At 61.9% G+C, this 133,883-nt stretch overlaps 11 protein-coding genes and 1 pseudogene across 14 annotated transcripts; 8 read left to right on the top strand and 4 right to left on the bottom strand.

Moving 5' to 3' along the window:
* Positions 1-1,533: 1,533 nt before the first annotated feature.
* Positions 1,534-4,308, bottom strand: FUOM (fucose mutarotase; the record flags this gene model as incomplete). Its single annotated transcript, XM_084245618.1, has 5 exons — positions 1,534-1,611; positions 2,043-2,141; positions 2,279-2,349; positions 3,514-3,582; positions 4,224-4,308. 5 exons carry the CDS (start codon positions 4,306-4,308, stop codon positions 1,534-1,536), a joined length of 402 nt encoding a protein of 133 aa, XP_084101744.1.
* A 2,912-nt stretch (positions 4,309-7,220) lies between these two features.
* On the bottom strand, positions 7,221-12,356 carry ECHS1 (enoyl-CoA hydratase, short chain 1). The gene is made up of 8 exons (XM_084245321.1): positions 12,253-12,356; positions 11,214-11,411; positions 10,621-10,748; positions 9,910-10,009; positions 9,150-9,254; positions 8,741-8,860; positions 8,168-8,235; positions 7,221-7,655 (listed from the first exon to the last, which is right to left on the bottom strand). The coding sequence occupies exons 1-8, from the start codon at positions 12,338-12,340 to the stop codon at positions 7,590-7,592; spliced, it is 873 nt and encodes a 290-aa protein (XP_084101447.1). The 5' UTR covers positions 12,341-12,356; the 3' UTR covers positions 7,221-7,589.
* A 3,518-nt stretch (positions 12,357-15,874) lies between these two features.
* PAOX (polyamine oxidase) lies at positions 15,875-21,963 on the top strand. Of its 2 annotated transcripts, none has more exons than XM_084245077.1 (7): positions 15,875-16,073; positions 16,502-16,988; positions 17,493-17,692; positions 18,741-18,993; positions 19,945-20,057; positions 20,991-21,148; positions 21,660-21,963. In XM_084245077.1, the coding sequence occupies exons 1-7, from the start codon at positions 15,890-15,892 to the stop codon at positions 21,795-21,797; spliced, it is 1,533 nt and encodes a 510-aa protein (XP_084101203.1). In that variant the 5' UTR covers positions 15,875-15,889; the 3' UTR covers positions 21,798-21,963. The 2 variants fall into 2 exon arrangements, with proteins under 2 accessions (XP_084101203.1, XP_084101202.1); XM_084245076.1 differs by having other exon boundaries at positions 21,654-21,963.
* A 1,461-nt stretch (positions 21,964-23,424) lies between these two features.
* MTG1 (mitochondrial ribosome associated GTPase 1) lies at positions 23,425-31,065 on the top strand (the record flags this gene model as incomplete). 2 transcript variants are annotated; one of them, XM_084244966.1, is made up of 11 exons in its annotated part: positions 23,425-23,536; positions 24,522-24,586; positions 25,733-25,837; positions 27,051-27,131; positions 27,533-27,589; positions 27,860-27,950; positions 28,397-28,458; positions 28,945-29,041; positions 29,326-29,407; positions 30,444-30,556; positions 30,732-31,065. In XM_084244966.1, the coding sequence occupies 11 exons, from the start codon at positions 23,425-23,427 to the stop codon at positions 30,845-30,847; spliced, it is 981 nt and encodes a 326-aa protein (XP_084101092.1). In that variant the 3' UTR covers positions 30,848-31,065. The 2 variants fall into 2 exon arrangements, with proteins under 2 accessions (XP_084101092.1, XP_084101093.1); XM_084244967.1 differs by having other exon boundaries at positions 24,522-24,596; positions 25,743-25,837.
* A 2,058-nt stretch (positions 31,066-33,123) lies between these two features.
* Positions 33,124-33,543, bottom strand: SPRN (shadow of prion protein; the record flags this gene model as incomplete). Its single annotated transcript, XM_084244797.1, has 1 exon — positions 33,124-33,543. One exon carries the CDS (start codon positions 33,541-33,543, stop codon positions 33,124-33,126), a length of 420 nt encoding a protein of 139 aa, XP_084100923.1.
* Positions 33,544-54,487: 20,944 nt separating this feature from the next.
* Positions 54,488-55,444, bottom strand: LOC311178465 (olfactory receptor 226-like; the record flags this gene model as incomplete). Its single annotated transcript, XM_084245075.1, has 1 exon — positions 54,488-55,444. One exon carries the CDS (start codon positions 55,442-55,444, stop codon positions 54,488-54,490), a length of 957 nt encoding a protein of 318 aa, XP_084101201.1.
* A 2,605-nt stretch (positions 55,445-58,049) lies between these two features.
* Positions 58,050-68,889, top strand: SCART1 (scavenger receptor family member expressed on T cells 1; the record flags this gene model as incomplete). Its single annotated transcript, XM_084244517.1, is given in 18 exon segments — positions 58,050-58,228; positions 62,417-62,513; positions 62,839-63,013; positions 63,256-63,378; positions 64,111-64,200; positions 64,203-64,415; positions 64,601-64,975; positions 65,076-65,232; positions 65,234-65,345; positions 65,348-65,390; positions 65,445-65,613; positions 65,615-65,644; positions 65,646-65,677; positions 65,680-65,697; positions 65,700-65,726; positions 66,768-66,947; positions 67,208-67,963; positions 68,579-68,889. Coding segments are annotated over 18 exon segments (3,087 nt in total).
* Positions 68,890-73,473: 4,584 nt separating this feature from the next.
* LOC311178140 (olfactory receptor 13A1-like) lies at positions 73,474-74,442 on the top strand (the record flags this gene model as incomplete). The annotated part of the gene is made up of 1 exon (XM_084244516.1): positions 73,474-74,442. The coding sequence occupies one exon, from the start codon at positions 73,474-73,476 to the stop codon at positions 74,440-74,442; it is 969 nt and encodes a 322-aa protein (XP_084100642.1).
* A 10,199-nt stretch (positions 74,443-84,641) lies between these two features.
* Positions 84,642-85,610, top strand: LOC311178139 (olfactory receptor 13A1-like; the record flags this gene model as incomplete). Its single annotated transcript, XM_084244515.1, has 1 exon — positions 84,642-85,610. One exon carries the CDS (start codon positions 84,642-84,644, stop codon positions 85,608-85,610), a length of 969 nt encoding a protein of 322 aa, XP_084100641.1.
* Positions 85,611-90,005: 4,395 nt separating this feature from the next.
* Positions 90,006-101,257, top strand: LOC311178138 (uncharacterized protein; the record flags this gene model as incomplete). Its single annotated transcript, XM_084244514.1, has 2 exons — positions 90,006-90,963; positions 100,308-101,257. 2 exons carry the CDS (start codon positions 90,006-90,008, stop codon positions 101,255-101,257), a joined length of 1,908 nt encoding a protein of 635 aa, XP_084100640.1.
* Positions 101,258-118,682: 17,425 nt separating this feature from the next.
* On the top strand, positions 118,683-119,650 carry LOC311178137 (olfactory receptor 13A1-like; annotated as a pseudogene). The gene has a single exon. The product of its transcript is annotated as an olfactory receptor 13A1-like (transcript).
* An 11,494-nt stretch (positions 119,651-131,144) lies between these two features.
* On the top strand, positions 131,145-132,124 carry LOC311178136 (olfactory receptor 13A1-like; the record flags this gene model as incomplete). The annotated part of the gene is made up of 1 exon (XM_084244513.1): positions 131,145-132,124. Exon 1 carries the CDS (start codon positions 131,156-131,158, stop codon positions 132,122-132,124), a length of 969 nt encoding a protein of 322 aa, XP_084100639.1. The 5' UTR covers positions 131,145-131,155.
* Between the last annotated feature and the right edge of the window lie 1,759 nt (positions 132,125-133,883).

Genomic DNA, 133,883 nt, shown 5'->3' with positions numbered 1-133,883 from the left:
GAGGAAGACCGGGACCACATCTACCACGCGAGCGAGGGCTCCCCGTTCTCCCAGGGGGAGCAATAAACCCTGTTGTGAGGGGCACGCGTGTCCTCAGTGGTGACCGGGTGGGCGCCGTCTGCAGGAGGGGCCCCGGGCACAGCCCTGCCCCCCCCCCCCGGCCAAGGATGCAGAACCTGGGGCGGCAGCGGGTGGGGGGCGGCGCAGAGGGACCTGGAGGAGGCCAGGATCTGGGCAGGAGCACGGGCAGCCTGGTGATGCCCAAGGCTGTGCTGGGACCTGGCTCGAGCTGAGGACAGGGGTGCATGCTGGGGTCATGCAGGGCTTCTTTGCACCCCTGCACCCAACTGGGGACTCTGTCCCCACAGACCCTGGGTCGGGTCAAGGACGCGGTGGGGACAGGCTCCATGACACAGGCAAGTGGTGGCCTGGGCTGCCCCAGGGGTGCTGGGTCCTCTGGCCCCGCAGGACCAGCCCCCAGGGGCAGGGCCACGCGGCCAGCTGCGTGGGCAGTGGCGGGCCTTGGGCTGCTGCCCCGTGTGCAGCCTCCCCAGCAGGGGACGGGAAGCCCAGGCTTGGCTCCCAGAAGTAGGGGAGGCCCAGCTCTCTGGTTCTTTCCCTGCACCCCCAACTCTCGCGGGCATGTTCCCACCCACTTGTGCACATCAACAAGGGCGAGGACCCCCTGGACAGTGGTGGGCTTGGGCGCCCCAGCCGCCAGTCGTGGCTGCGGATGGCTGGGGGTGCTGGGGGGGAGGGCACCACGGCCGGTGCCCCGTGCGGCAGCCCCAGCAGGCACCCTGGTGCACCGCACGCAGAGCTGAGCCCAGATGCTGGCTCGGGGCACGGGACCCTAGCTGGGAGGCTCCCGTCCCGCCTCTTCCTGGGCAGCCCCGCTTTAGAGACCCCTGCTGCTCAGTGCGCCTGGCCCCCGGGGCTGCTGCCCTGCACACGGGGTGCTGAGCCAGCACCCCCGTGACTAGGGACTAGGCCGGCCCCTCCCCCCAGGACCCTCTCCGACCCTCCCAGGGCAGCCAGGCCGGCCAGCCGGCTGCTCTCTGCCTTGGGGCTGAAGCCAAAGTCCCAACCCGCCGAGGGCCACCTGGTAGCCCCACGCCCCCACCCCACCCAGCCAGGGGTCTCCACCTGTGGCGCTCCCCAACAGGGCCCCCCATTGGTGGCCCCCGGCGACAAGTGGGCAGCGTGTGGACAGGCCAAGCTGATGCCGCAGGAACCTCGGGAGCTTTTCCATTGTATTCACGAGCAGGGAGCAGGCCCGCCCTCCACCTGACGGCCCGGGTCTTCGTCAGGCCTAGCACAGGGCGTCGGGGGCCAGCACCCCCTTCTTGAGGATGAGGTTCCCGTAGAGGGCCGTCTCCCTGCACAGAGGGCGGGGGTGAGTGTGGGCAGGGCCCCCGCCCCACCCCCCTGCCGCCCCCCAGTGCCGAGACTCGGCGCCCCTTCCCCTGCAGGACCTCGGAGCGGGGGGCGGCCCATCAGCCCAGCGGGACCCACACTGGGCCTGGCCGGGACTCACCCTGTTGCCACAACAGCAAAGGCCTTCTTGGCCCGTTCGTAAAACGCAAACCTCTCCATCTTGGCCAGCTGGCTCTGGAAGGCAAAACGGCCAGTGGGGCCCCGGCCAGGGACGTGGCGGCCAGTCCCCCCCCCTTCAGGGAGACCCCTCCACGTGTCATTTCTCTGCTTCCCCCGGGGGGCTCCCAGGGCTCAGCCTCTGGCCCCTGAGCAGGGGCCTATGGCCAGGAGCCTGCCGGGCCGAGCCCCAGGACGGAGCCCGTGTGGTCCCCTGGTGGGTGGGGGTGGCGGCAGCCTCGGTCAGACCTCAGGCCACAGCCACACGGGCCGGCACCTCCTGGCTGCACCTGGCCCCCTGGCAGGGAGAGGCCCGGTCCTGGAGCAGGGCTTCTCTGCCAGCGGCCAGCAGGCCCCGCTGGTCTGGCCAGCAGAACCTGAGCCTCAGGGCAGACCGGGGAGCCCCAGCCGGGCCCTCCGCCCCTTCCCAGTGAGGGCCTCCGACTCACCGTACAGCCCGCCTTGCAGAGGATGGACCGGTAGCTCCCCCACACGGGGGTCTGGAGGCCCCTCTCCTGGTCGGTGGGCACCAGCTCCATGACAGCGGCCTGGGGGCAGGGAGCCAGCTCTCTGCCTGTGGTCAGGTCAGGGCCCTCTGGGACACGTGTCCCCTGCCCCGCCCCGAAGCAAGGGAGGCCCGAGGACCAGAGCGAGCGATGGGGGTGGCAGGGCTCTCGGGCCTCACCGGGCTCTCCACGTAGCTGTCCAGGGGCAGCAGCTGCAGCACAGCCTCCAGGAGCTGGGGGATGCCCAGGCCTGTGGGGTGGAGGGCAGTTCAGCTCCCTCCCGCCCCGCCCCTCCTAGCAAAGCCCCCCCAGCCCCGCCCCGCCCCACCCCACCCTGCAGCCCCCATCCCCCCACCCATCCCCGCCCACCCTGCCTTGTCCCCCAAGGCCGGCCCCGCCCTGCCGCACCTGCACACAGCCTGGCAACTGCGGGCGAGGGTGGACTTGGCCCGGGCCCGAGAGGAGCCGCACACACGGAGGACTGCGCAGCCACACTTAGGAAGGTGGACTCAGCGTCCTGCCCTGGCCACGCCCTGCCCCCTCACATGAGGTGTTGGCCCCGAAGTCTGTCCCTTGGCACAGGGAGGGCCTGGCGGCCCTGTGCACCTGCTAGGCTGGGCACAGGTCTGCAGGTGCGCCCCCGGCCATCCCCCTGACCCAGAGGTCCCAGGGGTCTGGACCAGACCACGGGCCCAACCCCCACCGGGCTCGAAGGCCCAGTAAAGCGGGTTCTGAGCATTGAGGCGCCCTGCGGCTGCCTGACCAAGCCAGAGGCGCTGCCTCCCGCCTCCTCTGGGAGCTTGGCCCAGAGTCCCACAGCGGCCGCTCCTCACCTCGGGGCATTCGGGCCCAGCGGGCATGCTGCCCTCCGTGAGGGGGGAGGGGTGGGGGCGCTGGGCCGTATGGGAACGAGGCTGAGTGGCCAGTGGGCAGCTCCATCCAGAGGGGCTGGTCACCCCATGTGGTGCATCCCTGTGCTTCAGGGGTCTACCTCTGCAGGGTCCTGGTCCTTCCTCACGCATCGTGGGGTGGCCTGGGGTGCAGGCACTATCCTGGGCCCAGGGCCAGCCGGGGCAGGATGGGACTGGTCACCACACTGGAGCCCCCCTCCAGGTTCCCAAGCCCCTCACAACAGCTAAGCCCTCCTAGGGCTGCCTCGGAGGTGGGCCCCGGGGGGCTCGGTGAGAGGCGTGGTCTCCCCAGCCAGGAGGGGCCAAGGAGTGGCATTTGGGGGCACCACTGCTCCGTCAAGGGGGTGCTTGCTCCCCCAGGGGCATCTGAGCAGCAGCACAAGGCCCGGTGCTCACGGGGGGCTGGGCCGTGGCAAGGGTCTTGGCGCTGGTTCTGCGGGGTCACTGGTGGGGACCTGGGGGCCGGGGGGCCGGGACCCCGCCGGCCGCGGGAGGCCACTCACCGTCCGCGCGGATCTCCTGGGGGCCGCCCCGGCAGACGGAGGCCGTGGGGAAGTTCGCATCTGCGAGCACTGGGGGGGACACGCTGAGGGCGGGCGCTGGAGGGGCCCCTCCCTCCCGCATCGTCCCGCGGGGGCGCAGACGCCAGGTGGGTCGGGTCGGGCCTTGGGCCACACCGCGGGCTCCGCCCCGGGGGCCAGCGAGGCGCCAGGTAAACCCGGGCGAGCACCGAGTGGCGCCCCGGGGGGGTGGGGGTGGGGGTGGGGGGTGGGGGGCGGGGGAGGCCCCGGGACGCGGCTCAGCCGCGGGGGGCGACCCGGGCGGACACAGCCCCGCCCCGACCGAGGGCCGCCGCGGGCTCCCGCCGGGGCCTGGTCAGCCGCCCGGCCCGGCCTCCTGGAGCGCGGCGGGCGGGGCGCGGGGCGGCGGGCGCGGGGCTGGGGGGCGGCGGGCGCGGGGCTGGGGGGCGGCGGGGCGCTGGGCGGCGGGTGGGGGGGGCGGGTCGGGTCGGGCGGGGTCGGGGGGTTGGGGGTCGGGGGGTCGGGGCAGCGGTGGGGGGCGCGGGGGGGCGGGGGGCCGGGGCCCGGGGGGCGGGGGGCCGGGGGGCGGGGCTTGCCACCGCGCCCCGCGCCCACGCTGAACCCCGCTCTACCTGGGGACGCGGCGCCGCCCGGGCGGGGTCCCCGAGGCCCTGCCCCGCCCGCGCACTCACCGATCTCGTCCCCGTGCCCCATGCGCGCCAGCGCGTAGAGCAGCTCGGGGGACAGCAGCGCGGGGACACCCTTCAGCGCCACCATGGTCGCGGCGGGGCGGGGCGGGCGGGGCCTCGGCGGGGGGCGGGACACGGTGGGCGGGGCCCCGGCGGGCGGGACACGGTGGGCGGGGCCTCGGCGGGGGCGGGACACGGTGGGCGGGGCCCCGGCGGGCGGGACACGGTGGGCGGGGCCCCGGCGGGCGGGACACGGTGGGCGGGGCCTCGGCGGGGGCGGGACACGGTGGGCGGGACCTCGGCGGGCGGGCGGGACGCGGTGGGCGGGGCCTCGGCGGGCGGGCGGGGCCTCGGCGGGGGGGAGGGACACGGTGGGCGGGGCCCGGGCGGGTGGGCGGGGCCCGGGCGGGTGGGCGGGGCCCGGGCGGGTGGGCGGGGCTTTGGCGGGGCGGGGCCCCTCCGGCGGGAAGCGGCGGCGGGGTCCGGAGTTGCGGACCCCGGGCCTCCTCCCTGCGCCGAGGGCCGGGGCGCCTCGGGGACCGCCGGCCTCGCAGCCCTACCCAGGTCCAAGAGCGGATGCGGGGCCTGCCTGTGTTCGCCGTCCCGGGGTCCCCAGCGCCCCCCCGCGGGCGGCGTTGACGCCCCTCCACCTGCGCCGCCCCAGGCCCGGCCGGCAGGTCCCCGCTGGGCCGCCGCGGGGCGCTCGCCTCTCGCCGGGTCTCCCGGGGCTCGGCTGCTGCGGCCACCCAGCGCCTGGCTCGGTCCAGCACCGCCACTCGGGACCGGGACCGCAGTGCTCTGACCTTTGACCCAGGGGCCCCGTTCCTTGCCATCCCCCCACACCCGCTGTTCGCATGTAGATGGGGTGCGGGAGTGCAGTCCCCCTCCTGACTCCCCCGCCTTGCCCGGCCTGCGCCCTGGAGGCCTGGAATCGGAGCGGCTCGGGCTTGGCCCTCAGAGCACCTGCCCCAGGAGTGGGCTCCTCCCGCCCAGCGCACCGCACCGGCCCGCGAGGGCCCCGCATGCACGCCCGGGCAGAGTCCAGGCGGCGGCGCCGGCCAGTCCTGCCCCCTCCTTGGAGCAGGAGAGCCTCATGTGCCTCCAGCAGGCCCCCTGTCCAGCTGGCCTCCTGGGGAGGTCTGAGGCGCTGACTCCCTGACTCTTCTGGCCACTCACTGGCCCTACAGGGGCCCTGGGGATCCTGGAGCACCGGCCACTCTGCTGCCCCTGGCCTTCAGCCCTGCTGCTCTCCCCACTCCTCCTCTCCCACCCAGGCCTGAGGCAGACACGTGACCCCTGAGGCAGAACCCACCACCCAGTCCCATGGCCGGTCCCAGGGGCCCCGCCCTGGCCCTCCGGCCTCACCTTCGGGCAGGGGTGGGGGGGGCAATCCCTGCCAAGTACTTGGCCCACCCAGTGGGAGGTGGCTGACCTGGTCCAGCCCACCCAGGCCCAGCCTCGCCCTTCAGAGCTGAGGCCCAGCACCTGCCTTCCAGCCAGACCCTGGGCCGTGCCCAGAGCTGTCCCCAAAACTTGATGCCCAGAGGCCCACTGGGGGGAGCTCTGGATGTGACAGCCCCAGGCACCCTGTCTTGCCAGTGACCTCGCAGGCCCAAGGGGCCTAGGTCAGGCACCCAACCTGGTGTCCTCAGCACAGTAACAGGGTCTGGACTCAGCAGGACAGTCCTGCCTGTACCCCTATGGCCTTGCAGCCCCTGCCCCCCCCAGGCCCAGCGCTAAGCCTGAAGGTCCTGCCGGGCCCAGGGGGCTGTGGCTGTCAAGCTGTGGAGCCCGACTGGCCATGGAGACGGGCCTTCAGGAGTGTGGATACCCACGTGGCTGTGCTCGGCCTGGCTGGGCACGTCCCGGTCCCAGGTGGCCCCACTGCCCAGGGGCTGCAACGACTGGACCTGCCCCACTTTAAGGCTCTCCCCTTGGCTCTGGACCCTGGCAGGAGCCTCTCACTCCTGCTGCCTCGGACTCCTGCCCTGCCCCAGGTCCTTCAGCTCGGCTGGCCCGAGCCAAGTCCCCTTGCACCTACTTCTTGGCAGGCGCACCCATGCCCAAGGCCTGGGGCTTGCCCAAGGTCACCGTGTCCTGACGGTGGCAGGGTTAGGCTCACACCAGCGGACCCAGCGCCTCTGCTGCCCCACGGGGCCACACTGGCCGGGAGCGGCCGCCAGGACAGGCCAGCCCTTACAGGGCCCCCCCCTTGCTGTGTCACCAAACCTAACCTGATGAGACCTGCAGGTGCACAGCCCACCTGCCCGGCCTCCCAGCCCTGCCCCCAATCCCTTCACCCCAGAAACGGCCCCAGGCCACCTGCCCTGCCCAGCTGCAGGGCGAGGGGGACACACTGGCAAGCAGGGGCGACACTGAGCCACAGGACAGTGGGTGCGGGGTGGTCTCAGCTCACAGCCAGCCTGGCCCCCTAGGCAGTGCTCTGCCCCCTGGTGGGTGGAGCCACCCCCACGGGGCCTTCTCCCCCAAGCCCCGAGCTTGTGGCTTTGTGTGCTCAGAACCAGCAGGCCCTACTGTCCAGGCCCCGACCAGGCCAGCAATGTCCTCTTCCTCGGGAGGCTCCGTGCCCCAGGGGACCCCCTTCTGGACTGCCTGTGGCGCGGGTAGCCGACTCTGGGCTGGTGCGAGGCCAGAACGGGGCAGGGGCGCTTCTTGTGCAGCCACTGCGTCATGGGTGTTCCGCCAGGCTCCCGGCACTGTGCAGAGGACGCGGCCGGCTGTCCTCAGCCCGAGCTGCTGGGGACCTTGGCACCTGTGTTTTGCCTCCCAGGGAGTACCCGCTGCCCATCCATGCCGCCCTGCCCTGGCCCTTGCAGCTGCAGTCTCACAGCAGGACCCCAACGCCATGAGGACTGGGCTCCAGGCTGCAGAGCACCGGAGCAGGAGTGGGGAGACCGAGCCGTGGGACAGGGGCCTGAAGGGGCTGGCCCCACCTGTCCTGATGACCAGGAGCCACACAGGCCCCAACCCCCAAGCCCGGGCCACGGGGGTCGGGGGGGGCCGCCAGCCGCCTCTGTTGGGAAGGCCAGACCACCCAGGCCGTCTCGCCACCGTGCCCGAAGGCGGCAGAAGTGACTCCTCGGTCTCGCTCATTTCACCCCAACAAGAAGGACGCCAGGCGGCAAGGAGGAGATATTTATGGGGCGCCGTGTGTGCAGCCCTTGATACGCCCCACTCCAGGTTTACAAAAGCGGCAGAACGTCCACCCTCGCAGCTGACCAAGGAAGGCAGATGGTGACCTGAGACGGCCCCGGCGCACCGTGGCCCTGGCGGAGCCCACAATGACCCGGCGCTGAGAGACCCCGAAGCCCGAGGGGCGGCGGGTCTTTCCTGGAGAGCGGCCGGGCCCTACTGGTCCTTGAAGTTGGCCTTCCTCTTCTCCACAAATGCGGTCATGCCCTCCTTCCGGTCCGCCTGCAGGAAGGGGAATGGGGCTCACTCGCCGGCGCCGCACCTCCTGCCCTGGGCTCTGCTGGGGGACCTGGCCCGGCCCAGCCCTGGACCCTGCCCTTGGGGCGGGGGGGGTGGGGGTCGGAGGGCGTCTCCGCAGCATCCTCGCAGGGGGTTAGGCAGCTGGTGTGGGGGGACGCGCTGCTCGCCCGCAGTGGTCGACCCCTGTCCTCACGGCCTACCTCTTACAGGACACCTGTGGGCTCTGAGGGCCGGGGCAGTGCCAGGACGGCTTCCGCGCAGATGCCCCAGGAGCCCTGGCCCCGAGGCCTCAGCTTCCCGACTCTATGGAACCTGCGTCCGGCAGCCGGCCCGGGAGCCAGGCTGCGAGCTGACCTGTGGTGTCGGGGCAGCCTGCAGGCCTGAGACTGGCCTGTGCCTGTGGTCAGCCAAGGCCGCGCCTCCAGGCCACACACCAACCAGGGAGGCGCGGGGCAGGGCAGGCCTGGCCAAGGGGCAGGGACTCAGCTACTCACGGTGGCAAAGGTTGAATAGAAGAGCTTCTTCTCCAGCTTATTTCCCTCCGTCAGCGTCATCTCAAAAGCTGAAAAAGAAAACTGGGAGTTTGGCCGGCGCCCAGTGCCCTGGCCCAGCTCCGGCTCCCTCCTCCACACACCAGGCCTGTGTGCATGGCCTCGCGGCTCCACGTCTTGCTGCCGCTGCCTTGGCAGACGCGCCCAACACGAGGGCCTCCAGGCGTCCCGCAGCTAGAGAAACGCGGGCCGCGGGTGGACGCGGTGTCCTGAGGTGCGTGTGCAGCTGGGGGTGTGGCTGGCCAGGGGGCTCCCGGGGCTCACACCGCCTCAGTGCACGCCGCTGAGCATGCACCCTCCAAGCGCGGGAACAAGGCTGCAGCCGATGCCGGCGCCCCAGAGGGTTAGGGTTTGCCTGGTGGAGAAGGGCAGGACCCGCATGACTGCTGACCTCTGGCTGCCGCTGGTCACTGCCTGCCTGGCCCCATGCTGATGCCCTGGGGCTCAGGACACTCTGCCGGGGTCTGCGGGAGCCACTACAGCCATGGCCCTACACAGGGACGCCGCGGGGGTCACCTGCATTCACGGATTCTTTGGCCATCGCTGTGATGATTTTTGAGTTACTGGCGATCTTTTCTGCACACCTGACGGCTTCCTCGACCAGAGTCTCCACTGGGAAGATCCTACTCACAAGACCTGAGGCCAAGACAGAGAACAGCGCGGTGGCCCCCCAGGACGGCAAGGGGCCCTCAGGACAGAGCGGAAGCCCTCCAGGATGGAGCAGGGCCCTGGAGTGCCCCTCCCATGGCCAGCAGGGGTGTGCCTGCTGACTCTGACCAGCGACCGTGCAGCTGCATCCCAGGTTGGCTCTGGTACACCGGCCACCAGTCCCCAGGTCCTCAGGACCCCCAAAGGCGCCCGGACCTGGCACAGCCCCTGTCCACTCAGCTTCCCAGAGCGCGGCCGCAGGTGCCTCGGCTCTTACCTGCCTGCTTGGCGTCCTGGGCTGAGATCCGATCACCAGTGAGGACCATCTCCATGGCCAGCGACTTTCCGACAGCACGGGTCAGCCTCTGAGTGCCCCCTGCGCCTAGAGGGAGGGGGTTAAAGGTCACAGCTGGCTCTGGCAGGTGAGGCAAGAAGGTGCCAGATGTGCTGCCGGTGAGTTCTGAGGGGCTGGAAACGGCTGTGCAGGAAGGGCCAAGGACCCATGGGGCATCTCCAGTCCACTTCCACGTGACCCTCCACCCAGCAGCTGCACCTGGAGCCAGCGCAGTGCCCATAGGCCCGCCCCGCCGTGGGGCTTCCGAGCCCTGGCAGCAGCCCCGCTCAGGTCAGGTCTCACATCCTGACGGGGCCATGGGTGAGGGTGTTCCTCCTAGCCCTCTGTACCCTGAGCCCATGGAGCCCAGCCCCACGCGCCAGCAGCACCGCCACTGGCCCTGAGCGAGCCTGGGCCACAGGGAGCTGTGGGGACAGCCTGGAGATGCCCACGGGCTTGGGCTGACCAGGCCTCCTGCCCACTTGCGCCCCCACTGCCTGCTGCACCTGTCGGGTCAGAAACCCCTGCAGTCCCTGCTCTAGGCGTTGGGCAGACACTCACCCATGGGGCCAGGAGCGGAGGGCCCTCAGCGGGGGGCTGGTGAGGGGGATGGTGGTTGAGGCTGGTCTGCCCTGGGAGTGTGTGGCGTGGGCTAGGGGTGCCGCTGGCAGAGGCCATGGTGGCCAGGGCCCTCTGCCTTTACCTGGGATGGTGCCCAGCAGGATTTCTGGCTGCGCAAACTGGGCTTTCTCTCCGGCGTAGATGATGTCGCACATCATGGCAAGCTCGCAGCCCCCGCCCAGCTGCAGGACGAGAGGGAGCCCCTTGGAAAGTCAGCACAGTGCTAACTGGGCTTCTGCAAACACAAATGTGGCCCAGTAGAGACGACAGCGGGCCAGCTCGGGGAGCATCAGGTCAGCGGCTGCCGCGAGGTCAGAGCTGGCACATCCCTCCTGCGAAGGGCCACATCCCAGCGCAGGGGCCAGTGTCGTGGACCCTCCACCCTGGGTGGGGCTCACCGCGCCAGAAAGCGCCCGGGCGAGCAGGGGCCAGCCTCCGTGCCTCTCAAGCTACCAGCAGCTGGGCCCACAGGACGCCCGCACGCTGACGGCCTGAGGTGCTGCAGGGGCGTGAGAACGGCCAGGAGGGTCGCAGGTGTGGCCTTCGCCCTGTGGTGGTGGGAGAGGAGCCTCCGGGCGGCAGGGCACGGGCACGCTGGGGGCTTTCTTAACAGAGGGCAGAGGGAGGGCAGCTGAATGCCACTGTCAGCAGCTGAGGCGGGAACCCTTCTCTCCAGCTCCCCTCAGTAGGAAAGGCCAGCTGACCCTGAAACCAGACAGCAGGCCCCTCCAAACAAGAACCTTCTCATTTGCAAATAATGCCCGGGGGCCCAAAGGGGCTAGGCTGCACTCACAGCGAAGCCGTTGACGGCGGCCACGATGGGCTTCCTGACGCGGGCCAGGCGGTCCCAGTGGCCCAGGAATGTACCGGAGTAGCAGTCCTGGAAGGTCCGGCTCTGCATTTCCTTGATGTCTGCCCCAGCTGGGGACGGAGCAAGGTTCCGGTCACTAGAGACCCCCCAGCCAACGGGAAGCACGGGACCGCCTGGGCCTGTAGGGACGCTGCACGGGTGCTCTGGGGCCACAGTGCCCGGACACGCAGCTGGGCGGTGACACGGGCCCGCAGACGAGCAGGTGGCTGGCTTGGTCTGTCTCGGGACATGCGTGTCCAACTCAGACTCTCCTGGCCAAGGCAACCCTGCCAGGCCTCGCACCCCAACATGCAAGCAGGACAGAACTTGCCTGTCAGCTCTCAACAAAGTTCCCTGGCTCCTGCGACAGGTCAGTTAGGGGAGGGGCTGGGGACAGATGGTAGGCTGGGCTGCAGGCCCAGCACCAAGCCCCTGTGCCTCCTGCTGTCCTGACTGCCACGGGCTCGGAGAGTCTGTCCTCAGAGCAGACTTGGGGTGCTCCCTGGGGAAGCCTGCGCCACTCAGTGCCCCCGCACCTGCAAATGCCTTTTCCCCGCCCGTGAGGACGATGGCTCCCACGGCTGGGTCCACCTCGAAGGCGTCCAGGGCCTGGTTGAGCTCGGTGATCAGGCCGTCGCAGAGGGCGTTGAGGGACTTGGGGCGGTTCAGCCGGATCAGCCCCACGCTGCCGCCCTTCCCCGTCTTCTCCGAGATGATGTACTCAAAGCCGGCACCTGGGACCAGGAGGCAGACAGGCATTTCCACTGGGGTCGGCATCCAACTAGGGGAGCCGCCCCACCCAGGGACAGACCCCAGCCTTCCCGAGGGGCCCTGGCTGGCCTGCAGGCGGTAGCAGAACTCTCAACCTGAGTGGCCTTTGTGCCACCTGCTCTCCCAGGTTCAAAGACCTGCTTAAGTTGGAGCAACCCTGCTGACAGCAGCTGCCTCGCCTGCCTGGGCGCTCCACAGCCTCCGGGGATGAAGCCGGCCGTCAGCACCTGCTGACCAGGTGGGGGGCTCTGGCCTGGGCTGTGGGCGGCCTCAGGGGAGACACAGGTTCCAGGGACTGCCACTGCCGGGGGATGCTGCTGCCAGGGGACGAGGCGGCCACCCGGAGGTTAGCCTGGGATGCGGCCCGTCCAGCAGGTGTGTGACCCGGGAACACCTGGGCCGGTGGGCCTCCTGGGCAGGCTGGTGAATGTGACTGGGCAGCCAAGGCCGAGGGCAGCTGGGTCTCCCCAGCTGGGAGGGGCAGGGCCCCGGGGCTTGGCGGGAGGGGCCGGGGGAGCCGTGGGCGCGGCAGGCAGGACGGGGGGCCCGGGGCACGCAGGCCCCTCTCCCAGCCCCGCTGCCCGCGCAGCTGCCTCCGGGCGCGGCCCAGGGGGCGCAGAGCTGCGCGGGCGCCGGTGGGGCACACGGACCCCAACCCTGCAGGCCCGGTCACGTGGGGCCCCGGGGGTCGGCCCTGGCAAGAGGGGTCCCGGCGAGGCCGGGGGTCAGGCGCGGGGTCCTGGGAAGCGGGGTGCGGCGAGGTTAGGGGCCCCGCCCGGCCCTCCGCCCTCGGCCCGCCCCTACCCGAGGCGAAGGGGCGCCGCGCAGGGCAGCCGGGGCGCGGGCGCAGCGCGCCGCGGACGGGCAGCAGCAGGGCGCGCAGGGCGGCCATGGCGTCCGGGGACGACTCGCCCCGCCCCGCCCCGCCCCGCCCCGCCCCGCCCCGCCCCGCGGAGCCGCCCCCGGCCGAGCCACTCAGCGCCGGCCCGGCCCCCAGGCGGTCTCGCGAGACCGCGCAGCACCGCGAGACAGCGCGGCGGCGGGGCGGGGCCGGGCCGGGAGGACGAGGAAGGGGCGGGGCCGGGGCGGGAGGGCGAGGAGGGGGCGGGGCCGGGCGGAGGGGGCGGGGCCGGGCCGGGAGGACGAGGAAGGGGCGGGGCCGGGCCGGGAGGGCGAGGAGGGGGCGGGGCCGGCCGGGCGGAACCTGGCCCGGTTCTGGGCGCCGCCGACCCACCTGCACTAGGCGGGAGAGCAGGGCGGAGGGCGAGTAGAGGGGCCTCGAGGGGAAGCTGGGGCTCCAGCGAGGGCTGGGCGCTCCCCGTCGCCCCCTCCGCCCACCCCGCCGGCCGAGCTGCAGGGTCGGCCCGGGAGACCCCTGGGCGGGCCCTCGGCCGCGCCGCTGCTCCCGGGGCCCCGCGCCGAGCCGAGCCGGGGTCTGAGCGCCCGCGGATCGGGCGGGCAGCCGCGGCGCCCCCTCCCCGGCGCGGCGCCGTGGGGCACGAGCGGAGGAGCCCGCAGCCGCGAGCAGGCCGGGGCCGGGGCGCCCGACAGCTCCGCCGAGGCCCGACAGCTCCGCCGAGGCCCGCCCGCGGCGCCTCCGTCTCCGCCGGGCCGGTCGCGGGGCCTTCGGCCCTGCCCGGGTCAGCCGCGAGGCCTGCGCGCGGACAGGCTCCCCCGCTCCCCGGGCCACGGGGCCGCGGCTCCGACTGGGTCCCCGGACCTCGGAGTCCGACTGTCCACGGGGCTGAGGCCAGTGGAGGGAGGCGTGAGCCCTGGGGCCCCGCGCAGCAGGAGCAGGACCCGCCTGACGCCGGAGCGGCCGCCCCGCGCCGCCTCCTGCCTCCTCCGCGGGAGTCGGAGGAAAATCCAAGCAGCCCGGAAAGGAGCCGAGGGGCAGAGGCCTCAGGCGTGGCAGGCCCGCCCGCCCCTTCCTGGGTGAGGCTGCCGCACACCTGCGCGCACACCTGCGCGCACACCTGCGCGCCCCGCCCCCGCGCACGGGCCACTCGCCAGGTGGTGACTCTTGCCCTGGAAAGCTGAGATTTTGCTGCATTTTGGCAACGGGAAGATTAATTAATTTACATGTTAACGTTTTCATTTTTCAGTATCTGGACGCGTATCAGCAGGTCTCCATTTGTGCGCCGGCCCAGCGGTGTGCACATCAGCGCGGAGAAGACTCCACTGAGAAACGCCACTAAACTGGCATTTTCTTTCTTTCTTTTTTTTTTTAAAGATTTATTTATTTATTTTAGGGCCTCCCCGGTGGCGCAGCGGTTGAGCGCTGGGTTGCGAAGCTACCTGCGGCCTCTGCGGCGCCGGTTCGATCCCCGGCTGCTCCCCGGCCACCGGAGGAGGGTCCCGCATGGCGCGCAGACCTCTCCTGCCGCCCGCTGCTCCCCTCAGCAGTGTCCTTCGGTCCTTCTGCCTGCTCTGCTCCCCGCTCTGGCTCTGGTGAATTCTCTCACCCTCCGCGCTTCTGACTGTACCCAGTGCATGTATAAACCAAACAAACAAACAAATAATAAATAAATAAATAAGACATGCCTCTAGAAAATTAAAAAAAAAAAGATTTATTTATTTATTTTAAAGATTTATTTATTTATGCACACGAGAACTGGGGCACAGGTCAGAGGTGCGGAGGTGAGAGAATTCATCAGAGACAGAGTGGGGAGCAGAACAGCGGATCAACTAAAATCCACTGCTGAGGGGGCAGTGGGGAGACAGATGAGGTCTGGGGCACCCTGTGGGTCAGCTCCCTGGTTGGGGATCGAACTCAGGCCGCAGTGGCTGCGGACAGCTTCACAGTGCTGAGACAATCCCTGCACCTCTAAGGAGGCCCTAAACTGGGGTTTTCAAGAAAAAACTTTAAGCCAGAATTGAATAGTCATCAAAATTTTATTTCAAGGCTGACAGTAAAAACATTTTCCTGCACAGAGAAACAGATCGCCAACAACCGCTGGCCTGGGGAGGCCAACTCACCCACCGGGAGAGGCACCCGAATTGGAAATGCCTGAAACAGAAGCTGGCGACTCCAGGGTGGCCGTGACGCCAGGTAGCCGCTGTCCTTCATCATATGATTTTGGAAGAAAAGCACAAGGGACCCTCTCCCCCCATTCACACACACACTGTGCTTCACCAAAATGAAAGGGGTTTGTGTTTGAAAGGACACCATGAACTCAGTGCGAAGCCTCCGCAGAGTGCAGACAGGTGGCGTCTACCCAGCGGGGCTTAGCCTGGCTGCACGGGGAGAGCTGCAGCTCAGGGGCACAGGAGGGCCTCCCTAGTGGTGCAAAGGGTCAAGATGCAACCTATGAAGCTGTCCACAGCCACCATCGCGCTTCCCAGAGCCTCCCTGGTTGCGGGGGACAAGGAGGCCAGCCCAGGCGTGGGGAGAGGTCTGCCGCCTGGAACCTGTGTCCGGCAAAGCACAGCCAAGTGTGAGGGCACAGGAAGCGCCTCCGCTGGCAGTGCCCTCGGAGAGTCCATTGCACAGAGCGACCCCCAGCTTCACAACACTTGGAGTGCATCGGAGGAGAATGGACAGCAGGAAGGCCAGCTTGGGGAGGCCCAGCCACCTGCCCGTGTGAGGGAAAATCCCGGATGGAAAGTGCCTGTCCAGGCGGGAGCAAGCATGTGTGTGGCTGTGGCCTGCAGGGTGGCACCCTCACCCAGAGGGCCAGGTGGCCACAGGAGGCCCACAAAGCGCCCACTCTGGCGGTCTGCTGCGGCTGGGAAGCGAGGGCTGCCTGTGCAGCTGCCCAGAGAAGCCCGATGACCTCTGCACAGCCCCTGTTGTGTGGCGGGGAAGGGCGCTGAGCCTCGGGGCTTCCCAGAAGAGCAGTACAGGTGCTGGCCTGTGAGGGGCAGGGGCTTTCTGCACTGACCCTTTGCCTTGACCCCTGTGCTCTATGTGGCCGGCTGCTGCCTGGGCCAGGTGAGCCCCGCGCACCCCTGCACGCACCACCTGCACACAGGCGGGTGCACAGGCCACACAGGAGGGACCAGTGGGCCCTGGAGTTGCCCTCACAGCCCGCCCTGATGCCTGGTCCAGCTGACCCTCCGCCTGCCGCCCCTGGGGCTGCCCTCCCTGGGCTCCCAAAGGCCACCGGCTTATAGGGGCCAGGAGTGGAGCCTGCACGGGGCCCCTCAGCCTCCCTCTCGCTCGTGGCCTCCCTGCGCGGGGACACGCGTGCTCCCGGCGGCGGCCCTCGGGTGGGGCACATTCGGGCTCCCTGGCCCCGGGTGGCTGCCCTCCTTCCTCAGCCGCTTCCGGGCGCGGACCTGACCCAGGGAGGGCCGAGGCCTCGCCCGGGGCGCGCGGAGCCCGCCCCTCGGCCTCCGGCCGGCCCCGGCCCCGCCCCCGGCCCGCCCGCCCGCCCCGCCCGCCCCGCCCGCCCCGGCTGCCGGCACTTGGGGTGCGCGGCCCGGCCGAGAGCGCGCGATGGAGCCCCGGGGCGGCGGCGCGGAGGGCCCGGCCCGCGGCCCGCGGGTGCTGGTGGTGGGCGGCGGCATCGCGGGGCTGGGCGCGGCTGTGCGGCTGTGCGACTGCCCGGCCCGCCCCAGCCTGCGGGTCCTGGAGGCCACGGCCCGGGCCGGGGGCCGCATCCGCTCGGAGCGCAGCTCGGGTAACCGCCTCTCCCGAAGGGCCTCCCCGAACGCCCTCCCCGCCCGCGCGCCGCCGCGGGCCCCCCGGGCTCCGGGCCTGGGCTGCGCCCCGCAGCGATCCCGGAGCCTCCTCGGCCCCTGAGCCACTCCTGGCCCTGCCGGCTCTCCCAGCCAAAGGTCGCCGGTCCCGGAGGCCCAGCGGCCGGCAGTCAGGGCGGCGCCCCGGGTGCTACACGGCTGCCCCTTGTCCCCGCACGCAGCTGCCCCTCTGGCCCCTGGGTGGCTCCCTGGCCCCTTCAGCCCCCAAGGGCCTTCTCAGGGCCTCCCCAGCATGGCAGGTGCAGGCCAGCGCCCCCTGGCTCCCCGAGCCCAGCTGGGAGGCCCTGCCAGGACCCGGGCTCGGGACCACCCTGGGTGTGGGTCTTAGGCGGCCTCTCCTGTCCCCCAGGCGGTGTGGTGGAGGTGGGCGCCCACTGGATCCACGGCCCCTCGCCGGGCAACCCCGTCTTCCGGCTGGCGGCTGAGTACGGGCTGCTGGGGGAGAGGGAGCTGTCGGAGGAGAACCAGCGGGTGGACACGGGGGGCCACGTGGGGCTGCCCTCGGTGTCCTACACCGGCTCCGGGGGCAGGGTGAGCCTGGAGCTGGTGGCGGAGGTTGCCGGTCTGTTCTACGGCCTCATCGACCAGGCCCGGGAGTTCGTGCACGCGGCGGAGGCCCCCGCAGCCAGCGTCGGGGAGTTCCTCAAGAAGGAGGTCAGCCGGCACATGGCTGGCTGGACAGAGGACCAGGAGACCAAGGAGCTCAAGCTGGCCGTCCTGAAGAGCCTTTTCAACCTGGAGTGCAGTGTGAGCGGCGCGCACAGCATGGACCTGGTGGCCCTCACGCCCTTCGGCGAATACACCGTGCTGCCCGGGCTGGACTGCACCTTCTCTGGGTGAGTGCCCGCTGCGCCCCGCAGTCCGCACCCTGTGTGCACCCCAGCCGCCTCACAGCCCCACTCCCCTCGTCCCGCTGTCTCAGGTGAAGCCCCAGCCTCAGGCTTCACAGACTTTGTCTTGCCCAGTTTAAGGGGAAACACACCTGGACGGTGGGCACAAGCCCCCCCACTGTGGCCGCATTCCCCACGTGCACAGGTGCATGGCAGGCCCAGGCTCAGGTGTGCTTGCGCGCGCGCGTGCACACACACGCATGCACACAGGCCGCCCCGCCCCTCGGTGGCGCCAGCTGGAGCGGGGCGCAGCGGAGGCCCCATGTTCCCCTGGCTGCCCCGCTGGCCTTTCACTCCTCCCCGGGGTCGGCTGCGTCAGCTCTCCTGGGGCTCCAGACTCACCTCCCGCCTGCTGAGGGCCCCATGCGCGGCATGTCGGTCCCAGGGCTGTGGCCGCGGGGTCGTCTGGCACCTCCGCGTGAGGTCTGCACGCCCACCCGTCTCTCCTAGGGGCTACCAGGGGCTCACGGACCGCCTCGCCGCCTCGCTGCCCGCAGACGCGCTGGCCCTTAACAAGCCGGTGAAGACCATCCACTGGCAGGGGGCCTTCCGGGAGCCCGAGTCTCCGGGGGACACCTTCCCGGTGCTGGTGGAGTGCGAGGACGGGGACCGCTTCCTGGCACACCACGTCGTGGTCACCGTGCCCCTGGGTGAGGCGCGGTGACCTCTTGCGAGCTCAGCCCCTCAGATTCTGAAGGGGCTCGTGCCCCTCACCGGGAGGTTGGCCACTCTGGAGGGAGACCTAGAGGACGCGGTGGTCACATGTGACTCCCGAGTCAGCGCAGGCGCTTTAGCCCGAGCCTTGCGGGGCGCAGCGAGAGAACAGGCGTGGGGGGCCAGACTGCCCCCTCTCCCCCCCACCGCCCTGCTCCCTGCCTGTCGCCAAGTGCCTGCTCTGGCAGCCGCCTGCATGGGCGGCACGGGGAGCTGGGCTCGGTGAGGGAGGTGCACCCTCCCCGGGCGCCGGCCCGTCACCCCCACGGAGCCGCGCAGATGCCGCGACCCTGCTCTGTGCTGCCCGAAGTTGCCGCAGGGCTCCTGCCTGTCAGTGGGCGCGTTTCTCTCTGCTCCTCTGTGCGCCCCAGCGACTGCTGATGGCGCTGGCCCCTGGGGGCATGGTGGCTGCTGTGGCGGCCAGTGGCCAGGCCCCTTTGTTCTCAGGGGCCCCTCCTCCCATGGAGGGCCCTCGTTAATGCCACCGGCTCCACAGAAGTCAGGCTGTTTCACACTCCCCCCGCCCCTGCGAGGTTGGAGGGGCGCCTGCCCTCCTGTGGGTGTTTCCTGGGGGAGTCCAGGTGCGAGAAGCAGCAGGTGGTTGGGGGGCCTCTGGCGGCCTGGCTCTCCCTCTTCCCGCCCACCTGGGGTCATCCGTCTTCGGGACACTGGCCGGCGCCGCAGTTTCATCCCCCGCTGTTTGACTATGGGCAGCGCTGTCGCGCCCTGCAGAGCAATGCTTTGGTACCTCTGGGCGAGGCTGGCGGAGGGGCAGAGGCTCAGACCGAAGCTTCCTGGCAGGGTGGGGCGGTGGGCTTGCCGGGTCCGGCCTGCAGGGGTGAGGCTGTGGCCTGGGGGTCTCCATGCCATGCTCCCGCCTGGAGAGTCTCTGGGGGATGCTGCGTGTGGGCCTCCCGGGGGGGTCAGGCGGGGTCCGGTTGGGAAGTGTTTGTGCTGCAAGTCGAGTCCGATTTTGAATTCCAGGCTTTCTCAAGGAGCATCTGGACACCTTCTTCCAGCCCCCGCTGCCCCCCGAGAAGGCAGATGCCATCAGGAGACTTGGCTTCGGGACCAACAACAAGATCTTCCTGGAGTTCGAGGAGCCTTTCTGGGACCCCGGCTGCGAGCACATCCAGGTGGTGTGGGAGGGCTCCTCGCCCCTGCAGGACGCGGCTGCCCCGCTGCAGGACGCCTGGGTCAAGAAGCTCATCGGCTTCCTGGTCCTGCCCTCCTTCGAGTATGTGCTGCCCAGCCGGGGCGGGCGCGGCGGCGAGGGCGGTCATGGCCGTGTCCATGTCTGGTGTTTCTGGCACCTCTGGGTAGCAGTCCCGAGCCCCTGGCGCCTGCAGACCCCGGGGCCCCCGCAGGGACAGAAGCCACCTCCTGTCTGCACCTCAGGCCAAGGGCATGCAGGGGCCGCGCAGGCAGACTGTCTGGAGATTCCTGGGAGCGGGGGCTTGAGGGCAGCAGAAGGGAGTGGGACATGGTGTGTGTGCAGCTGGGGAGATGGCAGAGGCCGAGGCAATAAGCAGACACCTCTCCCAGTGGTGCAGCGGCCCCGGCTCCAGAGCTGGACTGTGGAGCCCAGCGGTGCCAGGGGCAGGAGAGGCGACCAGGCGCTAACTCAGGGAGGACATGGCCTCATGGCAGGGCTGGGGCACTCTTCAGCCCAGAGGACTCAGGAGAAAGAGGTAGTGTGGGCACACTATTCCCAGACACCCACGCGGCCCCAGCCATCCCGTCTGTGCGTCCAGGCTGGGCTGGCCCTTCCAGAGCTCTTCGCATGAGGCAGAACTGACACCAGGGTTTGGGATGAGCCGGGTCAGGTGTGGATGGGACGGGCTGGCAGCCACACCACTGACCAGGCCAGCCTGCGCCAGCATGCGGGGGTGCCCGTCACCCCGTCTCCCTCCACTGCACCCCATCAGGGTAGTACAGCTGGCACCCGTCTCTGCCCTGCAGGGACACCCCGGGGGGTTCAGCATCCTCCTGCAGGCCTGACAACGGGTGAGCTAGGGCCAGGGCTGGCAGGTCCTGCCCCGTGGGCTCTGGCAGGGCGGGAGCAGCCACCTGGCGGGACAGAGGCATGGCCTGGCGACTCAGAGTGCCATCCCCCAGGTGCTGGCTCTGGGCCCCCTGCGCTGCCGAGCGGCTAGTGGCTCTGGCCTCAGGATCCGTTTGCCTACAGGTCTGCCCACGTCCTCTGTGGCTTCATTCCTGGGCTGGAGTCAGAGTTCATGGAGACACTGACCGACGAGGAGGTGCTGCGGGCCCTGACCAACATGCTTCGCAGGGTGACAGGTACCAGCCACGCTCATGTCCCTCCTGCCGGTTCCCCGCAGACCCAGACCCCAAGCCCTTCCGCCCGCAGTGCCCTCGTCTCTGAGGAGCTGCAGGGATGGTTTCTGACGCAAAGGTCGTCTTTCATGGCCTCCCAGCCGTGGAGGCCACCACCCAGGTGGATGGCAAGGCCCTCGCATCAGGGCCCAAGCCCGTCAGTGACCGGCTTTTCAGGCCTCTGAGTGGAGTCCTGTGGGGAGACGGCCTCTTCCTTCAGGTGCAGTGCTGGTACCCCCAGTGCATCTTGCTGGCCCAGCCCCAGCCCAGACTCAGACCTAGACCAGCCCAGACCCAGCCCAGGCCCAGCCCCAGCCCGGCCCCAGGACCAGCCCAATCGTAGCCCCAGCCCAGCCCCAGCCCAGCCTCAGACCCTGCCCAGCCTAGCCCCAGCCCAGCCCAGCCCAGCCCCAGCCCCAGCCCAGACCCAGCCTAGCCCTAGGCCCAGCCCAGCCCCGGCCCAGCCCCAGCCCCGGCCCAGCCCCAGCCCAGCCCAAGCCCAGCCTCGGCCCAGCCCCAGCCCAGCCCCGGCCCAGACCTGGCCCAGACCCGGCCCAGCCCAGCCCCAGCCCAGCCCCAGTCCAGACCCAGACCTGGCCCAGACCCAGCACAGACCCTGCACAGACCCAGACCTAGCCCAGTCCAGACCCAGCCTAGGCCCAACCTAGCCCCGGCCCAGACCTAGCCCAGACTCGGCCCAGACCCAGCCCCGGCCCAGACCTAGCCCAGACCCGGCCCAGATCCAGACTCAGCCCAGACTCAGCCCTGGCCCAGACCCAGACCCGGTCCAGACCCAGCCCAGACCAGACCTGGCCCAGACCTGGCCCAGACCTGGCCCAGACCCAGACCTGGCCCAGACCCGCGCTATGGGCTGGCTGACCCGAGGCCTCTCTGCAGGAAACCCGCAGCTCCCGGCGCCCAGGAGCATTCGGAGGTCCCGCTGGCACAGCGCCCCCTACACCAGGGGCTCCTACAGCTACGTGGCCGTGGGCAGCAGCGGGGATGACATTGACCTGCTGGCTCAGCCCCTCCCCGAGGACGGCGAGGGGCCCCAGGTAGGCGGCAATGGTGGGTGGGCCCCTGGTCCCTGAACCAGCCCAGCTCCCTGGGGGTGCTCTTTGGGGGGCACTCCTGTGGGGGTGCTCTGTGGGGAGTGCTGAGCGCACAGGAAGGCAGGGCCCTTGACTCAGGACTGCCCCGCTCTGCCTTCCTCTAGGTTTAAGGCCTAATCTGAGCACCCGGTCCCTGGGATGGAGGACTGGCCCGGCCTTGTGCCGGGAGCTGCAGAGCCAAGCCAGTCTTCCTCTTCCGTGTGTCCTCTGACCCCTGCCTCCTTGATAGCTCACAGCCCTGCCCACTCCTGGCACAGCTGCCCCGCCCCGCCTCCCCGCTGCTCCCCCTGGGCACGTGCTCAGCAGGGAAATCCACTCGAATTCTCTCGCCTCCCTGTGATTTCCCCTGGGCGTTCTGCTGCTTGGAGTTTGGCCTTCTGGACCGGGCCTCAGCCGTCCCGTCCGCTCCCTTCCCGAGTGCCTGTTCTCACCTGGCCCTTCTCTGTAGCTGCAGGTGCTGTTTGCCGGGGAAGCCACACACCGGACGTTTTACTCCACCACGCACGGGGCGCTGCTGTCCGGCTGGAGGGAGGCTGATCGGCTCATCGCACTGTGGGACTCACGGGCACAGCCGGCAGGGCCGGGGCGCTGAGCCTCCCCACTTGCCATGAGCCAGCTCTGCTCCTCCCAGGGGGCTGGCCCTTCCCTCCTCTGGCCGGGGATGCTCAGCCTGGGTTCAGATTTGGGGGTCTTAATGGCCCCTCCCGCTGGTAACCGAAGGTCAGCTCTCTGCTCTGCCTACCTGTTGCTGGCGTGCAGCCAGGGCCGACCTCAAGCTGAGCAGCGTGTCTGGGGGGTGCTGCTGGCGTGACATAAAGGTGTCTCAGCCCTGAGTCCACTGTCCTGTGTCATTTCACCTCAGGCGAGGGCTTCTGTTCTCTGTTCCTGTGGCCCGAGGCCCAGGCTATTGCAGACCCTGTGTGTGGCTCCTGTCCCTCACTCCTGGGGCTGCGGGCTATGCTGCTCCAGCTGGGGGCTCTGGCCCCCTGGGGCTTGGAGGCGGGCAGGGCCTGTGGGGCTATGCCCCAGGTTTGGTGGCCCTGCAGCCTTGGTGCCCCCGTGGGCAGCCCCGGGCCCTTCAGAGCTGTGCTGGTGTGTTTGACACTGTTGGGGCTGTTGGGGCCATCAGGGCCACGGTGGTGGGTGGTGGTAGTTTTGTGCTGAGAACCTGAGTGCTCCTTGTGGGGTGCACGGGGGAGTGAAGAGCCTTGTGTTAATAAGTTTTGCTTAGTAGGACTGTCACTTTTTGGGAAGCGTTTTTTTTTTTTTTTTTAAGATTTATTTATGCATGCAAGAGCTGGGGTGCAGGCCAGAGGTGCAGGGGGTGAGAGAATCCACCAGAGACAGAGCGGGGAGCAGAACAGGCGGATCCACTGAAACCCACTGCTGAGGGGAGCAGCGGGGAGACAGGAGGGGTCTGCCGCGCCGTGTGGGCAGCTCCTGGCCGGGGATCCAACTCAGGCCGCAGTGGCTGCCAGTAGCTCCGCACAGTGCTGTGTCTTAGTCCCCGCACCACCAGGGGGGTCCTGGAAACGCTTGTTACATTAAAACCTGGAGTAGTTGAAAAAGAAAAGCAATACATCAATAAGCTAAATTAAAAAAAAAATTTTGGGGGGGCTGGTTCGTGGCGCAAGGGGTTCAGACGCAGCGCTATGAAGCAGCCGCAGCCTCCGCAGCGCGAGCTCGGTCCCCGCCGGGAGCTGCCCCAGGCGCGGCAGGCTCTCCGGGCTCCCGCCCCCTCAGCAGAGTCCAGTGACCCGCCTGCTCTGCTCCCCGCTCTGTCTCTGGGGAGTCCCCTCACCCCCGGCCCCCCCCCCCCCCCCGCTGCACCCCGGCTCTCGTTTGCATAAATAAATCTTTAAAAACTTTTTTTGAAAAATTTTAGCCAGGCTTGTGAAAAGGCACCGAACATTGACAGGAGACTGGATGTGGTCACATTTCTCTGCACCCCGGAACGGGGAGTTTTAATTGAACGAACGCTACCGGGCCCGAGAAGCGCCGAGAACCCCCAGAGTCGGGCCCCAGGACTTCCGGCCTTGAGCTCGAGGCCCGGCCCCGCCCCGCCCCGCCCCGCCCCCAGGGCGGCCGGCGCCGAGGCCCTCGTGCGCACGCGCGGCCCGCGCCACGGAACCTTGGGCGCCGGAACCCTCGCGCGGGTCGCGCGCTCGGCGGAGGGGTCCGTTGAGGGGACGGCCCGCCCCCTTCGCGGACGCGGCGCCATGAGGCTGGGCCTGCGCGCGCTGAGCGGGGCCGCCCGGGGCGGCTGGCGCGAGAGCTTCCCCCTGGGCGGCCGCGACGTGGCGCGCTGGTTCCCCGGCCACATGGCCAAGGGTGAGGCCCGGCGGGCGGCGGGCGTGCCTCGGGCCCGGGCGGGGGCGGGGAGCCCTTCCCGGCCGCCGCGAGTGCTGCGGCCGCCGCGCCCGCCGGGCCGCAGCCCGCCCGGCCCGCGCTGGAGCCGGCGCCGCCCCCCGCCGCGCCGTCTGGCCCGGCCGCGCCCGTGCGCCTCCCGGCGGCCGGCCCCGACGGCGAGTCCCGCCCCCGCCCCCGCGCGGCCCCACCCCTCCGACGGCCAGTCCCGCCCCTCCTCCGGCCCCCCCCCCCGCCAGCGAGTGCCCCCCGCGGCGCCCCCCTCCGATGGCCAGTCCCGACCCTCCCCCGGCCCCCACCCCCCCCACCTCACCAGCGAGTGCCCCCCCCCCGTGGCGACCCCTCCGAAGGCCAGTCCCGACCCTCCCCTGGCCGCCCCCCTCCGATGGCGAGTCCCGACCCTCCTCCCTCCCCCCCCCCCCCCCCCGCGCGCCTCCTCCCGCGGCTCCACCCCTCCCAGCCAGCGCGTGCCCCCCCCCACCGCGGCGCCCCCCTCAGACAGCGAATCCCCCCCCTGCGCCGAGCCCTGTTCCAGTGGTCAGCCCAGGACGGGACGGGGGCCAGGTGGCCGGGCGCTGGAGCACCCAGCAGGGTGGGGGCGCCGCGGGCGGGGCCGTGACCGAGCCCGGTGCTGTGCCTGCTGCGGGCGGCCAGTTCAGAGCCGGCTGGGGGCCGAGGCTGGCACTGGGGCGTTACCATCTCCGATCAGTGTTGAGGGGCGAGTAGACGCGCTGGTGTCACTTTATAGCGGAGACGAGGCCCACGGGGGTTAAAGGCCTGCCCAGGGCTGCAGGTCTGGTGTCATAGGACTAGCCCAGAGGAATTCAGAGGCCCAGTGGTCTGACCTCTGACCACCACCCCGCTGACCTCTCGCTCCCACAAACGGAGGGACGCTGGGGTGTCTCTGGAGGGGCCTTTGCCCTTCCCACCACGCTCTCCTGTTTTCCAGGACTGAGGAAGATGCAGAGCAGCCTGCGGCTGGTGGACTGTCTCATCGAGGTTCACGATGCCCGGATATCCTTTGGTGACTGATGCCGTGGCTTGTGATAAATAGGCGTTTGGTTTTCATCCCACTTCTGGCACAGAACTTCTGAAATTCTTGGAATTTCTTGTCAGCAGGACTATCAGGGTATCGTGGACGAGGTGCCTTGGGTGGTGCCAACCAGAAGTTGGAGAGATGGAACTTACAAGCCCTGCCCCATCTGTGTCCAGGACTCCTGGTCCAGTCCTGTATCTGCTCACCCCTCTGCTGGGTTTGTCCACCACCACACAGTTTCAGCAGCCTGACCTGTCCAATTCTTGGCCTTTGAAGTCCTCAACCTTCGTTGCACTGAGTTTCCTGGAAGGCATTTAAGACATGCCCTCTGGACTCCTCCAGCTCAGTGAGTCAGTTTCTGATCCCAGGCCCAGGTCCAGGAGCTCCCTGCTGATAGGAAGGCAGCATTCACTTCAGATGCCCCCTGGCGCCCGGCCTCAGCCCATCCAGGCAGGTTCTCTAGGTGGGGTGAAAACTTCATTGGACGGGCTCTCCTGGAGGCCTGCGGGCGTTGTGCGGGAGCACGTAGGCACAGCTGGGGCCTGCACTGGAGAGTGACCGGGGGTGTCTGGAGGCGCCTGGTGTTCTGAGGTGACCCAGGATTGTGATTTCTGGGAGGCCCCCTGTTGTGTGGGTGGGACACAGCTGCCTTCCCGCCTACCTAGCCTGGGAGGTTCACAGCTTAGCTTGCGGGGGGGGGGGGGGGGGGGGGGGGGGCGGAGCTCCAGGAGGGGCTTGGCGCCCCCCTCTGCTGCTGTTGGGGGGCATAGGCACAGCTGGGTCTGAGCGCCACCGGCCCTGCTCTCGTCTCCTTGGCTGCCAGCAGAGGGTGTGTGAAGCAGACGGGCTTCCCCAGAGGCGCAGACTTTGGGTTCTCAGTGCTTCCGCTGTGATCTGTGCCCCTTGGCCTAAACGCCTGGTACAGAGCCACCTCCTGAGCCTGGGATTGAGGAGAAAACCCGCCCACCTCCTGTCCGCGTGCAGCGGCCACCACCAGGCAGTGGGCAGAATTGTGCCTCCCCAGCCAGCGGCCGCCCCACGCTGTCCCTGCTGGGGGTGCTGCCAGGCCATCCCCAGGTGCGGAGTGAAGCAATCACGGAAGGACTTGCCCTTAACTCTGCCACATCCCGCTCTCCGGCCGCAACCCTCTGTTTCGGGAGACCCTTGGGCTCAAGCCACATGTGCTCGTCCTCAACAAGATGGACCTGGCGGACCTGCGGGGGCAGCAGGTGGGCCTTTGTGGGCCTTCAGCCTGGCTGTGCCCCCAGCCACCTGCCACCAGCCACCCTCTCATGACTTGCCCCTGGCTTAGTTTGTGACCCCAGTGATGCCAGGGTCCCCGGGGCGGCTGGGCTATGCTGCAGAGCTGAGGCCAGGTGGCCGTGCACCCTGAATGTGGCTTCTGCCTGAGGAAGCAGCGTTCACGTTCAAGCTCGCTTTGCTCAGTTTGTGTTCCGGGGGCTGCCCGGGGCTGGAGGCTCCTATGGGGAGTTGCCCCTGGTGTCCACACTGACTGGGTTCCACGGCCTGCCCTCCCCTGTGGTGGCTACCTCTGTGACCTGGAAGCTGGGGGGCAGGGCCACGCTGATGGAGATTGGAGGATACCATCGACGGCCGTGTCCTGTGTGCCCAAGGAAAGAGACAGGTTCTGTGTGCGCACAGGGGTGCCGGGCTGGCCCCGCCCCCGCTCAGGCTGGAGCTCTGCAGGGCCGGTGTCGAGTGGACTCGGCCCCTCTGGGCTTCACGGTGTTTGGGTGCGGTTGTCTGCTGCTCGGTGCCTGGCGTTTGGAGTCCTCAGTTGGCCGACAGCCGTCCCACTGCGGGGTTCCCAGGGAAAGGCAGGTCCCAAGCGCCGCATGAGCATGGCCACCCGTGCTGCAGTCTCGTTGGCCCTGTCCTGTCAGCTCTGCCCTGACGTGCTGGGGCTGCGAGGTGGCTGGAGGGGCCCTTGTTGGCGAGGGCGTGGCAGGACCTCCCGTCCGGAGGCAGCTTCTCGGCTGCCGTCTTTGCGAGTTTTGGGGGAGAACAGGAGAGGAGTGGCCCCGGGTGACCCCGTATCCGCTGCCACGCGTGGCTGTGTGTTGGCGGTCCTTGCACCACCCAGGCTCCGCCTGCCTGTTGGGGAGTGCTGGGGCAGCGCGGGGTTGTCCTACCCGTACGTGAGCTCAGTAGCCGTCGCTTGCTTGGCAGGCCTGGCACTGTCCGGTCAGGCCTCGTTTCGGGCAGCGGCTGGCCTGCCGCAGGGAGATGTGGTGGCCTCCGTAGGACCCAGCAGTGCCATCCAGCGCTGGGCAAGGCCAGGCCTGGCCTTCCACCTGCACTCTGGGCCCCTGTGCTGTCATCCTGCTGCCCACGGCCCCTGCGCCTGCAGCTGGAGGCCGAGCCGGCGAGCACCGTCCTGGCCCCATTTTCACCTGCTCACTAAAGTCTTGTTTCTTTCAGGAAATCACAAGGCGCTTAGAAGCAGAAGGTCTGAGGAACGTTGTTTTTACCGACTGCGTGAAGGACAAGAACATCAGGCAGGTGAGCTGGCCCCAGCGCCAGGGCTTCCGGCCCACCCGTCCGCCCAGCTCTCAGGGAGTGCGGGTTCGTTGTCCTGCGCTGTCAGAAGAAGTGGTTTCCCCATGGCCCGGGGCTCCGGCCTCGCTGATGTGGTCCACTTGGCTACGCTTCCCCCGGGCCCCGAGTCGGGGATCGGACTTGAGAGAGCAGGAGCCAGGCTGGGCACGTGGCCCCGAAGCCGGCAGCTCACTGCTTGCTGGTCTCCCTGGCCAACTCGTGCTGTGGTCCGTGCTGGCTCCTGTCAGAGGGCCCTGGTGGGTCCTGCCTGCCTGGTCCGGGTGGAGGGTGGAGGTGCAGGGCGTGTCTGAGCCCAGGGCGTGAAGGGGGTTCTGTGTGTCTTAGGGCCTCGGGGTCTGTTGCAGATCGTCCCCCTGGTCACGGAGCTCGTTGCCAGCAGCTGCCGCTATCACCGGGCAGAGGTGGGTTAGCCGGCCGTGCCGGCGTGGGACAGTCCCCGTGGCCGGCGAGCCTCTCCCCTTCCAAGGAGGAGGGGGCCTCTGTGGGGACCTGCCTTCTCCCCTGAGCTGGCCAGGGCTAGTGGGTCCTGAGGCCTGGGCCCAGCAGGGTCCTTGGTGAGGGGGATGGCTCGGGGCGGGCGGGGGGGGGGGCTGGGTGGCTTGGGGGTGGCTGAGGGGGCGGGTTTGGGGGGGCCGGCCTGGATGGCAACTGCACTGCCTGTTCTGCCGCAGCATCTGGAACACTGCATCATGGTGATCGGGGTTCCCAACGTGGGCAAGTCCTCGCTCATCAACTCCCTCAGGAGGCAGCACCTCAGGAAAGGTACCAGGGCGGGGGGTGTCCGGGCCTGTTGCTGTCCTGAGGTTGCCGGACTGCTGCTGCCCGCCCGGGGCATGCCTGGCGCCGCCCTCTGCACCCGTCTGTTTGCTCTCTGAGAGCGAATGTCTGACCAGCGCCTGGACGCCTGGCCTTGGGTGCCCACAGCGTGTGGTTAGACGCGGGCCGAGAGGCACGGACACCAGTGTCCTTTTCTCGAGTGGACTTGGCAGGGGGTGCGGGCCTGCCAAGGACACTGAGCAGGATACAGGCAGCATGTGGCCCAGAAGCTCTGTCCAGAGAGGCTGCCTGGGTGGGGCTGGGCTCAGGGGCAGGTTTGGGCCGGACGCTTGAAGGTGGGGCTGCACAAGTGTCTCTGCGTCCAGTGTGGAGTTGGCGGGCAGCCTGGCTCCTGCATTCAGCGTGCATGTGATGGCCTCTTTGTCCCACAGGGAAGGCCACCAGAGTTGGTGGCGAGCCTGGGATCACCAGAGCTGTCATGTCCAGGATTCAGGTAGGGGTCTTGGTTGCTGGCCCCGGCTCTGCCCTTGCAGACGCCGGCATGTCCTGGGCCAGTGAGGTGGGCCGGCCCGACTGTGCCTGCCCCACCTCCTCTGGCAGGTGGCCCGCGCCAGGTCAGCCCACACCACGTCCACAGAGGGCTTGCGTCCCCCTGCTTTACGGAAGGGCAGGCGGGTGTGGGAGGGGGCGTGGCCCGGCCTCTGTGGGGCGGGGTCTCCAGCTGCCGTTTTGGTGTCTTTGACGCCCCTCTTCTCCCTGGGGCGATGCCGGGAGCTGGCGGGCCTGCCGCTGCTCCTCATGCTCCACATCAGGTGGGACCCTGACCCCACGGAAAGCCGAGGGCTTGGCGGAAATGGCACCCGTGGGCAGTTCGGGGCCTCCCCAGGGCCTGGGAACCAGACACCGGCTCGGGGGCCGTGAGCAGAATGCCTGGGAGGAGGGCTTTGGGCTTCCTGAGCAGCTGGCCCCCTGCCCACAGGTGTGTGAGCGGCCACCGATGTTCCTGCTGGACACTCCCGGGGTGCTGGCTCCTCGGATCGAAAGTGTGGAGACAGGCCTGAAACTGGCCCTCTGTGGTGAGCCGGGCCCAGACTGGTGGGGATGCGCCTGTCTTCCCGGGTTGCTGACACATTGTCGGCTGTGCCGAGAGAGGCTGTGTGGGCACCACTGACAGTGCGGTCCTGAGAGGCTGTGCGGGCACAGCTCACAACTCGGGCGCCAGGCTTTGCTGCGATACCACAAACCCGCACGGCCATCCTTGAGGCGTGGGCAGGTCAGGGACGCGTTGACTGGGACTCAGCCCTGTGGGAGGCAGATGGAGGTGGTTTGTGGGGCTCACCCTTGGCTGCCCGTGTGCCAGGGACCGTGCTGGATCACCTGGTGGGGGAGGAGACCCTGGCCGACTACCTGCTCTACACCCTCAACAGACACCAGCTCTTCGGGTGAGTGGGCGGTGGTCCCTGGATAGCCTCGCTGTGCCGTGCCCCTGGCCCTGAGGTTTTGGCCAGGCTGCCCCAGTAATTCTTCAGGCCCTGTGTGCTGTCTCGGGACAGTCACCGGAAGCCAGCGTGAGGGTGCCCCTGGGCCTGGCTCCCTGGCCTGCTGCCCCTGTGCTGAGCCCTTGGGCTCCCCGTCTGCCCTCCGCCTGGATTTGCTCGCCTGCCACCCCTGGCCTGCGGTGTGGCCTGCAGGGCTGGCCGTGGGGCCTTGGGCAGTGTTGTTGTGTGTCCTGGTCCTTTCCTGCTCATGCTGCCTCGGGCGGGCGCTGCCCAGCGCCATCCCCTGCTTTGCAGGGCACGTGTCGCACTCTACTTCGTGCCCCAGGGCGTGGCCCAGTGTGCTGGGCTTAGGTGCTCTGCCCTGCCTCTGGGGAGCGGCCATGGGGGCAGAGGGCATCCGTCTCTGTGTGGTAGCCAGCCCTATGAGCCACCTGTCTGCTGCAGCCCTGCCCACCGTTGGCCTCTGCCTGCGGGAGCCCGGCCCCCAGGTGCTGGTCCCGCTGGTCTCTAGTTTCCTGGCATCTAGAGCTGCTTGTCTGGGGCTGGTTGTGCTTCTGCTGCTCAGCCTCAGGGGTCCCTGCTGGGTACCGGCTCGCCCCCTGTGGGTCCGTGAGAGCCTGGGCTATTCCTGCCTGTGGTGGCTGCATGCTGACCCTTGGGCCTTGGGCCACGCTGTCAGGTGTCCAGCCAACCGGAGAGAGCCATGACCCTGGACCCTCGTTGGCTGCCCCACAGGCCAAGTGTGCCCTCAGCAGCAAGGCGTGTACTGTGGTCTGCGTGCCGACTGGGCCCAGGCCACGGGCCTCTGGGGAGGGGCTGGACACAGCGCCCACCACTGACCACTGCTTTGCTCGGGGCTTGGGGGTGCCACCCTGGGCAGCTGGCCACATCATGCGGGAGGCCGGGGCAGGCCGTGCCTGAGTCCCCACACCTCCAGGGCCGTTGTGGGGGGCCTGACCAGCTGCCTGGCTGTCCACAGGTACGTGCAGCACTATGGGCTGAGCGGGGCCTGTGACGACGTTGCGCGCCTGCTGGAGCGGGTGGCCGTGAGACTGGGGAAGACGCGGAAGGTGAAGGTACTCACGGGCACAGGTGAGGCACTGGCTGGCCCCTGGGCAGTGGGATTAGCCATGGAGGGTGAGGGGGCAGCCCTGTACCTGCGGGGGCCCATACGGCCTCTGCCACTGAGCCTCACAGGTGCTAGAGGCCAGGCCGGGCGAGGCCCCCCCATGGGTGCCGTCCCCAGCACCTCCTGCTTGTCCCCCAGGCGATGTGAACGTCACCCAGCCCAACTACCTCGCGGCTGCCCGGGACTTCCTGCGGACCTTCCGCCTGGGCCTGCTGGGCCCCGTGATGCTGGACAGGGACACGCTGCAGAGCTGAGCCCTGAGAGCCTGGCCCGCTCGGCGTCCCCGTCCTTCACGGGGGGCCTGCAATGTGGGCCCCTCCCAGCCGCCTCACTGCTGCTCCCGGGCCTCCTGCTTGGGCCATGAAGGGGCGCCCCGACTGCTGGGGACGGTCCTGCGGGTGCAGGGCTGCCCACGTGGCTCGGGAGGGCCATGGCCTGTGATTAGAGCATTTCAGTGACGTTCACCCTCTGTCCTCGGCCTGTGTGTGTCACGCGGGCACCTCTTGCACGGGGGCTCGCGTGTCAGATCCTCGCCGCAAGTCCAGGGCCCCCGACAAGGAAGCACCATGACCAGTGGGGCGTTTATTCACAATGCCACGGAGGTGCGCACAGACAGGTTGCAAGAGCCCCGGGACCAGGGATCCCGCCCGGTGTCCTGGGGCCCCGCCCCGTGTCCTGGGAGCGCTGCCCCGCTCCTGCCAGCTGACAGGACAGGCTCTTCCCAGAGGCTCCAGTGCTGCCCCCTGGCCAAGGGCGCAGGGGAGGGGCTGGGCCTGTCCCGCTGGCACCCCTGGGTCTGTGCTGGCTGCTGCCTCCCACACCCTCAGTGCCTGAGCTCCCCAGCCTGAGGCTGCTCCTGCTGAGACTGGCCAGTGGGGGTGGGATGCTGGTATTTGGGGCTGTGTACCCTGACCAGTGTGGGGGCTCCTATTCAGGGCTTCCGGAGGCCCCCACGCACTTAGGGAGCCAGCTGGGGGGCCCCACGTGCTGTTCTCGGTGTGGGGTCTGGGCTGAGTGCAGCCAGGCCTGGCTTGCCCTGGGGGCCCCTCACCCCAGGAGCTGCCCGGCCTGCCTGCCTGTGATGTCAGACTCCAGCGCGCTGCCCTGCCCTTTGCCCTGAGGGCCGGGCCTCCTGCTACTTTGGCAGTCTGAACCTGGTCTGGAATGGACTGAGGCGCATCCGGGCTGCTGTACCCCGAGAATGCTGGCAGTGAGGACGCGGGGTGCTGCGGGAGCTGTGTCCCACAGCTTAGCGCCTGGGTCCTTGTAGAAAAATGCTAGGCCGGGGTCCCACTGACCGCCTGGGGACCCTCACCTGAGCATGGAACTGGGCCAGCTGTGGGGGAGCAGAGGTGACGCGGCACCTCGGCAGTTGCTGGTCAGTTGTCCAGGGAGCAAGGGCAGGCTCTTAGCGGTCGCCTAGCACCCAGCACCAGACAAGGGCGGGATCCGGAGGAGGCAGGCCCAGAAGCGGCCCTGCCGGGAGTGGGCGCCAGTGGAGGAGGCCCCAGCTGCTGGGCCGGGCTGGCCGCGTGGGGACGGCCACGTGGGTGGTGCCAGAGCGCTCGCTCCCCGCGGCCCTGCTGGCTGCTGCTCCCGGCAGGCAGCCGCCGCACCCACCCTTTCCTTGCGGTGAGCAGGGAATGCCCAGATGTGGCCTCCCTCGCTGGGGTCGGGGGTGAGGGGGAACCCAGCCTTCGGCCGGGGCGTGAACCCCGCGGCCTGCCTCTGGGATGGCCGGTGTGTGGCTTCTGCTCCCGGCCCTCGGGGGCTGCGGCGGGAGGTGCTGCTGCGTGCAGGTGTCTGCCCGGTCTGGGGACCTGCGTGGCCGGTGCTGGCTGCCAGGACAGGCCGGGACCCTGAGCCCGGAAGGTGAGCGCGAGTGCCCGGGCGGGTCGCTCTGGACGGCGGTTGCCTGTGCGCGCTCCTCGCCCAGCACGTTTCCAGAGAGCCGGAGGATCTGTTCCAAGTTGGGACAAAGCGACTCCCGCGGCGGCCGGGCAGCAGCTCCCGCGGCCGCCTCCTCGTGGGCGGGCAGGCCCGGCAGCCCTGTGGGCCGCGGCGTCGGCTTTGGGAGGCTTTTCCTGGACCGGTGGTGACGCCACGCAGCTTCCACTGGGCTCGGCCTCGCCCTCCCCCAATTCTTTTTGGTCCATTTTGGCAGGTTCTGGGGGGAAGGCCCCGAGGTCCTCAGGCTGGTCTCTGCTGGGGGGTCAGCACCGTCCACACCCTCAAGTGTCCAGGGTGGGGTCAGGGGAGTGGCAGCTGCCTGAGCAGCTGGGTCTTGGCACCCCCGCTGGGTGGCTCTGGGAAGGGGAGGGCGGCCGGCAAGGGGACAGGGCCACGCGGGGGGCGGGCTTCCTCGGACGGCGGGGCGGCGGGGAGGCGCGGGCCGGCTGGGGCTGGACAGGGGCTGCGGCTCGCTGGCCCGCCATGGCGCCGCAAGCGGAGCCCCGGGGTTTGGACGCTGAGGCTTGTGGGGGGCGCCGGGCGGCCCCTGGCCGGGCTCCGGGGCTCGGACCCGGCCCGGCTAGGGCCGCAGCAGCGCGCGGGCGCCGAGCGCGCCGCCCAGCAGCAGGCCGAGGCCCGGGGCGCCCGCGGACCCGCCGCCCGAGGTCCACGCCCGGTAGCCGTAGCCGCCGCGGCCGGTGCCGTTGCCGCCGGGCGCCGCGTCCTCGTCGTCCTCCAGGGCGCGGCCCCAGCTGGAGCCGGCGGCCAGGCCCGCGGCCGCCCCCGCGGCCGCCCCCGCCGCGGCCACGCGCAGAGACGAGCCCCCGTAGCGGGGCGCCGGCCGCACGCGCCCCCGCGAGGCCCCGCGCGCCCCCCCGCGCAGCGCCCCCCGCGCGCCGCCCCGCGCGCCCCCGCGCCCGCCCTTGGCCAGGGCGCCGTCGCCGAGGAGCGCGGCCGCCAGCAGCAGCAGCAGCCAGCAGGCCGCGGCCGTCCAGTTCATCCTGCGGGCGCCACCTGCGGGAGGGAGGGGCGGCTTCGGTGGGCCGGGCCGGGCCGGGCCGGGCGGCGGGGGCCCCGTGGGTCGCGGCCCGGAGCTGCCGCAGCGCCTGCGGGCGGGGCGTGGGGCCGGGAAAGGCCGGCGCGGGGCGGGGCGCAGCGCCTGGGCCGCCCGGCGCGCGGAGGGGATGGTGAGGGGCGCGGGGGAGGGACCCCCGCCCCGAGGGACCCCCCGGCCGCCAGGGCTGGGGGCGGGGGCAGAGCCGGCGCGAGCCCCTGCCCGGCAGCCTCGGACCCCCGGGGGCGCCTGGTGACCCGCGCCAGCGCCGCCCCCGCGCCCCGCGCGTCCCCCGCCCGCCCCCCGCCCGCCGCGTCCCCCGCGCACCCCGCGCCCCCCGCGCTGGACCGCAGGCCCCGCGCGCTGCCGAGCGGCCCGACCCTCCGACCCTCCTCCCTCCCTCGGAGCCGCCCGCGCCGCGCTCGCTCCGGCCTTACCCGCCGCGCTGGGTCCGGCGCGGGCCGCGGAGCGGGGCGCGGGGCGCGGGGCGCGGGGCGCGGGGACCTCGGCGAGCCGGGCGCGTTCGCAGGGGCCGCCGCCGGGGTGGGGGCGGGCAGACGCGGAGGCTCTTCCCGAGCCGGGAGGGAGGAGATGGAGGCAGCCCCCCCCGCGCCCCTCCGCGCGGCGCCCCACCCTTCCCGCCGCCGCGCCCGCCCTCCCCGCCCTGCTCTCCGGCGCGGGCCCGTCTCCACCGCCCGCCGCCCCACCCGGGGGTGCCGGACGCCCGCCCGCTCTCCAGGGCCCCCCACCCCGCCCCCATCCTCGTCCGCAGGGGACACGGCGACCCCCCGGGCCGCCCCAGGCGCTGGGCTCCGCGGGGCCGCGCCCTCGGCATGCAGGGGACGCAGGTGCCCGCGCCAGGTGGGGCTGGTTTGGGGGGACAGCCCCACACTGGCCCCTTTCTGGCCCATCCGCCCACCCCCCACCCCCCAGGTCCCCGAGGCTGGCCACTGCGGGACTTCCCGACATGGCGCCGCCCTGCCTTCCAGGGTCTGTGCCCCTCTGCACCCCCTTCCAGGAGACTAGGTCCCCCCGCCGCTGCAGGGACCCCGGGCCTCTTGCTGGCTTAGGCCCCTGCTCAGCCTCCCGGCGCCGCCGGGCCCCGCGACCCCCCCCCCCCCGCCTGCACCCCCCCCCCCCCGCCTGCCCCGCCCTGCGCGCGCCCCTGGGTCTGGACGCCCCGGGGCCCCTCCCGGTGCTGGCTGGGGCGCCTGGCCGTGAGTGCAGGGGCTGCTGGGGACCCCTTTCCCGGAGCTGAGGGGCCACGCGGCCGGCGGCGGTGTCTGGGGACGGACACGTGTCCGCCTCCTCCTCGGCTGCGTGAGTCCAGGCAGGGGCGCAGCCCAGGTGGCTCTAGGGTGGGGCTGCCTTGGGGGTCCCGGGAGGGCTGGCCTGGCGCTGGGCCTGGAGAGGGGCAGGCGCTGGCCCCAGAGGCAGGGGCTGGCGGAGCCTGGTGCTCCGGCGAGGAGAGTGGGGAGCCCGGGGGTCTGGCTGGAAGGCGGGCGCCCCCCCCAGCATGTGAGGACACGCGCCGCTGCGACCACGTGTGCACTGACCTTCCTTGGGGGCTTTGGGCCCCGCGGGCAGATGGAGAAAGGGAGGGATGGTTGGCCAGCACAGCCCCGCTGTCCTCTGGAGAAGCCGCAGTGCAGGTCCTCGCGGGCCTGGCTGGGACCCTGGGCAGCTGCGCCTGGGCTTGCACACCCTCTGCACCCCCCAGTGTGGCCTTGGGGTGCCTGGGCCCCGCAGTCAGGGCAGGAGGTGGAGTCAGCGTGCCCTGCTGCTCTCTCCCTCTCCCGCCCGCTAAGCTTTGAACAGTGATGCTAAGCGAGTGGACTCTATGTTCAGAGCAGTTTTAAGTTTAGGAAAAGACGCGCAGGTGGGGCAGCGGGGCCGCCCCGTTCCCTGATCCGGCCTGCGTGTGTTGGGGCTCCGGCGACCTAACCAGGGGTTCTGGCTCCCTGCGCCCCAGGTCTCGGCCTTGGCGGGCCTGGGTGCGCCCAGGGCCACGTGGTCCAGCGGGACGGCTCACCTGACCGCCCTCCCCCTCCTCCTTGAATCTTTGGCAACTTCTGATCTTTCTCACGGTGCAGCTTGGCCTTTCCCAGAACGCAGCGTGGGTGTGGGCTGCGAGTCACCGCAGGCGTCTTCCCCCTTTGTGACCGAGTAATACCCCAGTGCCGGCAGCTACCCGTTTGTCCACTGCCCCGAAGGCCATCTTGGCGACCTCCGGACGTGGCCGTTGTGGGCAGGCTGCTCGGACCATCTGTGCAGGGTTTGTGTGGACGTGAGTTTCCACCTCGTCTGGGTGAGTCCAGAGACAGCGGCTGCTGGCGGGTGTGGCTGTGTCCACCGGTTTGCAGCGCGGGTGCCGACGTGGACCCCACCAGCCCCGTGCCCCCTCCCCCTTCCCACCTCCTGGGTGCGGGGTCGCGGGGCCTGGTGGAGCCGGGAGACAGAGCCTAACCCTAACCTAAGCCAGCAAGAGGCCCGGGGTCCCTGCAGCGGCCGGGGTGACCTAGTCTCCTGGAAGAGGGTGCAGAGGGGGGACAGAGCCTGGAAGGCAGGGTGGCGCCATGTCGGGAAGTCCCCCGGCCCCCCCTGCACTGCTCCTGCCGCTTAACTCCCTGCAGGCTGGGGCTCTGGCCATCCTCATGGGCACCCGCCCCTTTCTCTGACCCCGTCCTGCACCATGTCTTTTCCAAAACGTCCTTCCGTCTGGAGACCTCTGGTGGGTGTCTCTTCAGCTCTCACCCATCTCTAAAGGGGGTTGTTTATGGGCCTCCCCTGGTGGCACGGACGGGTTGAGCGCAGCGCTGTGAAGCTGTCCGCAGCCTCTGCAGCATCGGTTCGATCCTGGCCGGCCGGCGAGGGTCCCACATGGCGCGCACACCCCTCCTGTCTCCCCGCTGCTCCCCTCTGCAGTGGGCTTCGTCAGTCTGCCTGCTCTGCTCCCCGCTCTCTGTCTGGTGAATCCGCTCACCCTCCCGTGCCTCTGGCCTGTCCCCCGGTTCTTGTATGCATGAATAAGTACATCTTTTTTTAAAAAAGAGGGTGGTTTGTTTCCTGTTGCGGAGTCTTAATCGTCCTATGGTAGGAACACCTGCCCAGGCGTGTGCCTGCGTGTCTCGGGTCTGCAGGCCTTTGCGGTCTTTTAGCTGTTCCTTTGCAGTGCAGAATTTTAAGTTCAAATTTTAATGTTGGCCAATCATTTGAGTGACGATGTAATTTGGGGGATGAAAGGTTCGGCGCGGTGAAGAACAGGAGAGCCAGGCTGAATTTCTCTAAGGAAGGGAAAATTTACTGCGCCCAGGGCGGACCTCACGGACCCCAGGGGGGCGTCCGTGAAGCCGCGCACGTCAGGGGGACGCAGGGTTTTCTAGGGTGAGGAGAGGTCAGGTGGGAGACTGGGCTCGGCCGGTGGGAAAAAGTTTGTTGGGGGGGCCGGGATTTTCTTTGTCTGAGAAAGGATTTGGAGGGAGGGGGAGGCTCATTGTCCGAGTCCTCTAGGCGTCCGCATCCTGTTCCCAGGTGGGCTGCCTGGTGGGTTCTGCACTCCGGCCTCCTGCATGGCCCTTTCAGGGACAGCCTTGCAGCCTTGCAGCCTTGCTCCGTACCAGGACGCGGGCCCCAGCCCCCTGGTCACCGGTCTTTTCGGCGTCTGGAATTATTTTTGTTGGGTTTTGCTGGTTTCTTTTCTGGGGTGGTTTATATGCCACAAACACGGCAAACTCCTGGTGGCTCTCGCGTCCTGCCTCATTTCGCTTAAGGCGTCATCTTGGCGCCTCTGCGGATTCCCCAACGCGCTGGTTGGGCTTTTGAAAGGCGAGCCGTGGGCCTGAGTGTCCAGTCCCCACCCCTCTGTCCAGGCGCCTGCGGGCGGCGCCGAGGCTCGGCCGTCCCTTGGTCGTTGCGGGCGGCGTGTGGGACAGGTGGGCACGGATCTGCTTGCTCAGGGCTCAGAGGCCCCCAGTGCCCAGCAGGTGAGGCAGATCTCCTGGGATGTCCACTCCTGTTTTTCCAGGACTCTCCCTGCTCTTTTCCCAGAGGCTGCAAGAGTCGCCCAGCGGCGCTGAGGCCCCTTGCTCCACAGCTCCAACTGCTACGGAGCAGCCCCGATATAAAACGGGTGCCTGGCTGTGGGTCTCACCCGCGCGCTTACAAGGGACTCATGAACACTCCACTGCAGGACACACAACAGGTTCATACAAGGTTTATTTGCAGGGGAAAGGGAATTGAGGAAATGTACACCTCAGGGAGAAAATAGGGAAATAAAGTCTTTCATGCGTCCTGCCCGATCCGCCGACCTGGAAACCCAAAGGCGCTCTCCGAGCTGGCCGGCGCTGCGAGCTGGCGGGGGCCAAGAAGGGGGAACCCCCCAAAGCCCACGTGTCTGAGTTGTACATTTCCTCAATTCCTTTTCCCCTGCAAATAAACCTTGTATGAACCTTTTGTGTGCGCCTGTAGTGAAGTATTCATAAGTCCCTTTTTAAGTGCGCGGGTGAGGACCCACAGCCAGGCACCCCGTTTTACATCGGGGCTGCTCCATAACAGTTTTATACCACACCTGGCTGCTGAACCCCACCCTCAGGTCCCAGCCCCCTTCCCTTGGGTGGGGATGGGATGTGGAGTCCCCAGTGTCTTTGGCTTTGGCCTGGGGTGGGGGAGGCGTCCACAAAGCCTGCATGGGGTTAGCTTCAGGACAGCCTTTTCCCCCCAGCACAAGCTCCTGTGTCTCTGTTCTGGCTGATGGCGGCTGTGCTCATAGGGCGAGGTGGTCCCATTGTGGTTTCTGTTGTTTTCCTCGCAGCAGGTGGGGTTGTTAGGGGGAAAAGGATGTCCCGTGACAGGGTGGGCATGTCTCCCGTGCCGGTGGGCCCCTGCCTGTCTTCCTGAAGAAGCACCTACATATCTCAGTTTTCTGCCCATCCCTAGGTTGGCTCTGCTGCTGCTGGCCGGGTGATGTGCAAGCGTCTCCCCCAGCCTTCTGCTGAGATACGATGGTGTTCTGGTTTGATGTCGTCCCGGTGGTTTATTTTTCTTTTTTTCTTTTCTTTTTCTTTTTTAAAGATTTATTGCACAAGCACTGGGTACAGTCAGATGCGTGGGAGGGTGAGAGGATTCACCAGAGACAGAGCGGGGAACAGAACAGGCAGACTGACGAAGTACGCTGCAGAGGGGAGCAGCGGGCGCTGCAGGAGACCATCCCTATTGGCCAGTGCTGTCCAGCAACCCCGGTGACCGGTGGTGACCATCACTGATGCTGTCTGGGGGAGGCAGCCTCCACGTGTGGGTACAGTAGCTCTTTGTTTCCCTGTGTGTAAAGGAAGCCCCACGGCTGCTCCTGGAGCCCGATGTCTCTTGCAGTTGCACACGTGGGGGAGAGCCACAGACAGTGGCCTGTCCTCTTATTGGGCCCTGTCCTTTGTCAGGCTCTAGCCCATCGGCCCCTGTTGTGTGGCTGATGTATTGTTATGGCTCTCGGTTTTGGTTTTTGGGCTTTTGGCCTTTTGGGGCTTTTTGGTGGCCCTGGTCTCAGCCCAGGCAGGTGGGTGGCCACTCCATCCTTCCATCCGGCCTCCTGCCTCGTTGCCCTTTGGTGGCCCTCTCAGCCCCGGTGTCAGTTGGCGACCCAGAGAGACAGTCCTCTCCATATGTTGCTGGGTCCTGTTCGCCAGGACTCCTTTGAGGATGTTTGCATCTGTGGCCATCGGGGACGGCGGGCTCTGGTTTTCTCTTTGCGCTGTCCTGCGTGGCTGGGATTCAAGGTAGTGTTGGCCTTGTGAGATGCTTTTGGCAGCTCCTTGTAAATGCTCAGAATATGTATTGCATCCTCATTGCAGGCTTGGTAGAACTAACCAGTGAAGGCAGCACTGCCCACCTGTGACTATGCAGGTGCTTCCTTTCACCAACTCTCTGCCTCTGCAGGGCAGCAGCCTCCTGCCTGCCCATGACCTGTGCATGCCGGGGCTTCTCTTCACTGACCTCCCTCAGCAGAGGCCGCTCTCCTCAAGGCCTCCCGCATGCAACCACGCAGGCCTCTCTTAGCAAGCCTGTCCCTTTCGGGGCAGCTCTTTCTGCCCACTGGTGTCTACATAAGTGTCCTTTGTTCTTCTGTTCCTTACCCTAATAAACCTGCTCTTTAAATACATATAAACAAAAACAAAAAACAAAACAAAAAGAATGGATCAGTGAAGCCACTTAGTCCTGGGACTTTCTTTTTAGGGGCTTGTGTGTTCCAGTCCTCTAGTTCATCCTGGCTCAGTCTGGGATTGTTGTATGATTCTAAAAAATTTTCAATTTCTTCTAGATTTTCCAATTTGCTTGCATATAGATGTTCACATTAGTCTTTTATTACTGTTTTCATTTCTGTAGCATGTGCTGTAATGTTACCCCTTTCACTTCTGATTCTTCTTATTTAGGTTTTCTCTCTTCAGGATGAGCCTCGCTAAGGGTTTATCAGTTTTGTTTACCCTGTCAGAGAACCAGCACTTGGTTTCAGTGATCTTCCCTGTAGTCTTTTGTTTTCTATTTTGCTTATTTCTGTTCTAATGCTTGTATTCCCTTTCTTCTATTGATCATTGGTTTCATTTGTTATTCTTTGTTTGGTTCCTTCACTTGTAAAGTTAGATGTTGATTGGAGATTTTTCTTGACTCTGCTGTGGGTCTGTAACGCTATGTGTTTGTCTCTTAATACCACTTCTATGCATCCCATATGATCTGGTAGTGTGTCTCTTCATTTTTGTTAGTCTCCAGATAATTTTTTATTTCTCCTTTGGTATCTTTATTGACCCAGGACTTATTCAAAAGCATTTGTTTAGTCTCCACATGTTTGGGGGTTTTCCAGGTTTCTTTTTGTGGTTGATTTCTAGCTTTATAGTGTGGTGATCAGAGAAGATACTTGATATAATTTCTACCTGAATTTTTTTTAGATTTTTTTTTTGTGTCCCACCAAATGTTCTATCCTTGAGAATGTTCCATGTGCACTTGAGAAGAATGTGTATTCATTTCTTTGGGGAGGGAAATTTTTGTGTGTATTTATTAAATCCATCTGGTTAGTTACTTCATTTAAGGCCATTATTTCCATGTGAATTTTTTTTCCTGGATAATCTGTTTCTATAAGAGATGTGTTGAAATCCCCCACTATTACTGTGTAGCTGTCAGTGTATTGCTTTAGACATTTTAATAGTTATTTTATATGTTTGGGTTCACCTGTGCTGGGTGCATATTGATAACAGCTACACCTTCTCGATGAATTGCTCCCTCAATCATGAGTAGCACCTGCCTTAGACACCGACCACCATTCTTGATGGAAATCTAATCTATCAGATGTGAGAATAGCAGTTCCTGCTTTTTTTGGTGGCTTATTACCTTGAAGCTTCAAGCTTATTAGCTTGAAGTATCTTGCTCCAGCCTTTCACTTTGAGTCTAAACTTTTTAGATATGACGTCAGGTCCTTGTATTTGTAATATGGGTCATGGTTAGTTATCCCATCTGATATCCTGTGCCTTTTAATTGATGAGTTTAGAGGATTCACATTTAGGGTGGTTATTTTTTTTTTTAAGATTTTTTAATTTATTCATACAATGTAGGGTCAGGAGTAGCCACTGTGCAGGTTTTCTGATCCCATGTAGACTGGGTAAAGGAGGAGTCAGAGTCCTCAATGGTTTTGCAGGCTTTTATTGGGATTACCAGGTACAGGGCAGGCAGGGGTGCTGGGGGGCCGGGACGCTGGCAGGCCTCCCAGCCCCCAGCAAGTCTTCACTCTATCTGGGCTCTCCGGCCTTCTCTGCTTCTCTCTCAGCTTCTCTGCTTCTTCTGCTTCTCTTTCGTTCTCGGCTTCTACTGGCGTCCCCGTGACGCCGCCCTTAAAAGCACAGTCTCAGCCCAGGTGAATCCCATCTACCTAGGCCCACCCCCGACTCCAGGTGCCGCCATCAGGCCTGCGTTCAGGACCGCAGGGATCCATCATCTATCCTGATGGCGGGAGGGCAGAAAAGCCTGACATTTTTCCTTACCCTACAAACAAGCACAGTCAGAAGCGCGGGAGGGTGAGAGAACTCACCAGAGCCAGAGCGGGGAGCAGAGCAGGCAGAAGGACCGAAGGACACTGCTGAGGGGAGCAGCGGGCGGCAGGAGAGGTCTGCGCGCCGTGTGGGACCCTCCTCCGGTGGCCGGGGAGCAGCCGGGGATCGAACCAGTGCCGCAGAGGCTTAACCGCTGCGCCACTGGGGAGGCCCCACATTTAGGGTGATTATTGATAGAAGAGGCTATTTACTGCTGTTTTGTCTTTTAAACTTGGATGTTTATCTTCCTGTTGTTTCTTTCCCCATGTGTTCCTATTTGCTTTTCATGTGCATGGCTTTCCCTGATGCTTCTTCATTCTTCTTCCAAATACCTATTCTAGATTTTTGGTTTGTGGAGACCATGAGTGTTATCAAGCTTTCTATATCTAAGACAGTCCTTCTTGTGATGGTGTTAACTCACCATCATTTGTAGAGTTTCAACATCTTCCTCCCTTTTGATGTGTTATTACATTATTCCTGGTTATTCTTCTATATAGGATCATATAATTTTTTTTTCTTTAGCCTTTTGATATGATGTATTACATTAATTATGAGATGTCTTGATATCAGTCTTGCATACCTGGAATAAATCCCAGGTGGTTATGGTATATACTTTTTAAGACATTGTTGGATTTGATTTGTTAATATAATATTGAGGATTTTTGCATCGGTGTTTTCGAAATACAATTATCTGAAGTTTTCCTTTCTTATAATTTCTTTGTATGAGGGTAATGCTGACCTTATAGAATGAATTAGGATGAATTTCCTCTTCTCAATTTCTGGAGAAGTGTGTAGAGAACTGGTACATTTCCTTCTTAATGTTTGGGAGAACCTATCAGTGAGGTTATCTGGGCCTGGGGGTTTCTTTTCTGGGAGGTTATGTCTTCACTCTTAGAAAAATGTGATCATAGTGATACCGGAATTGTCAGGCCTAGTCTCCCAGCCAGGAACGGATCCCAGGGTGCAGGGGCAGCGCTGAGCCCCGGCCACGAGACCCCCACGGGTGGGTGTCTCACGAAGCCACAGCAGGAACTTCGCAGACGCTCAGGCAAGCAAGTGAGAAGAGGCAGGTTTGTTTAGAGAAAGAAAAAGTTTACTGAGGAGAAGAGGAACAGAAATAAAGTGGGACTCCCAGGCCAGGAAACCAGGCCAGGGAGGGGAAGGAAGCCAAAGTGGAGTCGCGTCTCAGGGAATGTAGACCTTCTTTCCCTCACTATTCTACAGCTCCACCCGTCTCCTTGTGATTGGTTAGTTCTGGGCGGTCTCACTTCATCTGCTGCTGAACGGGGGATCTTCACATTCCTTATGTAACAGGTTTGTCTTTCCCCATTTGTTGCATCTTCCCCCTTGTTTGATAGCTTTGTCTTTATGACCCAGTCTCCCAAATGAGCACCCCTGCATTTCAGGGAAGAGAAAGTCAAACATTAGCTATTGAAGAAAAAGACAGGCTGGTGCCCACCGGTCTCCGTGCTGACCCTTCTCAGCTCCCCCTTGCAGAAACGAGTCTGCCGCCCTAATTAACCCACTCTCCATTTCCCCAACTCCACCGTCCTTTATCCCCTGAAGGAAACCAAGGCCAGCGTTACCACATTCCTCTTGCTGCCTTATCTCTGAAGCCTTCCTTAATTCTCCCGAGGTCCCCACCTGCACTGTCCTTGAGGCTGCCTAATTCTCCCGAACTTGCCTTCGGATTCAATAGGAAATCTAAAGTTTGCAACTGGATTTTCCACTTAATAAATAAACTTATTTTTTTCACATCAACAAGCAATTGTCTTGAGTCTCATTTTTAATTAGCTGTTGTTGCTCCGTTAAGTGCCTGCACATGACTCCCTGCACTGCTCTGCCCATAGGCATGTGGTGGGCCGCGGCCTTTCCATTACAGGCAGCTCTGCAGAGAGGCATCTGAATGAGCGTCTTCTCACCCCTCCTGGCTCTTCGTCCCATTCCCAATCAGTTGCCTCGAAAGGCTGGGGGAGTCCGGTCTCTGCCTGCAGAGGGGCCGGGTCTGTCCCCCACCCTGTGCTCCTGGTGACTCCAACCCCAGCTGTCGCGCACTTCACAGGTTGCTCATCTTGTCCCGCACACGCTGTCCCCGGGAAGCAGGCCAGGCAGGTGCTCCTGTCGTGGTGTCTGTGCCTGAAGCACAGGAGGGGGCCTCGGCGAGCCCCACCCTGAGGGTGAGCGCCTGGTGGGGAGGACAGGCTTCTCCACGCGCAATCACCACCGGCACTTAGTGTAAATCCCGGTCTTCTGCACTTGGGTGTTTTTTTGGATGTTACCTTTATCAGGCTTGGTTCAATTGTTAGGGGGAAAAGGATGTCCCAAAGCAAATTCCATATAGGCTGTGTGGACTCCACCTCCACCCCAGGTCAAAGCCAAAGACACTGGGAACTCCAAATCCCATCCCCACCCAAGGGAAGGTGGCTGGGACCTGAGGGTGGGGTTAAGCAGCCAGGTGGATACAAAAGGCAGACACGTGGGCTTTGGGGATCCCCCATTTTTGGCTCTCGGCCAGCTCGCAGCGTCTGGCCAGCTCGGAGAGTGACTTTGGGTTTCCAGGTCGTGGGATCGGGTAGGACGCATTAAAGACTTTATTTCCCTATTTTCTCCCTGAGTTGTACATTCTCCTTATTTCTTTTTCTCTTGTAAATAAACCTTTTATTAACCCTTTTGTGTGTGTCTGTGGTAGAGTATTCATAAGTCCCTTTAAAGCGCGCGGGTGAGGACCCACAGCCAGGAACCCGTTTAATATCGGGGCTGCTCTATAACACTTTCAATTCAGAGAACTAAAGAGACAAATATTAGAAAGGTGCCACGGGGCAGCTGCTGCAGCCTGGGTGTCAGGGGTTCCTGGAGGATGGGACGGCGTCGGCGCAATTGTGGAAATGAGGGGAGGGGGAGTGAGGAGACGCAGACTTGGTGAGGGTGCAGACATCCTCCTGCCGAGGGGCTCAGTAGCCCTTATTTATACATTTCAAGCAAACCCTGAGAGCATAAGCACATGCATGAAGGCAGGAAGATAACGATCCTATTTTTTTCAAGAACAGCCGAGGGTCTGTTTGCCCTCCTGCAGAGGTCACGACATTTATTGTTCTTTGTTTTAAAGAAGGCACCTTGCTAAACAAGTGTCCTTAGAATAGTCATTTACCTTAAACCGTCATTTTATTACTAGCGAAAAACTTCTGTGAAAGTATTTTTATGTTTACCCTGGTGAAGGGTTAACTAAGAGTGAGAGGAAACAAAGGGCAGGAAGTTACCTGGGGGAAGGAAGATGCGTGACTTCTCCCTAGCCCCGGGCTCTCAATTAAGGGAGGAATTTTTCTAATCTAACAAGTTTTTTTTTTTTAACCTATTACTCCTATATTTATCTTGTCAGCCTAGTTTCCGTACCTAACTTTAAGATCAAGGGAAAATGCCTTTTTCTGTAAGATTGCTGATTGTTGTTTTAAGGAACTGCAAACATGTCATCGGAGGAGGCAGGGCGGGAGATGGTTACAGCTTTTGGTTTCCAGAATGGTTAATACGTGACATATCAGTAGTTTTACAGCTTTTGGTTTCCAGAATGGTTAATACGTGACATATCAGTAGTTTAACATTGACTATTTCCGAGTGCATTATTTGTGCTGCCCCGTGGTTATTAGCTTAACCAGTAAAATTGTTGTTGACTTATGCTCGACTGCAAACTCTAACAGCTACCATACCCTTGGTCACATCCAGGGGAGTCAGCCCTAAGCAAACAGGAAGGATTTAGCGGGAGCTGGCTAGGGCGCCTCCTGGCTTCTCAGGAAGTTTCTTACACTTGGAGCGTGGCTCGTGGCTCGTGTGGGCCACCCACCTGCTATCCTTAAAGCAAAAGAATTTCCTTCTCCATTTAGCCCTTGCGTCAAAACCCCACATCTCCATATTAAAGACTTGGCCAAGGGATGTTTACTGCCTTTTGTTCCCAGAAGTTTTTTCACTTGTTAATGCAAGGCCAAATGTTGAATTACTGCCTTTTGGCAGAGATTTACTAAATTTTATAAAAAATGTAATATTTGTATCATGCAGTGCCATTTGCCATCAAATTGGTTATTCAGTAATTGATCAAACAACATTTGCAGTTTTACTTTTAAATGCGTGTTTTGACAATGATAGAAACTAGCCATAAACAAATGAGGAGAATCTAGCAGGAGTCAGCTAACGAGATTCCTTACTTTTCAGGAATCTGCCCCATGCCCGGGCCTTTGTCAGACAACATGAGTAGCATGGCTCCCAGCAGAAAGGGGCTACCAATACCTTGGGGGGGTGGCAGGTGCCACCTTGGCCTTTTGCCAGAGATGATGTCCTGACGTCCTGCTCAGGGAGGTGGGGTCGCCGGGGCTGGCCAGCCACCTGCGTCCAGGCAGAGCTCGAGCTCACTGGAAGCTTCTTGGTCAGCAGGAAGTGTTATAGGGCAACCCCGATATAAAATGGGTTGCCTGGCTATGGGTCCTCACCCACACGCTTAAAAGGGACTTAATACTCCGCTGCAGGCACACACAAAAGGTTAATAAAAGGTTTATTTACAAGGGAAAGGGAATTGAGGAAATGTACACCTCAGGGAGAAAATAGGGAAATAAAGTCTTTCATGTGTCCCACCCGATCCGCCGACCTGGAAACCCAAGGGCACTCTCCGAGCTGGCCGGACGCTGGTAGCTGGCGGAGAGTCAAAATGGGGGGCCCCCCAAAGCCCACGTGTCTGGCTTTCTACCCACCTGGCTGCTGAACCCCACCCTCAGGTCCCAGCCCCCTTCCCTTGGGTGGGGATGGGATGTGGAGTTCCCAGTGTCTTTGGCTTTGGCCTGGGGTGGGGGTGGAGTCCACACAGCCTGCATGGAATCAGCTTTAGGACAGCCTTTTCCCCCTGACAGAAGGAGCAGGTGACATTCAAAGGACCCTGAGCTCCAAATGCCAGCGTGGCCTTGGTCTGGAAGGCCATGGGGCTCAGCTGAACTGGGGATGCTGCAGTGTCCGGTGTGTCCACAGGGGGCCGCGGTGCCCTTGGAGATGGGAGGAGAAGCGAGACTGGCTGGGGCAACCTGAGGAGGGGCTGGAGGTGGAGCTGCAGGTCTGCAGAGTGGGAGAGCCTGGCCGGGCCCGCGGCGGCCCCATCGCTCACCTGAGCTGCCTCACTTCCTGGGCTGCCTCCCCCACATGGTGCTTCAGGAGCCCCGTGTCCATTCCCGGGGCACCTGAGTGCCCACGAAACCTCAGGGCCCGTCATGCTGGTGATCTGTCCTGCCCCTGCTGTGGCAACGGGCGGCCCTGAGCTGACTGGGCTGTGGACTAGCTGCGTCTGGCCTCGGTTTCTGTCCAGACCATTTGGTCAGATGGGATCTCTGAGCCCCTGATTAAGGCCCTCATCCCTTAAGCTACTCTGGGTGACTTCTTACTCCGCTCAAGCCACCTACGGGATGGAGAACAACATTCACTGTTTTCTGGCAAAAAAACCATTTCTCTGTCAGTGTCGATTCTAGACTGTGAGTTCCTGGAGGCAGAGGCCAGAGGTTCTTATCTGTTTCCTGCCCATCAGCCCGACCACCACCTGTTTATCTTCCAGTCACTCTCCATTCCAGACACTCCTCCACCCACCGTCCCTCCATCACCTGTCATCTCTCTGTCATCCATCCGTCTGTTCGCCCAGCCAGCCAGCCTCCACCCACCACCCACGGGGGGCCTGCTATTCCCGAGTGGCCTGCTCGGCCACCATTTTTGTTACCTACGATTCTGTGTTACTGTACAAGGTCAGAGCTGCCTGGCCATTCAGTTATAGGAGCCGAACCCTACAAGGTGCCTTTCAAATCACTCAAGAGCGGAAAGCTCGATCACCCTGGGAAGGGTGTGCATCAGGAGGTAAGACAGACCGCCCGGGAGCCCTTGACTGATGTATGACAAAGGACCCCAGAAACTGATAAGTGGAACACCTTGTTGGTAAGATTGAAACCCGGGCTGAGGAAGTAGGGCTTGATCTCAACGACAATGAGAAGTGCCTGGGGGGCAGACTCCCCATATCCTTTGCCTCCAGTGCCGTGGTTTCAGCCTGCAGGAGGTGGGCTCTGGGGCAGCTCAGCTCCCACCTGCCATCCCAGCGCCCAGCCGGCTTCTCTCTGCCCCACTGAGCCCCGGGGGATGCCTTTTATTCTGAGGCTGCATGTGAGAAAGTTTGTGCTCTCCAGGCGGCTGGGGAACAGCTCAGAAGCCTCTTGGTACCAAATCAAATCCAGCTCACATCTCAACTCCGATCAGAGAAGTTCAAGGGCTGGGAGGCCTCGGGGCCTCGTTAAGAGAAGGTGGCTGAGGCCCCTCCAGGCCCAGGGCTATTAGACTGTGTTTCTGGCTCCTCGGCCCAGGAGACCCAGGCCCGGGGCTCCCAATTAACAGGCCCTCAATTCTCTGCAGGCTCAGCTGCAGGAGTCAGTCGAGTCCAAACCCGAGAGGCCAGGTTGGGCCTGGCCCCTGAGGGCGGCGCCCCCGCCCGCTGTTCCCATCTCTGGTGTTTTCCGCAGAGGCCCTGGCGCCCGAGCTCGGAGCTCGCCTCAAGTCTCGCTGCGAGCCGAGGGAAGCCCCGCCCGGCACGGCCGCTGCCTGCAGCCGGGTCTCCCCGCCCGGGGCGCCGTCAGTCCGCGGGGGCCGCTCCCCTGGGGCTCAGGAGCCGAGTTTTAGAGGCTCACATGCCTCTTTTTGGTGTGTAAACTTGGACTTTAAACATCTCTAGCCGACTCTTAGAAGCAAACGCCGGGCAGTGGGCGCCCGGCGGCCCTTCGTGCCCAGAGGTGGTTTTTGTTACGGACTTGGGGCGCCCAGGGCCAGGGCGGCCGCGCAGGGAGACCCCGGACCGCAGCGGGCGGCGCCCCCGGAGGCGCTGGCAGGGCGCGGCGGGGCTCGGGGCCACGGGGTTCCCTCCTGCGGCCCCGCTTCCTCCGTCTCCGCGGCGGCTCAGTTTCTGGACGAAGAGCGGCGGGTCCGCCGGCCTCGCCCCGGCTCGCGCGGCCTGGGGAGGGGCGGCCGGGGACTCCTGCTCGCGGCGCGCCTCCGCGCGCCATGGCTGCTCGGAAGGCACATTTCCCTTCCCGGGACCCCCCCCCCCCGACTTGTCTCCGAAGTGGGGGTGCTGCCTGCGCTCCCCCAGCGCGGAGGGTCCGGTGGTCCCCGCAGACCCCCCGCCCAGCCGCCCGCCGACCCCCCGCGGCCGGAGCGCGGGCGCGCGCGTCCTGGGCCGGGAGGAGGCTGCCCGGGGTGGGGGTCCCGGGGCGCCCTGGGGGGCCGGGGAGGGGCGGGGGCGCCGGGGTGGCGGTCGCGGCTCTGCCTCGGCCAGGCCCCGCCAGCAGGGCTCGGCCGCGCCCGCCGGGGCCTGCGTTTCCTTGCGCAGCAGCGGGAGACCCGGCCCCGCGCGCCGGGGAGCCCCCGGGAGGACGCGCTCCGGCCCGCCCGCCGCCTCGGCCTCGCCCGGGCCTGGCTGCGCGTCGCGAAGCGGCGGGAGGGGCCGGCCGGCCGGCGCTGTTGGGGAGGCGGGTTCGGGCCCGGCCTGACCTGCGGGAAGGCCCGTCTCCTCCCGCGACGGCACCTTCGCCCGCCGGAGCCGGCGGTCCTCGCGCCGCGGTCGGGCCGGCCCGGGCGGCGACCAGCTCCGGCGCCGCCCCGCCCCCCTCGCCTCCTGAAAGGCTTCGCGCGCTTCTCTTCAGACCCACTCGAGGGAGGAGCCGCCGCCTGGGGCGGGGGCGGGGGCAGGAGCCGCGGTTCTCTGGCTGGGCGGCTCCGCCGCAGTCACTGGGGGCAGGTGAGCCTCAGAGCCCTTTTATGTAACAGTGTGCTTCCGGTATCCTCAAATGGACCAATCATATGCGAGCTCTGAGCTGATTGGTGCTAAATGGCCCAATCAGACGTCGTCACTAGGAACCGCCTCTCAACACAAGTCCGTGGTGGCAGCTGCTCCTCAGAGCCCTTTTATGTAAAGCGTACTTCCTGGACTGTTGAATGGACCAATCAGGTGCTATGGACTGATGGGTAAATGGTCCAATCAGCCCCAGGATTGAAAAATGGCCCAATCAGACGTGTGGGCGGGGCGCCCGGAAAGAGGATATAAGCGAGGGTCGGCGGGAGCGCAGCGGAGCTGGTGGGTCCGAATCGCCAGCCGCCGGGGGAGCAAGCGGCGCCGCCCTGCAGTGTCCCCGGCGTTGCCTGAGAGGAGCCTACGGCCCCGGCCTGACATTCCCCAGCGCTGCTTGCTGGTGCCGCCCCGGGACTCACAGCTGCGAGCGCCGGGGCTCACGCCGCCCCCAACGAAACAGCGGTGACCGCCACCCCTGGCCGGTGCCGGCCGCACTGCGCCTCCCTCCCTGGGCGCCTCCACCTGCCCGCGCTGGCCGGGCCTCGCGTGCAGACGCCGCGCTGTGCCCAGGCCCGGCTTCACCCCTCGGGCCGGCCGCCCGCAGCGCCCCTGCCCGGCGCGGGAGCCCCTCTGGCCTAGGCGCGCTGACCGGTGTCCGGGACGAATGTCGGGCTTTGCCGCTCTGCCTCCGCGGCGCCGCCGCACGCTGGGCCTGCGCGCCGGCCCCTGGGCTTCGTGCCGGCGTGGGCCGGGCCGGGCGGGGGGGCCTCGGCTCCGGGAGCCTCCCCGCGAGCTTGCCCCGGGGGCGGGGCGGAGGCGCTGGGTCTTTCAAGCAGCTTTCCTGTTTCTGTTCCTGGACGCAGCCCCGCGGCGGGGGCGGGGGTGCCGGGCGTGCGGCGGGGCCGGCCCTTCCCTGCGGCGCCCCCACAAGTCAGTCGTGGCGGTGGCGCCCAGAGCTTCAGGCGCGGCCGGGTCAGACTCGGGCGCGGCGCCTGCGGGGACGGAAGCCCGCGTGGCCGGCGCTGAGCCTCGGGAGGGAGCGCAGGGCCAGAGTCCGGAGCAGCCGCCCCGGGGACGGGGGAGCTGAAGGTCCTCGCGGGACGGCCCGGCCCGGCCCTGCCCCCCGCGCCCCGGAGAGCCCGGAGGCCCCGGCCTGGCGTCGCCCAGCAGCTCGCAGCGCGAGCCCTGGGTGTCCGACGCCGCCTCCGAGGGACCAGAGTGACCGCGCCGGGCGGTGCCGCCGTCTCCGGTGCCCGGGAGGGGCCGCCGGCGCGTGTGGCCGCGGCGGGCCCTTTGCTCCACCCGGAGGGGCGCGCCGGGACCCGAGGCCTCGCGCTGTGCGCAGGCGAGCGCCACGAGCCGACCGCCCTCCTGGAGGGCACCGCCCTGACCGGCGATAGCCACGGGCCCTGTTTGGCTTTCGGGCGGCTCTTGCCACGTCCTGGCCTCCCGCCTCGCCGCCCGCCCCGGCCAGCGTCGCCCTCCTGTCCCTGCAGGGCCCCCACCCAGGCTTATATGCGCTTTCCGGGCGCCCCACCCACAAGTGTGATTGGGCCATTTTTCGATCTGTGGCTGATTGGACTATTCAGCACCAATCAGCTCACAGCTCGCACCTGATTGGCCCGTTCCACGGCCCCCGTCCAGGCGCGGCCCCGGGCGGCGCGGCGGGTCTGGGCGGGCCTGGGCCGCGGGCCTTGGCGGCGGCCGGAACCCCCGGCAGCGTGTTGGCCCCTCAGGGCGGCGGGGTCTGAGCCGCTCGCCCCGTCCGCGGCTCCTGGACACCGGCGGCCCCGCTGGGGGGGCCCCTCCCCGCCCCCGCCCCCCCGGCCGCCGGGCCGGGATTCGCAGGCGCCGCCTCGCGCTCCTGCTCCCGCCCCGCCGCCCGCCCCGCCCCGCCGCCCGGGGGCGTCGCGGGGCTCGGCCTGTCTGGGCGAAGTGAACGACCAGAAGCAGCTTCTCCGCCCGCGGCACGAGCCCCTCCTCCCACACGCAGGCGCTCCCGGCCCCCGGTCCCGGCTCACCCCAGGGGCGGGCGGCGCCCGCGGGGTCCGGCGCTCCCAGCCCGCGGCTCGCCGGCGGCGGGGCCGGCGCGGGTCAGTCGTGGCGCGGGGCGTCCCGCGGGGCGGCCGCAGGGCCCGGAGCCGCCGGGGCCGCGCCCGCTCGGCACTTGTTCGAGGCCGCACGGGCTCCCGGCGCCCCCGACCCCGGGCTGGGCGCCGGCGCCGTCGCGGGGCTGGAGGAAGCGGGGCGCGCGCCAAGGGGGCGCGGGGGGCGCGGGGACTGCGCTGCTGGGACCCCGCGAGCAGCGGCGCCGCCTTCGGGCCGCTGGTCCCGCGCTCCCCGACGCTGGGGCGCCCCCGCCGGCCGCCCCCCCCACCCCCCCCCCGTGCCCAGGGCAGGGCGGCCCGAGCCGCGGGGGTTGGGGGGCGCCGCGCTCTCGGGGACACGCAGGGCCTCCCGGGCTCGCTCCCCGGCGAAAGGCGCTCGGCCCCCCGCCCGCTCGGCTCGCCCCGGCCTGCGGCGTCTTCGTGCCTCGGAGTCACCCCGTTCCCGCGCCTGCTGTTCCGGGGGCGCCGCCCGGCTCCGTCCCGGGGTCCCCGCGCGCCCGTCCGCAGCGCTCCGCCCTGGGCCCCTCCCGCGGCGCTCCTGGGGGCTCAGCGGCGCCCCGCTGCGGGCCGGGGGCCACGTCCTGGCGGGGTCGGGAGGCGCCCAGCCCCCACCTTTGGCGGGAAACTGCGTCTCCGAGGGGGTGGGCGGAGGAGGGGCAGAGGAGGCCTGGGGTCCTGGGGGAGAATGGGGGGCCTGGGGGACCTGAGGGCGGCCTGGGGGTCCCGGAGGAAGATGAGGAGCCTGGGGGGTGCTGGGGAGACCGGAGGGAAGTCGGGGGGGAGGCTGGGGAGGCTGGGGGGACCTGGGGGCATCCTGGGGCGGGCGTCAGCCCCTGGGCAGCGCGGCTGCTCAGCCACCGACAGCGGCTGCCTTAGGGCGCCCCGACTCCCAGGCCTGCTCAGAGGGGGGTACACGGGCCTCCTCCCCGCCCCCTCTGTGGGGGCGTCTTCAGGTCGCCCCGGTGGGCGGGGGGGCTTCTTGGCCGGAGCTTTGAGGCGCGCTCCGCCTCCTGCCGTGCGCGCGGCCGTGTGTCCCGCGGCCCTCGGAGCAGCGAGCGCGGGGCGGGACGGCGGGACGGACGCCTGGGCAGCCCGGCAGGGGGCTTGGGGGTGTCTCTGCGCCAGCCTGGGCAGGGCCGCGTCTGATTTCTAGCCCCCCCTTTCCCTCCGGGGTCTGGCCGGGCGGGTCTTCCTGCCCAAGCCCCGGCTGCGCCCTGGCCGGCCCTCCCCGCACCCCACCATCTGCCTCCGTTTCAACAGGTGGAGGCGGGCGGCCTCTGGCGGGGCGGCCTCTGGCGGGGCGGCCTCTGGCCTGGCGCCCCCCCAATGCCGGCGCCCACTGTCTTCACACCGCGCTGCCGCCTCTGGAGGCCTCTCCCCGGGCGTGGCCTCCCCACGACCTCCAGACGCCAGGGGTTCCCCTGTCCTGGGCCTGGGGCACCCGCACTGTCGCCCACCCAGCTTCGGGGCCTGTCGGATTCCCTCCGCCTGTCAGCTGGTGGCGCCTGCCCCTGCCCCCCCCACGCCCCCAGCACCTGTGGGCGCCGCTGCTCGGTGTCTGCCCCAGTGGCATCCGTCCCACCCGCCCACGGCCCTGCTCCCCGCTCCCCGCTCCCGCGGGCCCACGGCTGCGCCCCACCGGCCGCCCCCGCCTGTGTCTCCGCACTCTGGGCCCCTCGCGTGTGGCAGGTGCTGAGCGGCCGCCTGGCTCCCAGTAACGACACGCCAGAGAACAGGTGCTTCACCCCGCTTTTAAATGGTCGCTCTGCAGACGTGTGACACGAAAGCGCACGTGTTCTGGAAGGGGGGCGCATGCAATTTCTGGTTTAGACGCACAGCTCCAGACCGCGAGCGCTGCCTTTGGGTCCCGACGCAGAGACGGCCATCGGCCAGGCCAGCAGGAGCCCTCAGCTCAGCTCCACGGCTCTGGGTGAAGGGGCCGAGGGGCTCGTCCCGGCAGGGGTCTGCGTCTGCTGGTTCCCCTGTGCCCACCAGGCCCCCCGGGGCCCCGCTCTCAGGGCCGCAGCTGGCCGCACTGCACTGCCTGCCTCCAGGGTAGCCCTGAGGGTGGGCCCGCAGTGAGAGCGGGGGCTCCGTCCTGGTCACCCGTCGTGATAGTGGACCTGTGGGGCTGTAGCGGTCGGGGTCTTCTGCAGACGGCTGACCCACAGCTGGTGGAGTCCATCAGCTCAGAGGGGCCCCTTGTTTGGCTGGGGAGGCCAGCCAGGAGCCTGCATGTCCTGGTGGGAGCAACCCCAGTGCCCAGGTCAGCAGGGGCAGGGTCTCGGGCCCACCCTGGCCCTCGCCTCGTTCACACTCCCGTTCCTTACGAGCAGGCACCGGGGGAGGGGTGGCTGGCCGCAGCTTCCCGCTTCCCTGAGTTTTGCATCCTCTTCCTCGTGGTCACAGGCGGCACCGCCCTTCCTGAGCTGTGAATCAGCCCGAGCAGCCCTGGCGTTTCTCCCGGCAGCTCACGCTGCGATGTTGTCCTGACCGACCCCAGGGCAGACCCAGGTGGCCAGAGGGAGGCCTCAGTGGGGAGCCGGGCCAGGCTTGTGCCCGGCTCAGCCTCCAAGGCGGTGTGTGGGGTGAGTGGGCGTCCCCTCCACTCCTACGGGTGGCCTTTGGAAAGCCCACTGGTGGCACCTGGGGAGGGCACACTGCATGGGGTGTCAGCCTGGGCACTGGGAGGAGGTGAGCCAGGGCAAGGTGGCCCCCGGGGTCCTGGCCTAGCAGCTGGCGCAGGGCAGGAGCAGAGGTGGGGACGGGGCACAGGGCAGGGCAGAGGTGGGGATGGGACTTGAGGGGCAGGAGCAGAGGTGAGAATGGGGCGCAGGGCAGGGGGCAGCGGGTGGAGCCTGCGCTGGGGCCTAGGAGGGGCCGCCCAGGGCCTGGGCTGCGCGCTGGGCCGTCCTGTGCAGGGCCTCCTTGACCTCGTGGTTCCGCAGGCAGTAGATGACCGGGTTGAGCAGGGGCGTGAGCACCGTGTACACCACGGACACCAGCTTGTTGAAGTCGAAGGAGTAGATGGCGCGGGGCCGCGCGTAGATGAAGAGGGAGGCCGAGTAGAAGGTGACCGCTACGGCCAGATGCGAGGCGCAGGTGGAGAAGGCCTTCCGGCGGCCGGCGGCGGACGGGATGCGCAGCACCGTGCGGATGATGGACGCGTAGGAGAAGATGGTGAGCAGCAGCGGCCCCAGCAGGATGAGCAGCGCCAGCAGGAAGTCCACCAGCTCGGCCACGGACATGTCGGAGCACGCCAGGTTAAGCAGGGGCGACACGTCGCAGAAGAAGTGGTTCACGACGTTGGGGCCGCAGTAGCCCAGGCGCGCGATGAAGAAGACCTTGCCCAGGGAGATGGAGAAGCCCGAGAGCCAGGAGCCGGCGGCCAGCAGGCGGCAGAAGCCGGGGCTCAGGATGGCCGGGTAGCGCAGCGGGCTGCAGATGGCCACGTGGCGGTCGTAGGCCATGACGCCGAGCAGCGCGCACTCGGTGCAGGCCAGCGCCAGGAAGAAGTAGAGCTGCGCCATGCAGCCACGGAACGAGATGTGGCGGAGCTCGCGCGCCGCCAGGCCGAGCAGCATCTTGGGCACCGTGACGGAGATGTACCAGGCCTCCAGGAAGGACAGGTGGCTGAGGAACAGGTACATGGGCTTGTGCCGCAGCGCGCTGGCGCGGATCACCGTGACGATGACCAGGTTCTCCGTGACGGTCAGCACGTAGACCAGCAGGAACAGCGCCAGCAGGCCCAGGTGCAGGCCCCGCGAGCCGGAGAAGCCCAGCAGGATGAACTCGGTCACCTCCGAGCCGTTGTCCCCCGAGCGCATGGTGTGCGCGCGGCCTGGGGGCAGAGGCCAGGTTAGCAAGGGTCTGGGCCAGGCGGGGGGAAGGGAGGGGTGGGGTGGGAGGCGCCTCGGCGGCTGGGGGGACAGGGTGCAGGGTGGGGGTCAGAGGCCACGGTGCCCTGCCCTCTGCGCTTGCGTAGAGCTTGCCCCGTCGCTGCTGCTGGGACTGCCCGCCCCGCCCAGGGTCCGCATACGTTTCCACTGGGCACTGGGTGGGAGCTGGACGGACTGGGCTGCGTCCTGGGGCTTCCAGTCACCACAGACCAGCGATGCTGTATACATGGAGGGGAAGCGTGCAGGGCACCCCGAGAACAGCGCAAAGGCGGCCGCGAACCTGCAGGCAGGCGCGGCTCAGTGCGAGGGCCGGTGGGGGAGGCCAGGCTGAGGGCGTCCTGGGGCCTGGGCTGGGCTGGCCTAGAGGGTGGGGCGCCCTCGTCCCTGGCCAGCAGCTGGCCCAGGGGAGTGGCCTGGTCCCATCTACTGAGTTCGTGTGGTTCCGGGCCCTCTGGCGCCCCATTCCTGAAGCACCGCTTGTTCTTCCTCTGCCCGGGTAAAGGCGAGAATTCATTTCCACAACAGGCCCGAGCCCAGCCCTACCTCAGCAGCCCTGGCCCTCTGCCTGCCCAGTGCCAGCCGCAGGCGTGTTTCTACCCCACAAAGACTTCCAAGGGCGGCTGCGCCGGCTCCAGGGTGTGGGCCTGGGACGGGGGGGGGGGGCGGTTTCCAGCTGCCCTCCCCGCCACCGGCCTCCTGCCTAGATCCCTATGGGCCGCGGGGTCACGCAGGACCCTTGCTGGGTTGTCCCTGCTTCACAGGGGGGAGGGGGCTGAGGGGCCCCCAGCAGCCCCTCACCCATCTCACCCACTCTGGCACCGGTGGCGCATCGGGGCTCTGGCGACACCACTGGGCAGCAGGAGGAAGCTGGTTGGATGTGGGGTGCGCCCCTGTAAGGCTCGGAGTCAGGTGTCTCCAGCCGCCGCCCTCTGCCCCACTGTCTCCTGGTGACACAGGGATGGGCTGCTCAGACCCGCACCGCGGCTGGGCGCCCCGGCCCACCCTTCCCTGAGAGGTGGGGGGGCGTCCTCTTGTGGGAGGAACCCCAAATTCTTCCCATGCAGACACATGGAAGCAAACGGGAGGGTCCCCAGCCCAGCGGGGACACGCGGCTGACACGCGCCCCAGCCCGTCCCGATACTCCGGCCCTGGGGCAGCGCCCCCACCCCAGCCTGAGGCCCGGCGCAGCCGCGGAGATGCCGCAAACTCACTGCAGACACCGCACCCGCGCCTCAGCCCCCCACCCCGCCACACGCTCCCCATGCACAGGTGGGCAGGCAGGAGCGGACCCCACAGCTGACACCGGGCCTCCTCACATGCCGGCTCAGGACATACCTGCTCAGAACAGTTCAGAACAGGCGGGGCTGGTCGTCCTGTGTTGGGGCCTGCCAGAGGGGTGCCCCTGGTGCCCACACCCCTGGGTGCCCCCCCGGGTGCCCACATGCACACAGGTACCCCCACACACAGGTGCACATAACGCACACAGGTGTCCCCCCATGGGCGCCTCCCCCACAAGTGCCCACAGACACAAGGTGCGCACACAGGAACACATGCAGCACCCGGGCGCCCACACCCCCAGATGCGCACATGCAGCCACACACTCACAGACCCCCAGGAATGGCCACCTGCGCCCCGCACTCTGTTTGCACCGCTCACCTGCACGGGGGCCTCTGGCGGGTCTCTCCAGGCCAGGGACCTGGCAGAAGAGGCTCCTCGCCTGGTCCTCCAGCTCAGAGGGGCTCGCCGGAGACTCCGCTGGTTCTGCCGGGCTTGGCTGGGGGCTCCCACTCGGGTCCTGCTCCCAGCTGGGTGCAGCTTCAGGCGCTGGGTCCTGAGGCGCCGGGTCCTGAGGATCTGCCCCGAGGCCGTGCTCCCCGTGACCACCGGTCCACCCCAGCAGGACCGCACTGGTGCCCGCAGGGGGCAGCCCCTCCTTCCTCTGCCGTGGGCCGCCCACAGGAGCAGGGGTCAGGTTTTGGGGAAAAGCACGAGGGTTCCCCGGTCTCAGACTGTGGGGTGCTGTTTGCTCGCTCGTGTGGGGAGAGCAGCTGATGCTGCAGCCGGAGCCCCCTCCAGCCGGGCTGGGAGGGCTTCTGCGGGGTGGCGCGGCGAGCGCCAGCCCTGCTCTCCTGGAGGGCGCTCAGGGAGAGGCAGAGGAGCCGGGCTGCGACCAGGAGGCTCCTGCCCAGCCCCGCCCGCGGCACTGTGCTCCCCCGGGGCCCCCTCCGCCCAGGGCCGCCTCCCCCGAGACCCCTGCCTCAGCCAGAGTGGCGAGTGGGAGGAAGGCCGCCCCCGCCCCCTCCCGCCCCCGGCTGGGCCCCTGTGAGGCCCGCAGGCGGGCAGAGGCCCCGGGTGAATGTGCTGGAGGCCCAGGCTGGCCGCACCGCCCGCAGCCGCTGCCAAGTGTGGGGAGCTTCCCGGCCTGGTCAGGGGCCGCCTGGCCCGCGGGGTCCTGGTCCCGTCGTGCCCCGCTGGCGCCAGGGCCGGGTGGGGGCAGCCTGGGGCTGTGTCTTTTGTCCCAAAGTCACGGTTGATGATCCACTGGGGCTCGCTGGGCCTCCCTGCGTCTTGGGCTCTGGGCACAGGCATAGCCGCCGGCGAGGGCCTGGGACGAGGGGCCGCGCAGGTGCTGGGGGCTGAAGAGCAGGTTTTTGGTCACAATTTAGACAAGGCGGGACAGGTGGGTGGGGACGGGGACACCCGGCTGGCTGCGTGAGTGCAGGGACGCGCTTCCAGACCTGGCGCCCCCCCCCCCCAGGATGCTGGCCCGGGAGGGGGGAGGGGGGCAGGAGGGGGGAGGGTGGGAAGCGGGAGGAGGGGCCAGCCTGGGAGCTGCTGTCTGCGGCTGCAGCTGACGCCCTCACTTCGCGAGGCTGGGGGCACCCCGAGGATGCTGGCTCTCACCCACTCAGGTGGTGATTCCCGGGGTCCCCGAGAGGGCACCGGGCCTGTGGATGCTGTGGCCCCTCTCGGCCCCCCGCCCCTGCCCGCTGGGCCCTGAGCAGAGCAGCCTGGAGCCTCTGCCGGCGCCCCGACCTCACGACGTCCAGCGGGCCTGGCCCGCCGACCTGGCCACCCGCGGGCGCCCCCACGCCGGCCTGGTTTTCTCCGTGGGACGCGCTCCCTTTGAAGCCGGCAGGGAGGAGGCCGCGCCCGCAGCGCCGCTGGAAGCCACAGGAGGGGACGCGCGTTTCCTCCCTCCCGCCCCGCCCCAGCAGCCCCTGACCTGCTTTCTGCCCCCGGAGGCGTCTGCCTCTTCCACTTTCCAGAGGTCAGCGCTGCCCGGCCCACCAGCGCCCCAGGGGTCCCCGCGGCCCCTCGCCTGGCGCCCCTCAGCACCCCTCGGCCCCTCCCCTGGCGGGCCCCGGCCGCTCCAGGAACAGGCGCCTGGGAGAGTCCGTGCGGGTCTCGCTCTCCCCGCTCTTAAACTTCTCCCCAGTCAATCCTGAGGAGGAAAATGACCGAGGCACAGAAGGAAAGGGACGGCTGGCCGTGGGCCCCCGGCCGCCCCAGCGCCCCGACCCTCGCGCCCTCCTCCTGCCGCCTGGCCTGCGTCCCCGTGGGGCCCAGGTCCCGCCTCCGCGGCGCTTTCTTGGCGACCTTGGGGGGTGGTTGCTTTATTGGGCTGTTTGTTTTCTTGCTCTGGGGTGTGGAGCTCCTTGCGTCTCTGGAATGTAAACCCTCTGCTAGTGCCCGGCTTTCAAGCATTTTCTGCCCGTGTCCCAAGCGTTTTCTGTCGCTCTCACACTTGGGCCGACGCTGACCTGGTTTCTGCGGCGGGCCCGGGGCCGGCGGGGGGGCCCAGGCTGGGTGAAAACGCGAGGAAGAGCGTTTGCTCTCGCAAGACACGAGCTTGACGAGTGATCTAAAGTGAGAAGAGGCCTCCACACAGCTTTCCACAGTGGTTGGACCAGTTTGCACTCCCACCAACAGTGCAGAAGAGTTTCTGGACCTACTAAACATAGAGCTTCCATAGGATCCAGCAATTCCACTCCTAGGTATTTACCCAAAGGACACAGAAACATCAATTCCAAAGAGCACCTGCACCCCTATGTTTATAGCAGCACTGTTGACAATAGCTAAGCTTGGGAAACAGCCCAAATGCCCAAAAACAGATGCCTGGATGAACAAGATGTGGTCCATGTACACCATGGAATATTACTCAGCAATCAAAAAAGATAAACACATGCAGTTTGCAGCAACATGGATGGCGCTGGAAGGGATCATGCTCAGCGAAATAAGCCAAAAAGAAAAAGAAAAATACCGGATGGTCTCACTCATAGCAGGAATCTAGAAAACCTAAATAAGGGACCAGGAAAATGAATATAAGAAAGTGAAAATCAAAATCAACAAAAAACTATGAACCAGAGACACTTTTAGGGGGGCGGGGGCGGGAGGGGAGGGATTGGGGTCAGAATGGGGGGGCTGCAATTGTATGGGGAATATAACAATAAAATTTATTATTAAAAAAAAATAAAGTGAGAAGAGGCCAAGAAGATGCAGCCACATCCAACTCCGCCAGTGCGGCGCGGCCCCGGGCCGGGTGAGCGGGCCTCGCGCCTCGGCTCCCTCCACACAGACGGACACAAAAGCGCGCGAAGCGGGGGAGCGAGCTTCAGCTCCACACCCCTCCCCTGTGCGCAAGGATGGGTCTGAGCGGCTCCTGGACGGGGTAGAGAGGCTGACCCAGGAGGCATCCGGAGGAGAGGGTGGGAAAGTATCCTCTCAGCTTGGAGGGCAGAGTTTTCTTAAAAAGAAGACAAAAAGGAAAATAATAAATCGGACGCCATGCCATCGAAAGCTCTGCTTATCAGACTCCAGCGCTGGAGAAAGCGGCCAAGAACTTGTACCCAGCAAATGTAAAGGGCAAACAAAGCAAGATGTCCTAGGGGTGCCCTGGGAAGCTGGCCGCAGGCCCAGGCCTCCAGCGGGAGGTGGGGCTGGGGGGCGGTGGCGGCGGCCACCGTGGGGAGAAACTTATACGGGGAAAAAACTAACAGGGATGGGGAACAACAGACCTTCATTAAAAGCCCCAAACAAGCAACCCAGAGTCTGACTCCTGGAGACCAACAGCAACGAGCCACAGGGGCAGGCGAGGGGCAGGTCAGGCCGTTGGTGTCCACGGGGGGCCCTCGCCCAGCTCCTCACCCACATCAGGGAGAAGGGTTTCCACCACGGTGCAGGGTGAGCGCGGGCGGGAATGGCGGGCTGCCATTCTCACTGGTGTAAGGCAGTATCTCAGTGTGCTTTTTTTGTTTTATTTTTTTAAAGATTTATTTTTTAGAGATTTATTTATTCATTTTACACAAGAACCCAGGTACAGGCCAGATGCGCAAGAGGGTGAGAGGATTCACCAGAGACAGAGCGGGGAACAGAACAGGCAGACTGACCGAAGTACACTGCTGAGGGGAGCAGCGGGCGCGAAGGAGAGGTCTGCCGCACCATGTGGGATCCTCGCCGGCCAGCCGGAATCGAACCGGCGCTTCAGAGGCTGCAGACAGCTTCACAGTGCGGCGCTCAACCGCCTGCGCCACCAGGGGAGGCCCAAGATTTATTTATTTTTATATAAGAACCAGGGTACAGGCCAGATGTGTGAGGGTGAGAGGACTCACCAGAGAGAGCGGGGAACAGAACAGGCAGACTGACTGAAACACACTGCTGAGGGGAGCAGCGGGCGAGGCAGGAGAGGTCTGCTGCCCCATGGGGGTAGCTCCCTGGCTGTCTGGAGATCGAACTCGTGTTGCAGAGGCTTGGGATTGCTTCATAGGTTGTGTCTGAACCCCTTGCGCCACCAGGGAGACCCCATGATCCTTTTTGAGTTAATTTTTGTGTAAGTTAGGAGGATTATTAGGTCAGTTTCCTTCTCTCTTGCCCGGGTGGCTATCCAATTATTCTAGCACCATACACTGAAGAGGCTGTCACTTTCTCATTTAATTGGTTTTATCCTTTTGTCAAAAATTCATGTAGTCTATGTGAATTTGTATCTGTTCCATTTATCTGCCCCTGGATCACTGTGACTGTATAGTGACTCTCAGCACCGGTAACACTGATTCCCCCAAAAGTCAGACGATTCTGGGATCTTCTCTTTTTCATAGAAATTTAGAATAGTCTTGCCTGTGTCTGTAAGAAACCACGCTACAATTTTGATGGGAATTGCCTTAAGCCTACATGGAGATGAATTTTGTCAAATGCTTTTTCGGTATCACACGATCATGTGACCTCTTTAGCTTTTGATGTGGTGGATTAAAATGATTAATTTTCAGACATTGAACCAGTCTTGCATGCCTGGAATAATTCTACGTAGTTGTGGTATGTTATTCTTTTTTATATTAGACATTCGATAAAGTTTTGTGAGGATTTTGCATCCAAACTCATTAGAGCTCCTGCTCTGTAGTTTATTTTTTTGGTGCTGTTTCTGTTTGGTTTCGTATCGGGGTCATCGTGGCCTTATAAAATGATTTGGAAAGTGTCCCATCTTTTATTTTTTGGGAGAGGTTATGTAAAATTGCCTCAATCTTTAAAATTCTCTGGTGAAACCATCTGGGCCTAGATATTTACTTTCCAGTTATTTTTACAACAGTTTAGATTTATACACAAACTAGGCCAGATAGTGCCGTGACTGCCACAGCCAGGTTTACTGCTGACACCTCGCCTCAGCAGGTGCTGCTGTGCTGCGGTGGAGCCAGGGCCCCGGCTGAGCCGCCCGGCAGCGGTTATCTGCGGAAACCCCGGGCCCCACTCCACCCCACCTGCAGCCCCGCTCGCGACCACACCATGGCTGCTCTGCTCCCAGATGACGGCGGAGCCATGGACGACTTCGGGAGAGGACTCACCCTCCCCCCGCCCCTGGGCAGTGCTGCCTCTGCTGTCCGGCTCTGGACCTCCTCTCCCTGGCCTCAGATCAGCAGGCGGCGGCCAGGGCTGGGGGCCGCGAGGGCAGCTCTCTGGGTCTTGCAACTTGCGCCCCTTCTCCTTGCTCTCAGCGCACTCCCCGCAGGTAGGTTCCCCTGGGAAGCACAGGCCGCGGGGGCCGGCGGAGGTCACGGCGGCGCGAGGGCCTCCAGGTCCGGGTGCCCAGGGGCCATGCGGCCGACGGGGCGGAGCCCAGAGACCGCGCGGGGACCGCAGCCCTCGGGGTTTGGGGGGCCGCCCCCGCCCCGCCCCGCCCGCCCGCGCGGACTCACTGGCGCACAGCGCGACCCCGGCCCCTCGTGGGGGCAGCGGCCCCGCGTCCAGGCCCCGGGGCTGCAGTCGCGGAGGGCGGCCTCGGCGCCCCTGCAGGTCACGTTGTGCAGCCAGGGCGGCCCCATCTCCCCCGGCAGCGGGACGTCCTTGGGGGCGCCCGCGCCGCCGCAGCCCAGCTGCCTGCAGACCGCCTCCTCCCCGCGGCGCCGCCCGGACGGCGCCGTAGCTGGACCAAGACGCGCCGCGGGGACCCCGCTCCGGCGGCCGCAGGCGCCAGTGACCCGGCGCGCGGGGTCCGGGCCTCGGGCGCAGGTGCCGGGCTGGCGGCTCCCTCGCGGGCGCCCGAGGGCACAGGGGTACCCACCCACGGGGGGCGGCGGAGCGGCCAGGCCCCGGGCCCCCCCCGCCGCGCAGAGCCGCCCCGTCGGCCCGCGGCCCCTGCGCACCCGCTCTCGGGCGCCGGGCGTGGAGGCCCTCGCGCCGCCGTGACCTCCGCCGGCCCCCGCGGCCGGTGCTTCCCAGACGGCACCTTCCGGGAGCTCCGGCTGGTGAAGGGCGCAGCCCCTGCGCGGGGCCCCCCGAGATCCGCAGCCCCAACGGCGTGGGCCGCCTCTGCGCGCTGCACCGGGCTCTGCAGCGGGGCGGCCGCGGCTCCGAGCGCACCAACCGCAGTGCAGGCGCGACGACCACCTGCGCGGCCGCTGCGACGTCCGGCGCGAGGCAGAGGCGGTCGGCGCAGGTGGGCGCGGGCTGGGGGTGCCCGCGCGGCCGGGGCGGGGCGGGCGGGGCGGGGAGGGGAGGGTGGAGGCCCACAGATGGGGGAGGAAGGAGGGGCAGAGGGTGGGGCGGGTGCCAGCCTGGGGGACGGGGCCAGGGGCGCCCACAGACGGGGCGCAGGGCCTGAGCCTTGGACTGACCCCAGCGGGAAAGGCCTCCCCTCGACCGTGCTGTCCGGGCGGGGAGAGCAGGGAGGGGATATGGACAGACTCGGGGGTGGGGCTGCCGGGTGCGGGCCTTTGTGGGTGGGTCCAGGGCCCCAGAGCCGGGCTGCCCCTCCCCCTGGGCCTGGAAGAGTCGGTGTGACTCGTCCACACTCCCTGTGCTGGGCGCTGGGGCCCCACGGCTGCGGGGGACAGTCCATCTCCCGTGTGTCCGTGGCCTTGCCCTCCGGGACCGCAGAGGGCTTTGGGCAGGCGAAGGCTGTGTCCGCAGGTGGACACCTGCAGCAGGTGCCCTGACCTCTGACCTTGGGGAAGCAGCCAGGCGCAGGGCAGATGGGTCTCGGCTGCCAGCACTTGCCCAGTGCGGGGCGGACCAGCTGCCTGCCGCAGGCGGCCTCTGCTGGCCGGAGCCTCTGGCCCAGCGTCCACCTGGGAACAGGGTCCTTCCTGAAGCGCTCTGCTCCCCAGGGCACGCCGAGGCCCGGCTGGCAGGCGGCGAGCCCCCCTGTGCCGGGCGCCTGGAGGTGAGGCGCGGCCTGACCTGGGGCACCGTCTGCGACGCCTGGATGTGGCCACGGCCCCCGTGGTGTGCCGGGAGCTGCGGTGTGGCTCTGCCGTGTCCATGCCCGGGGCGGCCCACTTCCGCCGGGGTTCTGGGGTGGTGTGGACAGAGGCCTTCCGCTGTGCGGGCAACGAGTCCCTGCTGTTCCACTGCCCACGGCGGCCAGGACACCAGTGTGGACACAGCCAGGACGCCGGGCTCCGATGCTCAGGTGAGGCCACAGGCGAGCTGAGGTAGCCCTGCCCCGTCCCTGCCTGCTGCCCTTTAAGGTGAGGGTGTGCAGCCACTCACAGGGTGCCTCTGGCCAGGCAGGGGCATCTGAGGAAGGCTGCCATGAAGTGCGAGCTGGGTGTGGCAGGGACCCAGGAGCAAGGTCCTGCCACCCTGTGGCCACAGCCCTGGGCCCAGAAGGACGAAACTCCGGGGTTGGTGTGGGGTTGTGGGGCTCTGACACCCCTGCCCCCGAGTTCCGGCTGGTCAACGGCAGCAGCAGCTGCCAGGGCCGTGTGGAGCTCCTGGTCCGGGGCGTCTGGGCACCCCTCTGTGCCACCCGCTGGGACCTCGCAGATGCCAGCGTCCTCTGCCACCACCTCAACTGCGGCAGTGCTGAGGCCACGCTCCAGGGAGGCCATTTTGGGGGCGGGGCTGGGCTCATGTGGCCCGACCAGTTCCACTGCGCTGGGACTGAGCCCTATCTGTGGAATTGTCCTGTAAGCACCCTCGGGGTGCCCTCCTGCGCCCCGGGACACGCTGCCACTGCCGTCTGCTCAGGTAGGTCGGGCAGGGCACACAGAGAGGGCCTGGGAGGGCAGGGGGCGTGGGCCCCCTCAGATTTGGGGAGAAAGACCAGGCCCTCCCACCTCCCCGCCAGGCCTCCCCCAGGCCCTGCGGCTGAGAGACGGGCAGAGCCCCTGTGATGGCCGCGTGGCGGTCTCCCTGGACGGCTCGTGGGGCCGCGTCCTGGATGCTGCGTGGGACCTGCGTGGCGCCGCCGTGGTGTGCAGGCAGCTGCGGTGCGGGGCGCCCAGCGGGCCTAGACGCGCCTGCGCCGCCGCGTGGGGCGCCCCGGTGGGGCTGCGCGCCGCGCTGTCTGGGCACGGAGTCCCGCCTGACGCAGGGCAACGTGACCGTGGGCGCTGTGCCGCGGGCGCCGGGGCCTTGCGGGACGTGGGCGTCGTGTGCGCGGGTGAGTGTGGCCCGGCCCGCCCGCGGGGCCGGCCCTGACTCCGTCTCTCCACAGGGAGCCTCCGGCTGCGCCTGTCCACGGCCCCGACCGCTGCGCGGGGCGCGTGGGGCACCGTGTGTGACGACGCCTGGGGCCTGCGCGACGCCCACGTGGTCTGCGGGCAGCCGGGCTGTGGCCACGCTCGGGGCGCCGGGGCGCGCACTCCGGGGCAGGGCCCGGGCCGTGTGGCTGGACGAGCTGGGCTGTGCGGGGAGGAGGCGCGCTGTGGCGGTGCCCGTCGGGGGGCTGGGCCGGCCCGACTGCGGGCACAGGAGGACATGGGCGTCTTCTGCTCAGGTGGGTCCTGTTCCCCGCGTCCCTTGGGGGCGGCTGGGCGGCAGCCGGGGTGCTGTCTTCGTGCTGGAGACACCCCCTCTTGCTCTCGGGAGGGGCCTCTCCGCAGGGGGTGCGGGCTGCTACCCCAGCGGGAGCCTCCCAGGCCTGGGTCCCGCGCTGCCCTGGGCGGGGTGGCTGGGGTGGCGGTGCCGGGGCTCCCGGGGCGCGGGAGGCGCCTGCTCATCCCCCGGGGCGCCCGCGCTTTTCCTGTCTGAGTCTGAATCCCCCCGACGTCCCGCTGGGGGACTGTCCGCCTGTTTTCAAGGTGGTGCTTGAAATGCTTTTGCTCGCAGGGATCTGGGCGTGAGCCCCCCGGGGAGACGGGGTTGTCATCTAGGGTGGGGGGCGGGGGGCGCGGGGCCGCCCCAGGAGCCCGCTGTGCCGGGGAGCGGCCGCCCCTCCGCGGCCGCGGCCCTGTGTTGGGCTCGGGGACGTTCCCGTCCGTCTGTCCTCGACGGCGCCTCACCCGCGTGTGTCGCGGCGGCACCGAGGCGCCTGTCCGGCTCTTCCGCCGCCTCTGCGGGCCGGGCCGGGCCTACCGCGGGGCGCCCGTCTCTGCCCGCCGCGGCCCGGCCTGGGCAGGCTCCGCACCCTGGCGCGCCCATTCGCCGGCCAGATTCAGGGGCGGCGCCGGCCCGGGCCCCTCTGCGGAAGCGATTCCGCGGGCGCTTTCCCCGCGCGCTGCGACGGCTCCCGCGGCCGGCTGGGCCTCCGGCCCCCGGCGCCCCCCGGAGGGGCCTGGACCTGCGGAAGCGGCAGCCTCGTCCTTTCCGGGGCTTGAATTCAGTGTTTTTACGCGCCTGCTCCGCGGGTCTCGACCACACGGTTTCCTGCCTTCCCAGCAGTTTCCAGGGCGGCGTCTCCGCGCCACGCGCCGCTGCCCAGACGTGACAGCGCGGCCCCAGCCGGCCCCTGAGCCTGCGCCGCCAGCACCCGTGGGTGGGGACGGTCGCGGTGCGTGACCGCGGGCCTCGCGCGCTGACCCGGCGTGCGGCCTTGCAGGGTCGGTGGCGCTGAGGCTGCGGGGCGGCCCCGCGCGCGCTGGCTGGACGGGCTCTACAGGGGACCTGGGGCGCCTCCCTGGCCGGCATCTGCGGCAGCTGGGCTGCGGGGGGCAGGGCTGGCTGGAGAGCAGGCCGGTGCCCGCCGCGCCGCGGCCCCGCCCGGGTGGACGGCGTGGGGGTGCCGCGGGCTGCGCAGCTCCCGCTGTGGCGGGGCCCCTCGGCCCGTGGCACCCCCGCGCCTGTGCCCCCGGGGAGGAGGCGTGGATGCCCCGTGCAGGTGGGGCCCTGGCGGTCTCGGGGGCCTGGAGGTGGCGTCAGGCAGGTCCTGAGAAGTCACCTGCAGGACACGTGGCTCGGGCTGGGGTGCAGGGCTCCCCAAACTTCGTCCTGAAGCCTTTCCAGGCGCGTGCACAGGGACGGCTGTTTTTAATGGCACAGAATCATCACAGGAAGGACCTCGGGATCCCGGGGCGGCCCCAGACTGCGCCTCCACGGCAGCTGCCCAGGTACAGCTCTGCGCGCCCGCCCGCCTGACCTGTCACCCCGCGCTGACCTGGCCTTGCCCGCCCCGCCGCGCCCCCCACCCCGCCCACCGGCCCGTTGCAGGCGAGGCGGCTGCTCCGGCGCGTGGAGCTCGGGCGCGCCGGCTCCGGGCCACCGTGTGCGACGACGCCGGGGACCTGGCGGACGCCGAGGTCCGTGTGCCGCCAGCTGGGCTGCGGGCCCGGCCGTGTGGGCGCCCCGGGGGTGCAGGGGCAGCGATCCCGCCCTGTGGGGAGCCCCGCGGCGCCCTGGGCCACGGGGACTGCGGGCACCAGGAGGACGCGGGCGGGCGCTGCTCCCGTGCGGGGGCGCGGGCGGGGGCGGGGTGCCCGAGGCTCCCCGAAGCGCCCCCACCTGCGCGCTCCCGGGGCTTGTCCGCGGCCGCCCTGGCTCCTGCGGCCGCCGTGGGACCCGCCGGCCCGCCGCTGGCCTCAGGGGGGTGTGGCCCCCGCCGGGGCCGGCCCGTGGCCTGCCGCCCCCCAGGGCCGGCGCCGAGGCTCCTGCTGTGCCCCCGGGCGGCCGGGAGCGGAGCCCGCCGCAGCCCCGCGCTGCCCCCTCCCCGCCGGCTGGGGCTACGCGGCCTCGCGGGGGACGGGGAGGGGGAAGCGCCCGGGCGCTGCCCTGTGTCCAGCTCCGCGGAGGCCGCCGGCGGTTGGAACCCCGGGGCTTTCCCCGCCCCTCCTCCTGGGCCCTCCGCTCCGCTCCGCGGCCCCTCCCCCAGGGCGCCAGGGTCACAATCCCCCAGGTCACGGCACCCCGCAGCACAGGCAGCAGGAGGACCCGCCTCTCACTGTCCCTCCAGGCCCTCCCCTGGCCCCCCACCTGCCGCGGAGGCTGGGAGCCTACCTATGGCCTTCTGCTTCGTTCTGGGTACCCTGCTGGGGCTTGTCTCTCTGGCCCTGGGGGCGCGCTGGTGCTGCGGCCGAGGAGTCTGCAGGGGCCGGTGGCGCAGCCGGCGAGGTTAACACAGGGCCCTGGGCTGGGGGGGCCTTGGCCCGTGGCCATCCTGGTGGCTGCCTTGTGTGGCCAGTGGCGTCCCGTGGGACCTCTTGTGGTCTGGGCCCACGAGCCATAGGGACGGGCCCTGGGCACGGCTCTGAGCCTGGCTTGGCCAGCCTCGGGTGCCTGCGTATGAGGACGGGGCTCTGGGCTCATCTGGGGAGGTTTCTGGGTGCCCAGGGAAACGTGGCCTCTGGGAGAGCTGCCTCCGAGGAGCTGAGGGGGTGGGCCGTGGGGGCACAGGCTGCCACGGTGTCTCCTCTGCAGGTTCTGGAATGTCGGGGAGTCCGCCCTCGGAAGGCGTTTATGAGGACATCAGCGCCTTCCCCGTGCGGGAGAAGGAGGGGAGGCCGGAGGAGCCCCAGGGCCTGGAGCAGGAGGAGGGGTATGACGCTGCCGGGGAGCCGGCCCCTGAGGAGGAGGACGTGGAGGACGAGGAGGACGCGGAGGACGCGGGCGCAGAGGGCCACGGGCCCCTGAGCGCCACAGGTGTGCGCCTCTGTGCCCTGGTGTCCCTCCTGCTCTTCCTGCTGTACTGCTGCCCCCAGGGCTCGGGGCCGGCCAGCACCTACATTTAAAGACCCTGAGAGCTGCCTCGTGTGCGTGGTCACTGCCCGCGGGCTGGGCGTCAGGATGTCCGCTCCCGGCAGCGGCGTGGCCGCGTGGGGTGTCTGGGGGGCCGGCTGGCTGGCGAGCACCCGGTTCTTCTCATGGCGGAGCGGAGGCCTCTAGGTCCTTGCCCCCGGGGGGCAGCGGGAGCGGGCTGCGGCAGCCCTGGGCAGCGGGGCGGAGGACACACGGGGTGGGCAGCGCTTGCTCTCCCCGACTCCCCATCCAGGTGGCTCCGGCTTCACGGCGCGGCGAGTGGAGCTGTGAGGACGCGCCGGGCATCGTGGGCGCGTCTGTGTGCGTGCGGGCCCCTCCCGACACGCAGGAGGCGCAGCCTGGGCCCTGGAGCGACCAGGGCTGGCCACTGGGACACCAGCAAGACTGGGGTGGGGGGGGCCGCGGCGCCTGGCTCTCACGGTCCTCATGAATAAACTCCCTTCGGATTCATTCTGCAGCATGAACTCACCCCAGAAACATTCCTCCTACACCCGCGTGCCCGGGGCTGGCTTTGGACCCTGCCCCCTCGCCATGGCCTGAGCAGGCCCCAGTGTTCTCAGCCACAGCCTCTGCCCACATGGTTCCCTGGGGGCAGGCCTGCTCCCCAGTGACCAACCAGCCATGCTACACTTGCAGGCAGCCCCCGCCCGGCCCTTTAGGGCCCAACCTCCGCACTCTCCCCTGCACTGTGCCGATGACCCACCAAGCCATCGTGACCACACCCCAACCCACCACCTGACTGACCATTGGTGACCACACCCCGACCCACCTCATGACTGACAGCTGAATGGCAGAGGGCAGCAGAGTGGCCTCTCCTGCTCCACCACAGGCAGCTCTGGCCGCGGCTCCTCCTGCCCGGCAACCTCCCTTCATACCTGGTGCGGGTCTGGCCCTGCCCAGCCAGGCGGAGCGAGGAGCTGATCGGTGCTAAATGGCCCAATCAGAGGTGTGGCTGGGGCGCCTTGAGAGAGGATTTAAGGCAGGGCCATGTGGCCTGGGGGGAGGGAGGTCCAGCCCTCAAACCCGGGGGCGCGGCCTTTGCAGAGACGGGGCCTCGGTCCATCTCTCCTTCCCCTGAAAGGGGCCTCGGAGGCCTCGGGCCGGGCGTATCAAGGAGCCGCTTGTTGTCGGGGTTGTCCAGCCTCCCCCTCCCCCCGCTAACAGGGGTATCCTGACGCTGCCTTTGGGGGCCAGTGGTGACCATCGCCACTGGCCAGCGCTGCCCGGCCCTGCTGACAGGGGGCCGTCTGGGTCGGGCGGCCGCCCCACGTCTCCCCGGGCTGCCAAGCGGCCGTGGTGGTGGGCCGGGCCCGAGGCCTCTCTCAGGCGTGAGCGCGGGGAGACCCACGCACCGGCCGGTCCCCCATGGGCTGCAGGCCCAGCTCTGTTGTTACCACAGCCCTTGGTTTGACTTATGGCCTTTTTAGGCTTTGGCTGCCCTTTGTCCTTGCGTTCTTCCCGGTTCAGAAAGGTCTTGAGAAGGGTCAGAACAGGCGCCTTGGGAAGTGACTGTGGAATTTGGGGTGGAGCCCGCAGGACAAACCCTGTGGGATCCTCTACCGAGTTCCCGAAGTAGAGCCAAACGCGAGGCCCAGCGCAGCCGAAGACACCGCAGCCATCTCTGGGTCCCCCCCACTTGGGTGTCGCCCCTCAGCGGCGCAGAGACGGGGACATGTGCATCTCAGGCACGTCGGTCACTGCAGGGCAGAGCCTGGGCATGGGCGTGAGCAAAGCAGCGCCCACCGGCCCGGCAGGGAGAGCAGCGCCCCGGGGACGGCGGGGGGGGGGGCCCGGCTGGCCCGCAGCCCTGGCGTCTGGTCTCCGGACGCTGATGGGTGGGAAGCTGTGGTCACGCGCCTCGAGCCGCGCTAATGGTCCCTGAGAGCCTCCTCAGCGGTGGCCTCCCCAGGGCCCGCCCCGGCTCCTGGCCCCGGCCTTGGATACTTGGAGGTTTCATGAGCAGCGGAGCTCGCGCCAGAGTGCAGTGGACACGGAGAGGCCACAAGACGAAGCCACAGCACGGCCGGTCAGGCCCAGCAGAGGTGAGTGACCACAACTGTGCTGCCCTCGGTGTTCGGGAGCAGAGTCCCGCTTCAGAGGGAATCAGCGTCTCAGCAGGAATCTCAGACTCAGCGGGCAGGGAGGGAGCGAGCAGCCCTGCTGGCCGGCGCAGAATGCAGCCTCGTGGACGATGGGCCTTGGGGGGGGGTCATCCAGGAGACAGGAGCAGAGAGAAGCAGGAGAGTGAGGGCAGTGAGGAAAGCCGGGGCAGGGGCCAGAGTGTGTCCAGCCCACACCAGGTGTCCACCCGGGCCGCATGGCTGCCGGCCACCTCCTTGTGACAGGACGCGGCCCCAGACAGGCCAGAGCGTGGGAGCTGCCCTCACAAGGGCACCAGCCTGGAAAGTGTCCGGCCTCTCCAGAGACTGTGTCAGGTACCCCCATCCAGACCCCAGTGTCCTCCCCACACTCGACAGGGCCACCGAGTGCCCAGACCCTGCCCAGCACCAGCTCCCTCAGGGCCGGGGTGGCTCTGCCAACTGAGTCGCCTACGCGGGGAGGAGGCCCATCAGTCCCTTGGGGTCAGGGGAGCAGGCCCCGGACACTGGCCAGGACCTCTGCCTTAGTGTGTTTCTGTTTTCAGAAGGGCCGTCCTGACTCCCAGGTGCCTGCGGGAACCTCGCACGGGAACAGGCAGGATCTGCAGGTGGGTCACCCGGGACCAGACCAGGTGGGGATGGAGGGTTGACAGCGCCTGTCCGGGCCGCCTTCCCGCTGACCCCTTCCTCCATGACCCTGCTGCCCATCCAGCCTGGCCAAAAGAGCTCCCCGTCCCGGCAGGACCCCTACGTTCCCCCTCCCCCTGCAGCACCCCAGGCTCCCCCTCCCTGCAGGACCCCAGGCTCCCCTCCCCCTGCAGCACCTCCACCCCCGCGGAGTCTCGCTCTCCCCACCCTGCCGGCCTCGCCCGCAGCCCCTGGGCCTCGCTGGAGGGTCGGTCTCCGTCCCCCCCAGTGGTGTCCGGCTGTCCACGGTCTCCTCTTGTGACTGAGGGACTGGGCAGTCCCTGCCGGCCTTGCCAGGGGCCCCGGGGCCTCCGCGTCTGACGGCGTCCCGGAGGCTGTCTTCACCCCACGCCGCCCCGTTGTCCCTGAGCTCGAGCTGCTGTTCTGCGGCTTCTGTGTCCCGTGTGAGAAACCCAGCTCCGTCCCGGTGGAGACCGCGGGCCCTTCGCTCGCTCAGACACGCGCGCTCCCGGGGCTGGTGCCCCTCGGGCTCCCGAGCCCGGTCACGCGGTGTAGACCGGGGCGGCTCCCGCTGTCCCTGCAGCCTCCAACGCTCTGTGCCGTGGACACATCGTTGTCGCTGACGTTCTCGTCTCTTCCTCAGGGAAGAGCTGCCCCTGCCGGCTCCCCTCACAAGGCGGTGGCTGCCCAGACCTGGGCCTCCCCCTGCCCGATCCCAGGCCCGTTGCCTCGTCCTGTCTGCCCCGTGGGTCCTGGGCCCCCTCCCTGTGTGTGTGTGAGAGTGTGTGTGTGGGTGGGTGAGCTCCCCGGGAACACCAAGGGTGGCCCCCACCCACCCCCTGCGGATTCTGACTCCAGTTGTCCGAGGCGAGGCCATCGTGTGGCTGCATGGTCAAGTGGAGCCCTACCCTGTCCTTCCTGAGTCTGGCTCTGCCCCTGTTGGTGTCCTTGGGGTGGAGGGGCATCCAGACCCCTTGCACACAGTCAGGCGCTCATCCGCCGGCACACACGTCCCAGGAGTGTCTGAGAGTGTCCGGCGGGAGGTGGCCAGAGCCAGATTCTGCTGTGGGGGTTACTGGGGCCTCTGTGGCGTGCAGAGGTGGCCGAGGGCCGGGGGAGCAGACAGTGGGGTTGGGACCTCAGCCGGCCCTGAGGACCCATGGCGGTGATGGAGACGACAGCAGAGTCAGTCTCGGCACCCAGCAGCAGGTCCGCAGAGCCTGGACGGAGGGAGCCAAGGGGTGTTAGACTGAGGGAGCAAGGCCAGCTCCTGCTCCCTCACGCTGCTTGGGCATCGGGCAGGGTGGGGCCTGCAGGGTGTATCACAGCTACCTTGGGGGTGCGGCCACCAATTCTGTCCAGTGTTGAGCACTTGGGGCCCTGTGAGGGGTTGGGGCGGGGTCTGGGGACAGCTCTGGAGCTAGAGACAGGTGTGTGCACTTGGAGCGGGGGCGAGCCCAGGGCGACATGACCCTCCGGAGCAGGCACATGCTCAGCCCGTGGAGGGCATGGAGGGCCCCACAGCGATGGCTGGAGGGCCCAGGGGGCAGACTGCTCCTCACCTGGAGCAGGGAGCAGGGCCCTGGTGGCTGCGGCCAGGGAAGCCCGGCACGGAGTAGGAGGGCAGCTGGAGCCTGCAGGACTGGGCAACGATGCCTGAGCAGACATCCCAGGGCCCGGGGCGCAGGGCGGTCTAGGTAGATCCTGGAGCAGCTGCAGGGGGCCCGGGTCCTGGTGTGTGTGGGTGAGGGTCCTATGGCTCCTACCCTGAGCCCAGGCTGACTGTGTGCGTCTCTCTCAGGGGGCGCCATGGAGTCGGGCCTGGGAGCCGCTCCCGGCAGGGCCTTGGGGCACAACTGGACGCAGGTGGAGGTGTTCGTCCTTCAGGGCTTCTCCGAGCACCCCGAGCTGCGGCTGCCCCTGCTGGGCTGCTTCCTGGCCCTGTATGGCCTGGCGCTGGCGGGCAACGCCGTCATCCTTGTGCTGATCAGCTGCAGCGCCAGCCTGCGCAGCCCCATGTACTTCTTCCTGTTCAACCTGGCCTCCATGGACGTCATCTGCACCTCGTCTGTGGTGCCCAAGACGCTGGTGGGCCTGGTGTCGGAGACGGAGAACACCATCTCCTTCCAGGGGTGCATGGCCCAGCTCTTCTTCCTCCTCTGGTCCCTGTCCGGAGAGCTGCTGCTGCTCACTGTCATGGCCTATGACCGCTACGTGGCCATCTGCCACCCGCTGCACTACAGCTCCATCATGAGCCCACAGTTGTGTGGGGTGCTGGCTGCAGCCGTCTGGACCATCTGTGCCGTCAATGCTTCGGTGCACACCGGTTTGATGGCGCGTCTCACCTTCTGTGGTCTCAACATCATCTCGCACTTCTTCTGTGAGATCCCCTCGCTGCTCCTGCTCTCCTGCAGCTCCACCCTCATCAACAGCATCATGACGATCTTGGCTGATGCTTTCTACGGGGTCATCAACTTCCTGCTCACGCTGGGGTCCTACGGCTGCATCATCGCCAGCATCCTGCGCATCCGCTCGGCCGAGGGCAAGCGGCGAGCCTTTTCTACTTGCTCCTCCCACCTGCTGGTGGTCACTTTCTACTACTCAGCCGTGTTCTGTGCCTACATCAACCCGGGGTCCAGCTACAGTCCTGAGAGAAACAAATTGTTTGGAATACTGTACACTATGCTCGGCCCCGCCTTGAACCCCCTCATCTACTCTCTGAGAAACGCTGAGGTCAAGCAGGCCCTGAGGAGACTCCTTAACCTCTGTAGATGCTAACACCATGTGCAAGCCCTTCTTCCAGTTGGCTTTCACCCCCAACCCCCTGGGTCTCCCTGAGACCAGTCTTGTAGATGTGAGACCAGCCAGCCCCTCTCAGTTAGCATGAGCACAGGCACTGGCCATGCTAGCTGAGCCAGGACACCTGGACACCCAGGAAGCCTCAACTGGATCTGAGGCGGGTTTGTGCTCATGCACCCAGGACAGGCCCTAAGATTGGTCACCCAAGCTATGAGCTTCATAGGTGTTTTGTCTTGACTGGGAAAAGCCCCTAACCTGAGACTAATAACATTCAAGCAATTTTTGTAAAATAATAAAAATATTTTTTCCTTTGTTTAGTTGTTATATCCATTATTTAATGTGAGACACTGACTTGCAATGATTGTTATTGAATTTTTTGTTTTCCCTTGTCAATGTTTGCTTTCTGTATTTTGCTGTCAGTTATTGGTTGCATGTATGTTTGGAGTTGATATATTTTGCTTGTGTTTTGACACTTTTAGTGTTATAAAGTGTTCCTTTATATATTTATTGGTAATACTTGTTTTAAAGTCAACTTTGTTTGCTGTTAGTATAGTTACTCCTGCTTTCTTTGGTTGCTCTTTACATCCTTTGCATTTTCCATCATTTTATTTCAATCTGTATGTTTGATTTATGTGTGTATTGAAGACAGCATATCATTGGATCTTGATTTTTATTTTGATTTTTAAAATTTTTTTTTAAGATTTTTATTTATTTGTTTGTTTGTTTGTTTGTTTATACAAGCACTGGGTACAGTCAGAAGCGCGGGAGGGTGAGAGAATTCACCAGAGCCAGAGTGGGGTGCAGAACAGGCAGAAGGACTGAAGTACACTGCTGAGGGGAGCAGCGAGCGGCAGGAGAGGTCTGCACGCCATGTGGGACTCCTGGAGGCCAGGGATTGAGCCGTCACTGCAGAGGCTGTGGGCAGCTTCGCAGCCCAGCGCTCAACCGCTGTGCCTCTGGGGAGGCCCTATGTATGATTTTTATATCTATGTATATATCTCACATCTATATGTGTTAAAAAACCAAGAACATATAATTATTAACATAATTTTATATCTTTTAGTGAAGTTTAGAAAGGATGGGGGAAAATATCTTTAGCTCTTACTATTTTAGTCTTCTTATTCTTCATATGAATATTTGTATTTATTCTTATGAATTTGAGTTAACGTCTGGAAGCATTGCTCCCTCCCATTTCCTTTGTTTCCGCATTTCATTTTTGTATGTCCCTCTGCCTGTTACTTTATACAGTAAGTTTTAAAAATCACTTAAGAGAATAACAGACACACACATGAATCTCTACTGTTTTATTAGTGCCATAGTTACCTTTCATGGTGCTCTTGATCTTTGTGTGTAGAGGGATGGAGGTAGGCAGGGCTTGTGTTCTAGTGTGAGTGTGCATTACCAAGGATCTCTGTGGGAAGATTTGCTTTACACCCCAGGACACCCTCTGCAACTGGGGGTGAAGAAGGCCCCAAACATGGTCATAATATGTGCATTAGTGGGATATAAAAACGGAAAAAGAGGGTGAGAGAGGAAAAGATGGATGGGTAAGTGGGACATTGTAAAGATGAGAGACAAGGGGACGTGGAGTGGAAGAGGAGCAGAAGAAACCAGAAGGTTGTGCCGAGGGTGATGGGGATCTACGGACGGTGGTCGGGGGGTGAGAAGTGGAAAGATGAGGCCTGGCTGGAGGAAGGGAGAGCTGGTGGAGGCACGGGCGGGAAGAGCGTCATGGAGGGAAGCAGGTGCATGGAGGGACGGCGCGTGGCGTCGGGTTAATGAACCGGGGTACGCGGGCTGGAACAGCAGGGTCTGTGGGCGCGCAAGTGGAGGGCGCTGGGCGGACGGCGGGAGCAGAGCGGCTGAGAACTGCACTTCCTGGCGGTGGCCGTTGTGTCCGGAGGAGATCTTGGAGGTGACATTGCCCGTCCCCGCCAGGGTCACCCACCTCTCGTGGGCTGGAAGCTGGCAGAGGAACAATGGCGCCGGCCCGGGTGTCAGCGGCGGTGAGGGGCCCACGGCAGGGCCGGCTCTGGCCCCGCAAGCTCTGAGCGTTTCTCCCCCACTTTGCCCAGCGCCCCCGCCACGCGCCGGGAGTGCTCGGGAGGCGCGAGGCGCCGGCCCGGGGTCCTGAAGGTGCCGGAGGCCCCGCTCTCTGCGCTGGGCCCGTCACGGAACACGCGGAGCCGCCTCAGCTCGTCTCCCGCTCACCGTGCACGCGGGGCCGACGTTTCCTCTGCTGCGCGCTCATCTCCCGGGTCCCGGGTCCCGGGTCCCGAGTCCCGGGGGCGGCGCGGCCCTTCTCCGCGCGGGGCGGGTCGCGAGGGCCGGCGAGCGTCGCTGGACGGGCCCTGCCCTTCCGGAGCCCCGCGGAGGCGGGCGGGGCCCGGGGGCCATCCGGGCCCACGGGGGGGGGTCGCGGGGCCCGGGGCGCCCCCGCGGGGGATCCCTGCAGGCGCGGGGCCTCGGCGCCCCGCAGACGCCGGTCCCGCCCGGGGAGGCGCCGTCCCGGGCTGGCGGCGGGGCCGCTCGGGCGGGCGCGGGCGGAGCGGGTGTCCCGGGAAGCTGGAGAGCTGGAGCCCCAGCGCCGCGGGCAGCGCGCGGGCGGGCGGGCGGGCCTCCGGGGCGGGCGGGCTGGCGCTGGCCACGGGCTCTGGGGCCCGCGTGCCCGCGGACGGCGACCTCGCCCCGAGCGGGCTTCGTCCGAGCGCGGCCGAATCCCGAGGCTGCGGGACACTGGGCGGGCGTCAGGGGCGCGTGGCGAGGACGCCCGCCGGGAGACGCTGCGGCGCGGGCAGACCGTCCCTCCCCCCCCCCCCCCCCCGAGGCAGCGGCCTGGACCGCGTGGACACGTGTCTGGACACGTGTGGGGAAACGGCCGCCGGGAGGTCACAGCGTGCTTCCTGGATCGTGGAATGGACCAATCAGGTGCGAGCTCTGAGCCGATTGGTGCTAAATGGTCCAATCAGACTTTGCTACCTGGAGCCGCCTCTCCCCACAAGTCAGTGGTGGCAGCTGCGCCTCAGCGCCCTTGAGGTAACGCGCACTTCCCGGACTGTGGAAGGGACCAATCAGGTGCTATGGGCTGATGGTAAATGGTCCAATCAGCGCCAGGGTTGAAAAATGGTCCAATCAGACTTGCGGGCGGGGCCCCTGAAGGCGGGTAGGAGCCAGCGTGGGCGGGCGCGGAGCGGGGATGCCTGACTGTGCCGCGGCTCCAGCCTCGGAGGGAAGAAGGGCGGGGCGGGGCGGGGCGGGGCGGGACGGGGCCGGTTTTCGCCTCGCAAGAGACCGGAAAGGCGGCGTCCGGCAGCGGCTCCCCGGGGCGGGCAGCGGAGGCCGCGTGCGGGGTGCGGCCTCGGGCCTCCGTCTCGGGGCTGCAGGTGCTCGGAAGCGTCCCGAAGGGCTGCTTGTTGTTGGCGCCGCCCGGCCGCTCACCCAGGGCTGCGGACCCGGTGTCCGGCACCTCGTCTGGGCCGGCGCCGTCCCGGCCCCTGGTGCCCCGGGGACCGTCCCTGACGGCGCGTGCGCGGGGCAGGCCGCGCTGGCGGCGGGCGGGTCTGTGTCCGCGAGGGCCCCGCTGGCCCCTGGCCTTCGCTCGGCTCCGCCCATCGGCCCGTTGCGGGGGCGTCGCGTTGCCGCAGCCCTGCGTGTTGGTTTTGGGGCTTCCGGGGCTCTTTGGCGGAGGTGGGGGAGGCGAGGGTGGCCACGTGACGAGTCACGTGTACGCCCCCCGCAGGGGCCGCGGGTCACCCAGTCACGTGTGCCGGCTGCGGCTCGGGCGGGCGGTTTCGCGGGGCGGCCGCAGGCCTGGGTCTGCTGTGCCCCGGCGCCCTCTCGGGGACGGGCTCCCGGGGGCGCGGGGCCGGCGCGGGGCCTTGGGGTCCGGCGTGCGGGTCTCGCGGGACTCGCCGCCCCGGCGCGGGGCGGGCGGGGCGGGGTCGCGCGTGGTCTCGGCGGGGCCCCCGCGCCCCGCGGGCCTGTCCGGGAGCCGGCGCAGCCCCGCGCGTTAGGCCCCGGGGAGGGCGCCCCGCCGCGCCCTCGGAGCCCCGCGCGGGGCGGGGGGACGCGGGCGCCGGTGGCGGGGTCCGGGCCCCAGAGACCCGAGCCCGCGTCCTTCCGGCGGGTCCCCCGCCCGAGGGAGCCCGTGGGTCGCGGCCTCTCCCCGCGCGGACCGGGCGCCGCCGGACGTCCTGCCCGAGGAGGCCGGTCAGCCCCGAGCCGGCGGGGAACCGCGGACGCCGCCGGGAGGCGCCGGGACGCCCGGGCCGGGCGGGGGGCGGGGCGAGGGCCCGTCGGGGCTGGTCCGGGGCGCGGGGACCGCTGCCCCCGCTCGGGGCCCCGTCGCCCCCTGGGGCCGGGCTCTCTCCGCCGCCCCCGCGCCTCTCCGGTTCCCTCGCGGCCTCCCGGGCGCGGCCGCCCCGCGTCCCTGCCGGTCTCCTCCGCCGCCGGCCCCGAGGCCCCCCGCGCCCCCCACGCCCCCCACGCCGGGACTTGCCGCGGCCTCCCGCGGGCAGAGCCGCACCCCGAGATGGGGGCAGCGCGGGGCCCGGACGCCCGCTGGCTCGCCGCGCGGTGGTCGCCTCCCGCCGGGGCAGGCGGAGCCCGACCGCGAGAGGCTCTGGGGGGGACGGAGGCCCGGGGGCGGCCCCTCCCTGCTGCGGGGAGGCTCGTGGGACCCCCCCAAAGCCAAGCACAGAGTTAGGGCATTTGCTCTATTTGTGAAAAATAAAAAATGTTTCTAAAAATGGTCTTCAGAGTCCAGCACGCTTGTCGCGGGCACCGGAGATGGGCTTCGGGCTGAGACTCAAGGGTGTCTGTGCAGACAGGGTCCACCAGAGCCGCGGGCTGGCGGGGTGCCTGGACCTCTGGTCCGGCGTTGAGGTGGCCGGCAGGGCCCGGCTGCCTTCCCGCTGGGGCACTGGATTCGCCTTGTGTCCGCCTCGAGCTGCTGCGCTGGTCTCTGCGCTGGGGAAAACCTCTACTTCCCTGCGCCGCCGCCAACAAGCTGCTTGGCTGAGTGTGAAACTTTCTAAAACTTACTGGGCCTGTGAACTGTTGAGATTCTTGTTAAAACGGGCCGGGTGACTTGAGTATTTGCATCTTCTGTTTCTGGAATTCTCTCTTCTACCAGCTAGTTCCACTTAAAATGCTTTCCACCGTTCCCTTATTTCATTCAGTACAATTTTTTGTCCTTTATTGCTGGAGCTCGTTTCTAGACTCATTACCTGCCTTTCTTTCTGCCTTTGACTCCTCTCTGTGCCTCATTTAGTGTTAAAATGTTGCTTTTTGTCTCTCAGGTTCTCCATTTCTTTGCCCCCGGTCGCTGTGTCGGGACTCGGTTCTCCTGCCTTTCTATCTCCCATTCAGGTGTTTTTGCTTCCTAAGAGTGATGATGCCTTATTTCCTTTTTTGCCTCTTAGTTTGTTTGTTCTTCCTCATCGCGTACCTTGGTAGCAGGTGGGGTGGAGAAAAGCGAAAACTGGGCTCAAATCTTGGTGAGGAGGCAGGGCAGCTCAGGGCAAAGGGTCACCTCTGACTCCTCCTCTTTAAAGAAATCTCAGTTCAGTGACTCAGGGACCCTGAATTCCGGCCCTGTGTCCTCACGCTCCCCAGTGCTGCAGGGGTTGTTTCCACAAAGCTTGGTCACTGGGTCGGGGGTGACACTAGCAGCAGGGGCAGCCACACGCAGATGGGCTTTCGTTGCTGGGCGTGGTGCCTGGGGTGGGCTGTTTCCTGACGCTCAGTGACGCCTGCTGGGTGTGGGAGGGTGTGGGTGCCAGGGCCTTGATGCTCACGCAGGTCTGTTTGTAGGGAGTGGAGAGAGGCTTCTCCACTCACTTCTACCCCGAGTTGCTCACCTCTGGTGTAGCATCACAGCAAGACTCATCCTGATAAAAATTTTGACAATGAAAGAATCGGGGGGCCTCCCTGGTGGCGTAAGGGGTTAAGCACTGCCCTGTGAAGCAATCTGCAGCCTCTGCAGCACGAGTGCGATCCCCGGCCGGCCAGGGAGCAGCCCACATGTCGCGGCAGACCTCTCCTGTGTCCCTGTTGCTCCCCTCAGCAGTCTGGCTGTTCTGTTCCCCACGCTGACTCTAGTGAATCCACTCACCCCTCGCCGGTACCCTCTCTGGCCTGTGCCCCAGCTCTTACATGCATACATCAAAAAATCTTTGAAAAAAATAATGCAGATAATGTCAATTATGCCTCAATCCAGCTATTTCAAAGAGAGTTCTTGGATATAAAACTAGGACTGAAATCATATTTTAAGAACTCCAGGAAATAGAGAAGAAAAACTTTACCACCTTGTTTTGGGCACAGATTTCCTAAGTTACAAAACACACTAACCAAAACACTAACCATACAAGGAAAAACATTAAGTTCATGGAAATAGAGAAAGTTTGTTCATCATAAAAAATGAAAAAATTTCATTAAAACATGAACAAAGGGCAGATTTGGAGCAAAAACGTACACCTGTAAGTGTCATGTCCTCCCAGGCTGCGTGGACACAGGTTGTCCGCCCTGAGCCTCGAGGCCTCGTCCCTCTCAACAAGGAACAGACGCCCCCTTGGGAACGTCCTTGAACAGACACTTCATGGAGAAAGGTCAGAAAACCAAGGCAAGAAAAGTGCTCATTGTCCTTAGCATGGACATCAGAGGATTCCACACGAGACCATCAGCTTGAGGAGACAGTTTAGCAGCTCATGATGTTGGGGTGCAGCCATGGGGTTCCCCGGTATTTCCCTGAATGAATGAGGTGCACGTCCGCCCAGCGCCAGGGCCCGCACAGCCGCGTGCAGAGTCCAGGGCCCGGCAGGAGCCGCGCCACGGGGCAGGAGAAGGGTTTGCGGGCGCGGCAGGAGGGGGGCTCGGAGGTGGCGGCCCAGAGTCTGGGAGCAGGAGCAGGTCACCGCCCTGGCAGCCCCCAGCGGCGCGGGTGAGGGGGGTGGGGGGGCCGGGAGCGCAGGGCGCGTGGTGGGGGCGTCTTTGCCGGCTGAGCTCCCGGGGGACCAGGACGCCGCTTCCTGGGGGCAAATGATGATCACAACGTAATCTGTGGACGTTCAGGTTCATGACGGCCCAAAAAGGTGATTGAACCCCCACCAGTAGGAGGGTCTTGGGCAGGGTGCACAGTCGTGAAGCAAGCGCCCTGGGTAGTCGCCGTGGACTTAGGCGACACCCCGCAGGAGAAACCCTGTGGGATCCTCTACCGAGTTCCCGAAGTAGAGCCAAACGCGAGGCCCAGCGCAGCCGAAGACACCGCAGCCATCTCTGGGTCCCCCCCACTTGGGCGTCGCCCCTCAGCGGCACAGAGACGGGGACATGTGCATCCTGGGCACGTCGGTCACTGCGAGGGCAGAGCCTGGGCATGGGCGTGAGCAGAGCAGCGCCCCGGGGACGGCAGAGGGGGCCCGGCTGGCCCGCAGCCCTGGCGTCTGGTCTCCTGACGCTGATGGGCGGGAAGCTGTGGTCACGCGCCTCGAGCCGCGCTAATGGTCCCTGAGAGCCTCCTCCGAAGCCTCCCCAGGGCCCGCCCCGGCTCCTGGCCCCGGCCTTGGATACTTGGAGGTTTCATGAGCAGCGGAGCTCGCGCCAGAGTGCAGTGGACACGGAGAGGCCACAAGACGAAGCCACAGCACGGCCGGTCAGGCCCAGCAGAGGTGAGTGACCACAACTGTGCTGCCCTCGGTGTTCGGGAGCAGAGTCCCGCTTCAGAGGGAATCAGCGTCTCAGCAGGAATCTCAGACTCAGCGGGCAGGGAGGGAGCGAGCAGCCCTGCTGGCCGGCGCAGAATGCAGCCTCGTGGACGATGGGCCTTGGGGGGGGGTCATCCAGGAGACAGGAGCAGAGAGAAGCAGGAGAGTGAGGGCAGTGAGGAAAGCCGGGGCAGGGGCCAGAGTGTGTCCAGCCCACACCAGGTGTCCACCCGGGCCGCATGGCTGCCGGCCACCTCCTTGTGACAGGACGCGGCCCCAGACAGGCCAGAGCGTGGGAGCTGCCCTCACAAGGGCACCAGCCTGGAAAGTGTCCGGCCTCTCCAGAGACTGTGTCAGGTACCCCCATCCAGACCCCAGTGTCCTCCCCACACTCGACAGGGCCACCGAGTGCCCAGACCCTGCCCAGCACCAGCTCCCTCAGGGCCGGGGTGGCTCTGCCAACTGAGTCGCCTACGCGGGGAGGAGGCCCATCAGTCCCTTGGGGTCAGGGGAGCAGGCCCCGGACACTGGCCAGGACCTCTGCCTTAGTGTGTTTCTGTTTTCAGAAGGGCCGTCCTGACTCCCAGGTGCCTGCGGGAACCTCGCACGGGAACAGGCAGGATCTGCAGGTGGGTCACCCGGGACCAGACCAGGTGGGGATGGAGGGTTGACAGCGCCTGTCCGGGCCGCCTTCCCGCTGACCCCTTCCTCCATGACCCTGCTGCCCATCCAGCCTGGCCAAAAGAGCTCCCCGTCCCGGCAGGACCCCTACGTTCCCCCTCCCCCTGCAGCACCCCAGGCTCCCCCTCCCTGCAGGACCCCAGGCTCCCCTCCCCCTGCAGCACCTCCACCCCCGCGGAGTCTCGCTCTCCCCACCCTGCCGGCCTCGCCCGCAGCCTCTGGGCCTTGCTGGAGGGTCGGTCTCCGTCCCCCCCAGTGGTGTCCGGCTGTCCACGGTCTCCTCTTGTGACTGAGGGACTGGGCAGTCCCTGCCGGCCTTGCCAGGGGCCCCGGGGCCTCCGCGTCTGACGGCGTCCCGGAGGCTGTCTTCACCCCACGCCGCCCCGTTGTCCCTGAGCTCGAGCTGCTGTTCTTCGGCTTCTGTGTCCCGTGTGAGAAACCCAGCTCCGTCCCGGTGGAGACTGCGGGCCCTTCGCTCGCTCAGACACTCCCGCTCCCGGGGCTGGTGCCCCTCGGGCTCCCGAGCCCGGTCACGCGGTGTAGACCGGGGCGGCTCCCGCTGTCCCTGCAGCCTCCAACGCTCTGTGCCGTGGACACATCGTTGTCGCTGACGTTCTTGTCTCTTCCTCAGGGAAGAGCTGCCCCTGCCGGCTCCCCTCACAAGGCGGTGGCCGCCCAGCCCGGGGCCTCCCCCTGCCCGATCCCAGGCCCGTTGCCTCGTCCTGTCTGCCCCGTGGGTCCTGGGCCCCCTCCCTGTGTGTGTGTGAGAGTGTGTGTGTGGGTGGGTGAGCTCCCCGGGAACACCAAGGGTGGCCCCCACCCACCCCCTGCGGATTCTGACTCCAGTTGTCCGAGGCGAGGCCATCGTGTGGCTGCATGGTCAAGTGGAGCCCTACCCTGTCCTTCCTGAGTCTGGCTCTGCCCCTGTTGGTGTCCTTGGGGTGGAGGGGCATCCAGACCCCTTGCACACAGTCAGGCGCTCATCCGCCGGCACACACGTCCCGGGAGTGTCTGAGAGTGTCCGGCGGGAGGTGGCCAGAGCCAGATTCTGCTGTGGGGGTTACTGGGGCCTCTGTGGCGTGCAGAGGTGGCCGAGGGCCGGGGGAGCAGACAGTGGGGTTGGGACCTCAGCCGGCCCTGAGGACCCATGGCGGTGATGGAGACGACAGCAGAGTCAGTCTCGGCACCCAGCAGCAGGTCCGCAGAGCCTGGACGGAGGGAGCCAAGGGGTGTTAGACTGAGGGAGCAAGGCCAGCTCCTGCTCCCTCACGCTGCTTGGGCATCGGGCAGGGTGGGGCCTGCAGGGTGTATCACAGCTACCTTGGGGGTGCGGCCACCATTTCTGTCCAGTGTTGAGCACTTGGGGCCCTGTGAGGGGTTGGGGCGGGGTCTGGGGACAGCTCTGGAGCTAGAGACAGGTGTGTGCACTTGGAGCGGGGGCGAGCCCAGGGCGACATGACCCTCCGGAGCAGGGACATGCTCAGCCCGTGGAGGGCATGGAGGGCCCCACAGCGATGGCTGGAGGGCCCAGGGGGCAGACTGCTCCTCACCTGGAGCAGGGAGCAGGGCCCTGGTGGCTGCGGCCAGGGAAGCCCGGCACGGAGTAGGAGGGCAGCTGGAGCCTGCAGGACTGGGCAACGATGCCTGAGCAGACATCCCAGGGCCCGGGGCGCAGGGCGGTCTAGGTAGATCCTGGAGCAGCTGCAGGGGGCCCGGGTCCTGGTGTGTGTGGGTGAGGGTCCTATGGCTCCTACCCTGAGCCCAGGCTGACTGTGTGCGTCTCTCTCAGGGGGCGCCATGGAGTCGGGCCTGGGGGCTGCTCCCGGCAGGGCCCTGGGGCAGAACTGGACGCAGGTGGAGGTGTTCGTCCTTCAGGGCTTCTCCGAGCACCCCGAGCTGCGGCTGCCCCTGCTGGGCTGTTTCCTCACTCTGTACGCCCTGGCGCTGTCGGGCAACACCGTCATCCTTGTGCTGATCAGCTGCAGCGCCAGCCTGCGCAGCCCCATGTACTTCTTCCTGTTCAACCTGGCCTCCATGGACGTCATCTGCACCTCGTCCGTGGTGCCCAAGACGCTGGTGGGCCTGGTGTCGGAGACGGAGAACACCATCTCCTTCCAGGGGTGCATGGCCCAGTTCTTCTTCCTCCTCTGGTCCCTGTCCGGAGAGCTGCTGCTGCTCACGGTCATGGCCTATGACCGCTACGTGGCCATCTGCCACCCGCTGCACTACAGCTCCATCATGAGCCCACGGCTGTGTGGGGCTCTGGCCGCGGCCGTCTGGACCATCTGTGCCATCAACGCTTCGGTGCACACAGGGTTGATGGTGCGTCTGGTCTTCTGTGGCCCCAACCTCATCACACACTTCTTCTGTGAGATCCCCTCGCTGCTCCTGCTCTCCTGCAGCTCCACCCTCATCAACAACATCGTGACGATCTTGGCTGATACTTTTTACGGAATCATCAATTTCCTGCTCACGCTGGGGTCCTACGGCTGCATCATCGCCAGCATCCTGCGCATCCGCTCGGCCGAGGGCAAGCGGCGAGCCTTCTCCACCTGCTCCTCCCACCTGCTGGTGGTCACTTTCTACTACTCATCCGTGTTCTGTGCCTACATCAACCCGGGGTCCAGCTACAGTCCTGAGAGAAACAAATTGTTTGGAATACTGTACACGATGCTCGGCCCCGCCTTGAACCCCCTCATCTACTCTCTGAGAAACGCTGAGGTCAAGCAGGCCCTGAGGAGACTCCTTAACCTCTGCAGATGCTAACGCCATGTGCAAGCCCTTCTTCCAGTTGGCTTTCACCCCCAACCCCCTGGGTCTCCCTGAGACCAGTCTTGTAGATGTGAGACCAGCCAGCCCCTCTCAGTTAGCATGAGCACAGGCACTGGCCATGCTAGCTGAGCCAGGACACCTGGACACCCAGGAAGCCTCAACTGGATCTGAGGCGGGTTTGTGCTCATGCACCCAGGACAGGCCCTAGGATTGGTCACCCAAGCTATGAGCTTCATAGGTGTTTTGTCTTGACTGGGAAAAGCCCCTAACCTGAGACTAATAACATTCAAGCAATTTTTGTAAAATAATAAAAATATTGTTTTTCCTTTGTTTAGTTGTTATATCCGTTATTTAATGTGAGACACTTTTCAAGGGTGCCAGACACCCTTGAAAGCTGTTGAAATAACCGTGAACCAGACACTCAAGTCAGCAAGTCCATGATCCCCCGTGGGAACGTCCTTGAACAGACGCTTCATGGAGAAAGGTCAGAAAACCAAGGCAAGTAAAGTGCTCATTGTCCTTAGCATGGACATCAGAGGATTCCACACGAGACCATCAGCTTGAGGAGACAGTTTAGCAGCTCGTGAAGTCGGGGCGCAGCCGCGGGGTTCCCCGGTATTTCCCTGAATGAATGAGGTGCACGTCCGCCCAGCGCCAGGGCCCGCACAGCTGTGCGCAGAGTCCAGGGCCCGGCAGGAGCCGTGCCACGGGGCAGGAGAAGGGTTTGCGGGCGCGGCAGGAGGGGCGCTGGGAGGTGGAGGCCCAGAGTCTGGGAGCAGGAGCAGGTCACCGCCCTGGCAGCCCCCAGCGGCGCGGGTGAGGGGGGTGGGGGGGCCGGGAGCGCAGGGCGCGTGGTGGGGGCGTCTTTGCCGGCTGAGCTCCCGGGGGACCAGGACGCCGCTTCCTGGGGGCAAATGATGATCACAACGTAATCTGTGGACGTTCAGGTTCATGACGGCCCAAAAAGGTGATTGAACCCCCACCAGTAGGAGGGTCTTGGGCAGGGTGCACAGTCGTGAAGCAAGCGCCCTGGGTAGTCGCCGTGGACTTAGGCAACACCCCGCAGGACAAACCCTGTGGGATCTTCTACCGAGTTCCCGAAGTAGAGCCAAACGCGAGGCCCAGCGCAGCCGAAGACACCGCAGCCATCTCTGGGTCCCCCCCACTTGGGTGTCCGCCCCTCAGCGGCGCAGAGACGGGGACATGTGCATCCCGGGCACGTCGGTCACTGCGAGGGCAGAGCCTGGGCATGGGCGTGAGCAGAGCAGCGCCCACCGGCCCAGCAGGGAGACGAGCGCCCCGGGGACGGCGGAGGGGGGGGCCCGGCTGGCCCGCAGCCCTGGCGTCTGGTCTCCTGACGCTGATGGGCGGGAGGCTGTGGTCACGCGCCTCGAGCCGCGCTAATGGTCCCTGAGAGCCTCCTCCGAAGCCTCCCCAGGGCCCGCCCCGGCTCCTGGCCCCGGCCTTGGAGTTACAGAGGCTTCTTGAGCAGCGGCGTCCGTGCCAGAGCTCAGTGGACATTGAGAGGCCCAGGACAAGGCCACAGCCGAGCCCTCTGGGCCCGGCAGAGGTGAGTGACCGCAGCTGCTCTGCCCTCCGGGCTGGGGAGCAGAGTTCCCCTTCAGAACAAATTGGAATCTCAGCAGGAATCTCCGACTTGTGTGGTTTGGGGCACTAGCAGCCAGGGGCGCTGGCCAGGCCTGAGCAGCCCCGCTGGCTGGCCCAGAACCCAGCCTGGTGGATGTTGGGCATCAGGGGTCAGCCAGGAGGCAAGAGCTGAGAGAAGCAGGAGGGTGAGGGCGGTGAGGGAGGCCAAGGTTGGGGTCAGAGCTTGTCCAGCGCCACCAGGTGTCCACTCAGGTCACAGGGCTGCTGAAAACCTCTGTGCAGGCAGGACACCTCCTTAGACAGGCCAGAGTGTGGGAGCCCCCTCGCTGGGGCAGCAGCCTGGTCAGCATCAGGCCACTTTGGAGGCTGTGCCAGGTGTCACTGTCCAGACTCGAGTGTCCCCCCAAACAGGGCCACCAAGTGCCCAGATCCTGCCCAGCACCAGCGCTCTGGGCTGGGCAGCTCCGCCACGCTGAGTCGCCTGCACAGGAAGGAGACCCGTCAGTCCCTCGGGGGCAGCTCCGCATTCACCAGAGGGTCCCAGGTTACCTCTCCCGCCAGGAGGGGGCAGGCCCCGGACACTGGCCAGGACGCGACCTCAGTGTGTTCCCGTTTTCAGAAGGGGCGTCCTGACTCCCAGGCGCCCGCGGGAACCTCACACGGCAACAGGCAGGATCCGCAGGTGGGTCACCCAGGACGAGGTGGCCTCGGGTCGGGGGCCAGGTGGGGACGGAGGGCTGCAGTGCCCGTCCAGGCCGCCTTCTGGCTGACCCCTTCCCCCATGACCCTGCTGCCCATCCAGCCTGGCCAAATCATCTCCCCCTCCCTGCAGGACCCCAGGCTCCCCCCTCCCCCTGCAGGACCCACGGCGTCTCGCTCTCCCCACCCTGCCGGCCTCGCCCGCAGCCCCTGGGCCTTGCTGGAGGGTCGGTCTCCGTCCCCCCCAGTGGTGTCCGGCTGTCCACGGTCTCCTCTTGTGACTGAGGGACTGGGCAGTCCCTGCCGGCCTTGCCAGGGGCCCCGGGGCCTCCGCGTCTGACGGCGTCCCGGAGGCTGTCTTCACCCCACGCCGCCCCGTTGTCCCTGAGCTCGAGCTGCTGTTCTTCGGCTTCTGTGTCCCGTGTGAGAAACCCAGCTCCGTCCCGGTGGAGACCGCGGGCCCTTCGCTCGCTCAGACACGCGCGCTCCCGGGGCTGGTGCCCCTCGGGCTCCCGAGCCCGGTCACGCGGTGTAGACCGGGGCGGCTCCCGCTGTCCCTGCAGCCTCCAACGCTCTGTGCCGTGGACACATCGTTGTCGCTGACGTTCTTGTCTCTTCCTCAGGGACGAGCTGCCCCTGCCGGCTCCCCTCACACGCGTCACGGCGTCAGGCCGGGCGACGCTGCCTCTGGTCCGTCGTCCCTGGAGCCCGCTGAGCAGATGGGCGAGGCTGCGCCTGGGCCCCCAGTCAGGCTGTCCCACGCCCGGCTCTGGTGCCCCGGCACGTCCACAGCCGTTTTGCTCAACCCGCACTGTCCAGGGAGGCGGCTCAGGCCGGGCTAGGTCTGGCAAGCTCTGCATCTGGGGGCACCACCGCTGCCCAGCCCTGGGCCGCCCCCTGCCCGAGCCAGGCCCCGCTGCCCAGTTCTGTCCGCCCCGTGGGTCCTGGGCTCCCCTCCCTGTGTGTGTGTGTGTGTGTGTATGTGTGCACTCCCGGGAGCACCAGGGGTGGCCGCCACCCGCCCCCTGCGGATTCTGACGCCACTTGCCCAAGATGAGGCGACCATGCGGCTGCACCACCAGAGCGGAGCCCTGCTCTGTCCTTTCTGAGTCTGGCTCTGCCCCCGTTGGTGTCCTTGAGGTCCCCATGACCCCCTAAACACCATCAGTTACTCACCCACGGGCACACATGTCCTGGGAGTCTCTGTCAGTGTCCAGCGGGAGGTGCCCAGAGCCAGATTCTGCTGGAGGAGTCCCTGGGGTCTCCGTGGAGATCTGTGGGAGTGGAGGGAGCCGCGGCGACCTCGGGGGACAGGGCCTTGGCGTGCAGAGAAGACCAAGGGGGTGGGGGAGCTGCCAGCGGGGTTGGGAACTCAGTGGCCTGGGGTCCCGTGGAGCCAACAGAGATGATGGCATAGACGGTCTCGGCCCCAAGCAGCTGATCCGCAGAGCCTGGATGGCGGGAGCCAAGGGGTGTTGGGCCAGGCCAGCTCCTGCTCCCTTGAGCCATATGTGGGGCCTTCAGGTTGTACCACAGCTGCCCTGGGGTGCGGCCACCATTTGTTTGGGTGTTGAACGTGAAGGGGCTGCAGTTCAAAGGGGCTGCAGTTCATTGAGGCAGAAAAGTCACATGAGTGTTTGGGGCTCAGTGAGGGGTTGGGGCGGGTGTCTGGGGACAGCTCTGGAGCTAGAGACAGGTGTGTGCATCTGGAATGGTGGGGGCGAGCCCAGGGCGACATGACCCTCAGGAGCAGGGACCAACTCAGCCTGTGGAGGGCATGGAGGGCCCCACAGCGATAACCAGAGGGCCCAATAGGCAGACTGCTCCTCACCTGGGGCTGGGGCAGGGAGCAGGGCCGGGGTGGCTGTGGCCAGATCAGCAGGGTGAGGAGTGGGAGGGCAGCTGGAGCCTGCAGGACTGGGCAAGGATGCCTGAGCAGATGTCCCAGGGCCCGGGGCACAGGGCGGTCTAGGTAGATCCTGGAGCAGCTGCAGGGGGCCCGGGTCCTGGTGTGTATGGGTGAGGGTCCTATGGCTCCTACCCTGAATCCAGGCTGTCTGTGCGTCTCTTTCAGGGGTCACCATGGAGCCGGGCCTGGGGCCTGCTCCCAGCAGGGCCCCGGGGCACAACTGGACACAGGTGGAGGTGTTCATCCTGCAGGGCTTCTCTGACCACCCAGAGCTGTGGCTGCCCCTGCTGGGCTGCTTCCTGGCCCTGTACGGCCTGGCGCTGGCAGGCAACACCGTCATCCTTGTGCTGATCAGCTGCAGCGCCAGCCTGCGCAGCCCCATGTACTTCTTCCTGTTCAACCTGGCCTCCATGGACGTCATCTGCACCTCGTCTGTGGTGCCCAAGACGCTGGTGGGCCTGGTGTCAGAGACGGAGAACACCATCTCCTTCCCGGGGTGCATGGCCCAGCTCTTCTTTCTTGCCTGGTCGGGGTCAGCAGAGCTGCTGCTGCTCGCTGTCATGGCCTATGACCGCTACGTGGCCATCTGCCACCCGCTGCACTACAGCTCCATCATGAGCCCACAGCTGTGTGGGGTGCTGGCTGCAGCCGTCTGGACCATCTGTGCTGTCAATGCTTCGGTGCACACCGGGTTGATGGCCCGTCTGAACTTCTGTGGTCCCAACATCATCTCGCACTTCTTCTGTGAGATCCCCTCGCTGCTCCTGCTCTCCTGCAGCCCCACCCTCATCAACAGCATCATGACGATCCTGGCCGATGCCTTCTATGGGGTCATCAACTTCATGCTCACGCTGGGGTCCTACGGCTTCATCATCGCCAGCATCCTGCGCATCCGCTCGGCCGAGGGCAAGCGGCGAGCCTTCTCCACCTGCTCCTCCCACCTGCTGGTGGTCACTTTCTACTACTCAGCAGTTTTCGGTGCCTACATCAACCCGGGCTCCAACTATAATCCTGAGAGAAACAAACTGTTCGCAGTAATGTACACGATGCTCGGCCCCGCCTTGAACCCCCTCATCTACTCTCTGAGAAACACTGAGGTCAAGCAGGCCCTGAGGAGACTCTTTAACCTCTGCAGATGCTAACACCATGTGCAAACCTTTCCTCCAGCTGGATCCCCACCCCGCCCCTTTGGTCTCCCTGGACCAGGCTTGTAGACATGAGAACTGCCTGCCCCTCTCTCAGTCAGCCCAGGCATGGGTGCTGGCCATGCTAGCTGAGCCAGAACACCTGGACACCCAGGAAGCCTCATCTGGACATGAGGCCCCAGGTGCGTTTGTGCACTTGCACCCAGGACAGGAGTCATCACCCTGGGTTTGGTTGCCCAAGCTATGAGCTTCATAGGTGTTTCGTCTTGATTGGGAAATGCCCCTAACCTGAGACAAATAACATTCAAGCAATTTTTGTCAAGTAATAAAAATATTGTTTGACTTCAGTTCAATTGTTTTATCCATTATTTTAATGTGAGACATTGATTTCCAGTGATTGTTGTTGAATTTTCTATTTTCCTTTATTTTGTCAGTGTTTGCTTTCTGTATTTGCCTGTCAGTTATTGGTTGCATATGTTTGTAACTGATATATTTTCCTGGTGTTTTGACACTTTCATTGTTATAAAGTGTTCCTTTATGTCTTTTCTTTCTTTCCCATCTTCCTTTATGTCTTTATTGATAATACTTGTTTTAAAGTCAACTTTGTCTGTTGTTATATAGTCATTTCAACTTCTTGGTTGCTCTTTACATGGTATGTATTTTCCATCTATTTTATTTCAATCTATATCTTTGATTTATGTGTGTCATGAGACAGCATATCATTGGATCTTGATTTTTAAACCCATTTGAAATTCCTTAGCCTTTGATTGAATTTGTTGCTCCAATCACATTTAATGTTATTATTGATGCAGTGGGATTTATGTCTTTAATATTAACTTCCCCATGTTTTTATTGTTCTCCTATTCCTCCGTTTTTATTAACTGAATATTTTTGAATGTATAATTTTAATTTCTTTAAAGTTTTTCAACTATATTGAATTACTTCCTTAGTGATTGCTTCAGGGTTTTCCATATACTTTACATATGATGAGAATCAGCTTCATATTTGTGCTAACTTAAATTTAGTAAGTTATTGAGACATTATTGTGTAGTAGCTCTAGTCCTCTCCCCCTTGTTATATGTATGATTTTTAAAGATTTATTTATTTATTTATACAAGCACTGGGTACAGTCAGAAGCGTGGGAGGGTGAGAGAATTCACCAGAGCCAGAGCAGGGAGCAGAACAGGCAGAAGGACTGAAGTACACTGCTGAGGGGAGCAGCGGGCGGCAGGAGAGTTCTGCATGCCATGTGGCATGCCAGTGGCCGGGGGTCTGCATGCTGCTGCGCCACTGGGGAGGCCCTATGTATGATTTTTATATCTATCTATATATCTCACATCTGTATGTGTTAAAATACCAAGAACATATAATTATTAACATATAATTTTATATCTTTTAGTGAAGTTTAGAAAGGATGGGGGAAAATATCTTTAACTCTTACTATTTTAGCCTTCTTATTCTTCATATGAATATCTGTATTTATTCTTGTGAATTTGAGTTAACATCTGGAAGCATTGCTCCCTCCCATTTCCTTTTTTTTAAAGGGTTATTTATTTATACAAGAACTGGGGTACAGGCCTGATGTGCTGGAGGGTGAGAGGATTCACCAGAGACAGAGTGGGGAACAGAACAGGCGGACCGACCAAAACACACTGCTGAGGGGAGCAGTGGGTGAGACAGGACAGGTCTGCTGCGCCATGTGGGTGCTTTGCGGCGGGGTGGAGGGGATCAAACCAGCACTGCAGAAGCTGCGGACAGCCCCACAGCATTGCGCTCAACTGACTACGCCACCATGGAGGCCCTTCCTTTGTTTTCTTATTGGCAAATGTATTTCATTTTTGTATGTCCCATTGCCTGTTACTTTATACAATGAGTTTTAAAAATCATTTATGAGAATAACAGACACACACACATGAATCTCTACTGCTTTTTAGTGACATAGTTACCTTTCCTGGTGCTCTTGTCTTTTTGGTAGATCTGAGTTACCACTTTGACACACCTGACATCTCTTTGTTTTCAATTTAGTATTTCATTGAGATGGGTCTGCTCCTGGCTAGTGTTCTCAGCTTTTGTTTACCTGGAATATCTCAGCTTCACCTTCATTTTTGAATGAAAGCTTTGCTGGATGTAGGATTGGTTGACAGTTTTTCCTGGAGCACTTGAATATGTTATCCCACTACCTTCTGGCCTTTTTTTTTTTTTACCTTCTGGCCTTTATCTTGCTGCTGAGAAGAGCTGTTTGTTTTATTAGTTTCCTGTACGTGACAAGTTTTTTTTGTTGCGTTCCAGATTTTCTCATAGTCTTTGAGACTCTGAGGGTCTTGGCCAGAGGGTCAAGGCCAGAGGGTCCCACAGGGTCTTGGCGTGGTGCTGGTGGCCATGGGGTAACAGAGCTGGGCCGGGGCCTCCCTTCCCCGTCCAGCCTGACCACTAGGGAGAGGAGAGCCACCGGGAGCATGTCACCGTGTCTGTCTGTGAACCTCTACTTATTCATTCCATTTGGTGTTTACTGGCCTGCCCGTGTGTCTAGGTTAGGGTTTTTTGAATAAATTTGGGAAGTTTGTAGTCATGTTTTTCTGAATTCTCTCCTGCTCCGTTCCTCTTCCCTGTCCTTTTGTTGCTCCTATTAGGGTGCTGAAAGGTGTCAGGGTGTGTTAGGGTGCGTAATGGTGCTCCGCATTTCTCTGAGATTATGTTCGTTTTCATTCTTTCCTTTTCCCTCTGTTCTTCAGAGTGTATAATCTCTACTGCTGCATCTTCAAGTTCACTTGTTTCTTTTGCCAGTTCAAACCTACTATTGAGGCCCTGTAGTGAATTTTTCTTGTCAGTTTTATACATTTTAACTCGAGAATTTTTATTTCATTCATCTAAATTAATTTCTGACTTTTTATTCCCATTCCCTGTTGGATGTAATATTGTAATCATATCGTCCTTCATTTTTGTAAAAAAATGATGTATGGAGGTGCAATTTATGTAACATAAAGTTAGCCATTTTAAAATGAACAGATCAGTAGAATTTCATGCATTCACAGAATTGTACATCCACCATTATCTAATTCCAAAATGTTTTTAGAGGCTGAGAACCCCCGCAGGCCCCCAGCCTGTCTCACAGCTGGACCTGGAGCCAGCTCTGCCCTCTGCTGCTCTCTTCCCCCAGGTGGCCTTGTTGCCGTCTGCTCTGGGGCAGCTCTGGGGCTGCTCTCTCCATGGTGTATGGGACAGTGTCTGCCATAGGCCCTGGTCCCTCCCTGGGGTGGGGTGAAGAGCTGCACTGTGGGAGCTGTGGGCAGGAAGCAGAGCAGACATGTGGGAGACCAGGCTGAGGCCCACCTGGCTGGCTGGAGTGTAGTAGCTTAGGCCCTGCAGAGCCAGGGCTGTCCTGACAGCTGGGCCCCTACCTATGGAGGGGGGCCTGGATCATGGGTGAACATGCGGGCCAGCAGCATGGGTCCCTCGAAACAAGGGAATAGGCCTGTCATTGTTGTAGATAATGGCTCTTAGATCAAGGCCAGAGGTGCCAGGCAGCACAGCGGCCCACCCTGCAGTCCCGCCTTGTGTGGCCGGCCCCAACCGCTTGGATCTGCGGGCACTGGATGACCCCGTGTCGTTTGTCTGCAGAGCTTGCTCCCGGAAGGGTGGGTTCAGAGTGATCACAGCGCTTCAGGCGTCTACTGCGGCTTGTCTCACCCCTCGCAGGTGTTTGCTGGGGGGGCGGTGGGGATGGGCGAGGCACTGTACCCAGTCATGGCCTGACGGTGCAGGGCAGCCCCTGCAACCTCCTCCTTGCTGGTCTGCCGATGTCTGCTGTGATGGGCCGTCCCACAGGGTCCTGGCGTGGTGCTGGTGGCCATGGGGTTAGGGAGCTGGGCCCGGGCCTCCCTTCCCCGTCCAGCCTGACCACTAGGGCGAGGAGGACCACCTGGAGCAGGCCCGGGTGAGAATGCTGTTGGCAGGACCTCATCTGTCCACTCACCACCGAGGCGGTGCTGGACCCTCTGCTCGGGGGCTGTGCTTTCCAAGCCAGGCGATGACCAGGTCCATCTGCAACTTCCCTGGCAGCCGAGGGACCTCAGAAGGCCGTAGCCCTAGCCCCCCGCCAGGGGAGCCGTGCCAGGCCAGCCCCTCCAGGGCAATCTGCCCTGCCTTGCAGCCCCCTCAGGCACACATTCTGTCTCGGCCTGGGCTTTCTCTGGGCCCTGCGGCCTGCGCTGGCTGCTGGAGGATGTCCCCACCAGTGCAGGCGGCCCTGTGCCCCGCTGTGAGGGGCCATGTGTCTGGGTAAAGCCGGGCGCACAGGGAGTGGGGGCCCCGGGGTCGCGGAGGGCCGTTGGGGGCACGGGCTGCTGTGCCGCTGTGGGGGTTCTGGGCTGGCTCAGCGCGGCCAGGGAGGGTCCTGAGGGGCAGCGCGGAGGAAACGCAGGGGAGAAGCGACTTCTTGCCGCTGCGCTGCGGACGGTGTTTCCCCGCAGCAGGAGCCGCCCTGGGCAGCCTCGGCCGCGCGGGCCAGTCCCGCCGGCCGCCAAGTGGAAGCGCGCCGGCTCGGGAGAGCGCGGCCCCGCCCCCGGCACCCCGCCGATCCCGTCGCCCCGGCCCTGGGGCCCCGGGGGCTCTGGGCTCCCCAGGCCCCGCGGCCGCGCCCCCCAGAGTGCTGCTGCTGCTGCTGCTGCTGCTGCTGCTGGCGGGGCCGCTCAGGCCCCCCCCGCCCCCCCCGTGCCGGGCCGGCTCCCCTCTCGGTCTCGGGGCGCGGCCGTTTAAAGCCCCGCGGCTCCTGCGGCCCCGCGCCTGGCGGAGGACGGCGCGGGCAGGGGCGGCCGCTCGGCCCCGCGCGGAGCGCGTTTCCCGGTAGGACCCGGGGGTGTCGCGGCCGGCGCTGCCCCCCGCGCGGCGCACCCGGCGGGGCCTCCTCGCGCGCCCTTTCCCGGGGCCGCCGGCGGCTCTGGTCTGGGGGTGCCGCGCTGACTGCGCGCTCCGGGGCGGGGCTCGGCGGGGTGTCCTGGGGTCCCCCACCCGGTCCCGCAGCGCACGCGCCGGGCGGTGCGGGCTCCGCGGCTCCGGCCCGGCGGGACCTGGGGACCCCCAGCTGCGCGTGCCGAGGGGCCCCCGCACCCCCCCCCCCGAAGGGACAGGCAGCGCCGCCTCCGGGCCTCGCGCTCGAGGCTCCGGGCGGCCGGTCCCGCTGCTGCTCCCGTCCGGGCTGGGATGCGGGCCGTGGGCCACGCAGGGCGCTGCCCTCCGGGTGTTCGAACCCAGCGGCCTCCGCTCCTGAGAGAGGCGGGCTCGGGCGGGGCACCCTTGACCCGCGCGCAAGCAGGGGGTTCGGGCCCGGCCCCCGCCCGGGGGAGACCCCCGCGCGCCCCCGGCGCCCCGGGCTCCCCCAGAAACGCGCCTCGAAGGCGCTTCCCGGTGACCGCGGCCAGGGGCAGGCGGCGCGGGACCGCGGGGGGGCGGGGGGCGGGAGCCGGGGTGCGGGGCGGGGGGGGGGGAGCCGGGGTGCGGGGCCTCCCCGGGCCGCTGGGGTCTTTCCAGCAGCGGCGGCGCCTCAGCTTCTGCACTGGACCGTTGAGGCCCCTCAGACCTCACGTCTTGGCGGAAACACTTTCCTTCAGGTCGGGGTCCCCGGGGCTGGGGAGGCCGCGCGGCCCGGTGAGCCGCGGACGCCCGCGGGGCCGGGGGGACCCTGAGCCGGGCTGGGGCAGCGCGGGCCTCCCCGCCCCGCCCCCCCGCGCCCCCCGCGCCCCCCGCCCCGTCTCGCCCCCCGCCCCGTCTCGCCCCCCGCCCCGTCTCGCCCCCCGCGCCTTGTGCCCGGCCCGGCCCTCGCGCGCTCGGGGCGGCTGCGGCGGGGGGGGCGGGGGGGCGGGGGGGCTCGTGTCCGGCCCGCGCTGCTCCCGCGTCCGCGGGGCCGTTTCGGCCGAACCCCGCGGTTTCCCCGTCGCCGAGACCGGTGCCGCCCGTTCCGCTCATGTGTCCCTAAAACTTGCTTTTTAAATTCAAGGCTTTTTGTGATTCCACCTAAATTTCAGCATTTCGTGCTCAGTTCCTTTGGGAAACATCGCGGCCGTTTGTCGGGGCGCGCGGCCGGGTCACTTCAGGCGAGACGGCGTCTTGCGCCTTCCGGCTCCGCCGCCCGCGCGTCGCCCCAGCCCGGCCCCGCGGACCTCGAGGCCCGACCTGCCCGGGGGCCGCCCCGGGGCCGCGGCCGTCGTGGCGCCGGTTCCTGCGCTTCCGTCGCTTCGCGGGCAACGCATAGGAGGAAGTTGCAAATTTTTGTGCTTTGGTTTTTTTTTTAGCACTTTAAGTATCTTTTATATTTACAAGTTAAGTTTGCTAAGTTAAAGCTCAGGAAAGTGGACTCGCGCGCCACATCGCCTACTCCCAGCTTCAGAGGGCACGAGCGGGCACACCAAGCCTGCAGCACGCTGGCACTTCACGGTGCTCAAGGATCTTAGAATAACTGAAATAATCATTTCGAAATGCTTTTCAAAGAAACAGTTAAAGTTCTTGCAAAGGGCATTCTCCCTTTAATGATTTTTTTAGAGAAACACCCAGAAGACTTCTAATGAACTTTGAGAGTTCGTGCAGCTTCTACAAATATCCTTTCCATTTTACACCGCAAGATTCATATAGAAGCTAGGTTTTTTTTACATGGGTGAAAATATGTTATAAGCAATTAAAGAATAAAATAGCCTGCTATTTTCAGGTTTAAAGTGAAAAATGATAATTTCGGGGGCTGTTTAAGTAATTGGAAACCAGTTATTTATGATTAAGTGCATCCCTCTTATTTCTCTTATTTTATTTTATTTAAAAAATATTTTATTTTATTTAATTCTTACATCATTTTTTGCACAATGTACACATTTTCATTTTGGTTATATTCCCCATACAATTGCACCCCCCCCTTATTTTGACCCTAATCCAAAGACTATTATAAAGAAAAAATAAAAATCAATAAGCAACTATAAACCACACACACACACACACACACACACACACTGTGTGAGTTGATTTTTTAGCCTGCACCTTTGTCATATTTATATTTTGTTTCTAATGATCTTTTGATGGACTCTTTAGGGTTTTTAATATGTATCATCATTTCATCTGCAAATAGTGATGTGTTCACTTCTTCTTTTCCTATGTAGGTCCCTCTGTTTTTGTGTTTGTCTGACATCTCCAGCCAAAAATCTAATACCAAGTCAAATAGAAGTGGTGACAGTGGGTAACAGCCCTTGTCTTGTGCTGGATCTTGGGGAAGGCTTTCAGTCTTTCACCATTGGCTATCGTAGTGACGTGCATTAGTGGTCTATGGCCTTTATCATGTTGAGGCGGGTTCCTTCTTTTTCCATCTTGTTTAGAGGTTTTATCAGAAATGGGTATTTAATCAAATGCCCTCTCTGCATCTGTTCCTGTTAATCATGACTTTTATCTTTATGCCAGTTGATATGGTGTATTACATTAATTAGTTTATGTATATTAAACCATCTTGCATACCTGGGATGAGTCCCACTTGATCCTGGTGTATAATTCTTGTGATACACTGTTGAAATCAGTGTGCTAGTATTTTCTTGAAAATTTCTGTATTGATGTTTATTAAGGATATAGGCCTATAATTTCCTTATGCTTTGTCTGATTTTGGTATTAAGGTTGTGTCAGCATCCAAAAAAGTAATAAGGCGGAGTCCTTCTTGTATTATTGAAAACAATTCAAGCAAGTTGATCATTAGTTTTTGTTTAAAAGCTCTATAAAATTTATTTGTAAAGCCATCTGGTCCTCGACTTTTGTTTCTCAGAAAAATTTTCATTGCTGTTTCACTTTCCACGCTTGTGGTAGGTTTTCTCCAGGCACCTGTTCTTCCTGGGGGTAGTCTTGGTAGATTAGGTTGATCTAGAAATTTGTCTATTATTTTGAGGTTATTGAATGTATTGGCATATAGTTTTCATAGTACTTTCTTATAACATTTTGTATTTCTCTGTTGACTGTAGCGATTTCTCCTCTAGTATTTGTGCTTAAGTTCATTAAATTTTTTCTCTCCTTTTTCTTTTCTGTTAGTCTAGATAGAGGGTTATCTATTTCGTTTGTCTTCTCACAGAATCAGCTCTTAATTTCATTGATTTTTTTTTTTGGTGTAGTCTTTGTGATCTCTACTTCATTTATTTCCACGCTTATTTTTGTAATTTCCTTACTACTACTAACTTTAGGTCTTATTCCACTTTCCCAAGTCTCTTTAAGTGTGATATCACATTGTTTATTTGGGATACTTCTTACTTTTTATTATAATATGATCTGTATGCAATTATTTTCCCCTTTAAGACCACTTTTGCTATACCCCATAAATTCCGGTAATTTCTATCATCATTTTTATTCATTTCTGGTATTTTTAACTTTCTGCTTTGATTTTCTCTTATTCAATTGCTATTAAACAGCATTTCTTAATTCTCCAAGTAGTCATACTTTTTTCATGTAATTTTTTAAAGGCTGATTCCCAGTTTTATGGTATTGTGGTCAGAGAAGGCACCAGGTAAAATTTAAGTCTCTGTGGTTTAATTGACAGTTGACTTGTGTCCCAAAATGGGGTCAGCCCTTAAAAATGTTCCATGTGCACTTGCTTTTGTGGCTGACCTTGTCCTTGGGCTGTGAGCTCCCGATTAAGGACTGCCTGTCCTCTTCTGTGAGTCCTATGCCTTCCTATTCTGTGCCGACTGTTCCTTCCAACCTGGACCTCATGTATATCCCCACATCTGGCCCCTTTGGTGCCTCAGCTCTCCCTCCTGACTCCAGGCTCTCTGCCCTGCACCGGCCACCTTCCCTGGCCTGGGTCTAGCTCCTGTCTGCCCAAGCAAATGCCCTCCCTGAGCCAAGCCCAGGCCTCAAGTCAGAAGAGGATACTCGTGTCCAGGGCAGCATGGGGAAGAGTGCTGCAGGCAGAGGCCACAGGACAGAGGGTTTTGGGGAGAGATGGGGAGCCAGGAGGGAGAGCTGGCCACGTTCTGGGCAGGATGGAACCTCTGGACACTAAGCCTCAGGAAGATGCTGGCATCTGCCTCTTGGTGGCGCTAGCAAGGACCTGGCACTGTCAGGTTAGCACTTTGGGATCAGCATCCTGTGTGAGGAGAGGCGATGCAGTCAGGCTGTGAGAGGGCTGCCAGAGCCAGTCCGGGCAGTGGCACAGGGTACAGGGGAAGGTCCTGCCCATTTCAGGCTGGGGGCTGGCGGCTGCAGTGGTTGAGTCAGATAAAATGTAAAATTATATAAAATCAGGGGGAGTATGATGTATCTAGAGACCATTAATTCCACACACTTTCCAGCTCAGCTGTGGAACAAGAGGTGCCTGAACAGACTTGTTGGAGGCCATGAGCAACCAGTCGCTGGTGACGGAGTTCATCCTGCGGGGCTTCTCCGTGCCGCCCCCGCTGCAGACCCTCCTCTTCGTTCTCTTCCTCTCCCTCTACACCGTGGCTCTCTGCGGCAACTCCCTCATCGTGGCGGCCATCGCTGCCAGCGCGGGGCTCCACACCCCCATGTACTTCTTCCTGGTCAACTTGGCTGTCTTTGACGTCATCTGTGCGTGCACGGTGGTGCCCAAGCTGCTGGCGATCCTGGTGGCAGAGAAGAGAAGCATCTCCTACTGGGGCTGCATGGTCCAGATGTACTTCCTGTCCTGGTCAGTGGCGGGGGAGGTCCTGCTCTTCACGGCCATGGCCTACGACCGCTACGTGGCCATCTGCCAGCCGCTGCACTACAGCTCCATGATGAGCCCCAGGGTGTGCGTGGGGCTGGCCGGGGCCGTGTGGGGCATCAGTGTGTTCGGTGCCGGGGTCAACGCCTGCCTGGTGCTGCGCTTGACCTTCTGTGGGCCCAACGTGGTGGACCACTTCTTCTGCGAGATCCCCCCTGTGCTGCTGCTTTCCTGCTCCCCCACGTACCTGAACGACATCATGTCACTCATGGCTGACATCTTCTTCGCGGTGTTGAATTTCGCGTTCACCGTGGCGTCCTATGGTGTCATCATCTCCTCCATCCTGAAGGTCCGCACGGCCGAGGGCAAGCGGCGCGCCTTCTCCACGTGCTCCTCCCACCTCCTCGCGGTCACCTTGTACTACTCCACCATCATCTACACCTACCTGAGCCCCGGCTCCAGCTACTCCCCCGAGACTGGCAAGGTGGTGGCTGTGCTTTACTCCACCGTGAGCCCCAGCTTGAACCCGCTCATCTACATGCTGAGGAACAAGGACTTCAAGGCTGCCCTCAAGAAAATCTTGATGCTTATGGCTGAAAAACTGAGTTAGAGTCTGTAGAGTTTGTGTTCTTTGTTGCCGTCTGGCCTTATGAAATGCTTCCTGCCGCTTATAAATGTTCTCTCTCTACGGGGCTGCACCGACACCCTCAACACAGCTCTGCAAGGTAATGCCCTCTATGGTGATGGTGAATTGGTGATGGAAATTCTATGGGGACTACACCTGAGAAAAGAAAGCAAACATGTAACAAAAAATGAGCAATGATGTAAAATATATATAAGTAAATATATTATTTAAAAATAAATAAAATAGCTACAAACTGGAAAAAACATTAAAATTTCTACAAAAGGGAATTAAAAAAAAAGATAACACTCTCCACCGACTGCCCCCAGACTCTTAATGGGATGGGTCACATCCCTTTTAATGAAAGGGCCTTTGCTCACTTCTCAGACTCCGAGGCCCACACAGTAGCCCATGGCTGGCCCGAGTCAAGTCCACACAAGTTTGCGTCCAGGGCTGCCTAAGTGTCTTCACGGGCAAGTGGGTCTTGAGCCCAAATTGCAGAGAAAGCCTCTTCTGCAGTCCTTGTTCAATGTTGATGGGGTTGAGTCAGGGCCACCCAGGTGGCTGCTGAGCCAGGAGGGTCCCTTTGCCAGTGGGGGCGTCACCAGCCCCCTGAGGCCTGAGCAGAGCCAGTGGATGGAGGAAAGTACATTTGCTGTCTGCGGCCTGGACTCCCACTAGTAGTTGTCATTGTGGGCCTGGCCCATCCTCAGGCCTCACCCGGTTGCTGAGCCAGCACTTGGGTTCTTAGGTCTCCCATAGGTCCCGCACTTGGTCTTCACAACCCAAGAGCACATTTCGATGACAAATCTCCATGTGTGGACATCACTCTGTATAATGTCGCACATGGATTCACACTTTTATCTCACACACACAGAGCTGTGCATACACACCTGTGTATGTGCACGAGACACACTCGTGTGCCATGCTGAAGCCCGCACCGCCACACCCAGGGCACATGTGTGTGCCCCAACCTCCTCTGCTGAACGGCCCTGACCAGTGCACCTGCCTCTGTGCAGGGTGCTACCTCCAGCCCCTGCTTCAAGACAGAAGTCCTGGGACCCAGGACAGGGCTGCGCATCACAGGATGCTCTCCACCTGGTTTACTCTATTTATTTTTCATCCTGTCGCAAGCTAAATGCTAAGTGCTTCCTCCTGGATGGGCTGAGCTGTGTGCCCTATTACTGCTGCAGGTGCCTCCTGCTCCCCAGAGCCAACCATCCTGCAGTGTCTGGTGACCGCTGGGCTGTGAGGGCTGTAGTGTTTACTCACTGCCTCTCGCTGTCCTCAGCACTTGGGTAGGGCTGGAACACGACCGGTGAAGACTAAGTGGCAAAGAGCCACGTTATGCATCTGCTTGAGCTGAACACATGCACGGTGGCACCGGCGCCCACACACGTCTGTGGAGTCACACGTTCAAAGCATTGGTGGGTCCTCTTGGGGAGCAGCAAAGAAGTGTATCCCATTCATGCCCCTGGAAGGGACAGGGCTGAGCGAGCCTCCACCCACATGTAGGGCTGACCCCTGATCGCCTCCCATTAGTGTGAACACAGGCCACACAGGGGCAGCCAGCTGGCCCCTGACGTGGTGTGGCCTCAGGGAAAGCGGGGTGCTCAGGGCATCGCTGCAGCTGTCCTGGCGGGCGCTGGCAGGGGCGAACACTGCAGGGCTGATTTGTGTCTTACTGATTTATCTCTAGACAGATAGAAAGCAGACGTGGCAGGTGTGAGCATCTAGTTGAATATATATTTTAAATTTCACATGATTAGAAATACTGAAATGACAGACAACCCTCAGGGCGTGCACCCAGACCTGAGGGTCAGAGGCGGTCGGGCTGGCTGGGCCGGGCCGGGGCTGACTGCGGTGCTCTCTGCTCCCTCTCAACACGGAAGCCCCGGGCCTCTCTTCGCCGAGCTCCAATGTTCCGGGTAATCTGGGGTCTTCGCTCAACAGAAGGAACATGCATGTGCTATTTGTTCTCATGAAAGTGATAAAGATTTGGAATCCCAGAGGCTTTACCAGACACCGCAGTGCTCGGTGCGGGGCTGACGCGCAACTCACGCTTGGCCGAGCGGCCGGTCCCGCCTTCGTCTCGCTGTTTCCAACAAGCACAGCCTGTGGCAATACGAAGCCCCACGGCCGCTCCTTGTCTGAGCTCTCAGCGAGCCCTGCTCGGCAGCTCCCAGCCCTGCTCTCTCCCCGCGGCCTGCAGGCCCCTCACCGCGGCAGGTCCCAGAAGCAACGGCCACGCGGTCAGCGCGGACCGCGCTGCTCGGGTGATGCCACGGCCGGCGAGGCGGGCGGGCGCCCGCGTGTCCTGCTCAGCCCCTGGGGGATGCCGAGGGCCCGCCCGGACTTGGGGTGGGCGGTGCCTTAGTGCCGAGGCGGAGCGGGCGGCTGGGGGGGGGGGGAAGGCGGGGCGGGGGGCGGGTCGGCTGAGGCGACATCCAGGACGCGAGCCGCAGGCGGCCGGCTGACGGCTGCGCCCGGAGCCGCCTCGCCTGACCCGACGCAGACGCAGCACCGCAGGCGGCCCGGAGGCGGGGTCCGGCCGTCAGCCGGAGAGCGTCTCCGCCGAGGCCGCTGTAGGCTTCAAAGCACGACGACCCTCCACCGCAGCCGGAAGACCCGGCTGAGGCGGCACCTGGAGGCGGCACGGCGGCGAGGGCGGGATCTCCGTCAGCCTCCGCCGTCTGTCCGCTGCTGTCCGGAGGGTCCTGTCGGCTGTGCCCTTCCATTGTCAGACGCTCGCTGCGGGGCGCGCTTGTGCGTTCACCAGGGTCACCCCGGCCCAGGCCGCGGTTCCCCGCCCCCCGCCGCGCCCCCCGCCCCCCCCCCGCTCTGTCCCCGCCCCCCTCCTCGGCGTCTGCAGCTGCTCTCTCCGGGCTGCAGGACTCGTTGCCCGGGTATTTATACTCCGTAAGTGAGCGAAACCCTTACGGTGACCCAGACACCCCGCGGGAGCAGGAGCCGGGGGGGGGGGGGCCTCACCCTGCTGCTCCCCAACTCAGTGGCGGGGTGGCGCCTCTGAGCCCTTTTATGTCACAGTGTGCTTCCTGGAGCCGCAAATGGACCAATCAGGTGCGAGCTCTGAGCCGATTGGTGCTAAATGGCCCAATCAGACTTTGCTACCTGGAGCCGCCTCTCACCTCATCAATGGTGGCAGCTGCGCCTCAGCGCCCTTGACGTAACGCGCACTTCCCGGACTGTGGAATGGACCAATCAGGTGCTATGGGCTGATGGGTAAATGGTCCAATCAGCCCCAGGGTTGAAAAATGGTCCAATCAGACGTGTGGGCGGGGCCCCGGAAAGAGGATATAAGCCAGGGTGGGCGGGCGCCGAGCAGAGACGATGCCAGCCCTGCCGGTGACGGTGAGACGGCGACGGCGACGCCCTGGACCCTGAGGAGACGACGCCCTGGACCCTGAGGAGACGACGGCGGGTCCAGCTTCCAGCGAAAGGAGGGGAGACGTTGCTCCTCGCTCCGAAGAAAGGAAAAGCAGCGTCCAGCAGCCGCCCTCTGAGGAGGGAGAGAAGCTGAAGGACTGCGTGGCGGAGGGCCTGGGCCTGTCTCTGGCTTTGCCTCACAGGAGCCCCAGAGGCCGCGGCCTGGCGTCCCGGAGAGCTGCTTGTTGTCGGTGCCGCCCCACGGCTCACTCAGCTGTGGACACTCGGTGTCTCGGACACCTCTGAGGGACCAGTAATGGCCATCACTGCTGGCCAGCACTCCTGGTGACCGGTGGCGGCCATCGCTGATGTCATCTGGACGAGGCAGCCAGCACTTGCGGGTACAGTAGCGCTTTGTTTCCCTGTTTGTAAAATAAGCCCCATGGTCGTTCCCGCGGCCTGAGGGCTCTTGGACTGTGCGTACGGGTGAGGCCCACAGACCTGTCCCCTTATTGGACAGTGTCCTTTCTTAGGCTCTAGCCCAGAGGCTCCTACTGTGTGGGAGTTGTATTGCTCAAGGTCCATCCGTTTGGATTCAGAGAGTAGCCCAGCCCTGGAGAGTAGCTTGGTTGATCCCAGGCGTGTCCAGACCACACTCCTTTGTGGATGGATGGGGAAAGGATTGGCACGGCCAAGAGGAGAGCCAGGCCAAGTTTTTGACAGGAGGAAATTTATTGCGCTCCCAGGGGAGGTTCGTGGACCCCTGCAGGGGTCGGAGAAGTTGCGTGTGCTTTGGGGGATAAGGGTAAACTTATAGGGTGGGGTCTGGCCTTGGGGTGGGGGATGGGTGGTGGTGTGGAGAATGTGGAGTTGAAGTTACTTTTAAAAGAAATTGTCTTTCTCTCAGAACTGGTTGTTCTTTCATCACTGCTAATCAGGCCCGGCTCTGGCCAGTCTCTGGGACGCAGGTGACAGCAGCTTAAAGTTTCCATTTTCTGCCCCATCCCTACCCTGGTCTTGATCTTACAGCCGCGACTTGGCATTGTGGGTAAAGCTGTGGGAACATTTGTGTGCATCTTTTCACATTAGTATTTCCATGCTCTGTGGCGGAACCCCCCTGAGGAGATGTTGCTGGCTCACACGGGATTTTTTACCTTCCTGTCTCCTCAATCCGCTCACCAGATTGAAGGTGAATGTGGTTCCCTTAGAGGCTGCACCAGTGAGGAGGGGGACCTCCCCACTTCACTCTGTCACTCTCCTTGTCTGGGGTTTCTCCAGGGTCTCCCAGGGGTCCTGATCTGCATGAACCTTCTGGACAGTGACACTGGAGACTGTTCACGTGCTGTGGCCAGTGCACGTCTCCTTCAGAAAAGGGCCAAGTCTTAGCCTGTTTTTTGCTTGGGTTCTTTTTTGTTGTTGGATTGTATAAATACTTTATATTTTGGAACTGAAGCCCTTCTATTTCACTTATCTTTTTTTTAAATTTTAGAAAAAGATTTATTTATTTATTTATTTATACAAGCACTGGGTATGGTCAGAAGCACGGGAGGGTGAGAGGATTCACCAGAGCCAGAGCGGGAGCAGAACAGGCAGACTGACAAAGTACACTGCTGAGGGGAGCAGCAGGTGGCAGAGAGGTCTGTGCGCCATGTGGGACCCTCGCCAGCTGCCAGGGATCGAACTGGCGCTGCAGAGGCTGTGGGCAGCTTCGCAGCCCAGCGCTCAACTGCTGCGCCACCGGGGGAGGCCCTCTCCTTGTTTCTTTCAGGTGTTCAGGTCTTACACCCAAATCTTTAATCCATTTGCACTAACTTGGGCATGGAGTTAAGTGTGGCTCTAGCTTCCTTTCGTGCATGCGGCTGTCCATGTTCCCAGAACCATTTGTTAACAGAGATTTCCTTTTCTACATCGCATGGTCTTGGTTCTTTTGTCAAAGATTCACTGTCTGTGTTTGTGTGGTTTATCTGGGTTTTCTATTCTATTCCTTTGGTCTGTTCTTGTTGCAGTACCACACTGTTTTATTACCATTGCTGTATAGTTGTAGTATATTACCAGTGTAGTATATTACCATTGCTGTATGTTGTAGTCAGGGAATGTGATAACCTCCATTTTCTTCTTTTCTCTTAGAATCAGGCCTTTTGTGGTCCATACAAATTTTGTAATTCTCAGTTCTATTCCCTTAAAAAAGTGTCATTGGGAATTTGACTGAGCACTGCATTGAGTCTGTAAATTGCTAGAGGCAACAAGACCATTTTAATGACATTTGCTCTTCCAACCCATGGGATACTGTCCATTTCCTTGTGTTTCTTTTATTTCCTTTAACAGAAGTTTTTTTTTTTTAAAGATTTATTTTTATTTATTTGTTTGTTTGTTTATTTATTTATTTATTTATACAAGCACTGGGTACAGTCAGAAGCGCGGGAGGGTGAGAGAATTCACCAGAGCCAGAGCGGGGAGCAGGGCAGGCAGAAGGACCGAAGAACACTGCTGAGGGGAGCAGCGGGCGGCAGGAGAGGTCTGCGCGCCATGTGGGACCCTCCTCCGGTGGCCCAGGAGCAGCCAGAGATCGAACCGGCGCCGCAAAGGCTGCGGGCAGCCTCGAAACCCAGCCTCAACCACTGCGCCACCGGGGAGGCCCCTCCTTTAACAGAGTTTTATAGTTTTTCATGCATAAGTCTTTCACCTCCTTTGTTAAGTTTGCTCCTGGGTATTTCATTCTTTTTGGTGCAGCTGTAAATAGGATTGTTTTTTAATTTCTCTTTTTCCTAATTCATTGTTTGCATGTAGAAATGCAGCTGATTTTTATGTATTGATTTTGCATTCTGTCACTCTGCTGTATTTTTGTTATTGCTAGTAGTTTTGGGGGAAGTCTTTGTTGTTCTGTATGTATATTATCACATCATCTGCAAATAATGACAGTTTTACATTTCGTTTCCAGTCTGGATTCCTTTTATATCTTTTTCTTGTCTAATTGTTCCAGCTAGAACTTCCAATACTCTGTTGAACAGTAGTTGTAAAAGTGAACATCCTTTTTCCTGATCTTAGGGAAATAGTTTCTGTTTTTAACCATTAAATATGATGTTGGCTGTGGGTTTGCTGTATATGGGCTTTATTTTGTCAAGATGGGTTCCATGCATTCCCATTTTATTGAGAGTTTTTAATCATAAATGGGTGTTGGGTCTTGTCAAATGCTTTTCTGGGCATCTGTTAAAATGATCCTATGATTTTTATCTTCCTTTTTGTCAATTGGATGAATGACATTGGTTGATTTGTATATGTTGAACCAAACTTTTATTCCTGGGTTGAAAACTTCTTAACCTTGGTGGGTTATCCCAACAGTACAATGCTGGCTTCCTTTGTAAAGATTTTCTTGAGGATTTTGCATCTACGTCCACTAGAGATGTTGGTCTTTGGTTTTGTTTGTCCTGTTTGGTTTGGGGTGATGCTGACCTCTTAGGGACCTTTTGTCTTGTTTGGTTTTAGGATAATGCTGGCTTCACAGGAACATTTCCTTTTAATTTTTAAGAGTTTGATAGGATAAGAATTAAGTCCTCATTGAAGACTTGGTAGAATTCTCTAATGATGTTCTCAGGTCCTGGGATTTTGCTCTTAGATATTCCTTTGAGTAGTGTTTCAACTTCTGTGATTGTGATTAGAGTGTGTAAGCTGTCTATTTCATCCTGGTGCAGTCTTGGATGCTGTATGATTTTAAAATTTGTCTATTTCTTCCATATTCTCCAGTTTATTTGCACAGAGACATTCATAGTGGATTTTTATGATCCTTTGTATTTCTGTGACAACTATTGTAATTTTCCTTTTTAATTCATGATTATTTTTGTATGGGTTTCTTTTTGTTGTTGTTGTTGTTGTTCTTTTCTCTGTGACCCTTGCTAATTGTTTTGTTTATCCTTTCATAGAAACAGATCTTGTTTTTATTGATCTTTTGGGATTGTCTTTTTGTTTCCTATTTTATTATTTTCCGCTCTAATTTTTAAAATTTCCTTCCTCCTTTAAATTACTGGCTTTCCCCCTTCTTTTTCTAATGTCTTACATTGTAAAGTTAGATTATGTATTTGAGATTTTAAAAATGTGATCCTGCGGTGCCATGTACTCCCTCACAATACCACTTCAGAACATCCCATGGGATCTGCCAGCCTGGCCCTCTGTTCTCATGAGCCTCCAGACACTTTTTAATTTCATCTTTGACCCAGGAGTTGTTTGAAAGCATTTTATTTAGCCTGCACATATTTTGGTTTATTTCCAAAATAAATTTCTACCTTGATACCACTGAGATTGGAAAAGATGCCAGATATGACTTCCAATTTCATATATATTTTTCTTATTGTAAATTGTTTATTGTAAGATACTCGACAAGCATCTTGCTGTCTTAAGAAATTTAAACAATGGGCAAATAATTTCTTCTGAATAGGACAGCAGTAAGCTAAAACCAAAATCAGCTGCTGAATTTTCCTTTTTCACCTCTTGTATGAGAATGAATAATCTAGATTAACCAAGAGGTGCTGCACGAGATCAGTCAAGTCTTTTGTGATGACAGCGTGGCAGGCGCCACCAACACCTATGCCGTCATCCGGGTGCTTTGCTCATGATAGTGGGTCTTTCAGAGGATGACAGCTAATGGAGGCAGGTCACTCGTGGTGTTCTGTAGCACCTCAGCACCGATTACATTGCCGACGCTCATGCCCTCAGCACCTGCAGTAGGGTCGAGGGAAATGATGGGCTTTTGTCCTGTGGGAGATGGCAGGCCTGAATTGATTAAGGATGACAAATCCTTCATCACATTCATATCTAGTATTTAATGACTCAAGGGCATTGGCTGACACATCTTCATACCTTGGGGCTTCCTTCCTGCTTCTTCGAGTGTTAGAAGACCTGGTCAGAATGGGTCTGTGACTTTACCTTCATCTCCAGCAAGCAGGGCTCCTTGCCCCACTGCTGTGAGCATGGCCACCTCCTTTTTCGTTTGTTTGGCAACCAAGGGACGAAGAGCACCATCTGAGAGTGCACCAGGAGGAGGGGTCCTTGTTTTAGGCGCCTGCTATCAGCCTGTTCGCACAGGCAGAGAGCCTGTTCCATACATACAAGCTGGCTTCAACTCTCTCTCAGCTTGGGTGTATTTTCTGCAGCACCATGTTCAGAGACTTGGTCATTTTCTGTATGTTTCTGATTGACTTGTGTTCCTTGGTAACATTAATATCATTCATATCCACCATATTTTGACCTCGGCTCCATCGCATCTGCACAGCTCAGGCGAGAGGCCAGTGATTCCCGGAGTGGACATGGTTCTGGGCCTGCTGAGGATGGGCCTTCATCCTGCTTTTGATACATGTTTGTGCCCCAGCATATTATCTACCCTTGGAAGTTCCGTGTGTGGTTAAGAAGAATGTGTATGAGGATCTTGTGGGATGGAAGGTTCTATAAGTGTCTGTTAGTCCATCTGGTCCCACACATCACTTAAAACCTTTGTGTGTTGCCTTCTGTTTGGATGACCTGTCTGTCCCTTATGTAACTTAAGTTGAGTCCCCACAGTTAGTGTTTGTCAGTGTGTCGCTGAGGTCTGTCAATGCTGTTGAAGATGGCCTCATGGCCCGTGTCAGGCACACAGATGTCCACAGCACCTGTGTCTTCTGGATGAGCTGCTTGCCCTTGGTCACTGTGTAGTGCCCACCTGTCCCCAGTTGCCTTTTATTGGCTGCAGGTCTAATGACCTGAAATGAGAGCAGTAGTTCCTGATTTACTGGCTTGAAGGATCTTGCTCCAGCCTTTCATTTTATTTTTTTTCCTTAATTTTTTTTTTTAAATAGAGGCATGTTTTATTTATTTATTTGTTTGTTTGTTTTGTTTATACATGCACTGGGTACAGTCAGAAGCGCGGGAGGGTGAGAGAATTCACCAGAGCCAGAGCAGGGAGCAGAGGCAGAAGGACCGAAGTACACTGCTGAGGGGAGCAGCGGGCGGCAAGAGAGGTCTGCGTGCCATGTGGGACCCTCCTCCGGGGCCGGGGAGCAGCCAGGGATTGAACCGGCGCCGCAGAGGCCGCGGGCAGCTTCGCAACCCAGCGCTCAACCGCTGCGCCACCAGGGAAGCCCAAGCAGCCTTTCATTTTAAACTTGTGTTTGTTTTTAGGTTTAAAAGAGTATCTTGTAAGTAAATGTAGATGGCTGATATTTTTGGACCCAATTTGGCAATCTTGCCTTTTAAGTGCTGAATTCAGACTTAGAGTGACATGATACATGAGGCTTAGTTACTGTTATTCTGGCTTTTGATTTTTCATTGTTTTCTCTTTCTGTTGTTTTGTTATCAGGTTTTTCTCTCATTTTCATTTGGGTGGCTTTCACTGGCAGCTCTGTTTCTTTCCCTGTGTCTCTGAATTCTAAATTTTTTCCTGGTGGCTACTGTAAGTGTTATATCACTGCCTTTGAGCTGGAGTGGACTCAATCTCATCTAACCGTACAGCTTCTAGACTTTTCTTCTGGGTGTCATGGTGTCGCTGTCGCCTGTTGTTCCTGATGATGCGTGCCTGGTGTTGTCTGCTCAGATTTTGTCTTTCTTTCTTGCAGAGTCCTCTCAGTGCTTCTTAGGGCAGCTTCTGTGGTGATAGGCCTCATCAGCTTTCTTTTCTTTTTTTTTTTTAATAGAGGCATGTTTTATTTATTTATTTGTTTGTTTGTTTGTTTGTTTTTGTTTATACATGCACTGGGTACAGTCAGAAGCGCGGGAGGGTGAGAGAATTCACCAGAGCCAGAGCGGGGAGCAGAGCAGGCAGAAGGACCGAAGTACACTGCTGAGGGGAGCAGCGGGCGGCAGGAGAGGTCTGCGCGCCATGTGGGACCCTCCTCTGGTGGCCGGGGAGCAGCCGGGGATCGAACCGGCGCCGCAAAGGCCGCGGGCAGCTTCGCAACCCAGCCGCGGGCAGCTTCGCAACCCAGCGCTCAACCGCTGCGCCACCGGGGAGGCCCTCTCATCAGCTTTCTTTAGATGGGATGTGGCAGTCTCTGCTTCGCCTTCATGTTAGATAGTGATTTTGCATGACAGATTTTTCTTTTAGTCCACATCAGCCTGAATGGTGGCTGCAGAGATATCTGATGAGGCCCTATGCAGAACCTCTGTGTGTTACTTTCTTTTTTTCTCTAGCAATCTGTATCATTTTTCTGTCCCTGACTTTTAGTAACATAGCACTGATGCATTGCCGAAAGGGCACTTTACATTTGGAAGTTTAGGTGTTATTTCTGCTACCTGGGCACCCATTGTTGTTTCTTTGCTTAAGTTGGGAAAGTTCTCAGTTACTCTTTGAATATCACCTCTCTTCCCTTCTCTCTTGTCATCTTCTGGAGTACTCTTTACTTGAATATTTCTTCTTCTAATTGAGGCTGACATCTCTTGCAGCATTTTTTTTTTTTTCATTTTTAACTTAATCTTTCTGTTTCTTCTTCTAGCCGGGTGATTTGAATATTTGCATCTTCTGTTTCTGAAATTCTCTTCTACCAGCTCAGTTCTACTTAAAATGCTTTCCATATTTTCCTTATTTCATTCAGTACAATTTATGTTCTTTATTGCCGAAGCTTGTCTCTAGACTCCATTACCTGCCTTTCTGATTTTGACTGTCCTCTCTGTACCTCATTTAGTATTAAAATGTTGCTTTTTGCCTCTCAGGTTATCTATTTCTTCACCTCTGGTCGCTGTGTCTGGACTTGTGTTCTCCTTCTGCCTTTCTATCTTGCATTCAGGTGTTTTTGCTTCCTAAGAGTGATGATGCCTTATTTCCTTTTCCTTTCCTTTAGTTTGTTTGTTCTTCCTCTTCACTTACCTTGGTAGCAGGTGGAGTGGAGAAAAGGGAGAACTGGGTTCAAATCTTGGCAAGGAGGGAGGGCATCTCAGGGCAAAAGGTCACCTCTGACTCCTCCTCTTTCTCTGAAGAAATCTCAGTTCAGTGACTCAGGGACCCTGAATTCCTGCCCTGTGTCCTCACACTCCCCAATGCTGCAGGGGATGTTCCCACAAAGCTTGGTCACTGGGCCCGGGGTAACACTAGCAGCAGGAGCAGCCAGATGCAGATGGGCTTTCGTTGCTGGGAGTGGTGCCTGGGGTGGGCTGTTTCCTGACTCAATGATGCCTATTGAGGGTGTGGGGCTGCCAGGTCATTGATGCTCACGCAGGTCTGTTTGCAGGGAGTGGTGAGAGGGTTCTCCCACCCTCTCTCCTAGCCCCACTCCCAGTGGAGCCGGTGTAGCTCCACAGCACCAGCACTGGGTGTGCCTTTGCTGCGGCTCCAGGGTGAGGGGAGGCCCCTTCCCCAATCACCACCCCGAGACAAGCCCACATGGCAGAGACCCAGCTGCCCCCAAGGTCCTGGGCACAGGTATGTCCCGCTCTGTCGCTTGCTCTCCAAAGGGCCCTCTGACCATCTTCAGTGGTCAGCAGGATCCGACAGTGCCCCGCCTCTGCCTGCAACCTCCTATATCTCCTAGTGAGATGCATCCCACAGCACCGCAGCCCCAGAACCGGCCCCAGGGAGTGTCTGTCTCTGACCCGAACCCTTCACTCAGCCTTCATTAGTTCTGTTGGTTTCATTTTTCTCTCAGTGCAGGATGGGGAGAGACCACCCAACCCATTCTGTTCTCGTGTTTTGGGGGAGTCTCTATTGGGCTTCCTTAAATGTATGTTGGGGAGTTGCTTGTATCAACATTCATAGACCTGTATAGTTCCGAATTTTGTAATGCAACTTAATTTAAACATGTATTTATTGATGGGGATTTAGATTATTTCACTTTTCTGATATAGCAATGCTAAACTGAATGTTATGTAAATACGTGAGCCCTCTGGGCTGCTGATGCAGATAATCAGCCTGGCCAGAGGGGTTGATAATTGAAAGGCTATTTGGGAAAATTTCCAAATCCTGCCTTGAAAAGGAACGTAAACAATGCAGAAATTAGTCATTTTCACAAGCCGCCCCCTAAGGTTCCAAAGCGAAAGTGAGCTCCTTACTCCAGTGTTGGTGTGGTTTGCTGCCCTGGAGGCCAGAGCTGCTGGCCTGTCTCAGGGCTTCCTCTGTCTCTGTGTCTGTGCGGTGTGTGCCCATCTTATGGGGCACTTTATGGGGACTTCCACACATTAAGTACAGAACCCAGAAGGGCTGCACATAGATGTGAGGTGAAATTACCAACACAAGAAAGACTTTGCCAGACACCCTTGAAAGCTGTTGAAATAACCGTGAACCAGACACTCAAGTTGGCAAGTCCATGATCCCCTTCGGAAGAGTCGCGCACATTGAGTAGGCCACAGCAGTGGGTGTGGAGCAGCCCAAACCATCTCTCCGGAGCCCGTGCAGCGTCACCAGCCCAGGGCAGGACGCAGGAAATGCTGCAGCGGGCGACAGAGGGAGCTCCCAGGGTAGAAGTCGGTGAGCGATGACACAGGACACCTGTGGCACGTAAGTCCCTTGTGCTAAAGGAAGATGTGTGCATAGTAGAAGAATCAAAGATTTAATAAAGTACCAAAAAGATCTTCTAGAGGTGAAAAATATAATATCTGAAATGAAAAATTCACTGAAGGAACAACAAAAGATTTGAAGAAAAGGTTAGTGAATTGAACATGTGGCACCAGGATCTACTGAGGATTACACTCAAGTATAAGCCTGAAGAATAGCCTGAAACAATGAACATCTTCTGTGACCCTTGTGGAAACATCCAGGTATCTAATGTATATGTAATTGTGTCTCCAGAAATGGAGGGAGTAAAAAAATGGGATGAAAAGTAATGATTTAAATGTTTTAGTTGAAAGAATCTCCACAACTGCAGCAGCAAAACTCAGAAGAACATCCCATCAGGACTCATCATGGGCCTCCCTGGGGCGCAGGGGTTGAGTCTCAGCACCATAAAGTTCTCTCCAGAACTGTGGCCTGAGTCCATCACTGGACAGGGAGTGACCCACAGGGTGCAGCAGGACCCCTTCTGTCCCACTGGCCCTTCAACAGTGGATTTCACTGGATCCACCTGTTCTGCTCCCCACTCTGTCTCCAGTGAGTCTTCTCACCCCCGCATTTCTGGCCCTCACCCAGATTTTGTGTGCATAATTAAATAAAATCTTAAAAAAGTCATTGTGATAATAAAGAGAATCTGAGTGGAGTGCAGAAAGAATGTAAATAATGTCAATTACACCTCAATCCAGTGCTTACAAGGAGAGACCTTGGACAGAAACCTAGGACTGAGATCTTAATTTTTAAAAAAACTCCAGGAAATCAAGAGAGTAGAAAACCTTTGCCACCTGGAGTTTGGCACAGATTTCCTAAGTTTCAAAAAGCACTAACCATACCAGGAAAAACATCAATTAGCTTCATCAAATAGAGAAAGTTCACTCTTCAAAATAACCTTAAAAAGTTGAAAAACAAGGCGCAGACTTGGAGCAAAAACGTACACCTGTAAGTGTCTTTTCCTCCCAGGCTGCGTGGACACAGGTTGTCCACCCTGAGCCTCGAGGCCTCGTCCCTCTCAACAAGGAACAGATGCCCCCGTGGGAACGTCCTTGAACAGACACTTCATGGAGAAAGGTCAGAAAACCAAGGCAAGAAAAGTGCTCATTGTCCTTAGCATGGACATCAGAGGATTCCGACACAAGACCATCAGCTTGAAGAGACAGTTTAGCAGCTCATGATGTCGGGGCGCAGCCACGGGGTTCCCCGGTATTTCCCTGAATGAATGAGGTGCACTTCTGCCCAGTGCCAGGGCCCGCACAGCCGCGGCCAGAGTCCCGGGCCCGGCAGGAGCCACACCACAGGGCAGGAGAAGGGTTTGGAGGTGTGGCAGGAGGGGCGCTGGGAGGTGGCAGCCCAGAGTCTGGGACCAAGAGCAGGTCACCTCCCAAGCAGACCCCAGTGGCGCAGGGGACCCCTTGGCTGGCTGAGCTCCCAGGGGACCAGGATGCTGCTTCCTGGGGGGCAAATGATGATCATAATTTAATCTGTGAACGTTCAGGTTCATGACGGCCCAAAAAGGTGATTGAACCCCCACCAGTAGGAGGGTCTTGGGCAGGGTGCACAGTCGTGAAACAAGCGCCCTGGGTAGTCGCCGTGGACTTAGGCGACACCCCGCAGGAGAAACCCTGTGGGATCTTCTACCGAGTTCCCGAAGTAGAGCCAAACGCGAGGCCCAGTGCAGCCGAAGACACCGCAGCCATCTCTGGGTCCCCCCCACTTGGGTGCCCGCCCCTCAGCGGCGCAGAGACGGGGACATGTGCATCTCAGGCACGTCGGTCACTGCGAGGGCAGAGCCTGGGCATGGGCGTGAGCAAAGCAGCGCCCACCGGCCCGGCAGGGAGACAAGCGCCCCGGGGACGGCGGGGGGGGGGGGGGGCCCGGCTGGCCCGCAGCCCTGGCGTCTGGTCTCCGGACGCTGATGGGCGGGAAGCTGCGGTCACGCGCCTCGAGCTGCGCTAATGGTCCCTGAGAGCCTCCTCCGAAGCCTCCCCAGGGCCCGCCCCGGCTCCTGGCCCCGGCCTTGGAGACTCAGAGGTTTCATGAGCAGCGGAGCTCGCGCCAGAGTGCAGTGGACATGGAGAGGCCCCTTGGCTGGGCCCAGTGGAGGTGAGAGAGTGTGGCTGCGCTGCCCCTGGTCCTGGGGAGCAGAACCTGCTTCAGAGGGAATTGGAATCTCTGGAACGAACCTCAGACTGGGAGTGGAACAGAGAGATCGAGCAGTTGGGGTTCTGGCCACACCCGAACATCACTGCAGGCAGTAAGAGACCCAGCCTGGTGGACATAGGGCCTTGGCGTCAGCCAGGAGACGAGCAGAGAGGCGCGGGCTAGTAAGAGAGACGGAGGCTGGACCAGAGGCTGTCCTGTTCTTCCAGGTGTTGCCCAGCCCCAGGGCTGCTGGGCACCTTCATGCAGACAGGACACATCCCCAGAAAGCCCAGAGTGTGGGAGCTGCCCTCAGGAGGGCAGCAGCCTGGTCAGCATCTGGCTGCTTTGGACCTAACAGGCGCCTCTTCCAGATGCTGAGTCCACCCACATTCCACGGGGCTGCCAAGTGCCCAGACCTTGCCCAGCACCAGCTCCCTCAGGGCCGGAGCGGCTCCACCACACTGAGTCGCCTACACGGGGAGGAGACTCGTCAGTCCCTTGGGGTCAGCTCCACGTTCTCTAGAGGGTCCCAGAGTCACCTCTTCCACCAACAGGGAGCAGGCCCCGGACACTCCCCAGGACCATGACCATAGTGTTTCCTTTTTCAGAAGGGCCGTCCTCACTCCCAGGTGCCTGCGGGAAACCTCGCACGGGAACAGGCAGGATCTGCAGGTGGGTCACCCGGGACCAGACCAGGTGGGGATGGAGGGTTGACAGCGCCTGTCCAGGCCGCCTTCCCGCTGACCCCTTCCTCCATGACCCTGCTGCCCATCGAGCCTGACCAAAAGAGCTCCCCCTCCCCCTGCAGCACCTCCACTGCCCAGAGTCTCGATCTCCCCACCCTGCCAGCCCCGCCCCGCCCTTGGGCCTTGCTGATGGGGTCTGTCTCTGCTGCCCCCCCCCCCCACACCATGGAGTCCAGCTGTCCACGGTCTCCTCTTGTGACTGAGGGACTGGGCAGTCCCTGCCGGCCTTGCCAGGGGCCCCGGGGCCTCCGCGTCTGACGGCGTCCCGGAGGCTGTCTTCACCCCACGCCGCCCCGTTGTCCCTGAGCTCGAGCTGCTGTTCTTCGGCTTCTGTGTCCCGTGTGAGAAACCCAGCTCCGTCCCGGTGGAGACCGCGGGCCCTTCGCTCGCTCAGACACGCGCGCTCCCGGGGCTGGTGCCCCTCGGGCTCCCGAGCCCGGTCACGCGGTGTAGACCGGGGCGGCTCCCGCTGTCCCTGCAGCCTCCAACGCTCTGTGCCGTGGACACATCGTTGTCGCTGATGTTCTTGTCTCTTCCTCAGGGAAGAGCTGCCCCTGTCGGCTCCCCTCACAAGGGGGTGGCCGCCCAGCCCGGGGCCTCCCCCTGCCCGATCCCAGGCCCCGCTGCTCTGTCCTTTCCACCTCTTGGGTCCTGGACCCCTCCCTCTGTGTGTGTGTGTGTGTGTGTGTGTGCGCGCGCGCTCCCCGGAGCACCAAAGCCGGCCGCTGCCCGCCCCCTGGGGATTTTGACTCCACCTGTCCGAGGTGAGGCCATCATGTGGCTACACCACTCATGTCCAGGGCAGAGCTGTTACGGGGCCCTACCCTGCCCTGTCCTTTCTGAGTCCAGCTCTGCCCTGTTGGTGTCCTTGGGGGTCCCCAGGCACCACACATGTGCGTAAATCAGGCTCACCCTCGCACACACACACTGCTGGAGGCAGTCACTGGGGCCTCCATGGAGATCTGTGGGAGTGGAGGGAGTCGCGGCGTGCAGAGGAGGCCGAGGGGGTGGGGGATCTACCAGTGTGGTTGGGAGCTCGGCTGCCCTGAGGACCCGTGGAGGCAACGGAGACAGCAGACACAGTCTCGACATCGAGCAGCAGATCTGCAGAGCCTGGATGGCAGGAGCTGAGGGGTGTCGGGCCAGGCCAACTCCTGCTCCCTCATGCTATTTGGGCATCATGCAGGGCGGGGCTTTTAGGATGTACCACAGCTGCCCTGGGGCGCGGCCACCATTTGGTCTGGTGTTGAGCACTTGGGGCTCAATGAGGGGTTGGGGCGGGTGTCTGAGGGCAGCTCTGGAGCTAGAGACAGGCGTGTGCACCTGGAACAGAGGGGCTGAGCCCACGACGACATGACCTTCGTGAGCAGGGATGCGCTCAGCCCACAGAGGGCATGCAGGGCCACACAGGGATGGCCGCAGGGCCCCGGGGGGCAGACTGCTCCTCACCTGGGGCAGGGAGCAGGAGCACGCTTGGAGCCCGCTGTGCTGGGCAGGGATTTCTAAGCAGATGTCCCAGGGCACGGAGTGGTCTAAGTAGATCCTGGAGCAGCTGCAGGGGTCATGGGTCAGGGTGTGTGTGGGTGAGGGGCCGCAGCTCTGACCCTGAGCCCAGGCTGACTGTGTGTCTCTCTCAGGGGGCGTCATGGAGTTGGGCCTGGGGGCCTCTCCCAGCAGGTTCCTGGGGCACAACTGGACACAGGTGGAGGTGTTCATCCTGTAGGGCTTCTCCGAGCACCCCAACTGCGGCTGCCCCTGCTGGGCTGCTTCCTGGCCCTGTACACCCTGGCGCTGGCGGGCAACACCATCATTCTTGTGCTGATCAGCTGCAGCGCCAGCCTGCGCAGCCCCATGTACTTCTTCCTGTTCAACCTGGCCTCCATGGACGTCATGTGCACCTCGTCCATGCTGCCCAAGACGCTGGTGGGCCTGGTGTCGGAGACGGAGAACACCATCTCCTTCCAGGGGTGCATGGCCCAGCTCTTCTTCCTCCTCTGGTCCCTATCTGGAGAGCTGCTGCTGCTCACGGTCATGGCCTATGACCGCTACGTGGCCATCTGCCACCCGCTGCACTACAGCTCCATCATGAGCCCACGGCTGTGTGGGGTAATGGCCACGGCCGTCTGGACCATCTGTGCCATCAATGCTTCTATAAATACCGGGCTGATGGCGCGGCTGAACTTCTGTGGCCCCAGCCTCATCACACACTTCTTCTGCGAGATCCCCCCGCTGCTCCTGCTCTCCTGCAGCCCCACCCTCATCAACAGCATCATGACAGTCCTGGCCGACGCCTTCTATGGGGTCATCAACTTCCTGCTCACGCTGGGGTCCTACGGCTTCATCATCGCCAGCATCCTGCCCATCCGCTCGGCCGAGGGCAAGCGGCGAGCTTTCTCCACCTGCTCCTCCCACCTGCTGGTGGTCTCCTTCTACTACTCAGCCGTGTTCTGTGCTTACATCAGCCCGGCCTCCAGCTGTGATTCCGAGAGAAGTAAAGTGTTCTCAGTAATGTACACGATGCTGGGCCCTGCCCTGAACCCCCTCATCTACTCTCTGCGGAACGCTGAGGTCAAGCAGGCCCTGAGGAGACTCCTTATCCTCTGCAAACGCTAAGGCCATGTGTAAGCCCTTCTGCTGGTGGATATCCCTCCCACCCCGGGTCTCCCTGAGACCAGGCTTATAGATTGAGACTGGCCAGCACCCTCTCTCCAGCCTAGCTTGGGTGCAGGCCATGCTAGCTGAGCCAGGACACCTGGACACCCAGGAAGCCTCAGTGGGACCCATTGCCCCAGGTGGGTAGGTGCTCTTGTACCTGGGACAGCAGTCATCAACCTTGCTGGCCCTTGAACTTCACCCTATGGGTCCTTCCATCTTCTCAGCACTAGGACCTCCCATGCACCCCAGCTCCATCTGCACCCCCATGGTACACCCTATTGCTGCTACCACACTGGTCCTTTATGGTGGCCCACTGTTTCTCAATTTCTTGTAGGCCACACACCCCAGGGCTGGTCATCTCCCAAACATGCCCCACTGGGCCTTGTGCCCTCACAGCCAGTGGGCTGATGGGCTTGCAGCCTTTATCCCAGTGGACGATTCATTGTCTGTCTGGGACAGCTTTCTCTTGGACCCTGTTGAGTTGTGTTCTCACATTCTGGTCTTATGTTGGTGTTCCCTGGGGAAAAACAGTCCTGCCCAGAAGTTCCTTTGAGCATGTCTGCGGGGAGAGTGGGGCGGGTCTGGTACCACATTTTGAGGTTGAACCAGGAGTGGGTGGGCCTCTGATGGGCTCATGTGTGGAGCCCTTGGATAACTGGCTGATGGGTGTGGGTCACTTCCACTGGCCGGGAAAGGGTACACACTGTCCAGTGCTATCTGGGGCCAAGCAGCATCCTTCCCAACAAAGGTATCATCTGGACACGTGGGGTGACCACACCCAATCTCTTCTGATGAACTGGGTGCTCATCACTAAGTTGTCCGATCCACTGTCAGGAGTGTCAAATGTGGGCACGCAGTATCCGAGGGCTCTGAGATGCACCATGAAGAGGCAGCAGTCCTGCTCCTGGAGCTCTGGGTGTGGTGGGGAAACCATAGGAAGACAGAGCTTCTCAAGGAACAAGTGACAGACACACCCCCGCTGAGTCCCAGCCCTTCTGTTCTGCAGTTTCTTACACATCCTGTGATGCTCCCAGGCCTCGTTCTTCAGTTGCAGCCTTTTCTTCTCCACCTGCCAAAGGGCAGGAAGTTACAGCCAGGCCTTCATGAGGGGAGTGTCTTACTCCAAACCACAGGTGATACAAAAGCCAGAGGGAGGTGCCTCAGGTCCCCATGCTCTTCCAGGTCCCGGTTGTCCCCTTCTTTCTACCCCAAACCACCCCATTCCATGGTTGGTTACTCAAGCTTGAGCTTCATAGACTCTTTGTCTTCACTGGGAAAGGCTCCTAACCAGAGACAAACCCATTCAAGCAATTTTTGTGAAATTAATAAAAATATTGTATGTCTACTGTTTAGTTTTTTATCTATTTTATGTGAGACATTGATTTACAATGTTTTTTATTGAATTTTCCATTTTCCTTTATTTTGTCAATTTTTGCTCTCTGTATTTTGGTGTGTGTTATTGGTTGCATATATATTTATAATTGATATGTTTTCCTGGTGGTTTGACACTTATTGTTACAATATTTTTCTTTATATCTTTTTATTTAAAGATTAATATTATTTATTTATATATACAAGAACTGGAGTCTAGGTCAGGGGTGCAGGTTGTGGAGGTGAGAGGATTCACCAGAGACAGAGTGAGGAACAAATAGGCAGATTTACTGAAATACTCTGCTGAGGGTAGCAGTGGGTGTGACAGGAGAGGTCTGCTGCTCCATAAGTGAGTCAGCTCCCTGGCTGGGGATCCAATTCATGCCTCAGTGGCTGGCAATAGCTTGATAGTGCTGAGACTTAACCCCTGAGCCACCAGGGTGGCCCCTGTTCCATTATATCTTTATTGATAATACTTGTTTTATAGTCAACTATGTCTGCTGTTAGTATAGCTGTTCCAGCTTTTTTTGGTTGCTCTTTACATAGTTTATATTTTTCCATCTATGTTATTTTAATCTGCATCTTTGATTTACGTGTGTCTTGAAGACAGCGTATTGTTGCACCTTGATTTTCAAACTCAGGTAGAAATTACCTTAGATTGAATTTGTTTACTCCATTGACATTTAATGCTAACATTGATACAGTGGAATTTATGTCTTCAATATTAATTTCTGTGTTGTATATTTCCCATGTTTTTATTTTCTTCTATTCTTCCAGTTTTATTAACTGGATATTTTAAATGTATAATTTTAATTTCTTTAGAGTTTTTCAACTGTATTGAATTATTTCCTTTGTAGTTGCTTTAGGGCTTTCCATATACTTTATAATGATGAGAATCAGCTTCTTATTTGTGCTAAATTAACTTTAGTAAGTTACTGAGGCATTCTCTAGTAGCTCTAGTTCTCTCCCCTGTTTTATGTTATATGTATAGGTTTTATATATATGTGATTGTAATATGTATATATATATAACACTTCCATAAGTGTTGGAATCCCAAGAATTTATAATTGTTAACTTATATAATTTTATATCCCTAAATGAGGGTTCGAGAGGATGGGGGAAATATCTTTAACTCTTGCTATTTTGGCCACCTTATTTTTCATGTGAATATTGTATTTGCTTTTGTGAATTTGAGTTAACATCTGGAATAAATTCATTAGCCCAGAATAACATTGCTCCCTCCCATTTCCTTTGTTTTCTTATTGGCAAATGTGTTTCATTTCTGTAGGTCCCGATGCCTGTTACTTTATACATGTAAGTATAAATCTAGTCCTTTCATGACACCTTGTAGATGTTCTTGTGGACATCCTTAGTTTTACCTCCTTAGTTAGGTTGATTACAAGGTATTTAACTCTTTTTGAAGCAATCATATGTGGAGCTATTATCTTAATTTCTGTTGTTTCTAGGTCAATGTATATTAAGAAATTATGAATTTTTGTGTGTTGATTTTTTAATCTGTAACTTTGCTGTATTTATACAGTGTTTCTAATGACCTTTTGATGGACTCTTTAGGATTTTTATATGTGTCATCATTTCATCTGCAAATAGTGATGTGTTCATTTTTTCTTTCCTATCTAGTTCCCTCTGTTTTTGTGTTTGTCTGATAGCTCCAGCCAAAAACTCTAAGTCAAATAGAAGTGGTGACAGTGGGTAACAGTCCTTGTCTCGTGCTGGATCTTGGGGAAGGCTTTCAGTCTTTCACCATTGGCTATTGTAGAGACGTGGATTTGTGTTCTATGGCCTTTATTATGTTGAGGCGGGTTCCTTTTTCCATCTTGTTTAGAGTTTTTATCAGAAATGGGTATTTAATCAAATGCCCTCTCTGCATCTGTTCCTGTTAATCTTATGACTTTTATCTTTACTTTAGTTGATATGGTGTATTACATTAATTAGTTTATGTATATTAAACCATCTTGCATACCTGGGATGAGTCCCACTTGACCCTGGTGTATAATTCTTGTGATACGCTGTTGAATTCAATGTGCTAGTATTTTCTTGAAAATTTTTGTATTGATCTTTATCAAGGTGAAGGCCCATAATTTCCTTGTGTTTTTTCTGATTTTGGTATTAAGGTCATGTCGGTATCTTAAAAGTAAGGAGGAGTCCTTCTTCTTGTATTTTTGAAAACAATTCAAGGAAGTTAATCATTAGGTTTTGTTTGAAAGCTTGATAAAATTTATTTTTAAAACCATCTGGTCCTAGACTTTCATTTCTCAGAAAAATTTTCACTGCTGTTTCAGTTTCCATGCTTGTGGTAGGTTTTCTCCAGGCACCTGTTCTTCCTGTGGGTAGTCTTGGTAGATTATGTTGATCTAGAAATTTGTTACTTTGAGGTTATTTAATTTATTAGCATATAGTTTTCATAGTACTTTCTTATAACCATATGTATTTTTCTATTAACTGTAGCGATTTCTCCTCTATCATTTGTAATTCAGTTCATTAAGTTTTTCTCTCCTTTTTCTTTATTGTTAGCCTAGATAGTGGGTTATCTTTTTGTTTGTCTCCTCAAAGAACCAACTTAGTTGTATTGATTTTTTTGGTGTCGTCTTTGTGATCTCTATTTCATTTATTTCTACTCTTGTTTTTGTAATTTCCTTACACTACCAACTTTAGGTCTTTCTTGTTCCACGTTTCCAAGTCACTTTAGGTGTGATATCAGGTTGTTTATTTGGGATACCTCTTACTTTTTTTTTTAAAGATTTATTTTATTTATACAAGCACTAGGTACAATCAGAAGCGCAGGAGGGTGAGAGAACTCACCAGAGCCAGAGCGGGGAGCAGAACAGGCAGAAGGACGAAGTACACTGCTGAGGGGAGCAGCGGGCGGCAGGAGAGGTCTGCGCGCCGTGTGGGACCCTCCCCCAGTGGCCGGGGAGCAGCCAGGGATTGACTGGTGCCACAGAGGCCAGCGCTCAACCGCTGTGCCACTGGAGAAGCCCACTTCTTACTTTTTATTATAATAGGGGGTTATTGCAATTATGTTCTGCACTTTTGCTACACCCCACAAATTCTAGTAATTGTATCAACATTTTTATTTGTTTCTGGTATTTCCAATGTTCTGCTTTTATTTCCTCATATTCAATTGCTTTTAAGCAGCATCATTTATTTATTTATTTATATTTCTGATTTAACAATTTTATTTTTTTTTCAAATTTTATTTAACTTTTATTTTTTATATTACCCATATAATTACAACCTCTTTATTTTGACCCCAACCCTCCTTTCCCCGTCCCCCACCCGCCACAGAGTGTCTCTGGTTCATAGTTGTTCGTTGATTTTGATATTTTCTTTCTTATAGTTGTTCTTTTTCCTGGTCCCTTATTTAAGTTTTCTAGATTCCTGCTATGAGTGAGACCATCCGGTATTTTTCTTTTTCTTTCTAAGCAGCATAATTTAAATCTCAAAGTATTAATAACTTTTTGTATAATTTTTTAAAGGCTGATTTTCAGTTTTATGGCATCGTGGTCAGATAAGGCACCAGGTATAATTTAAGTCTCAGTGGTTTTATTGACAGTTGACTTGTATCCCCACATTGGGGTCTGCCGTGAAAAATGTTCCCTGTGCACTTGAAGAAAAGGTGTATGCTCCCTGTTTGTGTGGGGCCCCTTGTCCTTGTACTGTGAGCTCCTGATTCCTGGACTGCCTGGTCCACCTCTGTTCCCTCTGTGACCCTGTGCCTTCCTATTCAGTTCCGGACTGTCTTCCCTGTACCTCATGTAGTACGAAAACATTGCTAATTGCTTCTCAGGTTCTCTATTTCTTGGCCCCTGGTCGCTGTGTCTGGACTTGTGTTCTCCTTCTGCCTTTCTATCTTGCATTCAGGTGTTTTTGCTTCCTAAGGAGGATACTGCCTTATTGCCCTTTTTGCCCTTTAGTTTCTTTGTTCCTACTCTTTGTTTACCTTGGTAGCAGGTGGCACGGAAAAAAGGGAAAACTGGGCTCGTGCTCATTCTCAGTCCTGAAGGGGAGGGAGGGCAGCTCAGGGCAATGGTCAGCTCTGCCTCCTCTACTCTTTCTCTAAAGAAAGTTCAGCTTAGTGACTCAAGGACCCTGATTTATGCCCAGTGTCCTTGTGCTGCCCAATGCCGCTGGTGGGTATTTCCACAAAGTATGGTCACTGGGTCCAGGGTAACACTAGCAGCAGGAGCAGCCAGAAGCAGATGGGCTTTTGTTGCTGGGAGTGGCACCTGGGGTGGGCTGTTTCCTGACTCTCAGCGATGCCCGCCGGGGGTGGGGCATGTGGAGCTGCCAGGTCATTGATGCTCACAGCTCTGTTTGCAGGCAGTGGCGAGAGGGTTCTCCCACCCACTCTCCCACCACCAGTCCGAGTGGGGCTGGTGTAGCACCGCAGCACCAGCACTGGGTGTCCCTCTGCTGCGGCTCCAGGGTAGGGGAGGCCCCTACCCCAATCACCAACCCCTGAGACAAGCCCACACAGAAGAGACCCACCTGCCCTAACAGTCCTGCGCACAGCCATGTCCTTCTGTGTGTTTCCCTCTCAATGACTCTCCGACCATCCTCAGTGGTCAGCAGGACCTGAGAAAGTACCTGGCCTCTGCGTACGACTTCCTGTACCTCCTCACTGCCCACCCTCAGCACTGCAGTCCCAGAAACAGCCCCAGGGAGTGTCTATCTCTGCCCCCAAACCTTTACTCGTCCTTTGTTATGTTGGTTTCATTTTCCTCTCAGTGCAGGATGGGGAGAGACCACCCAATCCACTCTGTTCTCGTGTTTTGGGGGAGTCTCTATTGGGCTTCCTTAAATAAATGTTGGGGAGTTGCTTATATCAACATTCATAGACTTGTATAGTTCCTAATTTTGTAATGCAACTTAATTTAAATATGTATTTATTGATGGGGATTTAGATTATTTCACTTTTCTGATATAGCAATGCTAAACTGAATGTTATGTAAATACATGAGCCCTCTGGGCTGCTGATGCAGATAATCAGCCTGGCCAGTGGGGTTGATAATTGAAAGGATATTTGGGAAAATTTCCAAATCCTGCCTTGAAAAGGAATGTAAACAATGTAGAAATTAGTCATTTTTACAACTATCTCCTAAGGTTCCAAAGCGAAAGTGAGCTCCTTATGTTAGGGGGAAATGATGTGTTGACTTAATCCCACTCCACTGTTGGTGTGGTTTGCTGCCCTGGAGGCCAGAGCTGCTGGCCTGTCTCAGGGCTTCCTCTGTCTCCTTGTCTGTGCCTTGTGTGTCCATCTTATGGTTTATGGGAACTTCCACACATTAAGTAGAGAACCCAGAAGGGCTCCACATAGACGTGAGGTGAAGTAAGCAACACAAGAAAGACTTTGCCAGACACCCTTGAAAGCTGTTGAAATAACCGTGAACCAGACACTCAAGTCGGCAAGTCCATGATCCCCTTCGGAAGAGTCGCGCACATTGAGGCCACAGCAGTGGGCGCCAAGCAGCCTAAGCCGTCTCTCCAGAGCCCGAGCAGCGTCACCAGCCCAGGGCTGGACGCAGGAAACGCTGTGGTGGGTGACAGAGCTCCCAGGGGAGAAGTCGGTGAGCGATGACACAGGACACCTGTTGCATGTAAGTCCCTTGTGCTAAAGGAAGACGTGTGCATACCAGAAGAATCAAAGATTTAATAAAGTACCAAAAAGATCTTCTTGACATGAAAAATGTAATATCTGAATGAAATATTCACTGAAGGAACAACAAAAGATTGAGGAAGAGTTTAGTGAATTGAAGACGTGGCACCAGGATCTACTTACGATTATGCTGAAGTATAAGAATAGCCTGAAACAATAAACATCTTCTGTGACCCTTGTGGAAATATCCAGGTATCTAACATGTATGTAATTGTGTCTCCAGAAATGGAGGGATGAAAAGTAATGATTTAAATGTCCTAGTTGAAAGAATCTCTACAACCACAGCAACAAAACTCAGATGAACATCCCATCAGGACTCATCATGGGCCTCCCTGGGGCGCAGGGGTTGAGTCTCAGCACCATCAAGCTCTTTCCAGCACTGTGGCCTGAGTCCTTCCCTGGCCAGGGAGTGACCCACAGGGCGCAGCAGACCTCTCCTCTCCCCATCGCTGGCCCCTCAGTAATGGATTTCACTGAATCTGCCTGTTCTGCTCCCCACTCTATCTGGTGAGTCCTCTCAACTCCCCCTCTTTACCTCTGGCCTGTACCCCAGCTCTTGTATGCACATATAAATAAAATCTTTAAATAAAAAGACTCATCACGGGCCTCTCCTAGTGGCGCAGGGGCTGAGCGCTGGGCTGCAAAGCTGTCCACAGCCTCTGCAGGCCAGTTTATCCCCGGCCACCAGCGAGGGTCCCAAATGGCGCGCAGACCTCTCCTGCCACCCGCTGCTCCCCTCAGCAGTGTACCTCGGTCCTTCTGCCTGCTCTGCTCCCCGCTCTGGCTCTGGTGAATTCTCTCACCCTCCCGCGCTTCTGACTGTACCCAGTGCTTGTATAGATAAATAAATACATCTTTAAAAAAAAAGACTCATCATGATAAAAATTCCGACAATGAAGAGAACCTGAAGAGAGTGTGTAGATAGAAAGCAAATAATGTCAAGTACACGTCAATCCAGTGCTTACAAGGAGAGACCTTGGACGTCAACCTAGGACTGAGATCTTAATTTAAAAAAAAAAACTCCAGGAAATCAAGAGAGTAGAAAACCTTTGCCACCTGGAGTTTGGCACAGATTTCCAAAGTTTCAAAAAGCACTAACCATACCAGGAAAAACATCAATTAACTTCATCAAAATAGAGAAAGTTCACTCTTCAAAATAACCTTAAAAAGTTAAAAAACAAGGCGCAGACTTGGAGCAAAAATTGCACACCTGTAAGTGTCATGTCCTCCCAGGCTGCGTGGACACAGGTTGTCCGCCCTGAGCCTCGAGGCCTCGTCCCTCTCAACAAGGAACAGACGCCCCCGTGGGAACGTCCTTGAACAGACGCTTCATGGAGAAAGGTCAGAAAACCAAGGCAAGAAAAGTGCTCATTGTCCTTAGCATGGACATCAGAGGATTCCACACGAGACCATCAGCTTGAGGAGACAGTTTAGCAGCTCATGATGTCGGGGCGCAGCCGCGGGGTTCCCCGGTATTTCCCTGAATGAATGAGGTGCACGTCCGCCCAGGGCCAGGGCCCGCACAGCCGCGCACAGTGTCCCGGGGCCCGGCTGGGAGAGGAGCGCCCCGGGGACGGCGGAGCGCGGGTCCGGCTGGCCCGCAGCCCTGGCATCTGGTCTCCTGACGCTGATGGGCGGGAAGCTGCGGTCACGCGCCTCGAGCCGCGCTAATGGTCCCTGCGAGCCTCCTTTGATTGCCTCCCCAGGGCCCGCCCCCAACCCTGGCCCCGGCCTTGGAGACTCCGAGGTTCTTGAGCAGCGGAGCTCGCTGGAGAGCCCCATGAACAGGGACAGGCTGCAGGAGGAGCCTGCAGCCCCTTCCACGGGGTCCAGTGGAGGTGAGTGACCGTGGCTGTGCTGCCCTCGGTGCAGTGTCCTGTTTCAGAGGGAATCAGTCTCCAGAATGAGCCTTAGCCTGGGGGTGGTACAGAGAGATCGAACAGTGGGGTTCTGTCCACACCCAAACAGCACTGCCAGCTGTAAGGGACACAACCTGGTGGACTTTGGGCCTTGGTGTCAGCCAGGCGACAAGAGCAGAGAGAAGCAGGAGGGTGAGGGCGCGTGAGGGAAGCCAGGGCTGGGGCCAGAGTGTGTCCAGCCCACCAGTTGTCCACCCGGACTGGGGGACTACCGGGCACCGCCATGTAGACAGGACACAGCCCCAGGCAGGGTAGAGTGTGGGAGCCACCTCAAGGGGCAGATGGCTGGTCAGCGCCAGGCTGCTCTGGACCTAAGTCAGGCGCCTATCTAGATGCTGAGTCCACCCGCACTCCACAGGCTGCCGAGTGTCCAGACACTCCCAGGACCAGCTCCCCCGGGGCTGGGCGGTTGGGGCGGCTCTGCCACACCGAGTCTCCTGCGCAGTGAGGAGGCCTGTCAGTCCCTCGCGTCAGCTCCACGTTTGCTAGAGGGTCCCGGGTACCTCTCTGACCAGCGGGGAGCAGGCCCTGGACACTGGCTAGGACCCCAAACTTAGTGTGTTTCTGTTTTCAGAAGGGCCGTCCTGACTCCCAGGTGCCTGCGTGAAACCTCACACGGGAACAGGCAGGATCTGCAGGTGGGTCACCCGGGACCAGACCAGGTGGGCACAGAGGGCGGCAGCGCCTGTCCAGGCCACCTGCCTGCTGGCCCCTTCCTCCATGACCCTGCTGCCCATCCAGCCTGGCCAAAAGAGCTCCCCCTCCCCGCAGGACCCCCACGTTCCCCCTCCCTCTGTAGGACCCCAGGCTCCCCCTCCCTGCAGGACCCCCTGGCTCCCCCTCCCCCTGCAGGACCCACGGCATCTCGCTCTCCCCACCCTGCCGGCCTCGCCCGCAGCCCCTGGGCCTTGCTGGAGGGTCGGTCTCCGTCCCCCCCAGTGGTGTCCGGCTGTCCACGGTCTCCTCTTGTGACTGAGGGACTGGGCAGTCCCTGCCGGCCTTGCCAGGGGCCCCGGGGCCTCCGCGTCTGACGGCGTCCCGGAGGCTGTCTTCACCCCACGCCGCCCCGTTGTCCCTGAGCTCGAGCTGCTGTTCTGCGGCTTCTGTGTCCCGTGTGAGAAACCCAGCTCCGTCCCGGTGGAGACCGCGGGCCCTTCGCTCGCTCAGACGCTCGCGCTCCTGGGGCTGTTGTCCCTTGGGCTCCCGAGCCCGGTTACGCGGTGTAGACCGGGGCGGCTCCCGCTGTCCCTGCAGCTTCCAACGCTCTGTGCCGTGGACACATCGTTGTCGCTGACGTTCTTGTCTCTTCCTCAGGGAAGAGCTGCTCCTGCCGGCTCCCCTCACAAGGCGGTGGCCGCCCAGCCCTGGGCCTCCCCCTGCCCGATCCCAGGCCCCGCTGCTCCATCTTTCCGCCCCATGGGTCCTACGCCCCCTCCCTGTGTGTGTGTGTGTCTGAGTGTGTGAGTGTGTGAGCTCCCCGGAGTGCCAGAGCCGGCCGCTGCCTGCCCCCTGCAGATTCTGACTCCACTTGTCTGAGGTGAGGCCATCGTGTGGCTGCACTGCTCATGTCTAGGGCGAGGTTGTTATGGGACTGTACTGCACAAGCAGAGCCCTGCTCTGTCCTTTCTGAGTCTGGCTCTGTCCCCTTGGTGTCCTAGGGGGCCCCCAGGACCCCACACATGTGCAATTCAGGCGTTTGCCCTCGCACACACACTGCTGGAGGCGGTCACTGGGCCCTCCTGGAGATCTGTGGGAGTGGAGGGAGTCACAGCGTCCTCTGGGGACAGGGCCTTGGCGTGCAGAGGAGGCCAAGGAGGCGGGGGAGCTACCAGCGTGGTTGGGAGCTCGGCTGGCCCTGGGGACCTGTGAAGGCGACAGAGACAACGGCAGAGACAGTCTCAACCCGAGCAGCAGATCTGCAGAGACTGAATGGCGGGAGATGAGGGATGTCAGGCCAGGCCAGCTCCTGCTCTCTTGGGCCACTCGGGCATCGGGCAGGGCAGGGCCTGTAGGATGTACCACAGCTGCCCTGGGGTGCGGCCACCATTTGGTCCAGTGTTGAGCACTTGGGGCTCTGTGAGGGGTAGGGGCAGGGTCTGGGGACAGATCTGGAGCTAGAGACGGGTGTGGGCACCTGGAGCAGCGAGGCCGGGCCAGGGCAACGACTCTCGGGAGCAGGGATGCACTCAGCCTGCAGAGGGCATGCAGGGCTGCACTCGATGGCCGCAGGGCCCAGCGGGCAGACTGCTCCTCACCTGGGGCTGGTGCAGGGAGCAGGGCCAGACTGGCCAAAGCCAGGGCCATAGGCACAGAGCAGGAGCATGGCCGGAACCGACTGTGCTAGGAAAGGATGTCTGAGCAGATGTCCCAGGGCACTGGGCAGTCTAACTAGATCCTGGAACAGCTACAGGAGTCATGGGTCAGGGTGTGTGTGGGTTAGAGCCCCGTGGCTCCTACCCTGAGCCCAGGCTGATAGTGTCTCTCTCAGGGGTCACCATGGAGCCGGGCCTGGGGGCCGCTCCTGGCAGGGCCCTGGGGCACAACTGGACGCAGGTGGAGGTGTTCATCCTGCAGGGCTTCTCCGAGCACCCCAAGCTGCGGCTGCCCCTGCTGGGCTGCTTCCTTGCCCTGTACACCCTGGCACTGGTGGGCAACGTCATCATCGTCGTGCTGATCAGCTGCAGCGCCAGCCTGCGCAGCCCCATGTACTTCTTCCTGTTCAACCTGGCCTCCATGGACGTCATCTGCACCTCGTCCGTGCTGCCCAAGACGCTGGTGGGCCTGGTGTCAGAGACGGAGAACACCATCTCCTTCCAGGGGTGCATGGCCCAGCTCTTCTTCCTCGTCTGGTCAGGATCTGCAGAGCTGCTGCTGCTCACAGTCATGGCCTATGACCGCTACGTGGCCATCTGCCACCCGCTGCACTACAGCTCCATCATGAGCCCACGGCTGTGTGGGGTAATGGCCACGGCCGTCTGGACCATCTGTGCCATCAATGCTTCTATAAATACCGGGCTGATGGCGCGGCTGAACTTCTGTGGCCCCAGCCTCATCACACACTTCTTCTGCGAGATCCCCCCGCTGCTCCTGCTCTCCTGCAGCCCCACCCTCATCAACAGCATCATGACAGTCCTGGCCGACGCCTTCTATGGGGTCATCAACTTCATGCTCACGCTGGGGTCCTACGGCTTCATCATCGCCAGCATCCTGCGCATCCGCTCGGCCGAGGGCAAGCGGCGAGCTTTCTCCACCTGCTCCTCCCACCTGCTGGTGGTCACCCTCTACTACTCAGCCGTGTTCTGTGCCTACATCAGCCCGGCCTCCAGCTATGATTCCGAGAGAAGTAAAGTGTTTGCAGTAATGTACACGATGCTGGGCCCTGCCCTGAACCCCCTCATCTACTCTCTGCGGAACGCTGAGGTCAAGCAGGCCCTGAGGAGACTCCTTATCCTCTGCAGATGCTAACGCCATGTGCAAGCCCTTCTGCCGGTGGATTCGTCCCTTGCCCCTCCTCCCCTGGGTCTCTCTGAGACCAGGCTTGTAGACATGAGACTGGCCAGCACCCTCTCGTCAGCATAGCTTGGGCGCTGGTCATGGTAGCTCAGCCAAGATACCTGGACACCCAGGAAGCCTCAGTGGGACCCATGGCCCCAGGTGGGTAGGTGCTCTTGTACCTGGAACAGCAGTCTCATCACCCTTGCTGGCCCTGAACTTCACCCTATAAGCCGCCTCCATCTTGTCCTCATTGTCAGGACCTCCCATGCACCCCAGCTCCATCTGGACTCCAGTGGTGCACCCCACTGCCCTCACCACACTGGTCCTTTATGGTGGCCCACTGTTACTCAATTTCTTGTAGGCCATACACCCCGGGGCTGGTCATCTCCCAAACATGCCCCACCCGGGCCTTGTGCCCCTGCAGCCAGTGGGCTGGCTGACTCACAGCCTGTATTCCGGTGGACAATTCATTGTCTGTCTGGGACAGCTTTCTCTTGGACCCTGTTGAGTTGTGTTCTCACATTCTGGTCTTATGTTGGTGTTCCCTGGGGAAAAACGGTCCTGCCCAGGAGTTCCTTTGAGCATGTCTGCGGGGAGAGTGGGGCAGGTCTGGTACCACGTTTTGAGGTTGAACCAGGAGTGGGTGGGCCTCTTATGGGCTCATGTGCGGAGCCCTCAGATGATTGGCTGATGGGTGTGGGTCACTTCCACTGGCTGGGAAAGGGTTCACACTCTCCAGAGCTATCTGGGGCCAAGCAGCATCCTTCTCAACAAAGGTATCATCTGCACACATGGGGTGACCTCACCCAATCTCTTCTGATGAACTGGGTGCTCATCACTAAGTTGTCCGATCCACTGTCAGGAGTGTCAAAGGCGGACACACAGTGTCTGAGGGCTCTATGGTGCACCATGAAGATGGCAGCAGTTCTGCTCCTGGAGCTCTGGGTGTGGTGGGGAAGTCATAGGAAGACAGAGCTTCTCAGGTAATAATGACAGACACACCCCCGCTGAGTCCCAGCCCTTCCCTTCTGCAGTCTCTCATGTATCCTGTGAGGCTCCGAGACCTTGCTTGTCAGTTGCAGCTGCCTTTTCTTCTCCACCTGCCAAAGGGCAGGAAGTTACAGCCAGGCTTCACAAGGGGAGTGTCTTACTCCAAACCACAGGTGATACAAAAGCCAGAGGGAGGTGCCTCAGGTCCCCATGCTCTTCCAGGTCCCAGGTGTCCCCTTCTTCCTACCCCAAACCACCCCATTCCATGGTTGGTTACTCAAGCTTGAGCTTCATAGACTTTGTCTTCACTGGGAAAGGCTCCTAACCAGAGACAAACCCATTCAAACAATTTTTTGTGAAATTAATAAAAATACTGTATGTCTACTGTTTAGTTGTTTTATCTATTATTTAATGTGAGACATTGATTTCCATTTTTTTTTGAATTTTCCATTTTCCTTTATTTTGTCAATTTTTGCTCTGTATTTTGGTGTGTTATTGGTTGCATATATATTTGTAATTGTATGTTTTCTTGTGGTTTGACACTTATTGTTATGACATTTTCCTTTATATCTTTTTATTTAAAGATTAATATTATTTAGGGCCTCTCCAGTGGCACAGCGGTTGAGCGCTGGGTTGCAAGGCTGCCCGCAGCTTCTGCAGCACTGTTCGATCCCCGGCCACCTGGTGAAGGTCCCACATGGCGCTCAGACCTCTCCTGCCACCTGCTGCTCCCCTCAGC

Source organism: Talpa europaea, assembly GCF_964194135.1.
Source record: "Talpa europaea genome assembly, chromosome: 10".
NCBI classification, from domain to species: Eukaryota; Metazoa; Chordata; class Mammalia; order Eulipotyphla; family Talpidae; genus Talpa; species Talpa europaea.
The sequence above is the reverse complement of the archived record's forward strand: the minus strand, read 5'-3'. Positions and strand labels throughout refer to the sequence as shown.

Coding starts and splice junctions, on each gene's coding strand:
- ECHS1 (XM_084245321.1), bottom strand. CDS start 12,340: ATGGCCGCCCTGCGCGCCCTGCTGCTGCCCGTCCGCGGCGCGCTGCGC. Junction 9,255..9,909: donor CCTGCTGGGCACCATCCCAG/GTAAAGGCAGAG, acceptor CCCTCCCTCTAG/GCGCAGGGGGCACTCAGAGG. Junction 7,656..8,167: donor TCTATTCAACCTTTGCCACC/GTGAGTAGCTGA, acceptor CCCTTCCTGCAG/GCGGACCGGAAGGAGGGCAT.
- PAOX (XM_084245076.1), top strand. CDS start 15,890: ATGGAGCCCCGGGGCGGCGGCGCGGAGGGCCCGGCCCGCGGCCCGCGG. Junction 16,074..16,501: donor CCGCTCGGAGCGCAGCTCGG/GTAACCGCCTCT, acceptor CCTGTCCCCCAG/GCGGTGTGGTGGAGGTGGGC. Junction 17,693..18,740: donor CGTGGTCACCGTGCCCCTGG/GTGAGGCGCGGT, acceptor TTTGAATTCCAG/GCTTTCTCAAGGAGCATCTG.